Source organism: Ciconia boyciana, chromosome 2, assembly GCF_034638445.1.
Source record: "Ciconia boyciana chromosome 2, ASM3463844v1, whole genome shotgun sequence".
Lineage (NCBI taxonomy): Eukaryota > Metazoa > Chordata > Aves > Ciconiiformes > Ciconiidae > Ciconia > Ciconia boyciana.
The window spans coordinates 124,837,252-124,959,147 of NC_132935.1; the positions used below are offsets into that span (position 1 = coordinate 124,837,252).

General features: G+C 38.3%; 1 protein-coding gene across 3 annotated transcripts; it reads left to right on the top strand.

Annotated features, from left to right (window-relative positions):
• The first annotated feature begins 19,329 nt into the window (after positions 1 to 19,329).
• Positions 19,330 to 120,111, top strand: SLC4A7 (solute carrier family 4 member 7). Of its 3 annotated transcripts, XM_072853943.1 has the most exons (26): positions 19,330 to 19,541; positions 56,017 to 56,098; positions 70,115 to 70,258; positions 72,468 to 72,603; positions 73,638 to 73,798; positions 76,098 to 76,286; positions 79,093 to 79,461; positions 84,907 to 85,022; positions 86,477 to 86,634; positions 88,631 to 88,718; positions 90,329 to 90,475; positions 91,772 to 91,875; positions 93,432 to 93,606; positions 96,002 to 96,135; positions 96,693 to 96,938; positions 101,882 to 101,987; positions 103,907 to 104,068; positions 105,048 to 105,161; positions 105,607 to 105,768; positions 106,028 to 106,279; positions 108,514 to 108,582; positions 109,032 to 109,205; positions 109,541 to 109,672; positions 110,409 to 110,506; positions 112,283 to 112,390; positions 115,644 to 120,111. In XM_072853943.1, exons 1-26 carry the CDS (start codon positions 19,494 to 19,496, stop codon positions 115,723 to 115,725), a joined length of 3,756 nt encoding a protein of 1,251 aa, XP_072710044.1. In that variant the 5' UTR covers positions 19,330 to 19,493; the 3' UTR covers positions 115,726 to 120,111. The 3 variants fall into 3 exon arrangements, with proteins under 3 accessions (XP_072710044.1, XP_072710043.1, XP_072710042.1); XM_072853942.1 differs by lacking the exon at positions 79,093 to 79,461 and having other exon boundaries at positions 19,334 to 19,541; XM_072853941.1 differs by lacking the exons at positions 19,330 to 19,541; positions 79,093 to 79,461 and adding an exon at positions 46,317 to 46,369.
• The last annotated feature ends 1,785 nt before the right edge of the window (positions 120,112 to 121,896 follow it).

Below are 121,896 nucleotides of genomic sequence, written 5' to 3' on the forward strand. Positions count from 1 at the left end.
ACAGAAAGTTGGTTTCAACCTAGCAGCAGGGGTTTGTGTCACACAGGCTCAGGCTGCCATTGTGGAGCCATGTACTTTGGTACAACATAGAACAGTGAATGCAAATCAATCTCTGCTAGCAGAAGCAAAGAGGGAGGCTATAGTGCTTAGGCTAATTCCAAATAGACGAACTCAAGCTAACTGTTCGATTTCTTTATGCCTGTCACCAGTCTTGGCCAACGTGACTAAAGCGAGGTCTGACACTAAAAGCTAGAACGGTTAATGGCCTTTGGCTGCTTGGCTGTTATGTTTATGCTCGGGGTCTTTGTGATATATCATTATTATGAGAGACTACAAACACAAAATACACAAGGCACTGTGAACAGCATCCTACCAGTGTCCCAAGTACTGTTCTGTAGGACCTTTTTACTGTGTTCCATGCTCTACAGATGCTGTAGTCAGGATCAAATTTCCATGTTTTTCTTTACAATAATAATTTTCTATTCCATAAATTTATTAGGATTTAAAAATGAACTGTCATTGTTTCTCAACTGTGTCACCTTGCCACTTTTCCATTAAAATGGAAATAGTGCAGTTGTATGTCTCTTTTAGGACTGCCTTTTTCAGAGGGACAGTTAAGGAGATGGACTAGTGCTTTTGGGACTGCATGTGAAATGAGTACATGCTGCTGGGAAGTAGTCCAGGTGCCCATCAGGAGTAGCAGCAGAACTTAAGGCTTGGAAGAGATATTTCCCTGATGCAAGAAAAATTGATTTGTAATCACAGTCTGGAAGCTTGAAATCCTGGAAAGCTCTTGATTAGTGAGTCATTGCTTTTTCTATGAATATTTAAGGGAGAGGGGACATTGCCTAGGTGGGAAGTATGCCCTTCAGTTGAAGGTGGCTATTCTAGATTTTGTGCCAAAAATAAGAGGGGTTTCTGAAAGAATGGTTTTCCTGGTGGGCCAGCAGAACTCAGTCCTGCCTTCCTTGGCTGCATGTGACCTCGCCTCACAGCACAATGAGGAGGGAGCACTTCGCTCGTGGGATGGTTTTGTAGGGACTTTTTCCTGAGCACTGAAGGAGCATAGAAGCACATCTTTAGAAGTGCAGATCTTTTAAAAAAGCTGCAAGCAGGGACCTCTTCCTCAGACCAATACGCTTAAATTGATGCCATTACAGTGTGAGTACCAACTGCAAAGGCTTTGGTCTCACAGCCTTCCTTGGCTCATAGACCCATGCATTGGATAGGAGCAAGGATGGATTTCATTACTACCTAAACAGGCACAGGATGTTGACTTTGGTAGCTTGACAGGCCTCCGATAGCCCTAGATTTTATATTCCCATTGTACATGATCTTACTATATTTTGCACACATATGGGGAAATGTAGCGATGGGTGGAAGGGTCAGAATTTCAGGATATTTATTAGTAATACTTAAACAGCCTTTGTAGCTATAAGAACACATTCAGTACTGTAAATCTGGGTGAGGCTTGAAAAGATAGCTTAAGCTGTGTTGATTAGGGTTGTAATATGCTGATGTTTGTGCACTAGCTCAAATATTTGTCCGTGTAAATATGGTGGCAAGATGCTAACTTTTGACCTGTGACATTTTGCTTTATTTGATTGTGTATTGATTTAAAAACAAAAAAAGCTTAGCAGTAACAAATCAGAATAAATTTAATTAATAATAATAAATTTCAAAACCTATCAATTCTTACATATTAATTTGTCCTAAAATACATCTATTTTAAAAAAACAGAGGAAACTTTCCAGATATTGACTTCCTCTGTATCAGTCAATTTGGTTTAGGTACAGTACAAACAGATAAGAAGGCAAGCTATGTGGTTCCATGAGCACTTAGTTACCCATGGACTGAGTAGTCATTGGTTTTGCAAGTGTCTGGAAAATTTCTTCTTGCCTTCTGCAAGATGTGTGAATGCCATCCACTGAGTACCTTGTCAAAATTCATTGATTGAGAAACATATTTGGGTGTGGGCACTTGCAGCGCTGTGTTAGCAAGTGTCTGTCATCTGCACTTGGGAACTGGCCACATGTGTGGTCTCTGCTTGCCACAGTTGTGAGGTGAAAGGTGTTAGTTTAAACTGCTTTCTCGGGTGCAGTGGGGATGCATGTAGCTGCATATTGCACATGGGCTGATGGGCTGTCACATGCTACTTTCCAGTGTCAGGAACAGTTTCAGTGCTCTGCTAGCCTCCTGGTGTGCTTCTCAGTGCAACTTCTTGGTCCTTTCCTTCAGTCTGCTTCATTGGGACATGCCTCTGGAATAAGTTGGTCTTAGTAAAATTATTTATTTTCTAGCTACCTGTATACATCTCATACCTTGAAAAGGAGGGGGAATGTAGATTGCAGACTTCCCGAGTGAGAAGAGCATGTTCCACAGAGTCACTTGAACTGTCTTTCCTTGCTCTTACTGTGTCTCTTTCAAAGTCTAGGTTTAACCTGACTAAGGACAGAGTTATTCCTGTTGTACATGAAGTCCGTATTCCCTCCTCAATGTATATTTGCCATCAGGGACAATCCCTCAAATCCATTCTTGGTGGGCACTGCCAACGATTCTCCTCCTGGGTCTTATGAGGCATGAGTGACAATGCTAGAGTGGCATCATTGCCAAGTTTATCAAGGGCCTTTCTATTCTGGAGGAGAGCAGCCTGGATTGCATGTTTTCCTCACTTCTCAGTCAGGCTCTTGCTATGTGTTTCTCAGTGTGTTTCTAGTGTGTTTCTCAGCGGAGCCCACTTTTGCTTTCCATGCTGCAGCAGCCATGTAAACGTGTCCTGCAGTGGGATCTTAAGAGGCAATACAAGCCCACAGGCCTAAGGGATCCAAGAATCCTTTCCCAGGCAGAATACAGTTTTGAGCTGGAGACTTTGCATGGCAAGGTGGGCTAGGAAACAGGCTTTGCAGAAAAGAGTGACGGTGCTGGTGTCTGGGTTCCTGGGTGGTGGAGTTCTAGCAAGCAACTGAAGTAGATACTACCTCAAGAACAAAGACACTGTGGGATAGTTGCCGGAGGATTGTTCTTATCAGGATCAGTCATGTAGCACCTGTGCTGGCAATCTACTGTCAAAGTATGTCCAAAGAGTACTCAGTTTCTGCTGTCTTATTTTAGTAACAGTCTAGACTTTGTTACTGGGAATCATGTTTGGGCCTGTTAACAAAGGTAATTTGGGCTGCCAAAGATTTATAGTATGCATCTTGCTTGAGGATTGTAGGAAGGATAGAAGGAATAGCCTTTGATTTGTCCCTACCTTATTGCCTGAAAAAAACATGCTGGTAGTGCTGAGTCACCTCCTTTTCATCCTGCGAGCTTGGTGGTCTTGAGGAATCTCTACATTTGAAATAGCATGGGAGGCAGTGAGGCATCTTGTGTCAGCAGCATGCAGGTGACACACAGGGCTCTTTCACCAAAGCCAAAAAGTGTGGACTTACATTGCTAGAACTTGGCTGAAAGTGGGCTCAAGGTTAGAACATGTGTCTGAAGACAAAGTGGAAGAGCCGCTGTCTGTGGTGTTTAGACCGTATAATAGGAAAACCACAATCCCTCCTCTCTTTTATAGTAAGGCCTGCTGGCTTGTATCACTCTGCTGCTCCTGAAGACACACCTGCAGCTGTAGCGGCTGGAGTGGCTTTTCATCATGGAACTATTTCTCTCTGCTAAGCCTCACAATAATCCATATGTTTCCCTTCTTCAGACTAGACTATGGAATTGCAGGCACAGTGAGCATGCATGCATAATGGCTAGTTTATTTAGTAGTGTCCAGCCCAGCAGTAACACAACTGCTCCTTACCTCACAACTCTTTTTTTTTTTTTTTTTTTTTTGCTATGTATCAGTCATAGTAATTGCAATAGCAACAGGTACCACCACTGGAAGTATTGCTACTGATACACACATCACATAGTCTGGGAATGACTGCTCTATTGGATCTAGGATATGTCATTTTTAGTGCCTTGTGTCTCCAGTTGAAACTTTTGTTCTGTATTTGTATAGTATCTAGCACAGACATAGCCAGTACCTCAAAGAATACAGTCACATAAACAAGTCTTGCAAATGGGCAGGGTAAGTAAACAAGAAGGATATTTTTGATCTATGTTTATAGGAAGTTGTCACTGCAGGTCAGCAATTTCACTCAAGTGCAGGGGGATTGGAAGGGGAAGAATAAGATAGCTCAGGGGATACTTATGGAGAGCTTCGGCTAACTGTGAGAAGCTGCAAGAGGGAAGCACAAGGCTCTGGTTTGAAAATCTAATTAATGGAGGGGACAGAAGAGTCTGATGGGATGGGCAAACTGGAGATTAGAATAAAGGTGCAGTACTGCAGCAGCTGTAGCTGAACTACTGGGGGCTGCCATGGTATTCTCTCCTTCGAGGGCTGAGCCAGCCAAAAATTAATCCCTCTTTTTAGGATTGGTTTTCAGCTGGCGCACCTCCCTGAACAATTGCAGAAGCAGCAGACCTAGCACAAGAGAGGTCAATGGTAGTGTGCAGAGGAGAGCAGGACTGCAGCAGCCCAGATTCAGATTAAATTATACAGCTGTGGGACCACACGCCAGCCTTCTGACACTGAGTGAGAAATAATAGGTGCAAGGGAAGGAGTCTCACTAGTTATGAGTTCATTTTTCCTTACTGCCATGAGCTCTGCAAACAGCTAATATAATCTCGCTCTCAGTGACTAGGTTTGAACAGAGCATTTCAGTGGTAGAAATAAATTGTGGGACATACTCCCTTGTATGGAACAATGTGCAAAACTCGAAACTTGGTAGTAGCAATAAGCACTAGGATTGTAACTTGTCTCTGGCCTAGACATCTTGAGAGGCCAGTGATATAATAAAACACTTGAGGTATTTTGGGTATAGCTTCTCACAGGGGCAAATCCTTTCCCTCTGTAGCCAGAGGGAATGTATAGTAGCCAGAAACGTCCGATTACTGTTGCTCCTGCTCTGAGACATAATGGAATTTATCATCTCTGTTGCAAAGCTGTCGTCTTTTGATGGAACCATTTTTGTGCACTCTGGGTCTTCTCCAAAAATACTATTGGCAAAAGAATTTTATTTTAACTAAAAACTGAGAAGAGGGAAAGCCAGATGTGCTCTTGAAAGCTAATCATTTTGGCTCTAGAAGGAATTGTTTTCTAAACAGCATAAGTCCTTGCAGTCTGTTCCTACTAGTGCCGGAGTTCTTTGGGGAGTTATTCTAAACTGTAGTCCTCAGCAAAGTAAGCTTTCCTGCAGCCAAGTATTAGAGTTAACCTCCAAGCTTTATTTTTATCTACAGTTTTCTTGGCAAATTATGAAGCTTATGTTTGGCATTTTATTTCCCTCTACAATCTTCCATCTTTGGTTTGTATTACACTTTGCAGAGCTTAGAGTTTATACAGGGTTTTGGGTGGGTGATATAAATTCTAATAAGTTTCTGTATAACCTAATTTAGAAGCTTAAACAAAGAAAGCCATATCCTGTATTGGCAGATTTGTGCAGAGCTTTGCTGAACTGATGTTAGTGTTGAATGAACAACTATTTTCAGTAATGTTTTGTTTTTATTTCAAATGAAACTGTAATGGAGAAGAAGGTGGAGAACAAATTTCTTACCGAAATGCAATACAACAGTAACACTTAAATAACTTGGAGGATCTGAGACTAGAGGTCAAACTAGGGGCCCTAACATTGTCATTATTACATATATTTTCTTAGAGAAATAAAATCCTAGAAACTTTGTTTTTACAGACAATTTCGGTATGCTAGATTTCTGGAATGTGTTTCTCTGCAGCTATCATAGTAATTTTATATTACATAGAGCAAAAAGTAAGTGGGTATAATGATTGCAAGACTGTGTGTTCTTATTGTACCTTGCAATTAGGGAACAAAAAGTATGTTACAACTACTGGTTGTACGAAGTCAGAACTGAATGTGTAAACTCGATTTCTGTATCAATGCGTATAAATGGATGCTTTACTCACAGCTTAAGCACGACTGATTATAAATGAAATTGCCAAAAGCGCTCCAGACCACACCACACAGCTGAAGAGAAAAAGAGTTGTCTCTCTATGTTTTTACTTTGACAGAACAATATAAATAAAAGCTTAAGACAAATGCTGATGGGGAGATAAGGTGGAATGCCAAACCATTGACAGTGCCTGTTGCCTTCGAAGTTCAGCAGGGTGGTGGCAGTTTTAAACTGGGAAGTCTCATATGGGTTTGTTAAACAGATTTCTAGTACTGGTTTAGATCCAGAAACTGGGAAGGAATAAAATAAGAACTATTTCTTGGCTATAAATGGCAACTCCCATAAAAGGCAAAGGAAAGTCATAAAATGTCAGCAACTGTCTAAGGGTATGTCTATATGGACTATTTCTCACCAGGGTGATTAGCCCCAGCAGAGTACCATGCTAATGTGCCAGCTTGGTTCTCAGTTCAGAATGGCCTCATGTCTGGTCAGCTTTTTTTTTCCCTGTCTCTCCCTGCACACTTTTGAGATGATATACTGCTATTGCTTAGGCTGTACATGGACTGCTTGACATGGATGCAGTCAAGCCAGGGTAGCCAAAATTATTTACACAAGCTGCAGATCTTTAGTGAGGGAGACTTTTGCTCAGAGTATATCTTGTCCAGGGAAGAATGAACAGGACGACTGTATTTGGCTTTTTCTACCCCTTCTACATCCCGGCCAAGATGTTCTTCTGTTAGACATATTTAGTATGGGTCTTTATACTCAAATAGTGTTGGAGTATTAGAACTATAAATATGGGGGAAAAAAAAGAAAAAACGAAAAAACTTTCTAAGCTCAAATAGATAAATAGGCTGCAGGAGAGTTAAGTGCTCTAAATGGGATCTTGAAAGTGGGTATATGTTAATTATAAGTACAAACCTGCATTTAGATCACTGGTAGAAATCATCAAAGTCAACATCCTAAAAATCAGCTTAGCCTAGAATGTTTTAGGTAATACTGCTATTGTCCTATGATATTTTGGACTTGTGGCAACATTCTTCCTTTGGTGCCATAGGAACTTCCATTGTCCTGGAAATGGTGGTAACATTTGTTTCAAAAATCCTCTTATATCCATTGATAAAGTGCTTAAACCAGCATAGTGAATGGTATTTTTTTTAAAGAAGAAAGAATCTGAAAAATAGTATCAAAACTGGAGGTGAATGGAAATTCTGTGCAGCTCTTCACAAAGTACTAGTGAGTCTGCTGATGTGTCTCAGAGCCACTGCTTTTAGTTAATATTACTACTAGGGAAATAATACTCATGTCACTGTGGATAATCCTGTGAAGAAGTGAACTCAGTGTTCAGTGGTGGGCAAACTAACCAGCAGAATGTTAGAAATTATTAGGAAAGGAATAGCAAATAAAAAGAAGATACTGTTATATTAGTATTAGAAACCTGCAGTTTCAATAGTGTACACAGCTGTGCCTCAGAGTACAGCAGAGCTGGAGATGGGGACAGGGGTTCAGTGGTACAAACTGACTTTCATGCAAAGGAGGGACCATAGTGACCTGGTCTCATTGGTCACCCCTGTCCTCAGGAAAAGGTAGCCCCTTTCTCAGAGACATGAAATGACAGAGGTTTACAAAATCACACGTGATATGGGGAAAATTAGCAAGAAATGGATATTGGCTATTTCTTGTAACTTAACTGGGAACTCTAACTTCTTCAGTTACAAAGCAGTTTAAACACAAAAGGCAGTTGTTTGATCAGCAGAAGTATAAATTCATTCAAATATGTGTTGGAGAAAGTCATGGCGAATTTGTCCGTTGGCAGCTCTTGAATGTGGTGGTCTGGGGACAGCCTTCAGACTAAGAGATCCCTACGCTGGTTGTTGAGAACTGGGAGGATGTACCAGCAGAAAGATCATACTAAAATTGTTCTATTTATTTTTCTTTTTTTGCTAAGCCTCTGGAGTATTAGAGGCTTAGCTTTGCTAAGCTGTGGGCCAGTGTCAGAAGCAGAATATGGAACGTAAAGAGCTGTGATTTGATCCAGTACAGTGGTTTTTACCATTTTACATTTCTTCTTGCAGGTACCCTGAACAATAAGCCTAAATGAGGTGTGTCTCCTACATGACACCATGCCTGAGGGAGTAACACAGGTATCCTTGCTTTGTTTTGTACTTTAGACTGGCAATACTTTAGCGGATGCAACAGTCACCAAAGTAAGCAAGAGTTGTGTAACTGGGAGCTGACTTAAAATGACAGTCATGAGTTAGGTTAAAGATTTATGCCTATTTTCTTAATTTTTTCCAGGTTTGACTATCTGAAGTTTAAATTGTTACATGTGCACTAAGAACCTAGATTTTCTTAAATTTTAGAGTAACCGCTGTAACCCATTTGGCACATGTGGCAATCTAGTCACTAATACAGACATCTGGTTACAGATGTAAAGCATTTCAGGTTAGGTAGCCCAGTTTAAAAGATCTAAGTAATTTTTTGTGTCTTGTAAATCTTTCCCAAATAATCCAGTTCCATATTCTGTTTCCATGTATTTTCTCTTTCCTTATTATTTATTTAAACTTAATTGGCCCAGGTGGCAAAGAAGGACAACAGCATCCTGGCTTGTATCAGAAACAGTGTGACCAGCAGGAGTAGGGAAGTGATCGTGCCCCTGTACTCGGCACTGGTGAGGCTGCACCTCGAATACCCTGTTCAGTTTTGGGCCCCTCACTACAAGAAGGACATTGAGGTGCTGGAGTGCGTTCAAAGGATGGCAACGAAGCTGGTGAAGGGTCTGGAGCACAAGGCTTGTGAGGAGCGGCTGAGGGAACTGGGGTTGTTTAGCCTGGAGAAAAGGAGGCTGAGGGGAGACCTTATCGCTCTCTACAACTACCTGAAAGGAGGTTGTAGGGAGGTGGGGGTCGATATCTTCTCTCAAGTAACAAGCGATAGGACAAGAGGAAATGGCCTCAAGTTGCACCAGGGGAGGTTTAGGTTGGATATTAGGAAGAATTTCTTCACTGAAAGGGTTGTCAGGCATTGGAACAGGCTGCCCAGAGAAGTGGCTGAGTCACCATCCCTGGAGGTATGTAAAAGACGTGTAGATGTGGTGCTTAGGGACATGGTTTAGTGGTGGACTTGGCAGTGCTAGGTTAATGGTTGGACTTGATGATCTTAAAGGTCTTTTCCAACATAAATGATTCTATGATTTCCCTAGCTATTGATTCTACTTTAAGTCTTTAAAAGAGGAAATCTAACATACTGAACTACATTTGCAGATAGAAAGTTGCCAGAAAAATAGCCAGTAAATAGTATTCAATAAATAGCAATTCCAATGTATTTCATAAATGATCTAATATCTGATTTTACTGAAGTAACTTTGGATGAATTCCTGAGCTTATGTTGTATATGAAACTTTCTGCTATGGTAGGTGAGCTGCATGATCACAAAGAGAGAAGTCTTGTCTTTCAAGAAATCTGACTTTTCTATTACCAGACAGAAATTTGAGACTGTCCAACTGTGGTGCACCTTTAAAATAGACCATAGTAAAGAAGTAGCATTGTGAAGAGTATAAAGAGCATTTTAGCAGCACAAAGATAGTATGGTCTATCCCATGCACTTGTAAAGCTGTGCAGAGCGACTTTTTGCAGAAAGAAATAAACAAGAAATGAAACTCATAGTACAAAGGAATTTTGAAGGCACCTGCGTGGAAGCTGAATGTGTCAATACAGCCAGATGATTTTTGACGATGGGGAGACAGGATAAAATTTTAATTTTCCAAATTCAGAGGAAGAAAATCCAAGAAGCTCTATCTTTTATGTCTAAATTTTGATATGGATAGATTCCAACTTGCCTTCTCACCTCTTCCTCCACTAATATCAATCAATCAGTCAAAAAAAAAAACCAAACCAAAACACTTTTGAGATAAAATGATTACATTTTACTAAAACTGAAAATCCATGTGGTCTGGCTATAGGCATTTTAATCCTTTTGTAGACAAATGCAAGTACATTAGCAAGCTTCTGCTGAACTTCTATAATTTTTTTTCTTCCTAGATTAGCCTGTAACTTGACAGGCAAACTGTTTTGCAGTAGCTGCTGAATTAAGGTGAAGTCCATAATTCAGATCTGAAACTCTTAAATGCAACTTCTCCATAACTGGAAATTCAGTGCCTAGATGCCTGTCAGGGACACAGCTATTTGTATCTTGCCAAAAACAACTTGGTAGTTCGCAATCACAAGGGAAAACTTAGCTTTCCAGCTGGCTGATGGGATGTAATCTGACTCCTACTCAGTTACCAGAGTGCCGGAGAAACATGTGTTCCATTTGTTGACAGAACAATTGTCCTGGATAGCATTTACTTACAATTCGGTACTTTCATAAATATTATAAGAACTTACGTCGTATAGCACAGAAAGTGCAGGTAGCAGTTTCCATTTTCACTGTGATGGCCTGGGGCCATCACTTCTAAGCACACTGCCAGCTTACTCAGTAAATCCTCTAGACTGGAGTACAGGCAATTTAGGAATTGAGACAGATCATGCTGTACCTTGCTTTCCTTAGCTGGCCATTCTCATTTCTGGCTGCTTTCTTCTTGCTCTAACCCTCATAGCTTCTTTGCCCAAAATTGCCTAATGGGTGGGATTTGTGCTGTGGCAATTTCCAGACTGGAAATAGAGTAAGTAATTAGAATAGAAAGCACATGTGTGGAAGAGTCCTGAACAACAAGAACAAGAGTGCACTTTGACAGTGGCTCAGGAAAATGCTCAGGAAAATACTCAGCTGTGATCTGATTTTTCTAGACTCTTCTGTGGACATCACACCTCTTAGAACAGTCTGGTGAACGCTTCTTCATTCAGAAAAAGATACAAGAATAGATCAGATTACAAGGACCTGGAAAGTATTACTTCATTTTGTGTTATCTATTGGTGATTTGTGAGGAGTCGTCTTTGCTAAGAAAAATATTCAGAGGGACAGTAATCTCTGGATTTGTGCTGTAATCGCTTTATCTCCTGAACAATGTAGCTAAATTTGCCATCGATTCTTTTTCCTTTCAGTTGAGACTCTTAATGTAGTACGTTGTTATGGTATTTACTGTATTCTTTAGAAGTCTCAGATAGCAGACTTGTACTTTCTAGAAGTGGCATTTACACAAGGGACTTTGACAACAGTCCCCTCATGAGGAGGTTATAACATCAGTAATTCCTAATCTGATTTGTATAAGGGAATACATACAGCTCATTAGCAGTGCTGTCGTCTTAAAGTTCATTACAACATAACAAAATGTGGGACATGAATTTGACTTGTAAATAAATGTTCCTTGTATCCATGCTCCTCTATCAGTGCCTGAAAACCAGAGATAGTGGGGATGATGATCTATGCAGTAAGTATTTCTCTTTAAGTGAGGGAGGAAGCAAAGTAGGCCACCCACTTCCTCCCCCAAAATATCACAAAGCTGTGCCTAGTGGGACGTGTAACCTCATTTGCATCAGTCACGTCCTTCATCAACAAACACATTTTTCACTATCCTTTCCATGCCCTGTTAGAAACAACATTCAAATCTGTTCTCTCTTGGGAGGCCAGGAGTGAAAGAGTTGCCTCCCTGTCTTACTGGTATATTCTTGCCAACTCCAATCTTCTTGCTTAATTCCCCTTTAAAGTAAAGGTTTCCTAACCCTTGTGGAGAAAATAGAAATATATAGGGTTATGCTTGAACGTAAGAGTTGGAAAAGGCAATGTTTAATAAATTTGATAATATTCAGTAAAACACTTAAGTTGCAATCTGTAATTAGATAATATTTTATTATAATTTGATTTATTATAATGATTTGTTTAAATATTAAAGGACTATGATTTTGTTAGGGACAGAAAACAGTGACATACGTACCTTAGTTCTCAAATATAGAAGAAAAGTATCTGAAATTAGACATGCTTTTTGGCTATGTTGTTGGTCAGAAAGCAAAGACCACAACAGCAAATTGAAAACTCAGTACATAGTAAAGATACTTCATTTGGAAAGGTAGTGATTGCATAAATGTAATGTCTATTTTTGTTATTTTGTTTTTAGCCCAGTTACATAGTTTCATAAACAAATTTAAGCTACTGATAGTGTACTGAGTAAAGAATGGTTCTACTGATAAAAAGTTAACCCCCCCCCACTTTTATGTTTAAACTGATTATTGAAAGAAAGGAAAATGATGTTAATGCAGATGATGTTACAACTGTTTTTAAAGGTATAGTCACCAGATCCTGGGTAAAGACCTTGTGGTATGACATTGTGAAATAGAAATGCCAACTCTGAAGGCATTTTGTATGTAGATAATTGGCATGTAGTTAATTGGGCGTTTTGGAACTGAGTCCAGAGGGTGTCCAAACTCATTTAGAAGTTGGCTTTTCATCACAACAGGTATGATTAAACTCCCTGGGGTGATGGAAGAGAAATAGTGTGGGAAGAATATGATCATCCGAAGAGCCTTATGGGAAAATAAATTTGGTGTCCCATATTGCACAATTTACCTCGGCTACCTGGAACCTAGGATGTATGAATATCTTTGGTGTTTATTTACTGTCTTCCTTCGGTGCATGTGAAAAATTTTTACAGAAGTTGACTAACCTTTAATATTCTTCCTTGGCTGAGGAACAGGTTAAAGGTTAAACTCGGGACTTCAGGCTACGTAGTGCTATAATAACAGGGGCTGATTGTTTTGATGATGTGAAGGCCTGCATGGGTGAGGTTAAAATATTACTCTGAGAGCATATATAGATAACAAGGAACAAGTGCAGCTGTGAAATGTGTGAGACCACAGGATTGGAAAGAACTTCTTGGAAGCTTTTCTTGGAAGAGTCCTCTCCTACTGCAGGCATTTATGTGCTAAAATCCTTAATGACTACTTCAAGGTTGATCTTAAACTAAGTAGTTTCTTGCTTTCTCAAGGTTGCCCTAGACCTTCATTCTCCTGGTGTCTAGAAACTTTTTCCAGCCTAAATTGTGCCAATGTTGTCTTTTAATTTAAACAGCTTTTTCTTTGTTTGTCCTAGGGAAAAAGTAAATATCATGGCTACCATAGAGCTAAACAATGTGAAGGTGGAATGTCAGGAAGGCCTCTTCTTGCAGTAAGCTGGCCATGGTGATGCTGAGTTGGTGCCCTGATCCAATGAGCATTAAACATATGATTAAGTCTGAGGATGGATTTTACCGCTTTTCTATATAGGGGGCTGAAATTTCTTACAGTTTAGATATTGCACACAAGCTGGATGGGAGAAGAAATATAAATTTGTGTTAAAAATCAGCTGCATATATTTTCACATGTATAGAAATGTAACTGAAAATTTTCTTTGAAGTCTGCTGCTGCTACTGTTATTGCCAAATTCCTTATTTGTGTTACTGTACTCGGACAAGGTAGGTACTGTGTATGAGTAAAGCTGGTACTAAAGAGGGATAAATAGCAATAGATGGACACACAATCAAGACATTTGGTAGTTTGTTAAGAGACCTTTCGTAATATCTGACCATGCCTTCTAAAATGGCCAGGTTCTATACACTGAAGCTAGTAAATCTTTTCCTTCTGTCAGAGGTCTGTACTGATTTCAGTATTGTGACATACCAGAAAATGATTACGCAGTAGATTTTTCATTTCTTTTTTTAAAGACAAACTGAAACAAATTTCCCTAGACTAAAAACTCTTTTTGAACTATGTAACAGCTCAAACACACATCTGTTTTAAAATGTGTATTTTTCTTTGTCTTTATGTGGAAGAAAAAAGAAACATAAAGACAATTGATCTTCTAAAAGACAGGAGAATTGAGGAGAGAAAGTGAAGTGGAAGTGATTTTATTTCCTAAGTAACCTGTCTTGACTTGCTATATACCTTTCAAATCTACTTTACTCATCTGAACCTGTACTCATTCAAGCTAGTGACTGTAATGATGATGACATCACTGTTTTGTTGACACTGAAATCTCTTTTGAGGGCAATCACAACAGAGGTGGTTTTAGGAGACGTATTGATTACGCCTCAATTTAGGAATTCGGTAATTTTGGTATAACTCAAACATGCTGCACTTGTCCTCTAGTCTGCTTTTTTTCTTAGCTTTAGATTATGAACTCCTCAGGCCTGTGATTATTTCTTCATAAGCATTTAAAAACCACATAGAATAATACATTTTCTGGAAAGAAAGAAGAGTAACTTTGATCCTTGACCATATTAATATACAATAAATATTTAGTCACAATTTTGCATTGAATATTACACCCACAAACTGTGTGGAGACAAGCACTCAACACTGGTAAATCTTAGTTTAGGATCTGCCAGAATGCAGGTTGCTATTAGTTTTGATTTGACCCTGTTGTTCATGTGCCTTATGAGATGGTCTTCATTTACACAGTTGCTTCAGTTTGTTGTGTGTGGTTTTTTTTTTTTTTTTTTACAAGACCAATCTCACTGTATTCAGCACACAAAATATGACAGCATTTACTTAATGAACAACTTCTCAGTGTTTTATCTTAGTAGTGCAGACTTAGGATGTATTTATTACTTTATTATTTACTGCTCTGGGGGTGAAATTATTATTTTTCTTTTGTGCTTTTTACTAGTATTCAGCTTTATATGTCTGGTTGTTTTATAAGCATTGACTTTCATGACAGCTTTCACAAGTAAGGGAAAGGATATTTATCCTTTTGCAGATGGCTAGCCAAACAATGTCAAGAGCTTCAACTAATCTTCAGTATCCAATTTTAGACACCTGCAACTGGGTAATTTTTTTTGTGTTAAGTATTGTATGACACTCATCTTCAAAATGCAGCATCTTCTGGCTTTATTTGCAAATGTCTTTTTGGCTTTTTTGCAGTCTGAACCTGGCAAACCAGCTGCCTAGAATGTAAAGAATGCACAGTTTAGTTGACCATGTAGGAGAAAGTTTCATTTTTTAAATTGTGATGTAGAAACTACATTGGCAGGAGTCCTGAGACTCTTCAGTTTTTCTGCTATACTCTGCCTCCTAGCAGAGAACTCTTCTCTCCCTAGACCCTTTTCTTTGTCTTTAAGAGTATTAGGCCAGAATGCCTCTTTCTCCTTCTGCAGCTCTAGTTTGTGTGTTTCTTTCCTCAGCCCTTCTTCCCCCCACCCCCCTCTTAACATCTGATATTTGCCTTTCTGATCCCCAAGAGATCAGCATCTTTCTCCCCAAGCTTACTCCACTTTTTTGCTTGGAGCCAGTCTTCTCATCCTACCCAGGTGTTTCTCTTGCCTGTTTTCCTTCTGTACCTGTGATTGCACTCGTATTTGTGTCTCTTTGCCCTTATCCCTTTTGTTTGACTTGTGCTAGTCCTATTTAAATGTTCTTTGTCCTAGTGCATCTATAGGAACTGGTTGTTTGCGTATTGCATCCCTCTCCTCCTCAAACAGTGATTTCATTTCTTGAATTTCTGTTTGTTTCTGCCAGCATCAGATGCTCTAATGAGAAAGAAGGGCCAGTCCCCTTATCTTCTTTCCCCTCAGCTCCTCTCTCCTTTTTTCTTTCCATTGGTTGCTCCTCAGTCTGAGAGTCTGTCCTAGCCACAGAAATGATTTCTGCTTTCTCTGGGGAGAAAAGGTGACAAGGACTATGGAATACTGACTCCTAGCATTTTCTTCCTTCACCATTCTTAGGGCTCTTCTTAGGGGTACTACTGCTGCCAAAATAATGTCCTTTTGTGATTACCTGCACCAGGTACTCCCCACCGTTAAAGTTGCCAATGTTTTCATTAATGATATTGTCTCAGCCTGTAAGAACAGCCAGTATTAACAGACAACAACCTTGAGAGAGAGTCTACTTCACTAGAGGTAATGGCTGTTGCAGTTATCCCATCAAACATCATCTTTTCATCCTGTTCATGAGGTCTGTGGTAACTTCCTGCCAGAGGTCATACTTGCCAGAGCAGCTGACGACTGGAGCGGATCGGATGCTGGTGTCAGGCTGGATGGAAGGTGCTTTTATCAGCCCCCAGCTTCCTTCCTTTGAGCCATGTAAGTGCCTGATAGTTGGCAAGAAATTAAACAACAGGAGAGTAAAGCGTAAAGCTGACACTGATGACTCTGCCTTAAGGAGACAGGCAATTTCCTAATCAGAGATCTGGCTTATCCAACAATTTCTGCCTCTTCCATCCGTGTCCAATCCAGCGGTTCTACCTGTTCTATCCGGCGGTCGGGGAGGAAAGGGAGGAAGAGGAGTGGAGGAAAAGCACCATCAGGCCACTCTTGGTGGATCAGGTACATTATCTTACTAAAAATACTGGTGATCCACTTCTTCAGTGCCACACGAGCCCTATCCATCTCCTTTCATATGTGATCTGGTGCATCATGACAGTTGCACTTATGCTTGTATGCACAAAGCTGGCCTGTTTCTATTTCAATAACGGCTTTTGGAAAAGATAGGTTTTGAACATTATGAAGTTCTGGTCACCTTGATGTGAACAGAGGCATCACTTTCTTTTCACTCAGGCAGCATGGCACGGGGAAGCTAGGTTGGCCTTTCCTGCTATAGTTATACATACGGTGACCAGATGGAATGCAGTGAGCAAACAAGTTTTTCAGCTCAGCAAATGACTGGGTGTTCACCTGGAGATACTGTTCTCAGTATAGTGTGCCAAAGGAAGTGTGATGAATGAATGCTGGGCCCTACTGCCCTGCTGCGCCTTGATTTGTCTGTTGGGTATTGTCTGATGCCAGGGAAAAGAGTGCTAGAGCATCTCGTCAGAGATCCCTCTCCAGAGCCCCTCTTCAGAGATTAAGAGGATAATGGAAAAGGAATATCCTTTAATGACAAAACCTAACTGACATTCATGTCAGTAGGCTCCTTTTTGATGGACTAAACATTCTTCTCACGCTGGCTGAGTTTTTAGAAACACTGTCTGCTGTCCCCTGAGGAACCTCACCAAATACTGTAGTTTTCCTGCACATTACGGGAAGTCCTTACTTTAGATATTACTGTTCTCTGGGCTGAGTCCCCAGAGAATGGAGAAGTTCTGTGCTCGCGAAGATGGGTTGTGTTCATCGCAATATCAAAGGAGGACCTCTGTGATCTGGCTCCCAAGACACCTATTTAGCGCTAATTACATGGGACCTGAAGTTACAATCCACCCCCATTATACCCATGCTGTCTAGTGCAAGATCATTTTCAATGGTTTATCTGAGTTAAAACTCTGCCAGTAACGTTCCTGGAAGAGGAAAGGACGGAATAGGTCACAGTTATACTGCAGGTATATCAAGGCACTTTATATCAAGGTTATTATTTTTGTGGTGGTTGTACGCAAGTGCTTTATTTCTGTCTGTTATCTATTCAAACTCAGCTGAGACCTGATCCAGGTCATAATCTTTGATTGAAGAGCGTGTTAAGATTGGTCCCTGTTCAATCAGTTCCACACAGCTTGCCTTACTTCATCTCCTCAGTACAACTAGGCAGTTGTAGCTTATACTAATGATATGTTCCTCAAAGTATAAGTTACAGTGACCGGGTGTAGACCCATGCCAAGTCATGCATTTGAAAGCTTCCTCCAATGGGTCAGGAGCTCTGGCCTTATGGCCCGGATTGCATCTGTGCCCAGTGCCATACAACAGTGTGTGCACCTGCTGTTCCTTCCAGGACATCTACTTCTGTTCAGAGAAACAGTGAACTATTTTCAGCTGCAGACTGATCTGTCTCTGTCAGTACCTTTCCTGAAAAGCACAGAAAGGACTACTGGTCACCAACCAGCCCTTCTTGCCCACGCTCGGGCAAAGGTTCAGAGCCTTTTGCTAGCCTGTGGCCAGCCTCCAAAGCAAGTGGGTCTCTAAAGCTGTGCTAAGCCTCCTGCTGGTAGGCAGTAGGAGAGGCCTGGTTTGCCTCTACAGCCAGGTTTACATTTTTGTCCGCAGGCTCTGCAGAGCCTCCTTTTATAGTGTTCTTAGTCCAGCACGGTGTTTGCTGATGCACGCATTCCTTTCATTTGCTGCTTCTAAAGCTACCGATAAGACCAGCAGCTCTCTCATCTCCATTTGAGAGGGCTTGTTTGAGACCCAGTCTAATTCTGATCCCCTTGCCTTGGTTTGTCTTGACCATGTTATAGCTGCGTCAGTCAGCCTGCCTTTTCTTTTACACTGCATCTCCTGTGATCCCAGTCTGATCCTGAAATCTCTGTGCCTTTCTTGAAGTGACCCATCCAGACTTTGTCACTTTCAGAAGACAACCTGGGACTGGGCCTGCAGTGAAGCCACTGGTATTTTCTTCCTGACACTTCGGAGCCATTCAGAGTTTACATGCTGTTTGTAACAAATAAATGCTAAGCCCAAAGCATCCCGAAAGTAGTCCAGGGTATCGGCCGTATTTGCACGTCTTGTGGAGCTGCGTGGCATCGCTGCTGTGCTGGTGCACACCAACTCGTTGCATTTACGGTGTTAGGGCTTCGGTGACAGCTCAGTCCAGAAATCCTGGGCAAATAAAGGCTGCCTTCTAGTCAGGCCAGGCAGGGTTTCAGGGTGGAAAGAGGGGCTATAGCATACAATACACCTCCCCCCCACAGGCCGTAGTGGGTGTAGTTAGAAGGAGAAGCCCCAGGGTGAGGTAAGCATGTCATCAAGCATAGGAAGCATGAAGGGCTGGCTCATCTGCTGTGCACATGCATGTTCAGTCCTATCCGTACAAGGTGTTTTAGAATTGAACGTGTCCAAGGAAGGTGTAACCTTTACAGAGGCAGACAAGGCGAAAGTTCTCTCTACTGGACAAGTGTAAACAGCTGTTTCTTTCTAAAAACTTTGACTGGAGTGAAGCTTTACAGAGGCAGCCAAAAGCACAACCTTGACGCTAACCCCCCCAGCCTTTTGAAAAAAGGATTGTTGGAATATTTATACAAGGGCAAATAACATTATTTTTGGAAATGACTGAATTATTTTGGTTACTTTTTCCCCAAAAAAAAAGAGACACCTGGCATGGAAAATTTCAGCTTGCGTGGTAAAGGCTTGGCAGAAGTTACCAGCGAGTGAGGAGTGCTGTGCGAGGCAAGCGTCAAACAGCCGTAGTCACCAGCAGGCTACCGCTCTCCGTCCCGCAGCGCCGGCAGCTCGCTGCTCTCCCGCGCGGGGGGCGCGGCGCTGCCGGGGCGCCGCTCCGGCACTTGAGCCGTTCCGTCGGGCGGAGCTGGCCCGCCGCGGCAACGGGCAGCCCCCGCCGGGAAGGCGGCCGAGGCGAGGCCGGGGCCGCCCGCCACGCGGCTCCGCGTGGGACCGCGCTCCCCGCCGCCCCCTCCCGCGCCGCGCCGCGCCGCGCCCCGCCGCGCCAGTCCCCGGGGGGCCGCGGCGGGCGGGGGCGTCGACGCGTTAGGCACTGCGCTCCCTCCCATTGGCTGGCGGCGCTGCCGGTCGCGCGCGGGGCGGGGGGAGCGGGCGCGCCGAGTCGGTCTGGGCTCAGCCCCCGGCGCGGCGGAGTAGTCGCGGCCGCCCCGTCCTGAGGGCACCAGCGCCGCCCGCCTCCGCCAGGCAGCCAGCCGCCCAGCCCCGGCCCGCCATCCGCCTCCCGTTCTGCGTCCTTCTCCCGGGCGATCTCGGCGGGGCCGCGATGGAAGAGGAGCGGGCGGGCGAGCAGATGAGACCGTTGCTCACCACGGTAACGCGGGGGTGGGGTGCGGGGGGGGGGGGCGCACAAAGGGCCGCCGCGGGGCAGCGCCGCCCGCGTCGTGCGCGGGGCCGTCCCGCTCCCCTTTTGCCGGGGGACGGGGACACGGCAGGCTGGCGGCGGGGACCCTCCTCTGGCTCCCCGCCCCTCGGCGGCGGCGGGAGGCGGAAGCGGCGCCGCAAGTACCTGAGCGCCCGCGGCTCCCCGGCCCCTCTCGCCGCCGGGCGGGAGGGCGCAGGTGTGCCCGCGTGCCGGCCTCGTGCGCGCGGCCGCCCGCCCCCCCGCGGCGGGGGCAGCGGGGCCGGAGCCTTTGTTCCGCCGCTGGCTCCGGGCGCCGCCGCGGGGTGCGCTCGGCGGCTGCCTCTGCCCCGTCCCCGTCCCACCCTTCCTTTGTGAGATCCCCGCGGGGCTTGTGCCGGCGGCGGTGGGCGGTGCGGCCGCCCCTGGCCTCGCCTTTCTCCCTGCCCCCGGCCCCGCTCGCTGACGAGTTCCTGGGCGAGGGAGAAGTGCGCACACATGGCAAGCGGCGAGCTTCCCCTTGTCCTCATGTTGCACGGCCGCGTAGTCGGGTCAGGTGGTGGATACGGTTCCCCGGCGGATTTCTAGTCCTTGGGGGGGGGGTAAGGGGGGCGGGAGCGTTGGCGGGGGGAGATGGATAAAACTACGGAGCTTGGGTTCATTTCCTTCCCGGGCCGGTGGCTAAGTAAAGCAGACATGTGTTGCCTTACTTCCTGTGCTACTGAAAAATACATGTGGTTCCACCGTTGTAATTTCCCCTCCCTTCAGATGACTCAAAGTCTGGATTTTGTTAATGAGCCTCTGAGCTCTTACTCTGATATTCTCCTTCAAGGCCTTTTCAAAAAAGGTGTCGCACAGCGACTTGTTTTCAGTGCCTGAAGAGGAGGGATGTGTAGTTTGTGACACAAAGCGTGCTGTGACGGGCAGAGAAATAACACTGAAAAGATGTGAGTTTTCATCATCTTTCCACTACTCTTCAAGGAGAGACTTGAGTCACATTTGATAAAATTGGCAGTCTAATGAAGTGGTAGCTTCCTGTGACATCAGGACGTTTAGTGTGTCTTTCCTTTGTTATAACAGGAGCGTTGATAACTTAGTGGTTCAAAGGTCTGTGGATTTTGCAAATTCCTTGGATTATTACTATCTTTGTATGTTGGCTTTAGAAATTAATGTACGTGCTCACCTCTAAAGGTTTTGTGGATCTGTTCTAGACTGCTTCTCCACCTTCTTGTCTCTGACCCAAAAAGGCGGATTCCTAATTTGTGTTAGCTTGTTCAAGATAAATTCTTGGGAAGAGCAGGCTGCTTGATAGGTTTAATTCATGTTAAAACTACCTTGCCTCTCTGTAGGAGGTATCTCTTCTTAGCTGGCAGGAGAATACTCCCATCTAGTGAAGAGATGCTAGGCTGTATGGAGCAAGCCGCAAAAGCTTTGGGCTTCAAGTGTATGGGCTTAAAGTGGAAGTTGCTAATGGTTACCCTCAGGTGAATCCAACTGAAAAGAGGATTACAGACTTCATGAAAGTCAATGTGCCCTGAGCACATCTTTGTCAGGCCCAGCAGGAGTCATTTAGGTTCTGTTGTAACAGAAAATAACTAGGGGCTTTTAGGACAGACCATAAGCTGCTGTACTACTGCATAGTCATTTTGATGTAGATGTTTTGAACAGAGGTGCTCAGTGGAGTGGTCCAAGCTGGTTTCCTCGCAACAGCAACACCTAGTCAGGAGCCTGACCTTGGTGCCGAAGTGTATTCAGGAGGTAGCTGCAGCTGAGCCAAAACTGAAATGGTTAGAAAAGTGAGAGAGCAGAAAGATTGTTAGGAACTAGGAAAAAGCAATTTCTAGGGACAACACGTGAAGTAAACGGCTTAAAGAAAAGACAGGACACGCTGATCTTTGGGCAATTGCATAGTATAGCTGTGTTGGATTTGTTGTGATTTTTGTATGCAAGAGGTATGATTTTATATACACAAAAGCTACTTAATCCAAAATATGAGTATTTTTGACAGTACAGCTTGACTTAATTTTTCTAATCCTGTGCCTCTGGTAGTACAGGTCACCTTCCTGCTAGCAGAGCTTGCTGAAACTGCTTACATGTGCATATCTTTTTCAGAAATAAACGTCTCGGTAAGATGAAAGGACTTTGTAGAAAGTGTGAATCAAATCCGAGAACTTAAGTGCTGTGGCTTAAAAATACAGAAGCATGATCAAACAAAGAACTCCCTAACACTTTCTTTTCTTCCTTCCTCCCGTGTTGGTAAATCAGATGGTTCTGTGTTTATGTAGTATTAGATATGTAATAAGTAAGCTCTGGTGCTTCTTGTATGGAGGAACGCCTCTGTCAGTCAACACCCCCCCACTGGATTTATTTCATCAAAAGTATAAAATACCTTTAACCTTGCTTGTTTTGTATTTTAGGTCCAGTCTTAAAGAAGAGAATCATCAAGTGTTTAGGACATTGGTATTTTGAGGAGACTGCTTGGTGGCAATGTGTAACGTGAAAGTCGGAAGGGGGAGGTGAAACAAATGCCTGATATAGCTATTACAACCAGAGAGCAACCGATGATCAGAACATTTGGGACGAGTAGAGAATACAATACGAAAAAGATATGTAACTGCATAAATCTGTGGTTCTTTCACACTTTATGTACTGTAAGCTGTTCTGCTCCTCATCTTAGAAAAGATGCATTATTATTGTAAAAGGTTCACTGAAGGGCAACAAGATATGAATTAGTTCCTAGATGAGAAATGATTGAACAGGCTAGGGCTTGTCAGCCTAGTAGAGATGATGGGACAATGACATGGTAAGGCTCTATAAAACTCCTGTGGAGAGAGCAGGTGAAGATGGAGGAGGAGGCGGCGGCACACAGTCAAATCAGTTAGGTGCTAGGTTCAGAACAAACAAAAGGAAGGGGTTCTTCACTCAGTGTAGGGAATTCACAGGTATACTTGCTATACCATGTATACACAAGAAATTTTTGTGGACTTAAGGGGAAGCTGGACAAGCATTGGAAGACAGATACATTGAGGTTAGTAAATGGATGAGCAACAGCCTCAGGAAGTCTGAGTTGAAAATAGCTGGAGGTTATGAGAGTGTAAGGGGGAGTTGTATGCTTGTCTTGTTTTTCCTCTTCCCGCAACAGCTACTTACGGTCATTCTTTTTTGGTTTGTTGAAATAGGAGTGGAGTGTGTTAGTATGTTGCTTTGTATACAGTGGTGAGTTTTGACAGTTACAGTGATGGTATTAAAATGCTTGATACTGTGTACCAGTGATTTTGGTTCTAGCTCCTAGTTTTTGTCGTTATGGTATTTATTACCAGATAGTTTGGTGGGTTTATTTGCAGCAGCTGTAAGTAGCATTTAAAGGAATGTATATTGCAGTTCTGTCTCTAGGTATTTTGCAGGTAATATTTTCAAAATACTTTGTTATCTTAAAAAAAATAAAGTAGATGGAAACTTTTTTTCTTTAGTATTTGGTACTACTTCATGTATATCATAAAATGTTCACAAGATTGTAGACCATGCAGTATGGCTAAGTAATGGGTTTATGTTTCTTTGTGTCTTCTTTTTCTTTCAATGAAACAAATCTGTTTTTATCACTATTCTACTGTAGATGATGACAGAATTGAAAGTGGCTCTTGTTGGAGAAGGGCATATTCCCAGGCTTCTCCTTCTGGCTTTCCTAATAAAAGCATTAAAGTAATGTGGTCTGCCATATCTCACTGAAGAGGGTATTAGTGTCCCTGTGCTTTTTCTGAAGTGGCTACGTGGTTGGCTACCACTTTTATTTTTTAACAGCTGTGCATGCACATTATCAGGTGGGTAGATTTTAGACTTTCCTGTTCAACAGTGGTTGTGTTTCAATGACAGCTTTGGCCTTTCACTTCAGGCTTCATTTGAAGACTCTTTCAAATACAGCCCACTTCACCAACACACATCATTGCCTCAACGGGGTCTGTCCATTCCTTAATACTGGTGCATCTTTTAATGCAACAGGGTAGTGTCTGGTATGCCGACTTCTCAATCCATAATGAAACCTGTGAAGGCTTGTAGGAGTATAGGGTAACAGATATCAGAACCACTTGAAATAAAAAAATACACAAATTGATGAGAAGTATCCTAACTATCAGAATCTGCTGGTAGTTACAACTTCAACAGTTCAATAATCAAAAATACAAAGTGCTTTTTCTTTTCAAGAAAAATCTTAAATATAACTTCATTTTCATGAATGGATTTCAAGGGAGAACCAGGTATTTGGTGGCAGCTAGACTGGAATACATGGTTTCTAAACTAAGCTTTGGTCCAGTTATTTTATTTCAGATAGCTTGGTAACTTTGTCGAGCTATGTAGTACTTCTCTTAGGTGATTATTGAAACAGTTCCTTTTAAAATATGTTCTGTCTTGATTTACCTTGGTGGTACTTCATGTGTAAGAATGTAAGTAGCATCAATACAGTAAAAGTTTTACAGAACTGAACTACTTCATAACTTTCTATATATCTTAGATTACTTACTGTTTTTGAAATTAAATAGTGGAAAGTGTTCTTTTGTGTGATTATTGGCCTTCTTATTTGACATGTGGCTTTTGTGATGGTAAGTCAAATGACAGGTCTCTGAAGAATATTATGCTGGTACACATAAATTTTTTTCATACTAACATAGTAAGCTTGAACCAGTGTTTTGCCTTCATGGCTGGACAAGGGTAACTGAGGGTATGTTTGTACTGCATAATTGAGGACTGTGCAGGAAACTCTTCTCCCCCACGAGTTTGTGGCTTCTGGCTGAACACGTACTCTCCACAAGCTAAAGCAATACAGTTATACTGGTGTGGCCGTGCCCTAGCTAAATAGCCCTGATGAGAAAGAATTTTACTAGCTTGACAACCGTGCAGACTTGAATCTATGACTTTTGAGAGACAAGCTGCTTTTCTGTATTATGCTGTTTGAGTAGGGTGCATACCTTGTGCAACTTGGCACCATGCAGTGAGCTGTGAGCAATGTCTCTGATCACCTCTTGGGTTAAAGTACTGTAAGCTGCTATTAAGTATATGTGCTGGCAGTCTTTTTGAGTTCTTAAAAAGTTATGATGGCTGTCAAAAAAACCTGATGTGTTGCTTGAGAACTTTCATTAGGCTTCATTGCAGTGGTTTTATTTGCTGTCCGAAATAAGCCGTAAGGTGTACTAAGTTGAGTAGTCGTTGCCGTATATCCATGTGATTGATCTGCTTCTGTAGGTGACTTTTGACATGTCACCATGATGTTGGCTTTTGAATATTGATATCCTTTACACAAGGATATCTGTTACACAAGATCTTTAGTGGCCCTAAAGTAGTACTTAGTAAATAGAATGCTCTATAACTAGTGATTGATAAAATACAGAGTATAACTCAAATATACTTGAGCTTAGCTAGAGAAGGTCTCCAAAGAATACTGTCATGCTTTTGGTGTAGCATATTCTGTAATGATAAAGTTTAGGGACACTTCAAATTTTTTGCTAAAATTAAGATAGCTGTCTAGCTAATGTTTTGAAATAGTGATATGAATAGTGGGATTTAAATGAGGTTTTTGTAAATAAGCAGATGGAGAAAAGCACTACAAACTACTTAACCCTGTAGATCCGTAAAGGTCTGAATGCAAAAATGAGAGTATTGATTCTTCTACAGATGATCTTACAATGTTCTTAAGTATGTATTTCTAAATTTACATTTGCACAATTAGCAGTAGGTGAAAATATTACAACATTATTTTTAAAAATGTGCAACATTTGCATTTAAAAAGTCAGTCCTGACATCTTAGAGGCTCCTTTTGGTGTTACTGAGAATAAGCATCAATTATGCAAGCATCCCAAATCTACCTTGCCAGCATATCTCAATGGTTATTAGAAGGGATTATCTGTGTAAGAGTCTGTGTTAGTTTGTGCTTGGCACCCTCTGAGTTCCTTGTTTCACTGGGAGTTAAATCTGCTGCAGTAGAGCGAGCATGTCATGACAAAGGAAATGTATATTTTAACCGGTAGATGGAGCCATTTTAATTACAGATCAGCATGCCTATTTACGTCAGTTTCTGAAAACTTTGTTTCTTAAAGTCTTTTCAGTCATTTTGTCTTTAGAGTATGGCTCATAGTTATTTTATCATTTCTCTATTTACAGAGAAGACTACACGTTTTATTCTTCCAATACCAATGCCCGGATTGTACAGCAGGAATGCTATTCCATTTACCTAAACAGCAAAAAAGAGTGGATGCTTGTGCTTTATGGGAATTACAGTTATCTCTGTAAATTGTCCAGTGTGATGTGAGTAGAGCTCTATAGCCTTTGTACACCTTGTGTTGCCTGAAGTAATGTTTCGGAATATTGGCCCGTGGTGTTGTATCTGACAGTCTGGATGCTCTTGTGACTTCCGCCCAGGAAAGGCTGTTAGCTCGAACTGAGATTTTGGTTTTCCTACTCCAGTGCCTTAAACTAAATTGACTCAAAGCTATGTAATGGAATGGTTGTCCTATTTGGGTATATTGGCACAAGTTGTCTTATTTTAGCAATGCTGGAGTGCTTCATAACCTTGAAACACCCCTGGCTTATTAATTCTAGCAAGTCCCATTTTAGCAGAAGTATTCGCAATGCTGTACTTGGCGTATTGTCTTGTATCCTCCTTCAGCTTGCACTTTTCTAAAAGGTATATTTATGTTTTTCTTAGAGTTTGACTCTTTGCCCCTGCATTTGTACTTAGTGATATACCTGATAGACCTTCCCTTTCCCCAACTCTTTCAAGTCTTCAGCACTGAAGATTATTTTTGGTGAACACAATGTCAACTTGAAGAGTAGGACCTTATTCAAATCTTAGTTTTGAACTCGCTCCATATATGGTATTTTGTGAGGTATAGGTGTGTCGTCTTCTTCCCCTGATTCCTGCTGTGAGAGAATTTGAGATTTCTTGATTCACTTAGTTTTTGTTGGTTTTTTTTTGTCTACTTATTCAGCCTCATTGGAAGTTCAAATTTTCTACAAATTATATAGAATGAGTACTGATATTTTTCATAAAATGTAGTTGTGCTGGAAGGCATCTAGACTTGTCTTGTTGGCAGTATGGCTAAGACAGTATCCTGAAATACCAAAATATTTTAAAACTTAAAAACAGACTTGAAATTTTTTTTTAACTAAAAGAGAGTCTTCCGTAGAAGTTTCCAGGTTGGGCACCTGTTGTCAAACCATTGCCCCAGTTTAACAGAATTTCTGGAGTCTACCTCCAAACAAACTGGAGCTTCCTGTGAGTGAGGCATGTGGGCAGAGGCTGCAGAGAGGAAGGGGGAATTACTTACAGAGCAGCGTCCCCTGTCCCCCCACCATCTGATGTATGTTGGAATTCTGCAGTTTGACCTTCTACTCTGCCCTCTGCTACTGTTCCTTCTACAGTACAGCTATACTACTAAGGATCTATTAGCTGAGGTCTGCTTTTAGGTGGGGAGAACTGAGGACTCGCATGAAAACTTGACTGGGTTTTGGTTCTTATCTTTTCACTATGGGGGCATGTTTGTATTAAGAGTGTACGTGGACACCATATCTTGAAAAACTATGCTTCCCTAAAGTGTAAAGTGAAGATTTAAATCCCCCCTCCCCTCCCTGCCCTGCTCATTGTTGCACTAGGCTGATTCCTCTGCATTTTCCATGACTAATGTCTACTAAATATATGCAGGCTGGGTCTTGACTGGGAACTATTTTGGGATGAAGAAAAAGATAGCTAAGTTATTGTAAATACCTTGGTTATGGCAGGGGTAATGATATCAAGTATTCCTTGCTAGAAAAAGCTAAGAATTTGCTTCAGTGAAAAGTGCCACTTTTGAACACCATGACTGTTTCACTAGCAGAGTACAATCAGAAGACTAGAGAATCTCTAATCAGGCTGTCTTGTTTGTATATCTTTGTCACTAAAGAACAGAAAGAGGTTAAAGCAAACCCATGTTCATAGAGGTATTGTAATAGAATGTCGTTTGGCGTCTGTTTCTGGGATGTGATTGCTTCTCAGTGCAAAAATTCTGTTGCCATGTCAAGAAATTCAGGCTGCTGTGTTCTGGATCTCAAAAGTCATGCTAAGCGGAAGCATGTGTGATTTCTTTTAGACAGGGTTACGAATAAGCTAGTAAGTCATGGTTATTGTCATTATCAGACTTGAAGTTCACATTTAGAAGCCCTGATTCTTCAGATTTTCTCTTACGTTTGTAAGAAAAGGATGTATAGCAGATGCTAATGTGCATAACACCTTGTTGTACAAAGGATCTATTTTCTGTTTCTGTTGTATAACTTCAGTTTTAGAGGAAAAAATTAAAATGTTTTCTCCCCTTCGTACTGCCCTCCACATCCATTTTAGTTTCAACTTCAGCAGAGCTTTGGCTTATCTAACTCCACCCCTGCACGATTAGATAATGTCTGTATATTCCTCCCAACCCTGCTTCCACCTTCCATGTGCCCTCTTTTGCATTTGAGCTCAGTCACAGGTTCCCTTTGCTTCCACACTGGTCCATTGTCAGGCCTGCTTGAATTCCTGCATGCAGGAATGGTCCCTCTTGTGCTTTGAGGAGGCTGTCCTTGAAGATCAGCCAGCTCTCACAGGCTTTCCCTTCACCCTCCATGGTAGTCTTCCATGAAATTCTACCAAGAAGATCCCTGAACAAGCAGAAATCTGCTCTCCTGAAGTGCCATGTGGTAAGTGTATGTACTGGGTCTTGCACTGTACGCTGTAGTATTTGTCTTTCTTACTTCTCTCAGGATTTTAAACTCCACAGTTTCATGGTTGCTGCGGCCAAGGCCGCTCTTGACTTCCTCCAGCTTTCGAATGAAGGCTTCTTCTACTTTCTCTTCTTGATAAAGGAGGTCTGTAGCAGGCATCTAGCACGGCATCACCCGTGTTGGACTGTTCTGATCCTTACCCATAAGGTCTTGACTGTCTTGTCGCTCATTCCAAGCAAAGCAGTGTTTGTTGTAGCCAGCCCTTTGCATAGATTGAAACCCACGCTCCTTAACTTTCCAGCCTGGCTTTTCTCAAGAGCTTGTATCCATCCATTGCAGCATTCCAGCCATGTGAGCTGTCCCACTGTCACTGTGTAATTCCTGTGAGTTTATAGCTCTGCAACCGTGCATGGACTAAGTCCTCCCGTTAATTCCCACGCTGTGTGCTGCACTTGCGTGCAAGCACTTGAGATGGGCCCCCGGACATGCTTCTTTCACAAGGGAAGTGAGAGCCTTCTGTCATGTGTTCCTCATGTCTTCACTTCTCTTAAGTGCGACAACCTTTCTCCCCCATGCCTAGTTTAAAGTCTTATTCACAAGCTTAATGCACTTGGTGGCAAAGATACTCTTGCCACACTTTGTCAGATGTATCCTTGTTCCTGAAAGAGGTTCCTGTGGTCATAGCAGTAAAAGCTCTGCTAATAACCACATATTGACACTCTGGATGCATCTACTCTGCCCTGAGCCTTCTGCTTCTCACTGGAGAGACTGAGAAACACCACCTGGGCCTCTTCACCCTTGCCCATGGTGCTCAGTAGTCAGTCTTAATTTGCTCAGTAATTGCTTTTTGGAAGTGTCACTGGTGTCCCTATGGATAAGCAGGAAAGTGCAATAGTTTGAGGACTGAGTGAGCCTCAGTCTTTCCAAAGCATTATTCAGCAAGCAGCAAACCTCCCAGGACCTCCTGCTTATCTTCCCTGTTGTGCAGTGTGTTCATCCCCTCCTGCAGCTCTCACCTGGCCACTCTGCACCTCAAAGGTAGCGCAGCACCCTCAGATGAGGCCACTGCTATCAACAGCACCAGGGAGGAGCAGCGGGTGCTCCCTGCAGCCCAATGCCTGGACGACGACATCATCCCTGTGCAGTTCTTGGAGCTGGGGTCTCTGATGTGCGAGGGACAGTTGCTTCGGCTGGTGTTGGGAGACTTCACCCTGTAAACATGTTGCACAATCTTGAACGGTGTTTCAGGGCCCTTTGTAGCTTTGTTGTGTGAGCTGCTGTGACATTTGTTAACTGCCTCTGTTGGCTGAGCCTATGTTTAAGTTGTTAAACTATTAAACTTTACTATTTAGTTCTGTTCACAATATAGATTTAAAGCACACATATTTATGTGCATGTTTTGTTCTACTTGCAATTGGATTCTGATAGACACATCATGTCAGTATTATTTTCACAACTCCAGTATTGTAAACTTGTAATGACTGCTATTTCTGCAAGGCAGCTATTCATTAATAATAACCTTAACTGTTTTTAGTTGGCTGGTGCTGTTGTGTTGGCTGATGTTGCATAATTTCTTGGCTCCTCAGCTTGGAGGGACCAAACACAACAGATTTTCATGTTTGCATTTTGCTAGGTTGTGTGCCTGTAATAATATACATCTCTTTCCCTTACCTTGAAATACTTAATGAGGTATTTATTAAATGCTGTTATGTAGAGGGGAGACAATTCTGCCATATTGCAGATGCTTCAGTTGAAAAGCATGAATTTTCTTGTCTTTTTCTTTGCGATACCTGTAAACATAATTTGTTGCAGGTGAAAACGCTGCAGCTTTGGTCTGTGTTCTAGGAATTACTTTCTTCACCTCTGTCTCTTTTATAGAGGGGTTTTAACTGAATAATGCTACTGGTGCTTATTAGTGCTAGATAAAACTAGAGTATCTTCTTTTCTAGTTGCTCCCCAGAAAGAACTCTTAAAAGAAGGAATCCTTCTGTGGGTTCTGTGACTAACTTATGAAGTCAGAGGACTGTTTGCAAGCTCTTTAATTAGCATTCTAAACAATAAGGTAGGATTATTTAGACTACTGTGAGATTTATTGCTTCTTTGTTTCTATTTAAAAAAAAAAGTTATTGGAAAGTTTGTATTTAAACTACTGCTTGTTTTAGGCTAGTGATTTTTCGCATTTTTTTTCTTTGGCTTGTACAGCACTATTGTGAGGATATACTATTCTGTAAGCACATGCATTTCTTTAACATGTCAAACATATTTCCAGACAGACTTCGTGTACGAAAAAGGAAATGAGAAACTTCTTAGTGAATAGCCACTGTTGGTGTTACTGGTGGTGGTAAATTCTTCATTTTGTTTGTCAAATGACTACACCCTACCAGCCATGCATTTTAAAACTGTTTTTATAACAACAAACAGCATCTGATAATTGTTATGACTCATTTGAGGAAGTGATAAAACCCAAGAGTAGCAGAGATCCTTTCCTTTTTCAGCATGATTTTTATTAACATTGCTGTGCTTGCCTGCCATTGAGAGATATTGAAAAGGAAATTAAGGAGGGAGATGGTCTTGTAATTAATATTTGGTTGAATTGCAGGTAGTTAGATAACGATAGGATGGAGAGACATGTTTGAGCTTATAAATTAAGTGTACAAAACCAGTTATTGGACAGCTTTAATTTTAGATTGTAAATACAAGCAAATTTATTAAAGCTTTTCTAACTGATTTTGTGGAAATTCTTGACTTTTGAAAACAGCAATCAAAAAAGGAAGAACATCAACCAGTTTTTTTTTGTTGGCATCAGTGTTCCCATCCATTACCTACCTTAACTGCTGAGGCTATATAAAATGCTTGCAATTACTTTACATTTTTCAGAAATGTAACCAGAGTTTATTTTCAGCCTATTTTGTAGTGTTCTTTGCTAGATTGACTTTGCTTGCTTTTACTGAAATATGTAACTGTATATGATTCTGTGTATGGTAACGATAAATATTCTTGGGTCTTGTTTTATACCCAGATGCTCTAGGTAGAACTTCAGCTGAGGAAGATCAGTTTATTGAGAAGTTGAGAGTAATTTTCCTTAAAGTCAATAGAATGAACATTTATTTTTAAACTAAGTAAAATTATAGATTCAAGCTTTCAGAACAGGGGACCTCAAAAAGGTTAAATATCTGATTCCCAAGAAAGAGAACAAATTAAATGAGGGTAGGATGCTAGCTTAATTTTTTTTTTTTAATGGAACAGGGGTTCACCAAATGATTTTGTTTGACATGATTAAAAAACTATTTGTGAAGCAAAACATTTTGTTTGACATGATTAAATGTACTTAAATTGTGGTCTGTTTATAGGCACAAATAAATTCCAATTGTTTATAACTTTTGTAGAGTGCAAATGTGCTTGATACGTAGCCTCTTGGCTTATAGTTAAGGAAGAAGGTGGCTGTATTCTATTGAGTGAAGACAAATAGTGTTAGTCAGAGGCTCTTAATTCTTGAACATGAGTAAGCCTTTGCTATGAAGAAGACACAAATGAAGGGCAAAATATAAATAGGGAACTGAAGAAATTTGATACGTTCAAGGCCAAAGAATATACCTACTACTTGTATTCTGTGCTTTGAATGGATAGAACCTTTTGAAAAGACAGGCAAACAAGAAAGTTCAGTGTGCTTTTCTCATTGATGATGGGGCCGACTTACTGTAACCCATTTGGTATATGGGATTTTAGCTAATCCTCATACAGCAAATAACTTGGAATATGCTGCTTTGTTAAATAAGGGGACTAATTTCTCTCTGTCACATTCAGTGGTTTGCTGTATGACTGGATATTTACTGTGTTTGCACTTATGGTAGCCCAGGCTGGATGTCTGATGATTACAAACTTCCAGATCCTGGAGGCAATGTAAAGGTGAGAATTTGCATGTTAAAACAGTAGTTCTCAAACTAGGTGTACTTTTCCAGATCATATTCCATATGCTTCAGTGTGTACAAGGTGTGTGCACTTACCTGCTAGTCCACATATATCAACTCTATAGCCGTGTTTCTTTGGGGAAGGGGCGAGGGAGTAGCTCTATACTTTAAAAACTATTGCAGATTAATGCATTCACAAATAATTCAGCTTCTTGACAAAAGGCTTATTTTTCTTTGGCTATCCTTGGAAGAAATCTGTAGGGCTTGATGACCACTGGTTAGATAATTAAGTTTCAAGCAGCTAAGGCTGTAGTCTCGTCTGTTGCCATAAGAGGTTGCTGCGGGATACTTTGAGTTGAAATTACCACTGGTGCATATTTTGAATAAAGTCACAACTGTCCACTTCTAGGTACTGGGGGAGATCGTAGCCAAAAGGTGAACTTGGTGGCAGTGAAGGCACCAGGGAACCAGGGAAATGTGTATCTGTTTTCAGAAATAGCTTCTAACGAATGGTGGCAGTATCTCCAAACAGAGGGTTAAGTTTGTTTTAGAGTTTGCAGAGGTGGCAAGAGCTGGGAGAGGCCTGGACGATGGCAGTACAGGTGTCAGGGCTGGCAGTAGTGCTGTGGAAGGTGTTAAGAGCCCAAGGGAATTGTGGCTGGGCAAGGCAATAGAGCTGAGTACTTGTGGAAGTGACAGAAAGGGTATTTGTGTTTGCATGCTTGTTTCTGGAAATGTAAGTGTACAACATGCATGAGTTTCTACTTAAGAGTAAAGAATACATACTTCCAAGATGGCATATTGGCTTCTGTTTTGTGACTTGTATTACTGCTATTTCTTGTCAAATTCAGAGGATCAGTTGTATGTTTGTGGTGATACGTCACAAGACTGTAAATAGTTTAATGTATTATGGCCACATCATGATATGGAGAACCTGTTCCTTGCTTCAGTTGTCTCGTGTTATAAAACAGGCTCTTGGAGCGAAGTCAGAAGAAAATTTCCCTTCCTGTCTTGAGGGTTACTAAAAAAATAAATCCAAATGCCATGAATGGATACAATATGCTGTAAAATTTAATGAGATCTGAACAATGGCTCTTTATTGGTGTATGGATTGTTCATGTGTATGTGTGTATTTCTCCTTAAGATGTACTAAATTTGAGTGGAAGAAGGTATGTGTTGTTACAGAAAAGTGAAGAACAGACACCATCTTATTTTGAGAACTGGTTTCCTGTGGGGCTGTATATCAAAATAATTTTATGTTGTGCAAGTCTTATATTTCACTAACAGGTCATTGATAAACATATGTTTAAGTCCACTAGGATTCCTGAAGTGAAGTATAGGATGGAAAAGAGGAGAATAGTCTGTGAACTTCTTTCAACCTCCTCTCGCTTATATAGGAATCATTAAGATAAGATAATGATCAAGAAAGTGGCTTGTTGTGAGGAGTGATACAGGGCGAAGGGGAGCTTGGTGGTCTCCTTCTGTAGTCTCTGTGGCCAAGGTAATTCTCAAGAATTCCATGGGGAATTCATGTGTAACAGCAAGCAACAGAGGTGAGTTTTAGGTATGCCTTGACAAGGCTGCTGTTCTCCCCTTTCCCCTTTTATTTTGTTTTCCAACTTTGTCGTGAAGTATCCAGTGCTTTTCTTTGTTAGAAGGAGCTTTGCCTGACTTTTATCCTTAACCTCATCTGTTGACAGATGTCCTCAAAGGAATTGGATTGTCATTGAGTGCCCTGTTCTGTGTGAGTAGTGAGTCTATATATTCCTGTGATGTGGAAGGATTCCCATGGGATGTATCCTATAAAAATGTGTTTTGCGACACTGAAAAATTGGTGTGCTTTCTCCACATACCTGCAACGATTGACAGTGACTTGTGCTGCAGCATTGGAGAGAAATTTCTCTTGGTGGCTGTGGACAAGTGCCCCTCTATTAAAGTGAGAAAGAGAGCATTTGCAACTCCACAATACTTCTGTGTTTCATATACCGCATCGTATATAACTAAACACTGAGTTCTTTCTAGGTAGTATAATGTCACCTTCTCCTCATGTTACTGTGCTGGTATCTCTCAACTTTGGCATGAATTGCTAAGCTCTAAGTGAAGTGTGTTCCTTGTTCCTTTAGATGAATGTAATTTTAAAGCATGGCTTCTCTTTAATAACTAGACAGAGACCCACAGCAGCTTTCCAGTGTATTAATTCTAGGCAGATAGTAATGAAAAGTGAACTGTAAATGATGTCCTAGATGTGACTGTATTTTTTTTTTTTTTAAGTTTTGTTCTCCCTCCCTTGTGCTATTTGTGTTACTGAAGAAAGTGCTTCTAAACCCCTTAGGTCCCAAGAAAGCAGCTTTGTTAGAAGTAGCAGAAATTGAAGAACTTACAAAAATAATCCTGTTTTCCCTTTGATATACATAGTGATCATGCTTTGAGACAGTCATCAGCAGTGATGTCCTAATTTTGCATCACCAGTGTGGACAAAAGTTTCAAAACAAGTTATATGCTTTATATTCTGATAGGTCAATAATCCTGTGTATCGATCCAAGTCATAGCAAATCCAAACCCAAAAACTAACTCTTTGTTGAAAATGAAACACAAAGAGGCTAAATGAGCTCATGTAGTGTTAAAAGGACCAAAGCTCTTGGTGCAGTTGATCATGGAACCCTTTGTAGACAAGAAAGCTGGTCTTTGTTAAGTGTCCTCTGCTGATTATGTAAGTTAATGTGTTAAACTTCCTTGTAGCAAGTAGTTTGACAGAAGTCTTATTAATGGGAATAATGGTTTATGTCAAAGTTATTCAGAGACTAGATGTAATGAAACAGAGCCAGAATTACTTGCTTTAAACTGAATAATTGGATGTGGTCCTGCCACGGTATTGTTAAGACCCCACTTGAGCAACAAGCAAGTCTTCTTTTCATCATAGGAGGTGCCACCCAGCACACAGCTACAGCACAACAGAGCAGTCTAGGATTGAGCACAGGGCGATTTGTTTTCCCTTGCAGCTGAGGGCTGAGTGAGGTATCTGGTTTTAAGTACTTACTGGTGACTTTTTTTTTTGAGTCTCTGTTTGTTACTGTAATAGAGCCTGTAATTCAAGGCCTGCTCATGATGTGTTTGTAAAGAAGTGGTCCCTGATTGTAAAGGCGGTATAGCGTGGGAGAGTTATGTTCGTGGCTTCTTAGATCATGTGTTGTTATTTTCTGGTTATGAATGGTAGCTCCTTCAGTGACTTCCTAATTTAGAATAGATAGAATTTTCCTCAGTAGTTTCATAAATTTCCAATAAAAGCAACTTAAACAGAGGGTTTTTTTGTGTTGTGTCTTTATTGCTTTTTGTTCATAAAATCTTGGTGAAGAGGATAGCGTTTGAAAAATTGCATTCGAGTCGATGCTTCAGAATTAATGTAAAATGTTAAGGATATTCCACTTTAGCAGTGTAAGCACTGATGTGCCTCCATATAGAAATCATAGAATCATTTAGGTTGGAAAAGACCTTTAAGATCATCGAGTCCAACCGTAAATGTGCTTTTGTGCTTTCTAGTAATATGTATTATTTGACGGTTGTATTGGTAACATTAGTAAAAAAGACTTGAGTCAAGTTAGTTTGCAACTCCTAGAAAATACATAAACAGTTATCTGAAATATTTTTTTTAGTTTTTGAGAAAGCTTAGCTATGGAATATAATACCGCTTTAAAGTGTCAATAAAAACATAGAGCTATTAAAATAAGAAAATTATTAGTTAAAGAAAAGGAAAAGGGGCGAGTTTCAGGAAGCCGTTGGTGAACTCTCTCTTCCACCACCCTCTTCCTCCATCCTTCTTCTTATAAAGTGTTAGACTGTGAATGCATCTTTCAAACCTGCATGCCTGTCTTTGTCTCTAATGCTACTTAATTCTTTTAGAGCTTTTAGAAACATGGGTTTATCTTGTAAATTCAAATTAAGACCCAGAGTAGAAGCGAAGCCTGCTGGCACAGTGGTTCCAAAAGTCTGGCATTGTGGTACAGTTCCTCTGTTGTGGAATGTGTTCATGATGATACTGTTTAGGAGAGCATGCGTGTTTATGAATGTGTATAAGTTGCTAATAACATTATGTGTTACCAAAAATCCAGTTACATTATGGAATTAGTCAAAAGTGGAAACAAGCTTCAAATACATAGAATAAACTTTTCTTTAGGCTGCTTTCATTGTTTCATTTCCTAAACAGTAAGTGTAAATATGCATTGCAATCTTTTCAATTGCTTTTTGTTTAACATACTTCTTTAACAGATTGGTGTCTGAGTATGGAGCTTGATAATTTTCTTCAATAGAAAAGGCTGAAAGAACCCTAAGAATAGAGAAGCATGATGGTTGTGCTCTGTACTATTATACAATAGCTTCCTTTCTGAGGTTATCAGAAGTCCATGTTTTTTCCCAATTACATAGTCTGTATGACTAAATTTCAAGTGTTTAAGCATTACGACCTCAGTGGTCTGAAAAAAGTTAGTTATCTTCACTCGTATATCTACATAACTTGTCCATGAGTGAAAATTTGGGGTTAATAACAGTATCGGCATATACAAGTGATTTTTGAAGTGGACTAGGTTCCCCCTAGTGTCCTGGTATGAATGTTGTAATTCTAAACCGAACTACAGTTCAGTCTTCCTTTAATGGCAGAGCTTCCTTTTGGCACAGTTGTTCTGTCCCAGTGAGAAAAGGGTGCCTTATGCTTTTTTTGAGCCCCTCTCAATTCACAGAGACCTCAGGCAACATAAATAGCTTTTAGTAGACAGCTGACCTAATTATAAATGTTTTAAAGTATCCATTTATTTCTCTCTTTATGCTTGAATGATTTTGCTTTATATATATATAATAATTTTTTTTTTTAAGTAATGCTCTGCTAGTGTTGATTTTGATAATAAAAAACAAAAACTGATTCAAATTTTAAAGACAGATCTTTTGGAAACCTCAGTTTTTGAGGAAGTCTGTAAAAGGTTGTTAAAATCAGATATGAAATTACAGCTTTTATTTAAATTAATTACATCTCAGTCAAAAGCTCTGAAATTGATTTTTAAGATCACCAAGAGCTATATGTCATACTGCTCCAAATATAAAATTTTATTCAAATTTCAGTAAAAAGGTACCATTTTCTACCAAAGTTGAGTGCCTTATCATCATTCAGATACGACCTCATTTGATTAAGGTTGGTGTGCAGTATAAGCCAGTTTGATTCTGATTATTGTTGTACATAGGATATTTTTACAGCATGCTGTTTGCTGACACTTTTCTAGCCTGGTTTACAGGCAGTTGTTTTTTTCTGTAGAGTTAGTGCAGTGAAGAAATGTGAGAATAATAGTAAATAATTTGGTGGATAGGTTAATTTCTTTGTGTGTGCCCTGACTTAAGTGAAGTAACACTGGAAAAAAGGGGTGGATATGCTTATAATATGCATATGAGCTAGGCAAATGAAAACTTTATAATTAGAAACATGGGGAGTTGCCTAGAGGACAAGTATATTCAAATTCTTCCTATTTGAATATTTCTTTACATGTTGCTTTTGGCTGTAGGTGGGAAAGTTTCAATATTACCAGTTTTAAATGTTGCTTCTCATATATCTCATATTTAATTTTTCAGATTCTCTCCTATATCAGTTTGAGGTGGAAAATGGTCTTTTGGAATCACGGAGTGATGAAAGATTGGTTTGGTTGCTAAAAGCCTTCTAGTGAAGATGTTCTTCCCCCCAGAAAAACTAAGTTTAAACATTTAAAGTTATATTAATACATATATGATTAAGATATCTGATTGCAGAAATTACTTTGATATAGTAACGCATCTCCAGGGCTGTAAGCTGTAGTTGTTCCTATTTTCTATGTCACAGTAAAAGCCAGTCTTGGATTATGTGTAGATGGCTTCTCTACAGATTTGATAGTATCAGAAACACATGCTTATTCTGGAGACTTGGTTTCTAAATCGTTAGAAGCGTCATGCAATTTTTTTTTTTTCTGCTTTCCCTATTTTCCCTTATCTGATGTTTGTAGAAAATTCATTTGTCTGCCACCTGCAGTTGCCATTGTCTAGATCAACTCTTGCATTTTTTTCAGCATTTAAAAATTCTCTATTGGCTATGAAATCCTGGATTACAAATGTTAAGATAAAGTTCTTGTAGCCATCGGGTATAGCATATTTGATTCATATTGCTGGAAGGTCTTTTGCTTAGGTCTCCAGTCTGGATGAGGTATTTTATGTATTTGTCTTTACGTTTGGTTTACTGTGTATTTGACTTAGTATTTTAGTTTTCTGTCTTTCAATGGGATCAATTATGTTCATAAGGACATCTTAAAGCTATTGAATCTCTTTTCAAGTTCAGGCAGAGAATGCGGGAGGAGAGTTTGTATCTTGGGGCATGACTTGATATATTGAAGCCAGCTTTAGAGTTCCTAGGGCTGGTCAGCTGGTCAAAATCACCATGATTGCATCTCGGGGAGTGTGAGTCTGGTGTAAGCTTACTCTGCAAGTTCAAATTTGCCTTACAAGAAAATCATGGCAGTAGAATTTTTATGGGTAGACTTTATGCAAGGCTAGATATTTGTCTGTCTTCCAAAAGTCAATGTGAAAGCCAAAAGCCTGTCTAAATTCCTTGTTGTGCTCTAATTTCACTTAAAATCAATCTGTCCTTGAGCTTGTATTTGTGCTACTAGATGGCAGTGTACAGATTAAGCTGCATGGAACTGTGGTCTAACTGTGGCTGTATTAAGACGACAGGTAATTTCTGTTGCTTATTCCAAAATGATTAAAAATGTCTCTGTATTATTTGGGTAACCTTTTCAGAGAGCACCCTTTTTAGTAGTTGTTGGCTGGTTAGAACTCCCATGCAAACTCAAATGTTAATGGTCTCTGAAGTAGAGAATTCTTAAGTGTTTGTTAAACACATCAAGAGTACCTAATTTGCCTGCTGCGTGTTGGATGCATTCAACTTTTTTTACTGAATAGCCCCTCAAGTCATATGTTTTACTGGAAGAGTCCTACAGCATTAGTTTTTCCTCTTCAAAAGAGAAATGCATGCATCTTTCTTAGAAGTACTATGTTCTAGATTGTCTTTTAAGTGGTTATTCGCAAAAGGAAAATTGTAATCATGTATTTAAAAAAAAAATCTTTCAGTATTTGTTCTTGAGACAAAGGATGCAGTAGCTATGAAAGAGGTAGGTTTTCTCTTTTGGCGAATTTTTAGATCTCTGTCAGATTTTTCCCCTTGAGTTTTGTCAATTGAACTTTCCTGTAAAGTACGTGCCATGTACGATAGCATGCACGAATCTGTTGTGTCAGAATCAGCACCTTACTTTTAAACTGACATCTCCCAGAACCTCCTGGTCAGACATAGCAAAAACGTTACATTTCTTAGTGTATCAGAAAATCAGCTGCTTTCTCTCTTTAAACAGAAACAAAAGGAGCTCAGCTGTATAGCTTTAAATGATGTTAGACAAGGCAAATAAGAAATAAAGTGGATCCCCTTTTAAATGTCCCTTCAGTGATCCTTCCAAAGGATCTTAGGCTGGCTCCTAGAAGTTTACAGTTCTGACAGTTTTTTTTGTCTAGCAACATCTTCCCATGTAAAGGTTATTTCAGGCTTTTAAGATACTCTGTTGTGCTTTAGAATTGCAGGAGGAAAATGGAAGAAATTTCGGCAAGAAAGTACACGTCTTAATATATGGCTTCATGCTAAGGCTGAGCTGGACTAATTAGTTCTTGGTATCTGAAGGGGAGGTGTCATTCCCCCTTTGTCCTGTCTCGTTTCCCATAAGCTGATTCAACTTGTGAAGCTGGCAAAAAACAAACAAAAACTTCAAAAAACACCCAACGAACCAAACCAAAACTTGTCAGGGTTAGTTTTCGGAAATTAACGTTAACTGAGTTATATGTTTACTCTGTGATCAGGAAAGCCTCAGATCTAATGAAAGGCAAGAATGTTATAATGTCTAGTCAAAATATTGTGAGAAGAAGAGGAAGGGAAAGTGGCATGAGTGGTATCTCTCCATTTCTCCAAGCTGTTAATTCTACCCAAGCTGAGATGTGAAGCTACAGCACTGAAGTGTGGCTCCACTACAGTCCAAGTCAGTCTCTGCTAGAGTTGCCCTGTGGTCCTGCCCTTCCTAATCCGGGCTCAGCAGTCTCACCCGCTCTATGCACTGCCGGCACCTCACCAGTAATAAGTGGCGTCAGAACTGAAGTGGCAAAATATTGTCACCACAGTTTTATTGCTGGATCCATTCCTTGATCTGGTATGTTGTTGCTTCAGATGATTGCCAGCACTTGCTCAAAAATGGGAATTGCAGCTTTCTGTTACTGTCTGCCTTATTAATAAAATACATGTAGATTGCTAGAACTTTTTTGGTAGTTGTGAATTTATCACGGTAGAGGCTTGCTAATACACTGGTAACTAGCTGACATTCAGCAGGTAACAGTGGTAAGAGTCTGAGTGGCATTCATGATGAATGTAGATTTCAGATGTCTTGAAGTTATTCAGCATAACTTGGGAGATGTGATTTGTGGAGTATATTTTGTATTAAAATAATCTGCAGACAACAGCACCTGAATCCTGTATGTTACACCACTTGGAAAGTTAAAAATTTGTGATGAAATTCTGCCGTCGTTCAAATTGCAGTGGTCATGAGCAGGCCCGGAGTTTTACTTCCATTCTGCCTGCCTTGTTTTTAAGAAGAAATGTTGTGGGCCAGCAGAGTGCTGATACCTCCTGCTCTATCAGTCCTGCTACTGATGTTGGAAACGTTGCCTTACCTTCCCATTATAGTTTGCTGAGCTTTGATTTGTGGGTAGTAATTTTTGTTCACTGTAAGAGTAAATATGTTGTCAGTAAATTATTACACAGATACTTGATATGACTGGGATGTAATTAAATGAATAGAGGAGAATTCGAGAGACCGGGAAAGCTGAAGAGTTAAGCCTTAAATTAATGTGAATTGGTGAGATTCATGATCTTTCACTTTTCTGTGAAGAGAAAGACATGTAGGTGAATAATTATTCAAAAATTACAGCATTCATTGAAAGAGTAAATTTACTATTTATTAGCTGCTGATGTTGGTGTTCTTGTCAAGGAACTGTTCTGTGTGGGTGTTGCTTGGTTTGGTTGGATTTGGAGAGTCTGTCCTAACTGGATAAGTGGATAATTTGACTCTTCTTTTCTTTTTTTTTCCCATTTTTCCTTTTTTTTCTTTTTTCCCTTTTTGCTCCTGAGGATCTGCTGTCAGGGAAGGGCTTTTGTGTCCCTGTACTTCAAATAATGTCAGTACAAACCAGATAATTTTATCTGTCCAATATTCTGCTGCTTCATATCTGGACTCATCAGCTGTTCACTTCTGTGCCATCTGTCGTTCTAGGAGATGAATGTTTAGTATTTGTACAAGTGATTGTAGAGCATTTAAACATATGGCCTTGGTTAGGTGGCCTTAATAGTGTTGAAACAGCCCTGGTTTATAGTTCTTGTGAACTTGCACAGTGATCTAAGACTTCTTTAGGATAAAGAAAAATTAGAATATCTCTCAAAAATGCTGCCAAAATGCCTGGAGATGAATTTAGGTAAGAGCAAGCGATGAGGGATATGTTGTAGCTGTAAAGTGGGCAGCTTTGAATTTAGAAAGCATCCTCATTCTTTTGGGGGGGGGGGGAAACAACAACAAAAAAAACAAAGCAAAAAACCGAACAACCCCCCCAAAACCCCAACAAATCAAATCACCCCAAACCCCCTAGCCTAGCTCAGTGCTATTTGCATGGTGACCACATGCTCATACATGTTGAAGTGAAGTTCTTGGTAGTGTTCTGATTGAACATGGTGAATTTCTTCCATCTGTCTCTACTGAGGGATGCTTTTGAGAAACAAGAAATAAGTACTCTAAAACTTTATATACATCGTTTGTTTTTCTGCTTCATCAGTGTATCCAAACCAGGACTGCAGGGTGATTAATGAAGTGGTCTGTACAATAGAGTAGATAGTAATCTTGCTGTTGACGACGGTTCAGATTACAAATTTCAGTGGTATCCTCTCTAGAGAGTAAGTATGCAGCTCTCAGAATGATGTGTAATTGTGTAATGTCAGGAGGGCTCAAACTAGCAGTCTGCCTCATGCTCGCTCTCAGCATCCTGGTGGCTTGTGATAGCTGTCCTGCAATGCACTGAGAAATCCAAGAGTCCACTACTGGGGCAATACACCAGAGAATATCTGCACAGAATTAATCTATCTTTTTTCTTCCTCTTTTTTTTTTTTTTTCCTTTTTCTTTTTTTGGAAACACTTAGTTCTGTGTGTACGTGCCGATACAAACTGAAGCAAGCTGAAGCGTGCTATGCAGATGTACCTCTTGGGAACTAGCTGTTACGTGGAAACTGTATTCTGAAAAATACTTGTAGGCAGTCAAACTCTTGGTTTTTATGAATAGTTTTATTTCATTAAATACTGAGCCACTGCCTATGAAGGTTTCTGTGTTGCCTTGCTAAGAGAATAATGTCTCCTTAGAGGAGTAGCTTATATTTAATTCATGTGTAATAGAAAACTCGTAGGAAGCTGTTCTTCTTAATATGAGTTAGTAGGTTCCCATTTAATAAGAAGCTGAACAAAACCATCTATAGTGGTATTTGACATACTAACATTTGACAGTTTGTGTCATACAACTTGCTCCTGCATCATCTTAATCCCCTAGCACCTTGCCTCCTCTCCTGTCTCCCCTGTGACCTGAGCCACCCACCCCCCCAATCCAAAATAAAGTCCCATTTACAAGTATTGTCTTATTGTCTCATGGGTAAGTATTTCTTGGTTTTTATATTCTTTTCTAAAGAGAAGTGCTTTGAGTTTGGTACATGCTGTCCTTTCAGGTACAGCAAGAAAGGTGGCAGTGAACTGGGTTGGTTTTTTTGGACTGCAGTGTTAGAAAAGATTGTCATGTTCATTTCGTATAATTTGTTCATATAAGGAAGGGTTAAGTTTGGATTATGGATGCAACTTTAACACCCCACTCCCCTGAAACAGTATTTTAAAGTATCAAGAGAAACCTCATACCACATGTACCAATTTACAGGGCTAGATGTGTAGGTATGTCGGTATGGCCCCTTTGCAAGCAAAAGAGCACTTGGTTTCCTTGTGTTCCTGTCTGGCTTGGTGTGATAGCTCTGGGCTTGAGCTCATGTGGTAAATCCTGCTGAGAGCACAGTGCTGCCCACCGCAGCTACTTTAAATAAAAATGTGCTCGTGCCCTGCCATCTCGGAATGGCAGATTAAGCACAGCTCTGCCTGCTAGAGACTCAGCAGACCCCGCAATAAGGCAGTTTACTGCCACTTCATGGTAGGCTGGGATCATAATTGCACTCTCATTTTAAGAGCAAAATTTGGAGGCTAGGAAAGAAGAGGTTGTGGCTGTAGTAGTATATGCAGCTTGCTGGTGTGTTAACACTAGAGTTGCTGTAAGATGTGATAGGGGATATTTTTACAGATTGATCCAGAAACTAGTCATAACAAGTGACATAAAAATTACTCGTCTAATCCATTGTAACCGTTTCTGCATTCCACCCCATGGTTAACAGAGGTTTTGTAATTAGTCCAATCTAGTTGACTTTGAGGGAATTTTTAATGGAAGCCTGTACTGCTTACAAGGAAATAATGGACTATGTATCGCTTGTGAAAAGACTAAAAGTTTTGCAAAGAGCTAAGAGCTCAGGTGAAATCTTTCTTTTCTATCTGGAGAACAGATACATATTTTTTGGACCTGTGTTTCCAAAAAAGTGCTTTTATAGCTGGAGATAAGCTCAAATAAGTGGAACTTGAAGGGGTATAAAAGTGAAAATTATGAAGGAAAGATTGATAGACAAAGTGTATGTTTCATGATAGCTACTTGTGTTTCTTTTTCTTTAAAAAAAAAAAAAAAAAGCCCTAGTACACTTCGTAAAGATTCTTTTGCAGCATCAAGCATATGGTTGAAATATTGCTGCAGCACAAATAGGTTTGCTCTGAGTTCTCACAGTGTTGTCACTGAACATGTTCAAGGATGTGATAATTTTGAATATATTTGCCTACAGTTTGTTTTAGAATACTTCTGTAGTTAAACGTGTTGAGACGGTTGCAGTTTGAAGTTGCTGTGTTGTTCTCTAATGGGAAGCTTTTCCCTGGTATTTATTCTTAGGTAAGAGCAGACGTTTGTCCACAAAGTATTTTGGTATGGGACTTAAAAGACAAAAACTTCCATCTGTTTGAAAAAAGCTTGTTTGTATTTTAGAATGTTGGATTTTTCAGCTTGGCTCTACGTGCACGTGTTCTTTGCTTTCTATTTTTTTTTAAATGAATAAAGCTTCTGAGTGGTGGTGTGGTTTTTTTTTGGTTTTTTTTGTTTGTTTGTTTGTTCCAAGGCTCAGGGACTATTAACTAGGAATTGGTGACTACAGACTAGAAAGAGATTTCAATAAACTGCTTCAGAGTGTTTTTTGTTTTTTAAGTTTCCAAACCAAGTAAGTATTCTTTCCAAAACACATAAAAAACCAAAAAACAAAGGTGTGATTCCCAGCCCCCCCATTCTATCCCGAAGGAATAGACAGCCTCTTCCCCCCCCAGCCAACTTTTGTACTTTTAGAAATTGAAGTACTTCTAGTATGGATTTATGCTAAGGAAACTGCATTAAAGTGTGGGAGGACCGCCAGAACATAATTCAGCATAGCTGTTTCAGTATTCATCTGAGTAGCTGAAGAACTGTATGAATCTGTGCTCTGCATTAGGAAAATAATAGGTTTGGTTTAGGATGCTCAGTTTACAAGAGGTCACTAAGAGTTAGGGTATCGGATATTTTTGTTTAACTTTGTTCTTGCTATATGAAGCATTTAGTTTATGGTCATTTACATATAGCAAGAGAGGCCTGCAATAGCTTGGAAGTGAAAAGATTCACACATATGTTAGAGTGAACATCTATTTAAAGAGTGGAAACAAACTACTTTTAAACTCTCTTGCCAGCACTATCTGAGAATACTTTTATTAGTCTATGGTTAGAGAATTTTCTGGACTGAGAAAGGCAGTGAGGGGAACTGAATGTAGTTTTCTTATTTCTGAACTACTAGGTGATAAATACCATCTTCGCAGTTGCACAGTATGTTTCTTTGGCTGGTGGTATTTGCCCCAAGTTTATGAACAGTACGTTATTTGTTTTGTTTTGTCCAAGTTGTTCGTTGGTTGGAGTGGCACCAGTCCAGCTTCATTACTAGAGTTCTCGTCATCCAAGAAGTAGGAATGAAAGAAGAAAAAAGAACAAGGAAGGCAGTGTCATGTCATGAAGGTTAAGTTATGGATAATGCCTTAAAGAGCTAGTTTTCCTGTGCATTATATGATGGGACCAGGAGATTGAGGTATGTCAGTGGTGAAGAGGGGAAGAGTGAAATGAAAGTCTGAATTTGATCTGCCAGAGTGCAGGCTGCATTTTTCTAAGGTTGACTTAAGCAAGGAAAAAGTGTAGCTACTCATATCATACCTGAAACAGAGACCCATCTTACTCTGGAAGGAGACATGAAATTAATTGCAGCTAACAGCATGGCTTTTTTACCTCTTCAACAGGAAAAAAAAATAAAAAAGGATTTTTTTTTTAGTAAGCCCTGGTTTATTTTACTGGAGAAGAATATATGGCTTATGTCAAAGAACCTGCTTTGGAATGAGTATTCAATGAAAGGTCGATAATGCAGCTATAAACACACTTAGCAGATGTTTGACTTCTGGGTTGTTCTGTTCTGGGACCCGAGGTACAAATGTGCTTTCATTTTGAAGTGCTAATGAAGTCTTGGATCGGAGCAAAAATATAACCTTGGAGCTGTTCTTAGCTGCTGTTGATGCAGAAAATGTTAAGTCTCGAACTCTGTTTCAGTTCCTTTTTTGGTATTCTCTGAGCTGGAATTGAAGGCATGCCGTCTCGCCCGTTCTGCTCTTGTGCGACCCTGCGGTAGCTGTAATCGGTGGCCTGGGAGATGAGAGACTCACGAGGTAGCGATTGGCTGCGGGGATGGGGAGCAATTTTCCCGGAGTACATGTGTCAAGCAGAGCGAGCTAAAGCAGTCATGTATGCGCAGTCTCTGATCTCTTGGGAGGTTCATTACAGGGTCTCGTACAAGGGCATTCTCTGTTTCTGCACATCAGCATGGAAGAAGCTCGTCCGGGGAAGAAAATGCAACCTGTATGTAAATAGCAGCTGTATAACTTAATAATGGTTCAAATGTGCTTTCATGCAAGTGATATTTAGCAACTGTGTCTCAGAATGGTGTGCTACCTTAGACCCACTAGTTGTGGAAGAAATTTTTGAAAGATCTGGTAATAGAAATAATACTTGAAGTAGAGATTTCTGTATTAGGGAAGATATTCTCTATATAGTTAGAATTCGTAGTAACCAGCTTAATCCAGAAGGAAAATATGCTTTTACAATCACGAGAGCATACTACCAGATTTTGAGAGTGGTTGAGTGTTGTGTTTTTTGTTTGTGTGGTTTTTTTTTCTCTTTTGCATTATTTTGAGTCAGCTTTTCTTAATTTGAAGGTTATCAGCTGTGGCTTTGAGTAATTCTGTGCAAGTGTAGCAGGGAAGTTTCTGGTAAAGAATCTGGAAACAGCCTATTGATTGTTCCTTTTTAAAAAAAGTGAACTTAATGAGCTGTGTAACTGCGGTGAAATGTTCATGGAGATAGTGTTTTCTTCAGACTTGAGTGGCATAGCCACAAAACTCTGTTTGTGGGGATTTCTACAATGAAGCAGTGAACTCTAGTATTAGTGTTCCAAGCTATTGCTTAGCTCTTAGGTGGGTAGTCTATCACTGCCATTTAACTGCAATGCAGTGTGTAATAGGGATTACTACTTTAGAGTTCCCTGGAAACTAAAATCTATGGGATGGAATTTTCCTAAGCCGTAAAGCTTTAAAGACCCCTGAATTGTTTTATATAAATTTTATAACACGACCACTAAATTTTCTATTTCCTTTTGTGAGTGTAAGAAGTAAGAGTTTCATTTAGATATGTTAAAATGCATCTGATTGCAGTGGTCTTGTTTGTTAGGGTCTCTGTAGTACAGTGACTGATTTTTGATTTTCATTGTGGTGCTGCCTTCAGCTCTGGACATAGAACTCTACCAGGCACACACATGCCTAGAAGACTAAGGAAAGATCTGAGGTGGCTAGTTAGAAAGATTCTACTACTTTGCATACTATAGTCACAAGACTGTTCAATTTTGAATGAACAGTGCAATGTACAAACTATATACTTCACTCATTACAGTGTTATGCCTTAAAATTTAAAGAAACTTCAGTTTGGCTATTGGGAAACTGATTTTTTTTTTTTAACTGTAACTAGAAATTGAAGTGAATGGAGCTATGAATTTTTGAATGAAATTTAGTGCTGTGAGGCAGTGATAAAATACAACTTTGTAAAATGACTACTATAATGTTAGATACGCAACTTGATATCTTGTGTTGGATCGGTGACATTATTTGCTAACTTTATGAGTGGTGGTAAATTTTCTGGCTTGCAGAACACTTGGGTTGAATTCAAGCAGGCTTCTAATTTTAATTGAATATTCTCTTGCATTTTAGTAATTCCTTAATATTAATCAAGCCATCTCTTTTTCTTGTGTTTGTTCTAACCCAATTTTTTTTTTTTTGACAAATTGCTGCGGCCAGTTGATGGCCAGTCACTACTGTGATCGGTCTCTTGTCAGTGTTTATGCTTCCTTTTCTTTCTGACTTTTTCTCCCAATTTAATTTGGTGTTCTAACACAAGCACTTTGTGTTTACTGTCCAAAGAGTAGTGTCTGATTTGTCTGGGACATGGCTTGTCTTGCAGGTTGTGGTGCTCCGTGTGACGGTGGTGAGAGTAATGCCTGCTAGAACCACTGAAATAAAACTATTTATAATCATTAAATGCTCAACTGTGCAGGAAGCAAAACATTAACATGTTTAGAACTGCTTTTTTCCAAAAGTGGGGTGTGAGGTTTTTTTTGTTGTTGTGCGGTGTGTGTTGTGTGTGTGGGTTTTTTTTTTTTTAATTAACACACATACATTTCTTTACTGTCCTCCACATACAGTTTTGGAAAAGTAAAAGTAAAATGCAACTTCTGGAGAGTCTTATTGAAGTCTGTTGATGTCTGTTGGACATACTTGCCCAAACTGAAGGTTTGTATAGCTCTTGTGTTTTTTGTAAGTCTAGAAGCAGATTGGTCAGATGTATTTAGTAGGGTAAGCAGGGCAGTTAGAGGATTAGTAGGCTACAAAAACTTCTCTAAATGTTCCTAACCTGTTTTGTTATAGCTATGGTCTTACTGAAATCTAAGCATCAAACCTTTCTGTGAGGCTCTGAGTATTGCTTTGATTAGGAGGGATCTTCATTTACATGTGAGGATAGTTGTGTAAAATAGTAATTGTATAACCACAGATAAAATTCACAAGAAAAGGGGGGGAGGGAGGGGCAACACCAAAAGCCTTGAGCTGTAGTGGAGTCTTTCCTATAGTGTTTGAGCAATACTCACTGCTATGAGAGAAGGGGGAAAAAAAATCTGGAAAGCAGCTGTTCCTCTGCAAATGAGACCATAGCAAATATGACCAAGGGGGAACCCATCAATATCGTATGTTTAGTATTTTAAAACTGGCAAGTGTTCTGTTTGTGAATTATTATTAATTTTACTCTCATCCATATATATTTAGAGGGCAAGGCCAGCTAAAAATCGTATGCCAACAAAATGAGACAGGGTCCATTTATATTTGGTGCATTTTCCCTTGGTTGTTAGGTTGATGTGCTTGATTTAGACCTGGTAGTGTTTCATCACTTTGGCAACTTCCGAAGATACAGTATTGCTATGTAGACCAATACTGTGCCCAAAGAACTTCGAACGCATTTATAGGACCGCTTGTGCAGTTCAGCTAAAGACTGTTTAATAGGCTGAATAATACCTTCACTTACTACTATTTAGAAAGAACTTTGATTTTTTTGTATCCTGGCTGTCCTTCAAGGAGGCAGCAACTGGAGATGCCTGCCCTCCTGCGCACCATAGGCTCATCTTACCTCTGGTTTAAAAGCAGAATCAATCTGACAGAGAAGTAAAACAATATATTTAGAACTTACCAAGTGCTGCTGTTAGTCGTTCCTGCAGGTGAACCATGTCAAAAAGCCCTTCCTAACTTATTCACTCTTAACTAAAGCTACTTGATGCTCTGTATGGGTTGCAGTGGGAGAGCTATAGTGTAGACCTAGTGCTGATGATTGCCAGAGGTAGAATGATTGTCATTGAACTCTGCATATGGTAGTCACAGATGGCATTAAAAAATACGCTAACTTTCTAGTTTCTTTTCTTATCACTTCCAGGATTGCTGTCACTGGTAGACTTGTAGTCCTACAAAATTAGGAGACAATACTGGTCTTGTCTGATTTCCACCTCCCCCACCCCCCCAAAGTATTAGTGCTTATTAGCTTGCAGTTCTGGGAGATTGAATGGATAGAGAATAGGCTGTATGTGCATTCTGTAAATCAGAGATGTATTTTATTTCCTGACTACATGGAGTATTATGTGTGCTTAGAACAGAAATGCAGGCTTCTGAAACAAACCACTTAGTAAATGCTGCTGTGAAAATGAATCGTGAATTATCCTACTGGTTCTTAATTATTCTGAACAATGTATTTCAGTAGCTTTGTGACAAAACAAATGAGTGTGTGTGTGTATCTATCTATAAAAAAGGTCAGTTTTAAAATATTTTTTATGTGTACATTCACATATCTGAAACTGTTGCAAGATCAGGTTTTGTAGCTCCTCTTTAGTTATCTTTGAGATATGTGGTCAAAATGAAGGTTTTAATTTCTTTTTCCAGCTAAACATTTACTTTTCAAGCAGAGCAATATTGGTAATATTTCTTTATTTAATTTTACTTTTTTGTTACTGGAGCCTTGATGGCTATCGTATCTGTCTTCTGAATGCAGATCCAACAAAGCGTGAGGGCTAATGATATAACAAAAATACTGCTTTGACTGTGCTTCCTAGGTCTAGGTCAAGCCACCATTTTGAATTCTGTTTGCACTGATTTGTAAGTTTATTGGGAAGCTGCTGTAGATCTCTACTGTTGTATCCTCTTGGAGACTGCATGCTGGGTTGGATGGATGGTTTGATCCAGCTTAACTGGTCCTATGTACTGGTGATGAAAGAATGAAGAGCAAAATGCACTGTGCAAAAATTGCCATTTGATCTTAGTATGTAAATCTACAATAGCATGCTATATAGGTTTACCAGTTGGGTCTGTAAGCAGTGTGCTCATGTTTTGAGAGGAATGGTTTGTTGGTGCCACATTCCAGCCTAAGAGCTAAATCCCATCTGCCAGATCTGGTGTCTCTACAAAGGCAGAGATGTATCCATGGGCTCTTGTGGGAAGGAGCGGGGAAGCATTTGCCTTCAGTTCAAGCCAGAGAGGGTGGGGTATAATTACAGTCATAGAGCAATACATATGTTCACTGTGGTGGTGTAGGCAGTTGTAGTAGGCTAATATCAAAATTAGAAGTTTTAAACTCTTGGCCAGGGACATATGTATAAGGGAAAAAACTAGATATGAATACACTTCTCCCCTTCCCCCCGCTTTTTTCTTTTTTTTTTTTGGGGGGGGGAGGGTGTTTAGCGTTTGCATCTACTTGAATAAATGCTGCAGTGAAAGTTCTTTGTAGCATGAAAGTGGTAACATAATTTTTTTTTTTTTGGGGGGTGGTGGTGGTTTGGTTTTTTTTTTTTGTTTTGTTTGTGTCCTCTCCTTTTTTGTTTGTTTGTGCCCCTACTTATTCCCGTGAACACTAGTGCTATCTCTTCTGGTGCTGCAAGTAGTTCTGTTGGGGAGGAACTTTGGGTTGAGGGCAGGGATGTAAACGGAGCATATGAACATTGACTTAGGTAAGTAATGATTTTAAATGTTGAGCTCAAATTATTCTCAACACAATTACTGTATTACTCTTACATTTCAAAGGTTTACAGTTAACTGTATCACCCATTTCTGTGATCACTGTCTATCACCAGAATGAGTTGATTGAACTACGTTTCAAGTTCCTTAAAAATGTGTTGCTAGCAAGTTGTATCTCTTGGAAGTGGTTATTCAGTGACGCACTTTGGCAGTGTGCCCATCTGAAGTCTGTCATGTGTATTTGACTGCTAAGGTTAGGCTAGTTGCACGGTGAGAAGAGCTTGTACAGATGACAGTGGAAAATTTCCTTTAGATTTAATATTCTGTGCGTCATATTTGTGCCGGTCCACTAGACAGTAACTGACACATGCTGCTGGAGGTTGACAACTGAATTCTTGCAAACTCAAGTGCTTTCCTTGGTGATTCATGCAATTTAGGATTGACTTTTTTTTAAATACTACTTTTAAAAAACATGTAGCGTTCATATTTTAGATATGAAAAGTGTACTGTACTAAATTAAGACAAATGTTTGAGAAGGTAAATCAGTAAAGTGTAAACAATTTCTGGATGCTTGTTTATTTGCAATGAAAGGGGAATTACTCTCTTCTCCTGGACTGAGAAAAGACATTTGAAAATCCGAGGTGGCAAGAGGAATCCTACTGGGATTCTGCTAGAGCAAAGAGTATTTGAAAGTCTTGTCTGGTCTGCAACAGTTAAAAAGGTGTTTCATTTTCATGCTGGGGAAGGCTGGAAGGCTGAGAAGACATGTTGTATATGTAGGCATATCTGGCTGAACGTGAAGATTTTACTGGAAGGTTGTTTCTACAGTATCTTTGTGAATATCCACAAATTTGGTGTTAGGAAGAAGTATACTTAGTGTATTTTAACAGAATGTACTAGGATTTGGTGTTTTTTTTTTTTTGTTTTTGTTTTTTTTTTTTTTCCTTGAAGTACCCTGGATTTGTTCTTTTTTTATAAATGACCATCTTCTTGTGAAAAGGCAAACCAAAGGTAAAGGCTTAATCTCTCCCTAGGGTATCTTGGTTGCTGCTTGTGTTGGTATTTTTTCCCTTCTTACTTGTTCTGTCTCTGTACTGACAAGAGAAATTACATATATTCCAAGTTAGTCTTAAATTTTACTTTGGCTCGTCCTCATCAGCTGTTTTTTGGGCATCTGTGGGATTATTGTACATTAAGTTTCACATGAAATGGATGGTAAACTGCCGAGGAATGCTTGCTCTAAGATGAAGTCGTTCTCTGTGCCTAAGAAAGGGAAGTTGATGAATTTTAAACAGTCGCACCTCTCTTTGTTTCTGTATGTAAAAAGTTCGGAAAGTAAGAGAGAGAACAAGAATGGGAATGTGTTTTGATTCAGCAACTGAAACAGTTTTCTCTCACTTTTGTGCCTTAAACTGACATCGTAGATCTTCTAGAATTACTGGAAACCTGTGCCCTACAGACTTTATTTTTAGCAAGGAAAAGGTTGTAGCTTGGAATTAGCTTTATAGCGTATTTGGATATTTTGGGTTTTTTACCTAACCTAAGGCAAAAGTATCTTATGGTGGGATTTGCTGTTGGCATCACAGTTATGTTAAATTAATGCTTTGTGTTTTTCTAAACAAAAGCTGTAAATGATAGGCTTTCTTCATGTATGATATTTGTGGTTGCTGATGGCTTATTCTTGGAAGAGTCTTTGCATATGTTGAGTACTTTGAGATAGTGATAGAACAGTTTGCAAGGGCATGCATGCCTTTCTGTAATCTAATCTCAAAAGACATGTTACTTTCACATGATGTGGTTTTGAAAGCTGCTTCTGTATGTATAAGGTTGGAAAACCTCTGTTTCTAAAGCAAAGGGTGATAAATATTAATAACATGGTATAAGGCATACAGCAAGTACGGTTTCAAAATGTTATTGGGATATAAAATCTTCTCTTGCATGTCTGTTTTCCACAGTACATGTGTAATTTTCTACCAGTGTGCAGTAGTCTGTATAATCTGGAAAAAAAACGTTGTCTTCCTTTATTGCTCAAAAACTGTGTTTGGCAAGCTTTCAAGTGTCCTAAAAGGACTGGGGGCGGGGGGGAGTTAGGTACAGCATATTTCAGCAGTCTATGGCTGTAACCATGAAGCTAATTATAGAAGAGGTTTTGATAGCAGTTTTCCTAATACTAGTTTTTTTTCCTCTCTCATATTATAAGACACTTAAGATAATTTAGAGGATTTGTAATACTTCATCTATTTCTGTCTCTATTTTGAGTTTTCTGGTAACGTGCAGGATTTGTGTGTCTATCTGTTTCTGTAAACTGGAATGTACTACAGTCCTGTAATTTTCTATTTCTGTGTCACTGAGATAAATTGGAAAGTAGGTATGATTGACTCCTCCTCGGTAGTGTTATGGCCACAATGCATTTAAATGTCTTGCTGTACTTATTTGGTGCCTCAAAAGATTGTTAACTTAAGCTTTTTAATACTGCTGCTTAGAGACCTCTTTTTGCTATTTGGTTCATGCATGTTAATTTTTTTTTTTTCCCCAAGCTGTGTTGGAAAATACAACTTCAGTAAAGATAAGATGTGAGACTCACTTTGCAACTGTGTTTTTCCCTACCTCTGGAATGGTTATCAAAGAGATGAGAGGCCAATTACATCATGAAGGCATCTTCTAGAGATCTCTAATTTTGTTTTGGTGTGTAGGAGACAGGAATGTACTATTCCGGCGTGCGCGCGCCCCCACCCCCCCCCCCACCCCCCCATTACCATGACACTTTCTATATTTCTGCCACTTCTTTATTAATAGGTCCTTGTAACATTTTCATAGATTTGCCCATCAGACACAACTTTGGTTTAATCACCTGAATTTTTTAATTGTAGCTTTCTGGAGTGTGCGGGAGTTTTGATTTTTCTAACATGCATGCAAAACTACTTTTGCAATGCAGCAGTAGTGACAAAGTTAAGTTACTGTGTAATGCCTTTCTTGAAAACCCCACTCTTAGGGGCACAGCTCAGAATCGACCCTTATTTAGTTTTCAGAGGTTTATTCTGCCATGTGCCACTCTTCTTTTGTATCTTGCTTATTTACATAGTGCCAGCTACTTTTATTTTTTATGTGGTCTAACTGTTTTTAACCTTTTTTTTTTTAACCTAACTGAATAATTTTTTTTTTTCCTATATGTGCCGTTGTCATCTTCATGGTCTTTAATCTACTTTCCTCAATAGTCAAACACAGGTTTGGATTTTTTGTGTGTGTGTGTGCGTGCGCGTGCACAATACACTATAATAAATATTTATTTTAGAAAGACTAAGGAGTTATGTTTTCAAAAATCTTTTTTTTTCTTTTTGGTGGGGGTTGCTACAGTATGTTTTAACTTACAGCTGTTACACAGGTATGTTGTTTTTCATCCTTGTCACTTCCCTGTGAGATGATAAACCTGTTCTGTATTTAAAGCATTGCTCTATTGAGTAATTCCAAGATCAAGGTTTAGGTGAATATCAACACTGTTAGGGTTCCCAGTCCCTGTAAGGCTCCTGATTTAGGCTTCCATTTCTTCCTCATGAAACCATTATCACAGATCCCATGTTGATCGATGATCACTGCTTCTGGCAGCAGCCCACTGGTGCATTTACAAACAGATTTATTTGTGGTGGATCTAGCTGTCATATGGCCACAAGAAAAGTCCGTTTGGTTAATTGATCCAACGGAAAACTAAGTTGTTTAAAAAAAAATTAAAAAAAATAAAATCCATTGCTTCAGCTCTTTATATCTGACTTCATGATTGATAGATCTGACTTAAGGAAAAAAGTGTGTGCCCAAGGGAGCAGAAAGAGCAGGGACAGTATTCTTTAGCAGTTAGCCTACCTTTATACATAGTTAGATGTAAAGCAAAGCATTACCCTTAGGGTAGGCAGCAGTTCTTTTGGAGAACCAGTTCTGCCAGGAGCCTGTAGTTTGTAAGCTGTTACAAGTGGACTGTATTCTAAGGAATGCAAACATTTGGAGAAAGGCAACTTTAATGTTGTTTTGATGTTAAGTCTGAGATGAGATTATGAGATTTCTACTGCTCAGTTATTTTAAGGTTTATTTTTGCCAAGATGGAGCAAAAGGCAGTGTTTAAAGGCCTGCTTTAGTGATGTGCTAAATGTGATTAGAGGACAAATTCACAGATAAGACTCATTCTTAAGCCTGTATCTATTTCAAATACTGTGCATTTGCGTTGTGAGTGGTATGGTTTTGGTAGTAATGGAATCTGAACAGATCCTCTTGCAACCACAGTTTTCCAACTTGGTGCATAAAAAAATGTGAATTAGATAGGGGTGCGGTTAACAAGCTGTCTGTTGAAACCTGAGTGAAATGGTTATTTTGATCTTTCCAAAACTGTTGGTCTAGGAGAGATCCCCAAGTTGTGTAACGTAACTCTCTTGCCATCCCTTTATATAATCTTTGGTTCAGAAAAGCTTCTTATTTGTGCTGGAAAATCTCACATAGGAACTGTCCCCTAAGCAAATGGGTTCAAGATCTCTGAATGTTAACTTACGTAACTCTTTATAAATTTGCCAGTTATTTTATTGAAGTAGATTCATTGCTGTTGAATGTAAAACTAAAATAATATTGCACTCCTGAAACATACGTCCTGATCCTCGATATGATGAAATCAAGAGCATTGCAAAAGGAAATTGCATGGTGTTTAGCATATCTGTTTCTTTACTCTGTTTTTCCTTCAGTACAGGGTAATGTTTTCTTGAAGAATTGGATGGGTAGATTTTCCGTGACATTTTCTTTCTCAGTTTCTAAGAGGTGAAAATGTGTTGTTTTTAGAAAACTTTGACAAACAGCTTCAGAACTGCAGAATATATTTAGGAATGTAGAAAAAATTAGTTCTATTTTGTTTTAACTTAAATTTGTGTCTTGTTTCTTCAGGGTCATGATGAAGAAGCCGTTGTGGATATGGGCAAAATCAGCTCTACTATCAATACAAACTTTGAGAAAGAAGAACTAGAGAGTAAGTTTCTGGTGGTTTTCTGTTTGCTTAACATGCATTTTTTGCCTTGGGATAAAAAAAATCTATGTTCCTTCAAGTGCAACCAGGATCGCTAAAAGGATTCAGAATTTTATGGCCATCATGAAATTCTAGGAATAAAACCAGTGAACGGCAGATGACCTGTGCTGTTTTTTGTCTCTGTGCATGCTAATGAATATTCACTGTTACTCAAATCTGTCATGGGGAAAAAAAAAATTAAAAAAAGAAATTATGAAGTTTTCCAAGGAAAGCTTGCTTGTGAGATTGTAGGTTTGAAAAAGTGATTGCTGTCGGTAAGTAATTTCCCAGCGTGCATGATGTCAAGTTCTGCAGAATCAAAACTCAGGGAACAGGGGCCATGAAGGAGATGTTTGTTTTGTTTCCTGAACGTTAAGAGTCCTTGTGAGTGTGGTTACGCACTTCAAATACTGAGAGTCTGAACAGATAACAGTGCTTCTAGTTCCGTGGTAAACTGTACATTCCGCAGTCTGCTGTCAGTTAAAGCATTATGGAATCCTGTTAGTCTTCATTATTTGACTCAGGATCCTGCATTTAGCAACAAAAATAGCATTGAGTTAGTTTCATATAGCAAAATGCAAAATTAATACTTCATCTAAGAAACAATTTCTTACTGGCTTGAAAAGGAAGTAGATTGGGATGAAGATTCATGGATGCTATTTAGTGAAGCCAGAGCAAAAAGCTAGGGAGATCCAGTGTTAAAATCTTATTTATTCACCTCTCACATAGAATGTTCTGAAGCTTAATTAACATTCACAAAATGCTAGAAGACTATCAGTAGATCCACTAAGTAGTACTTCCTGAAAGTACTGACTCTTACTGCTTCGGAACACCAGAGAGCCATTATAGCAGCAGTTTCTAGCTCAGAAAATTTGATTTAGGTTGCTGTCACATTTTCTTATACTGTGGTCTAACAAGAGACAGTTTAAAGTGATTAAAGTTGTTTGTTGCTGTTGCAGTCACGCTCTTGCTCTGTTCCCTTCAGTCTGTTACTGCTTTCTGTCTTGTACTGACACTTTTGTTTGTCCAACTGTACCATAAGCCTGGTTAAGTATGTTAAGCCAGCAGAAAATGTAACAGTCCTGACAAAGGAAAATAATAAGAAAGATCTCAGCAGTTGAGCACCCCAAATCAATTTGCCACACAGATGGATGTCTGCCAGTGCTGAGAGGAGGAAGTGTGAGTATGAGGCTGAGACGTGCAGTGGTGGAGGCTGTAACAACACCAATTTAGATAGGGTTGAGCTGTGGCGAAACCACTGCTGTGTCTGTTTCTGCAGTTAAATCTTCAGTGGAGATTTAAGCTGTCTCCTTCATTTCCTTCTCTTGCTTTTCTCTGGGAGATGACCCAGAAAAAGCTTGTGAGTGTTTTACAGGGAGGCAGGGGTTAAGGGGAAGCAGGCATTCAGCTGGAGTAGTTTGCTGTGCAGCAGTATGAACAGCTGTAATGTCTCAACCACGGAGAATGACATGGGAACTTGTAGCCACATCACTTCCCCAGTCTCTTTTGTAGCACATTTGCAGGAGTGCTTCAGCTAGTACAACGCTGTAGTTACGTAAGATACCGGGTGGGAAGGCAGGCTGCTTGAGGCAGTTTAAGCACTTGTATTGCTGACTGTGGAAAATACCCCTGTCTTACCCACGGCCAAAGAATAAATTAAGATAAAACCAAGACTTCTGTTTCATGAGCAATTGAGTCAACATAACAGCTGTTGAAAGGAGGACATGAGGAGATCTCACTGTCCTCTTCTTGCTCTTAGCCATGCAGCCTTATCTTTCCTTTGGCTACCTCTCACTCTCTTTGGAGTGACCCAGTGTAAGTGTCTCAACGCGAGAGAGGGCTGGCTATACAGAGGTTAAACAAATAACTAATAAGTATCTGACAAGAAAAATGTATTGCAGTAGGATTATCACATACCTGAAGCTTCATATAGGCACACATTTTCACACAGAAGTAGGAATTATTTTTGGCGCTTACATATATTTTTTGTAGTATCTTATGTATTTGCAAGAAAATTGGTCCTTTTTTTTTTTTTTTAAATGGTAGAATGGGAAAAGGGAGGGACGGCATGTATTTTGACTTTTACCAGTGGAAACCGTTCCGAAGAACGAACAAGAAGTTTTTCCTTTCCTGTTCGAAAGAGAAAGGTGTGCAAGTACAGTTGTTCATGACTCATATAGTTATCTTCTCTGAGATTCACCAAAAGAGATTCTTTAGATTCAGGGTGTTTTAGAGGATAAATTTATGTGAACTTAACAGCTCTGTTTGTTTATGAGATCATTATTTATAAGCTATTATGATTAAAGTAGGTATGTGGGATTTTTGGGTTTTGTTTTTAATTCTGGTATTAAAATCTTACAAGGGGAGCAATGGAATTGTTAGCTGCAAGCAGCCAAAAACCTCTGGATAGTATTATTTTTCATTACTGACTTGTGAACGTTTTTTTTGTAGGCTTAGGAATACCTATAGTCAAGCATTAGGTATTGTAAGTGTTTTAAGACCTGAAACTGTTTCAGTCCAGTCTTCCAACTTGTTTTTCTGGTGACTTGAAAAGGAGTTCTAGGAATTTGGAACCTTTCCAGAAGTGTGTGTTGATTCATTTTCAAGGAGAGGCAGCAAGCAGTTAATTCAGTTCAGCAATAATGTGAAGCACCAGACCTTTAAGAGCCAGCGTGGACAGGTGATATTTAATTTCTTTAAAGCCTGTACAAACTAATGTTGATTGGTTTGATGCTGTAGAAGGCATAATTTTGCTACTAATACTAAAGCAAAGGTTTCTTGGTGTTGTCACTATTGGATACTTTTATTTTCTTGAAGTTTTGAGATGAAGTATTAATGGTGAGAGGGCCAGATGCTAAAGGGGAAAATAGATCTTGGAGTTAGGGCTTCCCAAGTTCTGCATTCTATTTGTGGTGTCTGGGAAAGCATGGTACATATCCGGAGTGACAGTGTTTAGGTTAGAAAGGTTAGGCACAGGCTGCTTGTTTCGCAACTCTCTTCCTGTGAAAGGGAAATGGGTAGAGATGGTAAACTGCAATTGTGGGAAGACTGTGTGTGTACTAAATAAAGGTACTGCTCTTCACTGAAGCTGTAAGGCCTTACTTTTGAAATAGCAAATGTCAGTTTACAGAAGAGCTAGAAAGGGGAATAACATCCTAAAACAACACTTTTAAGAGCACCTAATGTTCTGAACTTGGTGCCAGACTCTTTGAGCTGCAATGGATGAGAGTAATAACAAAGTAAGGCAGGAGTTGGAAGTAAGGCAAGTATAGTAATGGCAGAGGTGTTTCATGCCATCTTGTAAAAGGCATTTTCTGTTAAGAGCCGTGTTTAAGGAAAGCTTTCTTAAACCTTAGTTAATATGTTTGGCCTGATATTACCAGGACCTATATTTTTAAATGTGTAGTTTTCCACCTTGATTTGAGGATACGTTTACTAGATACAGTTTAAGGGAAAAGGGATGTATTCTGTTCTTATTAGCAGACCAGTTACAGGCACAGCAAAGATAAGGAGTTTACACATAACAGAAGTCTTGTTCCAGAAACAATCTGAGGTCAAGATTGTATGTCTCAGTAGACTAGTTTTCTGTGGCATAAATCCAAGAAGCAGCTTTCAAGAGTTAAGATGATTTAATAGCTGCTCTACTCTCACACTATCCTGTGGCAGGTGTAAGTAGTATTTACATTTCAAGTGACCCTATTATCTCTGATACCTTGGTTTAGAGCCTTATTTTTCCTTTAAGAAAACAGCTGTGCTTTTTAGTTAATCTTAGTTGATAAGGACAGGTAATTAAATAATCCTGCATTTTTTCCCCCTTCTAGAAGTGGATATTGTATATCTAAGTGGAAAACTTGTTCTACAAGTGTTTTGCAGTTTAATGTGTTATGAGTAGTTAGAAATTGTTTCGGTATTATGAAAGGGTTTTGGGGAACTAAGAGAACTTATACGGCAACTTGTAGTAGAATGTACTGCTAAGATTTTATTCAGGTGGCAAGTTTGCTATTATTCTACCTTTTAGATGCATCTAAATTGCAACTGTTCAAAACCCCATGAATAGTTCCTGTAAAATCTTTCAAGAAAACAAGTTTTACAGGAGCAGGTAAACACAAGTAATACAACAGGACATTGTAGCTGCTGGCACTTTAAGATTGTGCTCAGTATTTATGTTTTTATGTTCTGTAATAGGCTGTAGTAATTTAGACAGGCACTACGGAAGAAGTTTCTTATGGTTCTCAAACTACAGAATGAGTGCTCGAACCTTTAAGAGACCCTTTAATGGTCTAGAAAAGAACTGTGTTTAACAGAAAAAATAATTTTGAAATGCTATTTCTCATGAATTTGTATCTTTTTATGTGGTCAAAAAGTAGAAAAATGTGTAACTGCTCCTGAAAACAAAAATATTTTAGGATGGTCATTAATGATTCTTGCAGACTACTGTCCATCCATCCTCTCTAGTGATAACCCTGAACTGGAAAGATCTTGCCTGCTCCTTAGTTTGGGTTGAACTGAGAGCAAACAAAACCATGTCTGTTCAGATACAGTATAGCTATAGTCAGGTATGAGACATGCTCAGAGTCATATGCAACATCAACAAAATGTTCAGTTGCACCAGTTGTGCTAGTAGCTGGTGCAGGATAAATTCCTTTGTCCTTATTGTTCAGAAATAAATGTTAGCTGTGCTCAGTGCTTCTCTATAAGTCACAAAAATTGAGGGTGTTTTCCTAATGTGATTTTTAATGCAATCTTGATTAAGTGAATTTTGGAATTAGGCGCATTGCTACACCTTTGTCACGTGCACTGGAAATTCAGTTATAGTATCTTTTGCAATGGGAATCCTGCATTATACAGTCCACAGGCCAGTTCCTCAGGACTTCTTGTCCTGTTCATTTATGTAATATTCAGACTTCTGTGTAGCGAGAATAATTGTCCTGAACTTATTTTGTTTCATTATTTGTGGGGTTTGTCACAAAGGTAAAGCCTTAACAAATGCTATCAAAACTATGTTCAGACTGCCGTTTGAGAGGGAAAGTTGGCAACCTGAGTGCATAGACATAAAACTCAACAGGGCACCCAAAGTGTCTAGACACAATTTTCAGTGTTGATGTGTCGTTGGATTTGGAGGCAGGGAGTTATTTCTAATTTCTAGAACCATCTTTTTGGAAGTTGCTTCTCATCCTGCCAAACATAGTACTTATAAATTACTATAAATTCGGAAATTTTTACTTGCATGTTAAATTACTTGCAAGTTACTGGAAAGATGTACTGTAAGCTCCCAGCAAGTGAAGCTTAATAGCAGTTACTTGAGATAAGAGACTTTTTTCTTTTTTTACATTATGAGACTTCTTGATGGTAGCCTAACAAGAGCTGAGTATAAAGAGAAGCATAGACTAAAGCACCCTAAAATTCATATTCTTTAGCTAGATAACAATTGCATAAACTTAAGAAAAAAATTTTTAGCAGTTTTGATACTACTGTTATCCTCATCCTTGAGGGAAATTACTCATTATTCGACAAACAGATCATCTTAACAAGTGTCATTGAGACACGTGTTAATTTCTTATTTGTGGAATGTTCTCAACAGCTAAGGAACCCTTCTGCATACCCCAGTTGATGAATGGCTGTTGACAGGATGTTTTGTCTTGCTAAAGACTACATTATCCAACTTCACAATCTTTTTGACTAAGTTGGGACTGAGTAGTAGTATTCATACTGAAACGAAGTCAACATTTTTGCATGTATTGCAAGTCATTAATTAGAATAACAACAGTATTACTATTTTGATTTTATTTAAAAGATACTGTTTAGTGTACGTATGATGTGTAAATGTGTGTGGTATTCTGTTCTGCTTTAAGGTAAGGAAAATCTTCTCAGAGAAGACAGCTTTTGTAATGACTTAGATCTATTCAATATTATGATCTAGGTGTTGCTTTATGGGAAATGTAGACCAGTAATTTCAGTGACTTCTGCATGGGAACTTCTGCATACATTTGTAGGGAATCATAAAATTAATTTTAGCTATGCTTCACTTCTTATGTACCCAATTTAAAGTAGAAGATCTTTATATAAATGCTGAACCTTAAGTGAAAATAATCTTTGAAGGACGTGATGCAGCAAAATAGAAGTTTTTCAATATGCAGCTACTTTTTCTGTAGAGGTAGAAGGCAGTACTGAATATGCATACCCTTGAATTGTTACAATTTCTAACAAGTAGGGCTAGATTACCTAATATTCAACTTTCAAAATGGACAAAACTGTTCAATTGCATTGTCTATCCTCTAGTAGTGGTTTTTCCAAGTGAATCAATGTTTAACCTTGAATGAGTTCATGAGTAACTTTGCTTATACTTAAATCTGTAAAATCCATTTTGGGAAATGTCCATGCTAATTTTAGCATTTCTTCTTAAAACAGAGTTGTTTTTAAAATGGATGCCATTCAGAACAAATGGCTTTTACATAAAGTTGTAAAATAAATATTTAATGTAAAATAGACTAAGATGGAAGCAAAGCTTTTTAAAAGTTTATGACATAAACTATGTCCTAACACTTTTTTTCAAACTTCTTTTATCTGAGAGAACATTATGCAATGTTTCTGACTGCATCAGAAATTTTGTAAAATTTCAAATTTTGTAAAATTTGTAAAATTAAAATTTCATCAAATTTTGTAAAAAAAGTAACTAAATGCAGTTTTATAATCTGAAATGTATGTAAATTGTTATTAAAGTAGTAGGGCCATAAAACTGAAGTTTTACCAAACAGCACCAATTGAAACTTAAAACTTTCAGTGAACTTGATGGTCCCAGATTGCTCAAAATTAAAATTTTTGAGATGAGACAGAAGAAATAGGAGACTGTACTTGATTCTGCAGCCTGTTGTTTTTTGATGGCTTTTCATAACATTTATCTTACTATTTTTAATCCCTTTAAAACCAGTTGTTGCAAAAACTGGCTAAACCTGTGACTTGATGGATGTCAGAAGTCTTTCTGAATGGATCACTTCTCCATTTGTAATTCACTAAAAGCTAACGTTTCACAGCAGTTAGCTCTTTTAAAGTGCGAGATTTTTTTAAAAAATTTCTGAACACCTTTTATTTTATAAAGAAAGTGCGACAGTTTGAGGTTTTTATCAGAAAGGGTAACCCTTATGTGAGGCAAGATTCTCTCTGATATTTTTCATATCTTAAAATATCAGGAAATAGATGCATTTGAGGGCAAGCTGATCCATTTAAAGATGTGTGCAGCAGTTGTAAGAGAGGTGTGTGATCAAATTTGTAATGAGAATGTATTTGTGACCCATCAATGGAGTGGGACAATCTTTTTTGCAAATGTTTCTTTTGAAATACTTTACAAGTACAGTGTTAATGAATGTGGAAGCCTGGTGTCCTTACAGGGTATGGCATCCATGAAGGGCTGAGAATGTTGGTTTCTTTATTAGTGGACGAAGAGCCTATCTTCAGTCTTAATGGGACTTCTGCTTGAATTGCGTGTTTCTAGGTTTTCTCCCCTCCAACAGAAACAACCCTTTCAAATTATCTTGGGTATGTATCCTTTTTCCTGAGCTCTGCTGCAGAGACAGGCTGGACCAAGAACCTTCAGCTCAGATAAAGCGTGGGGCCCAGCTGCGGTCTGACTTGGATGTACGATGCAAGGGCAGCTAGTCCCCCTCCCACAGGTACCAAGTGCTGGCTCCTTTCCCAGGCGAGGGAGATGGGTGCTGGCAATGGGCCACGGAGACCTGGGGTGGACGTACCGTGCCGGAATCCCTGTGTAGCTCTGTCAGCTGGCACCAGGCTTCTCCTGTTACCGTTACTACCTGCATGTGTAATGTAATTACTGATAATGCCGCCTTGAATATTGTTGATTGTGTCAAATAGAAATATTCAGTGCATTTTTCTCTTATGACTGCCACTGCCAACTCATACTTGGTTTTAAGTCAGAAAAAAAATCACTTGTGTGTAATGAGAAATCTGGCATTTACTGCTTTTGCCAGTCAGCATAACAATGATGCTGTCTTTCATTGTGTAGTGAGAAAACACTCTTACTGAGCTGCTTTAGCGTATGCTATGCATACTAGATTTTTGGATTACGCTTCTCAATTTTATCTATCCAAGTATTTTAGTATAAAGAGCATATTCTCAGATATACTTAATTACTAGGAGCAACAGGAGATTTCAGAATAGAGCCCAGAAGGTTTAACGGATTCTAAAATAGGCCGCACTGTGGAGAACCTTTGGGCTCCAGCTATGGCATGTAACTGTCCCGTGAAAGAATTGTCTTCATTCCTTTACACAGGTTTGCTTAGAAAATTTTATTTCAAATGTTATATTCTGAAAGCAAGAGAGAATTTTTATCAAATAATTCTTTTAACAAAGCACAGAAAAAGAATCCTTGCTAATAATAGGGCTTTTTATAGTCAATTCATGCATGGAAGACCAAGATTATATTAAAATATTTTATATTCACTTTTACTCCATTAATTCCTTATAAAATAATTTGACTGTTTCTTGGGAACATTTTGTGTGAGAGAAAATCATAAAATAAGCTAAAATAGTACTGTTTATTTTGAAATATTTAGTTTGTGTCTCACACTAAGAACTTCACTATCAATATTAAACTGTACATCTAATTGCATACTTCAGAAATGTGGCATTACTTTTAATTAGAGAATTCGCACAGTAGCAGTATTTTCAGTGAATTACTGACTTGAGTGAATTTTCAGAATTTTCGTTATAAATAAATTAACTTTAAACAAAAGGGGTGTGTGTGTGGTGTAAATGAGGGATTCTACTTGTTCCTTAAGTTTCACCAGAGCAGAGAATATTTGGAGAAGACCTTTGGGCTGTGAAGTTTTTTGGGACATGAAAAGGCTTTCTTGTTCTCACTCTTTGCTTCTTCCATCCACCTAAGATTATTTTTCCCATTTGTGTACTTCTACCTTCAGTGCAGACCTGTGACAGAAAAGGTAGAACTTGCGCTAATGAATTGCATTGAGCTTATTTTTGTGCGTACAAGTACTTTCTGTGATGTAAGGGGAATTAATGTCAAGGCATAAGATGATGATAGATTTCAAGTGCTTCCTAGTGCTTCCTACTGGGGTAATGTGTTTGGGAATGTGAGTTAGAAGACACCGAACAGCACATAGCTTCTCTCCCCCCGCCCCAGCTGCTTTTTTTCCTGTTCTGTAGTCTTAAGGAACAGATTAGGATCTCTCCTGCAGATCCTCCAGTTTTTCCATACTGGAAAGCTCCATGCTGGGACAAGATAGATTATGACATTAATTGATTAAATAAAGGCTTCTGTGTAAAATAAATGATGTCTTTTCAGATTATTATCCGAATATTTTTGGAAAAATAGTAATTCTTGTCGCAAAGCTTTTGTCTTCAGCAGGCTGGTGGGAGCTTATGGAGAAGATGGAGTCAGACTCTTATTGGAGGTGCATGGTGAAAGGGTGAGGGGGAGCACGCACAAGGTGCTGATTGGATATTAGGAAATTTTTTTCATGCAGTATACATTGGAATAGGTTGCCCAGAGAGGCTGTAGAGTATCTATCCTTACAGATACTCAAAGCTTGGCTGGTTGTCATCCTGACCAACCTGATCAAAAAGATGGCTTCAGCTTTGAAGTTGGTTTTACTTTGAGCAAGATTGGACCAGATAGCCCACATCCAGATGTCCCTTACAACCATAATTAATACATGATCTCTGCAGTTCAAATTTCTAAGTAACAGGATTTGAGAATTCACTAGATATTTACTTGATTTTCTTTGTTTTCCCTTGTTAACATGGGAAAGAATGTCTGTCTTTGTATGAAGCTTAAAAGGCGTCTAGCTAACGTGATGATGGTTAGAAAAAAGAAAGTTCTGTGTGGAATTGTACTTAAAGGGTTGCCACGTCAGAGCATTTTTGGATACATGTTTTTGATCTCTCTTGGACTTCAGAAGTCTTGTTCTATTTTCTTAGGGCTTTGGGGAGAAATCAGGGAACTTGGAGCATTTTCTATTCTGTCAATTTTATAGGACTTGATACAAACTGACTTTTAGAGTAAGACCAACCATGTGATGGAGACATGTAGCAAGCTCCTAACATTTAAATTTGTTTCATACTGATAAGGACCTTAAGCAGTAAATACTCTTTGTGGATTTGGACAGCTAAGCTTGGATAAAGTCATGTTAGATTAAAATGAACAATTATCTCTGGAGCTTTGTGTTGCTAAATTTAGGATTGGGCAGTCTACTAATTCTACTGACTATTAGTTTACAGTAATTCTATAACTAGCTTTGCTTGAGAGTCGTACTGTGGTACAGATGTTTGTGTGAATAGAGCTTTGAAGGTCACATAATTGTACCTTTTGTACCTTTCAAGCTTTTAAAAACAATATTCAAGTAAAAGGTTGTGTTCCTTTTAGGAAAAGCACTGATGCTACTAATATGAATTCCAACCTTCTCAACTTTTCCTCCATTGCTATTATATTACTTGTCTTTCTGGCTTTTTTGTTTGTTTTTGGCCAGGGTGAAGGGAACTGTAAGTTGTTTTGCCCAATTCATTGGGAATGAAGGAAAAAAAATCCCTGTGGTTTGGTTTTGTTTTTTTTCCTTGTAAATTGTAAGTAAATCTTTATCTGCCCATCTGCAAACATTAATTACTCCTATCTGAATAATGAAACTTAAGGGAACACAGACCTACTCAATACAGTTGTCTTCATTTTCAGAGAGGCTTCTCAGTGCTTTGCTTTGTGGAGTTAGAATTAAGGTTAAGCTTGTCCAGCTTTTATTATGCAGTTTTGCCCTGCCTTTTGGAGTTGAATATACCTGGAACATGTTTTTGGATAATCGTGGTAGCATGCTCAACAGCAGTAGCTTTGGATTTCCTAGCTAGTAGAGGAGATGTCTTTGTTTATGAACGTCCGTGATACCAAAAAAAAAAGTCCCTTTCTTAAGGAACAGTCTCGTGTGCTCATAAGCTGCTGTTTGCAATAGCCAAACTTTCTTGGTTAGTGTATTGTATTGCCACCCCTCCCATGCTTGCTCCAAAAAACCAAAAAAATTCAGAGGCTCTTTTTCAACGTTAAGTTTTTTCTTGAAGTTATTCTGATAGAATTACATTGGATTGTGATGCTTTTTACTTAATAATCGCTGAAAATCATCTTGCTCATCAGCATTTCACGTTAGTCCCAAAATAAAGTTGCAGGTGCAGCAGTCTGATCACTTTGCATATACAGAAATGATTTGGGGAAGGTATTCTTGTTTTATATTTGCCTACAGGACAGTGTCTACATGAGGAAATAGCCGTTCGCACAACAGTTGCTTCTGGTCAGCGTGGGCTAAAGGGTAGGATAACCCGTTGCTAACCTGTTCCCCTGTCTTTGTGATACCCTGACCTGTTGGAGTAGTGAGAAAGCACTGTCCTTAAAGTTTCCTTCTGGAGTAGAAAGTAGTACTGAGTGTTGTAGGTTGTGGGCTGGCTGCCCAGGTTGAGGACTAAGTTGGCAGTGCCTACTCGGTGTGCCTTGAAGCAGCTGTGAGGCACCTGGACATAGTTATAGCTGAGAAGTCAGTGCATTTTGGGTAGGAAAGCAATTTGCTATGGTTGCAGGTTGTTTAAAAACACCTTCAGTTTATTGCTTATTTCAGCTCGGTTTTCCCTAGCTTTTACCTGTCCCTTTGCAACGTATCTGCTCTCCTCCAAACTTTTCTATTGAAAAAAATTTTCAGTCAGACTGCAGTTTTGTAATAGGAGATAAACTTCTCATTTCCTTGTTCTACCTCTCTTCCATGCAGCAACATGGTCTTTGACTATGGAAATGATCACACTATTACAAATGCTAATTTTTGCAATAGCAGGGTGAATTGTTTAAAATGGAGGCTCTTAGAAAAAAATGTATGGAGATTTTGTGTGTTCTTTAGTACAGAAAGCAATGTGGGATTTTTGTCTTAACTTATGGGAACAGCAAGAGACCAAAATGTGGAAGTCGTCCTGATTTTTTTTCAGGAGGTAAAATCTGGAACAATTTCAGATTCCTGACATTTTCTAGAAAGTAATCACCTGCAAGTTTTTTTGTGCAATGATCAAAATGCATGAAAACTGTTTATATAACTATAGTTTAATACTTGCTAATTGAATATATAAAAGAAAACAAATCCTAACAGGGATGATAAGGGCATTTGCAGTGAGTGGTGGGGCACTCGGTTGCACCAGGCAGCTTTGAGTGGGGTGTGGTGAGTAATGCGGCTATTTTTTAACCTAGTACTTTTGTTTTCCCTGTACATAAGATTATTGTGTCATGATGGTATCAATAATGTGACCATTGTTAATGGTGCCACCTAGTCATATTATACATCAAGTGCATTGATTTATGTTTAGGTGGCACATTTGCATTAATTTCTCTGGGATTTGCATTGTGCATAGTACTCGCGGAGGGTGGAGGTCAGGCTGACTGGCAGGGGCTGAGTGTTCTTGTTGGAAGAAGCTCACAAAAGAAAAGGCTCTCTCTAGGACTGATAAATGCTTCAACAAATTAATCTGTTTTCCACTCTTACGTGGAAACAAATAGCTTTTAATATGCTTAATTTCAGATTTGGTCATAGGGCCAATCAGTCGACTGTAATTAAAACTAGTGTTGGAAGTCTGTCAAGAATCAGGTCTTGTAATTTGAAAAGGAATCTTGACCAAATTACTTAAACGTTGACTTTACTCATGCATTATTACTGTTTTTTGCTTAGTCTTTTTACTCATGTAGCACTAAAAATGCTGCTTTATAAAAGTTTTGTGCATCTTTTTGGGCTTAGAGATGCTTTTCTTGGAAAACAAGTTTGACGTACTACCACTTTTTCTTTCTTTAAAGCTCTGTAATCGCCAGAACTTTTCAATATACTGAACCTAGTGTGTGTGTGTGCTATACACATATATATGTGCATGTATGTGTTCAGTAACAACTCCTAAGGCTTGCTTGTCTTCTATAAATTTGCTGAATTTGCATCTCTCTAAGAGCTGGAAAACCACTTCCTTTTCCTTTTGTTAATGTCAGTCTTCTGTAATAACTCTTCTACAGTATGAAACAAAGTATTTAGTATTAAGCTCCAGACTTATAGTTAATGTGTGTCTTCCTGAGATTGTTTGTTTAAAAGGCAATTGAAAAGGTTATTGTATATGCTAACTCCGTTACAGGAGACGTGGTATTAATATGTTCATAACAGCCTGTTGATTGATTTCTTTCACAAAGTTGTTGATGCTAGTATTGCCTTAATGTGAAAGGTCAAAGGAAAAACAAGATGTTGAAAGTACATATTTTAAAGAGCAGTATGTATTAATTTGAGGATGTGCTACCTAAATTTATTAAAAAAAATTCTAGACTAGAAAAAAACCCTCAACCTTCTCTGTAAGTTACTTGATGTTTTGGCATACGTTTCCAAATGTAAGTTCCTTTTATGCTCCTAAACTGATACTAAATTAATTGTATAGTTGAACATCAGGTTCACCTAGATGTGTCACATGTTACTTGAAGAAATATTGGCGGTTCATTTAAGCAGAGAAAACTCCTTGCAGACTCTAAACAATGGGTAATTTCTTAATGAAGTTCATAAACTGAACTAGGAGATTACATTTTACCATTGTAACGACTATCCTGATGCAAATCCCTGCGAACAAGGAGTATCATGTAATTTCTCTGCCTTGCCCTGGTGTTTATGAAGTAGCTTCTTTCAGTGTTACAGGTCAGACTTCTGTTTTCTGTATTACTTATTCCACAATTGAGTTCTTAAATTGTGCCATATTCTTACTCAGTTTATCAGGCAAATAAGCATAGCACTAGTTCCTTGACACTGGGGAAGGACAGAAAGGAAAAGGTAATATTAGTTCACTAAAGGTAGTTTTGCCAAGTGCTTTTGGGTTTGTTTTTGTCAAACTCCTTGTCTTTTTTACTAAGACACTAAATTTGGGCAGGAGGTCATTTTTTGTTGAAATTGTTTCCTTTTAAACCTTCTTGAAAAGGCCACAGAGCTGTGTATATTGGAGTTCACGTCCCATTTGGAAAGCAAGGCCGTCGACGGCATAGACATCGTGGGCACAGGCATCACAGAAGAAAAAAAGAAAAAGAGACTGACAGAGAGGATGGCCGAGAATCTCCATCATATGGTAAGAAATCTGTTGTGCGAGTTCTTTGTGTCTCTTGAAAATAAACTTATGGTAGTTACCCTGTGCTTAAACATTGTTTGTTTTGTGCTGTTTCTTTTATTCTCACTGTAATTACTGTCTTTCTGTGTACAGTCAGGAAAGGATTTTGTGGTTGTGTGTTATCTAAATCATAAGCTGTTGGAATTCATCCAGGTGTCTGTGTGAATGTTCAACAGCCTGCACTGAACAGGTTAGACTAGAGCTTCATAATACTCGCCTGTAGCATAAAAATCTGTGTTATTTAAATTAGACACCTTTTTTCAGATTATGTAGTCTTCTAATGCTCTCCCTTTGTCACTCGACTTTTGAAAGTATGACTATAGCTGTGAAGGAGCATTTGCCATGGTAATTTGATCAATAATCCATTAAAATATTTACTTCATCCTTCTTCTGTCTGTTAGTAAAGGAATTGTGCTGCCTCCTAAGTTTTAGATCAGATACTGTCCCCCCTGCCCACCCCTTATCCTCAAGAGATGATGACTTTGTCATACCATTTTCTGCAATTAAATTATTTAGCAGTACTCCTAGCAGGTTTTCTTCAGGATCTCAAACCTGCTTTTATTCCTAGACTGTAATAAATGGGAAAGTTATGGTGCAATGTTCCACTTCAAGTGTGGACACCATGCTGTTCACTTTCATCTTTCTATGACTAGAACCATGTTCTACATGAGGCCAGTTCCCTGAAACAAGGCGTTTTCAAATGGGAATGGTTTGACAAGTCCCCTCTTACCATTTTCTTACAGTTCTTAGTTTCATCCATCTTCAAAACTTCCCCTCCCAAAACCAAATTATTATTGTTTGATCTTAGGTTTGTAGAGTCTCGCTGTACAGGGTTCTGAAGCAGCAAGTAATATTAAATAGATAGGAATTCAATTCTCTCTTCTGGTCACTTCTCTATCCTGGATACACAGGGGTATGTTGGTTTTGGGACAGAAACAATCTGCTGTAGGTCTTAATTGATAATGAATGTTGTTTGTATTCAAGAGCTCATTTCAGAATTATATTATTGGATGAAGATGTATGCTAGAACAACAATGCAAAAGCAAAATTCAATTCTGAATGAAGTTTATTAGTAATTCAGATCTTATGTCTGGATCTAAAAGGCAATCTTCCTTCTGCAGTGGAAGCATACAGTTGTATGTTCAGATCTAGCAGCTGTGAGTGACGTTTCAGTGAACAAAGTAAAATTTTTTAAAATTGAGATTTACCTGGATTTTCTATCTCTGACCTTCCTTGAGATAACATTGTGATTACTACGTTATTGAACCCTTGTAATTTGAAAGTTCTGCCTTGAGTTGAAACAAGATTTGTGTATAGGTGTTAAAAATACTGCTAAAACCATGTGTTTTTATCATGTTTTTTTAAAAGCTTTGCTCATAGCACTTATATTTGATTAATAAAGATAGTTAAATTTTGTTATGAGTTATTACTGAGCCTGTTCCACTAGGCATTATACTATGAGAAGTTAAAATATTTCCTCAACATTTTAGCTGTGTAGTTTCTACTTTCCTATGGTAATTTATGTACAGTGCTCCAACCATGCAATGAGAAGGGTAATAATTTTTTCCATCCTACGTAAGTAGCAACAGGCCATTGAAAAATCTGTGGCTCTAACAATGTGAGTGCCTGGGTACCCACTATGCAGAGCCGGGGGGGGGGGGGGGGGAGAGCCAGCTATTTAGCATCTTAAACTATTACTAGAGCAACCAGTCTATAAGTCAGGCTATTTGTTTCTGTCAAACCTTTTTTTGTTTGTTTGTTTTGGGTGCCCCCCCCCCCCATTAGTGTCTGTGTCATGACGGTATCGTTTATGTTGTTCTCAAAGTGCAAACAAGGTTTCTAGCCCTTTGGTATATCAATTTTTACTTTCTTACTAATTTTGCTGTTGATGTTTATTTTCATATTGTTAATCTATAGAAGAGCTAAAAATACTTAATTGCATTACATGAACATAAATTTCCAGATGTTTTGTTTTCAGAAACAACGAAAAATTTTAAAAGGGCCTCCTTTTAAAGAAATTTCCATGTTTCTTTTGTTCCTCTTCTCTCTTGAAGAGGATATTGTGCTGCATATTTCTAACCAAGAGCAGGAGATTTAACTGTTATGTGGTGTTTCTTGCATAATAGAAGTATGAATTCTTTTCATTGTTCAGTTTCTCCTTTCCTTCAAGACACGCCATCCCAACGAGTGCAATTTATCTTGGGTACTGAAGACGATGATGAACACATTCCCCATGATCTCTTCACTGAAATGGATGAACTTTGCTTCAGGGATGGAGAAGAATATGAATGGAAAGAAACAGCTAGGTATGCTACAAGTAGATTGTGTCAAGGTATATATTCTAGTGATTTGACTTCAAAGAACTGCAAACCAGGTCTGGGTTAGAATTTTCATGAACTATAGGAGTTGTTCACTCAGTTCACGCTCAGCAAATTAAAACATTTGTTGTTTTTGTCCAACTCTGGAAGAATCCATATGGTTTCTCAGGAGACCCTCAGTCTTACTGGTGCTGTGTTGGCTTTCCTAAAACCGATTATGCCAAGCATTGTGAAATGTACAACTGTGTTTAGTTATAAATACAGGTATTGAGCCATGGAGCACGGTATTTACAATCTCAGAAATCTCTTTGCTCTATTGTTGCCGATGTATTAGTGTCAATTTTTCCACTCAAACATAAAGAAAATTGGGTATTTACATATGTTCTTCTTAAGTAGTATTTGAGTAATTTTTTGCAAATTGCATGCATGAACGTTACAGGATGCCACGATAATTTTTGGCCCATATTGGTTTAGTTGCTTCCTTCCACATATGCATTGTAATAAATTCTGCATTTAGTACTTCTAATTCCCTTATTGTGTGCTAGGTTTTGCAGAAGTTCAATTTACATAATGCCTGTGAGTCAGAATCAAGATCAATTTATAGTTACACATACTAGTATTACCTAGCTCTAAAATGTCTGACTTAGCACCCTAGGAGACTTGAACATTGTATATAGTGTGTTTCAGATAGCTTTCTAATCCTAAAATAGCAATGAAACTGAGGTACGCAAATCAAGTAACAAGGCACAGTCCCATGCTGTTCACATGAACTCGTGAATATACAGGTATTGTTCAAACCAAAAGAAACAAAATGCATGAAAACTAAAACAGTTGAGTGTGGTTAAAAGGCCTGATAAAAATGTTGTGACTGTCAGTCAGTTGGGTTGTCCGAGAAAATGAAAGCTGGTATGAGCTGATGAGATTTCCTGTTCCACATCATACAGAAATCAGAGGGAAGAATGGGATTGCTTGCCAAATTGTCTGTCTTCCAGGAGAAATATAAATATATGTATGCATTTCAGGTGGCTAAAATTTGAAGAGGATGTTGAAGATGGTGGTGATCGATGGAGCAAGCCTTATGTAGCAACTCTGTCTCTGCACAGTCTCTTTGAACTGCGAAGCTGTATTCTTAATGGGACGGTCATGTTGGACATGAGAGCAAACACACTAGATGAGATAGCAGGTTGCAGCAAAACTTTTTTAAAAAAATATTTTATTCCTAAATTTTAATCTGTAACTTGAGATGTTTTTGATGGTGTTTTCTTATGTTCTTGAAAGTACTATATTGAAGAAATAGGTATGTGCATGCTTACTGCAGTTTTCTTCATCTGGTTGTAAAGAGCTGATCCTACAAACTTCACTTACAAGGAGCTACACTGGATGAGTAGGACCTCCTTTATTGCGTATTTTAGGATGAGGCCCAGAATTTGCCTTTATGTTCTAATCCCTGAATGTATTCTTTGTCTTTGTTTCTACAGATGAAATGTAAATATCTGCCAGAACATTTTAGGACTTATTTGTGCACTTTAGTACCATAATTATTAATCATAACTTGGCTGATGTTAACTTGATGCCATTAGTGCAGTTGGTTGTTGCACATCTGGTATTTTTTTCACCTTTATAAGAGGTGAGCAGACATAAATTTTGTACATGTTGTCTGACCTACTATGTTGAGTGTCCTCACTAATCACATGGTCATTTTGGATACTACAAAATCAGCTTTGAAGACTTTTTCATATACGTGTATATATACCTGCTTAGCCTGAATGCCTTTGAACTAGTTTTACATAGTTTTCCTGGTATCTCTTGCTACAGGTACGACACAGTGGAATGCATTCTCAGGAATCATGCTAGGCTTAGGGCTGACCAACGTGTATGTGAAGGACAAGGTGTTTTGGCATTAAAAACTTTGGCAGTGCTTGAAAAATTTTCTTGTTTTGTTTTGAAATCTTCGAAATTCACTCATGAAATTTGTATTCCCTTCCTGTTTTCCTGACTTACTGAGTAGGAATGTTGAATACATGGTTTGTAAAAGTAATGTTTTGGTTCTTAATTTATTTTTAATAATTGAATTTAGCAATAATCTTAGTACATAAGAAAAATGGTTATTGCTTAATTCTGTATAAAGAGCATTCTTTTAATAGCAGGTATTTTAGTTGGAACTAGGATGTCTTAAGAGATTTAATTTGTTTCAAGTTAATTTTAGGTGCCATTACGAAGTATGTAGGATAACAATCTTGGCATACAAATGTATTGTCTTGTTTTCCTGAGCCAGGAATGCCTAGTAGGTATTCTTGGTTCTCCCTCAAAACAGGAGGGAGAGGGTGGCTGGTTTCCTTTTGAGAAGCTATAACAAAAGGTTGTGTGTTGCCAGTAATCCCAGAGGGAAGGTGCACTGTACTGACAGAGACTTTGCTGCATATAATTTTTTTTGTAAGGTATTCTGAGCCATAACCTTTTTCACTGTGAAACGTTCTGTGTAATTGCAGTTTACCAGTACATTTAGGTTCTCGATACATCAGTTAAGACTGGCAAAATTTATTTTTAAAAGTTGTCACATAGGATTGTGATTTGTACAGGGTTGTTGTTTGTTGTTTTGTGGAGGTTTTTTGTTTGGTTTTGGGGTGTGTTTGTTTGTTTGTTTGGTGTTTTGTTCTGGGTGGGTGTTTTTTGTTGTGTTTGTTTTTTTTTTTTTTTAGTTAACAACAACAACAAAAGGCAGCTAAGAAATTGCAGCAGATACATTCCCAGACATGCAGGCTTTCTTTCCTGGTGTGAGCATACTGATGAGAAGCCCTTTCAAAACTTGATGTTGTTTCACAGCTGATTAGTTAGTTGTAGGTGGTGTAATTAGCTTTTGTTTTACACTTCCTCTTCTAAAGCATGTGAATTGCATGAAGTTCAGCAGAGAGACTCAGGAACTTAGGGCATCTGAAGGTGACAGAGGAGTTAGGGAATTTGTCTCATTCTATAATGACTTTCACTTTTGTATAGTTGTATACTTTCAAAATAGGGAACACCAGGTTAAGACTGTCTTAAGAAGTCTGTTCTCCACTGTGTTTCTGTCTTTGTGTGTTCACTTTTAGTGGAGGGTTGTTGAATACATAGATGCTTTTTTTAAAGGGAGTAGCTGTTGAAAGTTGAAGTAAATGACAATGAATTACAAAATATTAAGTAGCTTATTTCTTAAAATGATGCTACTAATTAATACTGTCTTTTGGATCCTCATGTTGTGCTTTCCTTATTCTCACATTTGCTTGTTTAGTGACATCTTTGAAAATTTCCTGTGGATTCTTGAAGATGACTTTGCTAAAGAAAATACTTTTTTAAAATACTTTTTTTTTTTTCTTATTATTTGGTGCAACTACAGTGAGTGTGGTGAAGGAGAGCTTTGATAGCTATATATAATTTTCTTTTTCTTTTTTTTTTTTTGTTTTTTGTTTTGTTTTGTTTTGTTTTTTGTTACTGTTGTTATTATATAGATATGGTTTTGGACAACATGATTGCCTCTGGCCAGCTTGATGAATCCATAAGAGAGAACGTGAGAGAGGCTCTTCTAAAAAGGCACCATCATCAGAATGAGAAAAAATTCAGCAATCGGATTCCCTTGGTTCGGTCTTTTGCAGATATAGGCAAGAAACATTCTGATCCTCACTTGCTTGAACGAAATGGTGAGATAAGTTGTAGCATCCAGTTTGTTCTAACCTGTTAAATAATGTTCTCACTGGGAAATGAAGGAAAATTCAGCTGATAATAGCAGATAAGTGTTTCCTTCTTGATAAGCAAAAGAACTAATGCTAACAGTGTGTGCTATGTGTAGCTGTGATGATGTTTCTGTATATTTTTGAATTTACTCAAACATTCTACTCCTGCCTGTATATGTAGCATGCATTATTGTTTTGAAGTATAGAAATAGACCTATGAGGATATGCTTGAATAAAATGTGTAATGTTTGAGGAATTTCAGCATTGTGACATAGCTTTTTATGTTTGTCAGATGGATCCTACTTGCTTATTCAGTCTTTATACTAGAGATTCACTTTGTGGTCATGTCATGAGTTCAGTGATGCTGACAATTACTGTGTTTTAATCCAGTGTTGTTATATTAATATGACTCGAAAAAGTTGACTATGCTAATGGTGAAGAAATTACTTTTAGCTAGGATACTGTTTATTTTTACCTTGTTTTGTAGAAAAGGATATAACGGGAAAAAACCCCAAACCCAAGAAAGGTATTTACATTTTTATAAGCTGTACTACATCTTTTATTGAACCAATTCCTGAAAATATTCTGGAATATCAATACATTTACTCTAGATACCCAGTTCCAAAGTCCAAATAGCGATATATACTGCAGAGCAGCGTATTTTTATTCCTGTATTTCTTATGGCCTCTATTTCAGTATCTGTTCTTTATGTTTTCTTTTGCCTTGCATTAACTAAGACACACATAATTTCAACTGAAATTTTTTAGTTTAGTGAAAACTTAGTACGTGTTTCATGAATCACTCCTTGAAGCGAAGTAACTTTGTTGTCTTGAAAGATGCCTCATTGCTTAGAACATGTTCCACTTAGTTAAGTGCTTGTTGGCAGCTCTCAGTTCAATACATACTTGGAGAATGCTCCAGCAAATGCCCAAGCTTGCTGATACTTTTTGTTAGCTAGTGCATATATAATGAATGCTTAAATATTTCCCTGATAATTTCAGAATTATTTTTTCCTAGAATGAAAATACAAATAATTTATATGAGCGTAATTTCTTATATAACTTCTGACTTTCCTATTTTGCTTAGCAAACGTGAAAATTTCACATATAAACTTGGTTTTGCCCATCCTTGAACACCTGCGTCCCCAGTTGTAATTCTGAGAATTTTGTATTAAAGGTCTCTTGCTTGTCAGTTACTTTTCAAATATCACTTCCACTTTCCAGTGCATTTTATTCTTAATACTATTCCTACAACCGAATATGGGATATATGCTGAAATAAGAAACCAGTATAACATGATGAACTCTTTGCCAGCGTATACTGATTTACTTTTTCTTTATAATCCTATGGTTACCCTCTAATAAACTGGTAAACCAAACATGCATATGTGCATAATACTTTTTAGGCTCCTTTTTAGACCTGTGTGTGTTAGTACATCTCATGTTCATGATTCATCACAGATATACTGACAGAAGTTTAGTTATTACTGTAGTGATTAATATAGACAAAATCAACCCGTTTGCTTTATTAGTCCTCTTGTCTTTACTGCACTGCTGTTTGAATAGTTGATCTTTGAGGCTTTTGTTCTTGTTGATCTTTGAGACTTTTGTTCTTAATTTAAATCTTAATTTGTAGCTGTAGGATCCACTCTTCCATTGTTAGAGGGAGGGAAAAAATGTATGTGACCTTTACCTAGGCATACTTTCTGCGCCTCCTTCTTGTAAATTATTCTGGAGTTGTTCAATGTGTTGGTCTCTGTAGTGCCTAGTATAAATGTGAGACTAAATGTGTCTAGTTTGCTGGTTCCTCACTTGATGGCGTGGTACGTGAAAACAGCACAGTTCTGATTTCTGGGATTGTAGGAGAAGTAAGCAGTACTCTTCTCAAGGAGACTGCCATCACATTGCTAAACCTTCTAATGGAAGTACTGATATGAGAATAGACAGTCTCTCTTCTAGCTTAAGGAAGAACTGAAATACATTACAAACTTAAATCTGAGGGCACCATGGCAAGACTTATGTTCTCTTTATATGAAATTAGTGGGACATTGAAACTGGATAGGACAAGAAAAATAACAATGGATTTTGGAGAAACGTGTTTGGTTTTAGGCAAATGGGGATATTTGGTAAGTCACAGCAAGAAGAAATGGAGAAGGGACTATATATCTCATCCTTGTGCCCTCCTCAAAGCTATATATTGAGACTACAGCTGGCTAGAAAACTCCTTATTAAAACAAGACTTTTATTGGAAGACAGTTGCATTTAACATGATTAGATATGTTTGATCCTGTTAATTTTGAAATATTTTAATTTTAAAAATTAACAGTTCTTTGTATATAATGGATGCAGTTAACTCAAGTCTTGTAATGTTTTGGCTGCTAATGCTTTTTTAAAATGTATTTTTTTTGGATGGCATTAAAGGTAGCTGCTGTGCAATTTGGAATACAGAATTCTTCTAGGAAAATTTAAGAGTCAGTTTCAAGAGATACCTTTTTTTTTTGTTATATTAACAAATCGTACTGACTTTAAGATAATATCTTCTCCCACCTATCTTTGGCGTTCTAATTAGTACTCATCAGTAATTTCTGACTTTTCTAATGTCTGAAATGAGATTTGCTCTTATCTCGTTTTACTTGCATGAGTATGACACTTTTGGCCCGTAAAGCTTGCAATTTACTATGTAAATTGTTAATGCGTATTTGTGTCTGTGTTTGGGTTTTTTTTTAAGTATAACCCTGTTGTAAGCCTCATGGTGTTTCATTTGTTTTATCTCAGGGGAAGGCCTTTCAGCCTCCCGCCACTCTTTGCGAACAGGTCTCTCTGCCTCAAATATTTCCCTGAGAGGAGAAAACCGTTTGTCAGTTCTTCTCAATTACCTTCTTCCTTCTTCAAGAGCTGCAACCCCGGCAACCTCAAGGTGTACAACCCCCGTAACTACCCCTCAAAACACACCACCCTCCAGTCCCACCTGCAGCCACCCGCCAACCACAAGTGCCCAGCCAAGTCCACTTCAGGGCAAGGAATTGCTGGTGTCACCTGCCAGTGATGATATTCCTTCAGTAATAATCCACCCACCTGAGGAGGACTTAGAAGTGCAGGAAAGCCAGGAAAAGAAGACAGAGGAAAATATTGACAAAACACCAGGCAACTATCAAAATTTAAGCTGTCCGTGTGTGATGCTCTCTGCATCTGGATCACTTGCATTGCGATGTTTTTGGCACATAACTTGGGCACAAAGGAGTATGATAACTGTTACCTCTGCCTGCATGTTTTATTTCTTCTCAGTTGTGACTGTTTTCTTGTTTGGCATTTTTAACTTTTTAGCTTTTAACTAAAGCCAGCAAAAAAATTCTTCAATTAACATTCATTTGTGTAATTAAAAAGGAATATGGTTCTAAAATATAATATATAAGCAACATGTCAAAAATGGTGGCCTTTTCCTTTCACTCACCTACAGTCCATGTCAGGTTTTGCCCTGTTGTTTTTGTCAGTGGTTGAAGTAATATTTTAAACCAGTGTTTGATATCCTGAGTTAGCTACAGCTGAAGACATAGTGAAGTATTAGAGATGAGTATGAAAAGAATTAGGAAGGATGCAATAATCAGTGATGTTTGTAGTTTAGTCGTAGTTCGTAGTTTCGTATTGTGAAGTCTTTAAGCAGTTTTATTTTTGCTTTTGTGCCTTTAAAAACCAGGGTCATTAAAAACAGTAGTAGTTTATGATGGATCTGGCAAGGTTCAGTTCACCTATAACTGTTTCCACGTAGCTATCCATTAGTGCATTGCTTCAGCATTAGACACTTGATTACTGTTTTGTTGTGTTTGATGCAGAATAGGATAAGGTAGTTAAGAATTTATAATTGTAGGTCAGAGCTCAGGAATTTATTAATTTGTTGGCTTGCAAAGCTGTTGTTCTTCACATGTGAAAAGGTATGTGGATGTATAGATAAGTTGAAAGAAAGGATGGAAAGTTCCGATGGTTTCTTTAATGGTTTTTAGTAAATGTTTCATAACTCGTGCATTCTGCATACATACTGTTACACTTGCTTCACTTTTGCAAAATTATCACCTATTTAGAGATTTTAGGATTCTTCTAGATACATCATGTTTTTAAGGGGATCACCTTTCTTTTTAGCCTTCAGGCTTCTTCTGCCCTTTTTTTTTTTTTCTTTTTTTTCTCTTTACTCCTTCCCCGAAATGTATTGCCAAAATCTAGCTTCCGGGGCAGGGGAGGAAGCTGATTTCACTCAATTCTTTCATCAGTGAGGCTTTTCTTGGTTTCCTTCCTCACTTGTTTAATAAGTAAGAGCACACTGTTACATATAGCAGTGAAAATATGCTGACAGAGAAAAGGCTGTGGTTATCTGCCTTTTCACATTTTGCAGCCAAGTCACTGAACGGGAAAGAGCAAACTATGTTGTAGACTGTCATCTTGAGTTGGAGTAGGGGCCCCATCCTTACTTAAATTCAGAAAAGCAAACAAAAAACTCTGACTTCCTTATGGGAGATTAAGAGAATTCACATGAAGATCACTCTCTCTCATGGGTGATCTTTCAAATGTAATTAAAAAACGGAAGTAAAATAACAGCTGTAATTGGTTTTCCAGTTCTCATTTTTCTACTCATCTGACAGGAATGACAGCATGCCAGACCCAAGGTCTTTAGAACCCAAGAGAAGGCAAACAAATGAAGATCAAGTACTTGATGCTATTATTATCACTAGTAAAGCTTTCTACCAGAACCTCCCAAGTCATGTTCAAATTGCTTTTGGGCCTAAAGGGGATGTTTCTCATTAAAGGAAAAATCTGAAAGGGATGATTTCTCAGTTAATCCATAAGTAAAAGCTTTCCAGAGAAAGATGAACACCAATAATAATGGAAGACATTTTTGTTTTCTTGGTGTCATCGACCCTTCTTCCCCCCCCCCCCCCAATTCAAGAAATCATCTGACCACAGGAAAACATATTTTCCTTAGAGATACCTTCTGAAGACATTCTCAGACTATGACTTCAGGGCTGCAACTGGACTAACCTCTGTTTTGGGAGACAGACTCAGAAGGGAACCCTGAAGAAGTCATCTTCCTTGTATTAATTAAAAAAACCCCCAAAACTTCTTGGTCCATTCCACTATAGGTTATGGTCTGTATTGTCTCTCTAGTAATTCAAAATATTGCAGCCTGAATACTTTTTCCACGTCTGTATGATTGAGTTGGGTTTGCCTCTTGTGAGAATTAGGAACTGTTATAATTTTCTAATAGATGGCTTTCTTCTGTTTAGCATTCATCGATTCTTGGCCTTCTGCTATTCAGATTTTATTTTTTAGTCTTTATAAATAGCTGGGAGGTTACTGAACGTAATGTGAATTACTGTAAAGGGAGGGAAGAGGGGCACGCTTTCAGTCTACTGCTTGATTTTTATCAGGCAGTCATCAGTTCATAAGTAAGTCAACCAGGCAGAGGGTTCTCTTTAACAATTTTTTTTTCTTTTGTCATCAGTTCAAGAACAGCTTTTGTTTTCCTGTCTTTGAAACTGTTGAATAATGAATTCCATAGGTAGAGCTAGGAAGAGAGCTCTGTCACAGCTAAAGATGAACAGTTAGTTCACCTGTATCATTATGCTTTGTTAATGTCTGTGAACAACAGCAAAGCAGCCTGTTTTAAGGGGTCTTTTAGTTAACTGGTAAATGTACTTCAAAACTGAGTAAAAGAATATTTAGAACAGCTTTACTCTTACAATAATTACTTACTGAAAATAATAGTTCAGAAAGTTTTACATATTTGCCTTCTAGGATTTGAATTCTAATTTTTTTTTTCACATTAAGGCTGCATTGGAATTTATTTTTAAAAATTGATTTTTATTTCCTCAAACACAAATATGGTGTGACTTTGTATTTAGAAGTTTCATATTTCATAACTTTTGCCTGTATAAATGTAATTCTTTTGGAACAGTCATGCTTAGGTGTTGAACTCATCTTATTTCCCCCAACATTTTTTTTTTAACTGAAGTGGAGATGTGAGGCAAATGTCTATGTTCTTCTTGCTTTCTTTTTCCAGTAGATAATGGCCATTAGATTTTTGTGATCACAGTATTAAACTAAGTGTAGTTGGCTAGAAAATGCACGTGATCTTTAGTGAAGGTGTAGTTATAAGTACTTTAACTTGAGTGATCTTACGAGGTTTTAATCCAAACTTACTCAAGACTCAAGCCACTGTTGTCTTTCGAAGGAGACAGGTGGTATATCTGCATAACAACATCAAGAAGAGTACTATATATTTTTAATGATCCCCTCGGTAGCTTGGTAAGACTGGATGAACTTCTCTGTCTCTCAGTCTGGAAAAACTAGGTAGTCTTCCTTTTAGCAGTAGCCTCTGAGTTTGTATTTACTGAACTGGAGAAGAGAAGGAAATAAGGTCTTTTATTAGTGTGAGATTTGAGTAAAAGTGTTCCTCTATTAGAGATGGTAATTTTTTATTCTGAGTTTCCCTGCAAATATCAGATTGATTGATGTGCATAATGAAATGCCGTATCATATGGAAATGTTTGTTCAGGTCTGAAAACCTATAAGCAGTATTCTCATGTGAGCGCAGCAGTCTGTCCAACTGCAAGACCAACAGAAAGGAAGACTATTTACACATGGTTTAGGATCGGGCAAATGTTCCTCTATCAGTGCCAAAACTTTTGGACCTTAACTGTGACTGGTTGGAGAAATTTTGAAGGCAAACCTTTTAGAAGAATCAGTATCACTTCAGTACTGAAATAATAAATTAGTTTATGCTAATATGTAGAATCCTTATTCTCTATCCTCCTCCTTGATTGTCTCTCCACTTCTTATTCTAGTCTCTGCTTGCTCTTGCTCACGGCAAAAAGTGCGAAGTGATGCATTATTGCTCATCTTTCATCAGTCATACACATCTTTAGTTACCCTTATTGTTATTGGGGGGGGGGGGAAGTAAAAAAACTTTTTATGTATAAACTTTTATATTATGGTGGTCTTCTGCAACAACTGTTTAATATTGCTGTTCTATTTCTAGTCCTACAAACACATCTAAGCGTGAACTCTTATGCAGTTAAATACTTTGAACAGCAGATTTCACAAGTGGCTGGTTGCTGTTAGTTATTCTTGTGAATAATGCATACATCTTGGAGCAGAAGGGTAGAATGTGATTTTTTTTTTTTTTTTGGTCTAGGTAACTGAAGTATTTATAGTGTTAGCTAATTACTTGTGCATGTTAGGATTCACAAAGGAAATTGCAGGTTATTAACTTCATTTGGTTTTTGCTTCAGGAAAAACTACCCACGCCACTTATATCCCTGTGAACTGTAAGAATGAAAATTAATGGTAAAGCCTTGGACCTGCATGTTTTCCACTGATATGATGGCTCTTTGAAAGAGTTTTTTTGAAATAAATTTGGGTATCAAATAAAGCAAATTCAATTGTAATTTGAAATGCTAAAAAATGTCAAATTGCTAAATTATAAACATGGAGGGATGCAAGTAGGTATGCAGCAGTAGTTGTGATAGAACAATAGCCAAAAGGTAGCCTATGAGGACTTCAGCTTTATCTTGACTAGAGTGATGCTTGACCTAAATACAAACTTTCTGCATGTAATACAACATTTAGACTTCAGTCTTTGTCTAGATGCGGTTTTTGAAAGCATGTTAAAGCATGTTTATCGCCACATCTGAAAGGTCTAGTGTAGACAAGCAAGGCCAAATGTGCTTCTAGTGCATGTTAAACTGAACAAGTAAAAGCTCTGTAATCCAAAAGATGGGATTTGGGCTTGGTTATGCATGCCTAGACCAGCTTTTAAATGATAGTTGGGTAGAGATAACCATAGTGCAGCATGGAATTCAGTGTGTATGAACACCTGGGTTACTTGACTTTTGCACCCTTCACTGAACGTGCAATTCAGTGTTGCTAGTAGCGTAGCAAGCTACATAAAATGATGTCTTAGTGCAGATGTTAGAGGGAAGCTGTACATTTAATAACTTTATTGTACGTGCCTCTTCAGCTAACATGTTAGAGAGACCATTTCATATTGTAACATCTGGTCAGATCAATAGTTGGAGCTTTGGTCTGTTGATCGAAATCATGGTTTGCAAGCTGTCTATCCTTCATGTAGTACACTCTTTGCTTGTACAGGTTTAGTTAACTACCAGGGTATTATTCCTTGCAGTTGTAGCCTGAGGCTTGCCGAGGCTTTTTACCATTGAAATAACTGCTACACAGCAGACTAGATAGCAGAGGTCTTCTAAACATAGTGAAAATGCTATCTACAGCTACTAGAGTGGTAACGATTAAAATGGCAACACTTGTTATATTTTCTACAATTAAAGTAGCTCTTGTTTTCTTCTCTGGTGATTGTTCTGCAAATGGCCATCATTTGGGCAATATTTAATTTTTTTTTAATTATGTCATTATTTTGACAACACAGTGACTTGTTAATGTTGCATTTATGGTACTAATGTAGGGCACTTACTGAATAACTTGCACATTTGCTTTAAGCAAGCTGCCACATTGAGTTTTGGTGGTGTCGCATACTCAGTTCACTTCATACATCATTTTGAACTTATCTCCTTTGTTTTAATTTAGGGCTACTGGCATCTCCACAGTCAGCACCTGGAAATTTAGACACTGGGAAAAGTGGAGACGTTAAAGGTACTGGAACAGGAGGAAGCCGAGAAAACAGCACGGTTGATTTTAGTAAGGTAAATAACATAAAATCCCTTGATGTTTAGCGCAAAATAACTATGTAACAAAAAATGTGGTAGTTGTAACCTGCCATCTTAGTTACAACTAAGACACATATACGTACACATGTGTACGAGTGTACACAAGACATATGTACTAAGACATAACTTGTATGTACGAATGTCAGAATATGGCGTAGCCTAAATGTGTCAAATGTTTTGAAATTCTTCCCAGTGGGACTGAACTTTCTGTTTCATTTGATCTTTTCAGTATTTTGGTAATGTAAAGAGTGAAGCCACTGTACTTTCTCATGCAGAGGGAAATATTTTCAAGTCTGCTATAAAGACTCTTATGGAAACAATTTTGTAGATGGTGATGGAACTTTTTTTTTTCTAGGACTGACTTTTTTTTTTTTGCACAAAGAGGGCTTTTAAAGGGGAGTTGCTTTATACGTTTTATGAGTTTGCTGTACAAAAGTTATTGTACATCTTAATAATTAGGAGCATATAATGTCACCTTCTGAAGGAAATCCTGTGTGATACTGTAAATCCCTTGTATTTCTTTAATAATTTAAGTTTGCTGGGCAAGTTCCATTATGGCTTTTACTATAAAACTCAGTCTATAGTGTCATCTGTACTGTAAAACACTGTAATAAAATTGGTTTGCCAAGTTAAATAATTATGTTTAAGGAAAGCTAATTTACACTGTAGTTCTCATCTAGTCATGGCAGGTGCCACTTACTCCTGCCTCTCTGTCACAGTTTTTATGTTTTTGCTTGGCCTGTCCTTCTGTATACCTGCCTTGTCTCCTGTTCGGCAGGAGTCAGCCTCCTGGCACTGTAGTTGTGGCACACTTGGTGTGGGACTCAAGAGGCCATCTGTAAGTTCTCTAGATAGCGATGTAACTGGTGCTTGTGTGTGTGTGTATGTATGTGAACACAGAGTTCATGTGCTGTACCATTTTCTAATACTCTTCTGTAATTATGTACAGAAATGAAAGTGAAGATTTTCAGCCATCGTATTCCTTTATGGATGAAAAGATAAACATACAAATTATTTTTCAAAATTATGACATACTTGAAATATGCAGCTGTGAAATAACTAATTGCATTCTAGAAACCATGTGTAATTACATGAACTCTCCTTAGTTAATTGTGCATAGATTTTGTTAAGTTATGTCCTATCATGGGATGTTTGTACTAGAAAGGTGGTTATGCAGTTTGGAGTCTTCTGGAATATAGTAGGTGGTAGTAATTCTAACTTTTAGAAAATAGTTTATTATTAGTTGGCTGGCTGGCTGACATTTTCTACATATGTTTGTCTTTTCTGTACTGTGGGATATTTAATTTGCTTTTTTATTTTTCTTTGTAGTGTAAATGTCTAGTAAATACTGATAAACTTATAATTATGTTGTAGAATTTCTGCTAACAAATGTAAGGGAATAAACACTTGTTTCATCTTTGTATGAATAGGTTGATATGAACTTCATGAGGAAAATTCCTTCTGGAGCAGAAGCATCAAATGTGTTAGTGGGAGAAGTAGATTTTTTAGAAAGACCTATTATTGCTTTTGTGAGGCTCTCCCCTGCTGTGCTTCTCTCGGGGCTCACAGAGGTTCCGGTTCCTACACGGTAAATAAATGCCTGGAAAGTCTGGCTTTACTTATACAATAAGATAATAATATTTAAGATCTCAAATAGTTGTAAATTTTTATACATACTCTATTAAGCTCAAGAAGTGTAGACTTTTGTTTAACATGATGCCAGTCATTTGCTGCAAAATTTGAAGGAATGAGATCCACCATAAAATTCTCTGAATGCTTTAAATATATATAATGATGCTGTCTTAAGCAAGTGCAGAAGTTGAAACTGATAGCTGACCTGGAGTAAAAACAATGGGTCTTCCAAGCTTGTGTTGCCATTTTAAAGATGGGCATGAAGATTGTTATAGTTCCCTTCAGCGCGACACAGCATGACAGTGGGAAGACTCCACTAAGTCTGAAAGTCTGTGTAATCTGAAGCTCTGCTCTTTGCGTACAAATACTCTGTATATGAATAATCTAGGTGGTGGAAAAACTTAACTTTTCTTGTTATATGCCCAAATCTACATGATTGACATTGGGGTAACCAACGTGCAGCTAATACATTGAATGGTTTTCAATCTACAATATGCCATCCAGCCTGGTGCACTCCCACCACCCCCCTTCTCTTCTCCCCCCATCCCCCCCCCCCCAAAAAAAAAAAAAAAAAAAAAAAAATCATGTGTCTCACCAGTGTACTGTGGGTGTATTTGGGTATATTTACCACAGATGATCAAAATGGCAAAATGCAGGTCCCATGATGCAGATAGCAGGTCATTTCATCAGTCATCATGGAGGACAATTCATTTTCTGTGCACATTGATGTATTGGGCTGTTCTGTGATGTTTGACATAAATTTGTACATTTATGGTTTTTGTTGGTTGTTTTTTTTTTTTTAATGTTTTAAAAGTGATCAAAGTGCCTGTGTATCTTTGTAATTTTTAGCTTATATACTCTAATGAAAGGCAAAAATAATCTTGGCAGTGTTCTTATAAATAGATGTGATCTAATTTTCAGCGGGTAGTTAACATTAGTGCTCATAATGTTTCTTGGGAAATTCCAGAATTTCTGCATACAGATTATTGTATTAATGTAGCTAAAATTAGCCTGTCCTAAATTTTTCAGAATGGTGTAGACTTGCAGACTTGGAATAGCATACCTGATTCTGAAGACGCAATCTTGGTTTCAGTTAGGGTAGTCAACCTGCAAAGGAAAAATAACATTGAGCTTTTTGTACTGTGAGGTGAAAGAAGGTACTGCTTTTTTTCAAATGTGTTGTACTTAGGAAATTCATTTTCATGGAGTATAGGAAGAAGGTTGTGAAAAGAATTACTGAGGTTCACTCTTTGGTTTGTATGCTTTTGAATTTATAAGATATTAGTCTTGTTCAAGTTTTTTTTAAAAAAAAAGTGTGGTTGATTGGAAATGGAGACTGTCTGTTAACATATGCTGTGACTCGCCCCCAGATTGGATTCCCTTCCCAAAATGTGCCTTTTACATTCTTAGGTGTTCAAAATGCAGGTTCCCTTCCTTTCCACTGGCACAGGATGAGGATATGCCTGTATGAGTATGTCCCATGTGTTCCTTGAGGTATATCTGTGCATCTGCTGTGTGATGTACGCAGTCACTGCAAGTGAGAGGGGTTTAAATCCTGTGAAGAGGTGATTATCAAGGAGGCTAGAACAGGTCATAAAGCTCCTAGGCCCTCACTAAGGGGTCTTTGCCAGTGGGAATGTCAGAAAGGCTTATAATCCGGAGGAAATATTAATTGAGTTCTAGCCTGTGGATTTCTACTACATTTACGGCATTATAAGAAGTTGAAAAATTAGGCTTAATTAAGAAGATTTCAGAGTAATTTTGGTTCAGGATTCGAGTTCCTTCCAGTAATGACTTTGAGGCGAGTCTTTTCTTAGTCTTGCAGCACTCCTTTAAGATCTGAAATGTTGAAGAAGATATTTTTACTTCACCACTAAATTTTCTTTAAAGATTAGTTTGAAAGAACGCTCTGAGTGAGTCAGCCATATTCGTCTCTATTGCTTTCTCCACAGGTTTTTGTTTTTGTTGCTGGGACCAGCAGGAAAAGCTCCACAGTACCATGAAATTGGAAGATCAATAGCAACACTTATGACAGATGATGTGAGTGATGTATTTTAAACACTTGTAGTTAAAGTAGTCTAGAATAGTGTATTTACCAACTGTTTTCAATAAATGTATTCTGGAGTGACAGGTTAAAGAAAAAAAACCAAACTGGTTAAAAGAAGAATTGTAAACTTTATTTATTTCATTAGTGTTAGTGAACTAGGTAATGATAAATTAATTTTTTCCCTTGTCTGTCTTGAAGAAATCCTAAATGTATTTCTGAAAAAATATTTTAGCTTTGGTGTGTAGATTTCATTTTTGTATTAAATTAGGAAATAGAACTATTAAATAGAACTCTGTATGTCGAAAAGGACACAGCAAACTGCGTAAGTGTTCATTCAGGACAAAGTTTAAGAATGCGTGCGATTTGAGTCATCACAGATACTTTTTTATCAAAGCGAGGTCAAATAATTAAAATTAGACTTTTACTAGGCATTTGAAGTCACATGCTTAGAGCCCTGGTGGACGGTTTTAAAGAGCACAGGGGAATCCGGACTTTTTAAGACTATTGCCATCTTACTAAGCAAAATCAGAATGTTTTAATTCTGAGTTCGCATTGAGCGCCACCTACTGAATCACTGGTAATTATTACGGTTATCTAGCAGAAATTCTAATATTTCTTTACTCTAGAGCAATTTAAAGTTTGGAAATGTAAACCAGAAATTGGTCATTTCACAACTGGGCAACTAGTCTGTGAATACAGTATTTGTTCAGTATGAGATCGGGGTATTAAAAGCTTTAGTTGCAGCTTCTAATTTTTTAGGTAGGCTGATTTTTAGGAATACTGTATATCATTGAAATAGAAAAATTCAAATTATTCAGTGGTCTAAAAAGACCTAAATAGGCTTAAAAGGTCTAATTTACAATTAGAAGACTTAATGGTCAGGTCTTTGGAGAGAAACAGTTCAGGTTTCAAATGTACAGAAGCAATTTAGGATCATCTTCTGCAAACAGTTTTTTATAGCAAAACTAGCACTTTTTCTCTCTCTATATAAAATGCAACTTGGGCTTCAGGGATTGTTTTGCTTAAATACTACCCGAGTGTCAATTCAGAGTTTGTGTTGTGGCAGTCTGTAAAACAGCGTAGGGGTGGGGTTTTTTTTGTTAGTTTGTTTGTTTTAATTTAGTAGTAGTAGGATTGCTTTCATGTGCTTTTTAAGAAATCTTTTAAAATTAATTAAACTAGAGGTATACAACTGAAGTTCTTATTCTTAATAAAAACTCGTGTTTTGGTTTGAAGGTTATTTAAAGTATTTTTGTCCTGATTTAACACAGCATAGTGGCACAGTGGCTGTAGGGCACAATTATTCAGGCAATAGTACATGAACTTGATTTACTGAATACTGAAGATTAACTTTTTAATTTTGAAAATGAACTCAATATTCCTTTTGAGTTTAGAGATACAACTTTCTTATTTTATGTTCCATAGGGGTGTGCATACAGGTAGTTCTTAATGCAAAAGTATGCAAGTAAGGTAAAAGCCTAACTCTTGAGGACCTTTAAAAAATTTCCCATGCCTTTTTAAAAATAATGAAGTGTTCCTTGTAATCAATTCCTCTTTCAAAAAAAAATAAAAAATTTTTTTTTGGGGTACTTTCTTCTTGTAGGTTTTCCATGATGTTGCCTATAAAGCAAAAGACCGAAACGATTTGTTGTCAGGAATTGATGAATTTTTAGACCAAGTGACAGTCCTGCCTCCAGGAGAATGGGATCCATCTATACGAATTGAGCCACCAAAAAGTGTTCCTTCCCAGGTAAAATAAAAAAAAAAAGTCCAGTAGAGAACTCCATGATTTTTACTTTGAAAATGCCATTTCCCAATGCAAGCCTGTTGGGTACTGAGTATAAACTTTAGTAAAGCATCAGGAAAGCCCCCACATCCATTTGGAAGAAAAACTGGATTGTGCATTTAAGTAAAAAAAAAAAAGTGTTGGATCAATTTCCTGCTATGTTTTTAAGTAAATTGTATTTACTGAAATGAGTTCTGAAATAATTGTAATACTGAAATGAGTTCATGTGAGATTTAGGAGAATTGGTCTGAAATTGTACCTGAGTTAATATTATAAATTTTATTATTAATCTAACAGTGATCAGCAAGAATATTGTAATTCTTATAAAAACTTTTATTTGCATACAACATTGAAATGTTTTAGTATATATTGGCTAGCATATAATGTTCACAGAATGTTTATGAAATAGATAAAAATGGATCATATCTCTCAGTTGTGATACAAGCTTAGAATGAGAGCCAGGGGAAGCTGGACCTTAGAGGGACTCTGATTTCTTCCCTTTCTCCCTCTTTACAACTGAGGGGAATTCCTGCCGCCAGGATCGAAAGTGGGGGGAGAGACCAGTGCTCTTGATTCAGAAGGTTGATGTTGGTGTCGAATCCACTGGTGGTTTAGGGGAGTGGGTGGAACGGAAGGGGTGACAGCAGTGCAGTTTATTCATGAATAGCCTGAGGTTACCGCTTCACTTGTTTCCAAAATAAGCAGGGCTGGGGGGGTTTTTGGAAGGCAGGCTTGGCTGAGAAATTTATGAGGACCTGGTGAGCGGCTTGCTCATAGTGGAATGACTTCTCATTTATGTTGGAATGAATTCTCATTTATACTTCAACTAGATACTGTGTGTGTCATAAAGTGAGGTAAGTTTCTGTTAGAAGCTAGAGGCTTCTGCTCTGGAAATGATTGAGAAAAAAAATCTAAAGATTTCTAGGCCTCATGGTTGAGCCTGTACTGTGTCTTGAAAAGGTAGACTTTGTTTCTTCATGTCACAGGGACTTACTTCTTGTAGAAAGAGGGAAGATTAATACCGTTGTGCAAGGTACTAATAAGATCCTTTGGGGATTGTTGTACAGTTCTATTCATCTGTACTCAAGAAAAGATGAATTTGGCAAATGGAGGACTGGTGATGAGCTGGGAAAATGAAAAAGGTTTGGAAGGCATAGAGTCTCTGCACAGTCTTTGAATTAGACTTTTTAATGTAAAGGTAGTCTCAAAGTATGATTTTTTTTCTTTTTCTTTTCCTTTTTTTTTTTTTCTTTTCTGTAGGAGAAGAGGAAGGTACCTAAATTTCCAAATGGATCTACTCCTACAGGGGAGACTCTCAAAGAAGAAGGCCATCATGCTGGACCTGAACTTGAGAGAACTGGAAGGTGTGTTCACTTCCCTAAATACTAGCTACTGTAACAAAATAAAAGTGATAAGTCTTCACAGTTTTTAATGATGACATTTGAACATAAAAAATCAGTGTATAAGTGTCAGACTGCATCCTTTTTCCTTTTCAAGTGTTGGATTCTTGCCTATAAATGTCAGTCTGCTTAAAGCATTTTCAAGCCTGTGGCAATGTTTCTCAACACATTTACAAAGGGTTTCATATAAGATGCTGCCTAATTTAACTAACTGACTTTTAAGAGTTGGGTTTTAATTTTTAATTGTCAAGAGCATGCAATTATCATAATTATAGTAGGAATATACAGTTTTCAGTATTGGGCTAGGTACTAAAAATTTCCATTAGTGCAAATCTGTTTTATTAAATGTGTACGGAATGGAGCAACAAGGAATATAAAGTGGCAAAAAATACTTTGGTATCGGTTAGGTTTCGGTCTTGGTTAGGTTTCTTTTAGATCTAAAATAAAACTGAAATAATTTCTTTCAGTTGAGTTGCATTGTTGTTCTCTGTTAGTTCTGAAATACTTGCCAAAAAAGTCCCCAACATTGGAAATATCTGGTTAAGATTAAACCTTAGTATCTCATATGAGAGAGTAGAGATTAAATCAACTGAGAAATTCTAGAAAAGATGTACAGTGTTGTTATCTGCCAAACGATAAACTTCCAAATTAAATGCATCTTTCTCATACCACTGCAAGAAGGACTTTACAACATTTGTGTTTGATTTTTACCATTTTGGCTTTGTTATACTTACTTTTTGCCTTTTTGTAGACAGTATGTGGAGCTGAGAAGTTAATTTCTGCCCACAGAATTATCTCTAGATGAGACTCTATTGTTTTTCTTAGGAATGGAATATTTTAACTTTTTTTATAATTCAAAATAAAATCAATTTTTTTGTAAGTGCAAATTATACCTAGTATTTTGGAATCTTGAAATTTTTTTTGAAACTGCCAAAAGCTTTTTAATTTATTGCTACTAAGTTACCCAGTTGAACTGACTTTATATGTGCTTGGTTTTGTATTTCCATTTGTAGAGTATCTCTATACTCCAGATGAAAACACTGTTAAAAATGATAGACCTAAATTTATTTATGGACCTAACCATATGTACGTAGAGAATTCGAATCAAAAAGCTACGACTACTTATTGGAGCAGTAACATTGAAATATATCAATGCAGCGGTCTTGGTTGAGGCATATTTCTTCTGTTCCTTCTTTTGGATATCATAAGACAGATTTGACTTAAAACATTATTTAGGTAAAATCATTTGCAAAGATATTTTTTCAGTATCTAGCCCATATACAAAAATACCTAGCCAGCTTTTAAAAATGGGGATAACCTGCTTGATTATATTTGGAATACTACTGAATTGGAATAGATAAGAGTCTCATTTACATTTTAAACTGTTATGCTTTAATCTGGATTATGAAATAGCTAATTTGTGCTGGCAGTAGGCACTGGCAGTCATTTGTAGCCCATAGTTTTGAACTAGCTAGAATCCTTTAGTGTACAGTTTGACGAGTTTCATCTCACCTATTTAGGCTTTTTGGTGGTTTGATACTTGACATCCAAAGGAAAGCACCTTTTTTCTTGAGTGACTTCAAGGATGCATTAAGCCTGCAGTGCCTGGCCTCGATTCTTTTCCTATACTGTGCCTGTATGTCTCCTGTAATCACTTTTGGAGGGCTCCTGGGAGAAGCTACACAAGGCAGAATAGTGAGTACAAAGAATGGTAGCGGCCAGGCTTTTAGACCTTCAGAGGCAAGTCACTGTGTGCATTTGTCTCATTTATTTATACTTGTATTTGAAGAATTTACCCACAGCACTTGATTAGCCTCCCCAAAGCAGATCTTCCCCAAAAGGTAATTGCTGTGGAAAATGTGGGGAACCCATGTGAACAGGAGAAGATGCACAGTGGAGGTAAAAAATGTTTATCCTGCCTTATTGGATGAATGGCTTCATGAATTGAGAAAGGGCTTGCATTGCCGTCTTTTTGGCTACGTAAAAATAATGAACAGCAGTAAAGGTGCACCATCCCACTAGGCCTACTTTAGGCAAAGTCAGAGGCTCAAGTTGGATAGCCAAGAACATGTACTGGCCTTGAGTAGTAGGCCTACGAGGATGATAATGCCTGCAGCATATGGGTAGCAGTCAATTGTGTATTTGAGTAATGGACAGGATATGTATATGCTTTCACTAATGTTATGTTGTTAACAATAAAAGAAAGTGGCTAAGGTTTATGAGCAGAAAATACTCTTCATTGTAAATTACTTGAATATAAACCATACACATATAAAATTTTGGTAGTGTTATGTTGGGCAGTAGTTAATGCCAGCGCCTTTTTAACCAAATTATCATTGCACTTCGGTTTTTGGAGCAGGGAAAGAATACTTAACATCAGTGATGTTAATAAGTTAGTGTTTGTGCCAATTGGCTTGTGAGTAAATTAGTTTGAAGTGTATTTTCTGTTTTTTAAATCTATCACAAAGAAACAAGGCTCTGTCCTTTTGGGGGAGGGAAGGATGTATTCAGACATGTCCTTTACAAATTTTAAGATTCTGGTAGAGCTTATGATGCTATAAAATTCTTCTTGATACTTAAATCAATTTTTTAAGCTTGTACTATATTAAAATTTAGTTAACTATTTTATCTCTTTCAAGTAATGATGTTGACTCAGATTTTTGTTTATTGATGTAGCACTTCAAGCTGATAGCAAATACAGAAATAAATTGTATCTTTTCTGTGTGCTGTTTTTGCCACTCTAAATCTAGGAATGATTATCAAAAATGTTAATGTAATTTTTGAATGTACGTCGTATAATTATGAAAATATGCTCCTTTTAAAGCTTGATTCTTAAACACCTTCTTTCTTTTAGCTATCTGGAATTGTTTGCGGGTTTGTTCCTGCCTTCAGATACTTGGTGTGCATCATTGAATATAAAATTTAGTTACTGCACACACATGTTCAAGCACAGTAGCTGACATTGTAAGGTACACAGTTTGTGTTTGAAACCTTCCCTCACATTCCCAGAGGTCATCACGTCCACAGTACTCCTGTCCCTGCCACCCTGATTGAGAGCCCCAAGGTTAATGCATTGACTAACCAAAAGCACTAATTCAAAGGTAATAGAACAAGAGACTGGGATTACATTTTTTTTTTTCCTAATGTAATGAACAAAGGACTCATGTTTTAATTTTTAATAGCCCCAGTTCAGCAAACCATTTTGCCCAATTTTAGATGCTTTCCTGAATTGGAGCGTAAATTTGCATAAATGTTGTTTTCTTAGGCTTGCATAATTGCAAAATAGCAAACACATAAAAATTCCACCAGGAACTTTTTAATCTGTAATCCATGACTTCTCATAGTTGTAAATGATGTAGTTAACTATTTTCAAGTAACTTTAATATCGTTTTAGGATCTAAAAAGTCCTGCCCCTGTCTTTTGAGGTGCATTATAACTTTTTTTAGCAGAAAATGTTATAGTAAAACATGTAATTTAAGAACTGAAGTAGATCTCTTACTTCAATGAAAAGAAATGCATTACCAGGTGGGACATTGGTTTACTGCTCATCTATTTTTTATGTCATGCATACATAAACCAATATTGTTCAGTAATTTCCCCTGCACCTCCGCCTGTCAGTTTTTTTCTTTTGTAATGCTTGATTAACTGATGCAGGTTCGATACGGAACACCGTATCATGTTTTGGTACAGGTATGTTGCAATATATATATGTATGTATTTTCTTTACACAGACAGATAATTCTTTTCCATAAACTACATGTTGAGTAACTTTTTCTTTTTCTTTTAAATTTGTAGTAATTGTTGGTATGTTTTTCCTCCATAGCTAGCAGGACTAGTAACTTGTTCTCGTGGTTTTGGATGGCTTTATGTTTCTCAGGACTGAAGTTTTCAAAATCTTTTGTCCATGGTATTGTTACTGCAAAACTGTGTTAAGTTATTCTTGTGTCAAACATCAATATTAATTGCAATGTTTTTACATCTTGTCTTGTTTCTAAGTTAATGCATCTTAAAACTGTACTTAAGCAGATGTGATGCTAAACACTATCCTGAAAGGCAGCATAGTTACAGCAGTTTCTTTTCCCCCAAACAGAGTGCAATAGAGTCTCTCTTTGGAGCCTCATTAACTGGCATTGCCTATTCTCTCTTTGCTGGGCAACCTCTTACTATTTTGGGGAGTACCGGACCAGTTCTAGTATTTGAAAAAATATTATTTAAGTTTTGCAGGTAAGTGATGTTTGTATTAGCTTGATACACTTTCTAACTTTCCTAGCCTGTTAGAATAGCTGTAATTGAAAGCCGATGTGTGTTAAAAGTGGATGTCTGTGAAGATGTAAATGCAGCACCAAGCAACTGAGAGATGGATGTGGTTTGGCAAAGCTGTGAGGCACTGGTGAGCCTTAATGAGAAAATCAGTGATAAGAAGTGACTAGGACTTAAATAAAAGTTATGTTCTGACTGTGTGGAGATGTTGGCTTTGATTCTGCAGGGGTAAACAGGGATTGATCTGTCCTCTAGGAGAAAGCATCTAGGTAGTTCTGAAAAGATCATCCCCATGATGCTTCCCAAGCAAGGTAGTTGCACCCACAGTCCTAGAAACACCTTGCAGTGTTTGCTTTGGTGGAAGATGAGACAGAAAAGTTTCTGCTTCCTTCAGAACTAACATCAAGGATGAGAAAAGTGGTGAATACCTATAAAGCTTGGCCTCAGTATCTGTTTTCAAATAGAATATAGTATAGGTGACTTTTGGCTCAGTTAATATTTTTGTTTCTTTCTTCACACAGGGATTATAATCTTTCCTACCTCTCCCTGCGAACTAGCATTGGTCTGTGGACTGCATTTTTATGCATAGTGCTTGTAGCCACAGATGCCAGCAGCCTTGTGTGTTACATCACTCGATTTACTGAGGAAGCTTTTGCAGCGCTTATATGCATCATATTTATTTATGAGGCATTGGAAAAGCTTTTTCATTTGGGAGAAGTGTATGCCTTCAATATGCACAATGATTTGAATAAACTGACTTTATATTCGTAAGTATCAAGTTTCTATCTGTTAGTAAAATACATACGGAAAATGTTTATAGTGTAGAGACATACCGTTTACTAAACTGCAATGTGTGCCTCTCCATGGAAGGGTAGGAGGAATGCTGGGGGTGGTATGGGCATGAGAAACCTCAGAAAAATTCTATTCAGGATGCTGTGGAATTGAATTTTCTGTGTTAGTTATGGGTGGTTGGAAGGGATGAGGGGCTGTGACAATGCCTGCTTTAATTGCAGCTTTAATCTCCAGGCTGACCTTTAATAAAGGTCAGAACAGGAGTTCTGCCTTGCCACTTCTAGAAGTCATGATAGTTTACCCCGCCTGGGTGAGGATTATTTCCAGGTAGCTGAGGCATGGAGAGTTTCTGCAACTTTCAGATGCTATGAATAGGGAGTTAACATCTTTAAACAGTGTTTCTTTCTACTGTAATTATGGGGAATACTTAACTTTTTAAAATTCATTTTTTGAGAGAGAGGAGAATAATAGAAAATAACAATACAGCCATATTTTCTTTCTTTCCTAAGTAGAACTATTAGTTCTATTCATCACAGTAACTAGCAGTATATCAGTACAAAACCATCTTTATTACATTTAAGGAATGCAATAAGCAAGCTATTAGGTGTATCTTTTTTACATTGTATTTATTTCTGTGGCAGTTGTATATTATCTACCTGTGGTGGGTTGATCCTAGTTGGACACCAGGTGCCCACCAAGCTGCTCTATCGCTCCCCTCCTCAGCTGGACAGGGGACAGAAAATGTAACAAGAAGCTTGTGAGTCAAGATAAGGACAGGGAGATCACTCAGCAATTACCTTCCTGGGTAAAGCAGACTTGATTTGGGGAAATCAATTTAATTTATTACAAATCAAATCAGAGTAGGGTAATCAGAAATAAAACCCAAATCTTAAAACACCTTTTCCCCTACCCCTCCCTTCTTCCTGGGCTCAACTTCGCTCCTGATTTCTCTACCTCCTCCCCCTGAACAGCTCAGGGGGATGGGGAATGAGGGTTGCAGTCAGTTCATCACACGTTGTCTCTGCTGCTCCTTCCCCCTCACTCTCTTCCCCTGCTCCAGTGTGGGGTCCCTCCCACGGGAGACAGTCCTCCACAAACGTCTCCAACGTGAGTCCTTCCCATGGGCTGCAGTTCTTCATGAACTGCTCCAGCATGGGCCCTTTCCATGGGGTGCAGTCCTTCAGGAACAGGCTGCTCCAGCATGGGTCCCCCACGGGGTCACAAGCCCTACCAACAAACCTGCTCCAGCATGGACTCCTCTCTCCACGGGCCCACAGGTCCTGTCAGGAGCCTGCTCCAGCATGGGCTTCCCAAGGGGTCACAGCCTCCTTTGGGTGCATCCACCTGCTCCGGTGTGGGGTCCTCATGGGCTGCAGGTGGATATCTGCTCCACCATGGACCTCCATGGGCTGCAGGGGGACAGCCTGCCTCACCGTGGTCTTCACCACGGACTGCAGGGGAATCTCTGCTCCGGCGCCTGGAGCACCTCCTCCCCTCCTTCTTCACTGACCTTGGTGTCTGCAGAGTTGTTTCTCTCTCTCTCATTCTCACTCCTCCCTCCGGCTGCAGTTGCCCAGTTGTGCAGCATCTTTTCCCTCTTCTTAAATGTGTTATCCCAGAGGCACTACCACCATCACTGATGGGCTCAGCCTTGGCCAGCAGTGGGTCCATCTTGGAGCCGGCTGGCATTGGCTCTATCAGACATGGGGGAAGCTTCTAGCAGCTTCTCACAGAAGCCACCCCTGTAGCCCCCCTGCTACAAAAACCTTGCCGTGCAAACCCTTTTGGTGTGCCACTTCTGAATTAAAAGTTTGCTTATACAGTGAAATTACCATAGAATACTTTTTATACCATGTGTCTTGATACTCTGTATTTTTTTAGTTTTTGATGATATGCTTAAATGCTGCTTTATCTTTTGCTGCTCAGTGTGGAATTTCCAAGCTTATGGTATAGTTTCATGAAATATGATGAATTGGGTTACCAGCTCACACCTGCCAGAAGGAGGAGATCCTGCGAACTGTTGCTGAGAGAAACTGCTCATTTCACATAGTTCAAACCAAATCAAAAGCAAAGCTGTTCTTTGATTCATCAACAACACACAATTAACTGTCAATCAGTGATCGATACATTCAGGATCAGTATCAGTAATACAGCAGATAAGCCACAACGTGAGACACTTAAGAAATACTAGTAGGAACCTACACATTTTTAAATTGTCTTCTGTTACTAATCCCCAAAAGTTCTAATCGCACCCGCACCAATATTTACCCTCGAGCCCCAGATGTGTGGGTTACAGTCACACGCCATCTTTGAGGAGCACAGGTTTCTCTGCTAGTGCTCCCCTCCTGTTGCAGATGTGCGTCCTCCAGCTTTATTTGTACCTTTGTGGTTCTCTATAGTCTGCAGATGGGTGGGGGTCCCAACTTGTTGCGCCCTGCAGTCGGTCCCTAGTTGGAGGGCAGACTACTCGCCGTCCCGCTGGGCGGCTGCTCTGCCTGGCCGAGGCAGAGATCATGATGCATGCAGGGTGACTTCTGGCAGTGTCAAACCAGGTTTTGACTATTGTGTTTCCACTCCAAGATCTCTCCTCACTTCTACAAACATTCATGTTTCTTTGGTACTTCCTTTCAGGATGATTCCTTTTTTCTCTTTTTCTTTTCTTTTTTTCCCAGAAGTCTTTTTGTAGTTCCTTTGTTACTATTTAATCCAGGTGATGGTTGTCATCATCCTCTTCAACATGATCAGTTTTGGGCAAGCACGTTCTCAGACTGCTTCTTGTGTTCCAGTCACACATGGCATTTACACTCACTTTCCTGTCTTAACAGCTGTTAATCTCAGGCCATGTTGCCAGGAGTGGGCCATGGGAGTATGCTCACTTTGTAATTCCCCTCTTTCTTTTGGCTGCTCATCCTTCTGTTTCAGTGGCTCTGGGACCTTGCTGGACTCCTATGTGAGCATGTTAAATTCACTAATCTGGCAGAAACTGTACTGTAAGTCTGTAGGTCTTCTGACCGGTGCCACCTGATTGTGTTTTGCTACGGTAGCATAGGCAGGCCATGAGAGTGGAGAGAGGAAGGTGTGACATTTCCTTGGTTTAGCTCTGTGAGGTATCACACATGTCTTTCAGGACGTGCCACAGATTTCAGCTTTGGTTTGTCCCTTTTTTTTTTTTTTTTGGTATCACAAAACTGTAGGAGATCGGGCCTTTTACAATTTTTTTTTTGGTGTGGTGGTTTTTTTTTTATTTGCCTCCGTTCCCCTGCTAGGGAAGAGGGTGCGGAACAAGCATCTTCAGCTAAGCGAGCCAGAAGACAGTCTCAAATACTCCTGTCCTTTCTGTTTTTTCTTTCTCTTCCTGGATTTCCACTTACCTACTTGGTGGCATCCTTTATCTTCGTTGCATTTGTTGAGACATTTGTCTGTCAGTCTTCCTTCAGCGTGCTTGTTCATGTTACTGCCTTGACCAACAACTAAAGATGCTTTCTTTTTGTTTCATCGTACTTACTGTTGCAGTTCCTTTCTCTTCTGATGATTCTTAAGTTACTCTGCAACTACCTTATAGGAATTACTGCTTTCCAATCTTCTCCTGTTTCCTTTTGCTGTTACTTTAGGATTCAGTTATCAAAAGAAAGTATATTTACTTAAGTTCCCTAAACATTGTGCTTTGCAAATCTAGATGCTTTTTGCCCACATACATTTAGAGCTTTTTTCTTCTTTGCTTTCACACTATCAGGATGCAAGTTTGCCCTTCCATGGTTCTTTGTTTGTTTTTCAGTATCTTGATGAATCTCACAGAAAAACTTATTTCTTGCTTATTGTCTTTTTCTCTTCTTCTACATAAATGTTTACATGTTAAGCTTATGGTTTGGTGTACTTGAGTAGCTTTATTTGAAAACATCCTATTAAATCAATATTCAATGTGTGGGGTTTTTTTTTTTTAGCTGATGTGTACTTCTGTCAACCTGTCTGACAGAATGGATTCTGCAGTCTTAAGTTTGCAAACCACTGCAGCAGGGAGGGGCACTCTCACTTGTTCAAAAAGTTGTTAAAAATGCATGCGTGCAGTTGCTTTAAATCTGATCAGTTGATGCATTTATATCTTCAGTTAGCTTACTACATACTCAAAAATGGTGTCTTAATTCAGGGTGACCACTTTTGGTCATGTGTAGATCAGAAGGCATGTCAAACACAGTATAAATGGCTAACTACCAAAATTTTAGGAAAGACTTGGAAACGTCTAAAGGCAAATGACATGTCTGGTTTCAAAAGGAGTTGCTGAAACTGTCATCTACACCGATTCTTTAAATGAAATAGTTTCGATCTCTGTTTTCTCTTATGTTGGTGTACGGTAGGACTAATTGAAGTTTGAGTCATTGTGGGATGTTATGCTGTATAGAAATCTAAAAACCTTAATTTGTACACAGTCATAGAAAACTTTGCGCCAAGTTAGTCCAATTATGTAGAAATCTTTAGAAATAACACAATATATGTTAGTATAGGGTTGTTGGAAGGTGGTGTCATTTGGATTTTTATCTTCATCTTTTTATTCACAATATGTAGAAGTCCGCATATATTATCTATTCCATTTTATTTTTCAGGTGTTATTCTGTTTAAAAAATGGCATATCAGTCATATAGATAAGTCAACATCTTGCCTGCTTCTGAGTCTTTAAAATACATAGTTTGGGTTTTTTTGGGCCAATCTGTTATACTTTCTGAGCTTCTTTGATTCTTCATTTCCCCCGCCCCCCCAATAATCCTAGTTCATGTCATGTGAGGAGGAGTCTTGTATTCTGCTTCCTTCTTAGAAGGTTGGGCTAAACTCTGGTTTAAAATCTTCAGAATTTTTGAAATGACTGTGAATCGCTGCATTTTGGCATGGCTTAAAAGCATGTAAATAATTTTTTTCTTCCCTTCAGATGTGTGTGTTCTGAGCCCGAGAAAACCAGCAATGAAACTTTGCAGGAGTGGAGGAGTATGAATAAGTCTGTGGAAAATATAGCCTGGAGTAACCTTACAGTTTCTGTAAGTATCTAAAAGCTATGTGTGTATATATGTGTGTGTGTATGTATGTATGCATAAAAAATACACAGTACCAGTCTTGATTAGTATTTTTCATCTGCTTTCTTTCTTGATTTCAACCTGGACTGTTTTCTTCAAAACTGTATTTTTGAACTCTTATTCCTCCCATAATGCTTTAAACAGTCATTGTAGGGGTTTAGCTGAACAAGTCCATAGCGGTAAATGCTAATATCGTAAATGTCTGCTTGAGGTAGCCACTTTAATCCTGCTAGGCAGAACAGTCTTCTTTCTGAAGTGCAGATGAATATGATGAGGTGAATAAACAGGAAATTGTGTCCTTCAGTTTCCTGGGAAGGGTGAACAAATATTTTTAAGAAGTTGTGAAGATGGAATCTGCAGTTAAAATGGGGTAGCAAACACATATCTTTTGTTTGTTAGACATTGGTATAAAACTACAACAGAATCAAAGAAACTACCTAAATATTAATTGGAAGAAAATAATTATTTGGAAAATTGAAGGTTAAAAGAAAAGGTGAAGAGCTGTTTGAAGGAATAGGCTTGAAAACATTACCTTCTGAACTGGATATTTCATAACAATATCTAATTTTGTGGGTAGGTGAAGAGGAGGAAAGTTACTGTGTGGAAGTGATACTGAAGGTTTTTAGGAAGAAACATTTTTGCTGATTAGTAGTTCCTCGGGTGGGATTCAGTTGCGTAAATGCAGCTGTCTACAGCCACTTTGCATACCCTGGCATCTGATTTCCACCTACATCTTGAATGACTTGGATCTGCTATAGATTTTGTGTTGCATGTTTTAGCTGCATGTGCCTACTTTAGCCATCTTAGGCTATTTAAAATGGCCGTAGATATCCGTTTATGGGCTCTCCTTGTGTATGAGCCTAGACGTTCACACTGAAAGTAGAAGGTGTTTTGCACAGCAAAAATATTATGAAAAACCTCAGTGCTTTACTTGAGTCTTAGCTGTAGTGTTTTCTATGTACCACCAATGGCTCCTAGTCTACCATAATCACCTAGGATGGTAGTTTCTCTTGAACTTAGTTTTAATGTTTATATTATATTTATTATTTATTTTATATACCTCTTCATTCTCTTAAGTATCTTTAGTTGTCCCAGAGAGACAGAACTGATCCAGAATTTGGTGGTGCTTATAATTGAAGTAGATTGTTAACGGGGAGAATTTTTGTCATAAGTTAAATTTTTGATAAATTAACCTGTTTAAAGACTAGGTTGTGGCAGTGCTGCTTCCAACTATTTAGTTTATTGGCTTATTGTTTCCCTGTACTCCATGTGTCTACTTTAAGTCTTTGCTTTGTGTTTCAGTGAGCCTTTTGGGTAGGGATCATCTGACTTTGTTTTCTTTTTTTATTCAAATTCATTATTTACGATGCTTTTCTACTTTACTAGAATTTTTTTTTCTCACAGTTGGATTAATCTCACTTTGTAAGTTTTTTTTTTTCCCTTAACTCTATGAGGACAAAACAAAGTGAAGAATAAAGAGGTGGGAGAAACTGAGATTTTTTTTTTTTAACGTTCGTCAGCTTGAAAGTTGATGTTGGATAGTCTGCTTTTTCTGGGCTTAATCCTCAGTCTTTATTTATGCATTCTATCTTGTGATGCGTTGAGAAATAGAATAGAAATGAGGTGAATGTAAAGAAGTTGTTTCTTCTTGGGCACCTCCCAGCATTTTGGCATCCTGAAATAATCAGTGATGGATACTGTAGCTCTTCTGGAACAGACAGCACACCTTTTTGGCATTTCAGGATGAGGTAGTGATGAAGGAAAGAACCCCTTTTTGGGATTGTGAAAGTTCTCGGGTGTGTTTTATATCAAAACACTACAAGTTAGGTTGAATGTACTAAATGAATAAAACAAAGAAATATAAGGAGTTTTTCTCTTTGCAGGAATGTTTAGAATTTCATGGTGTGTTTCGTGGATCAGCTTGTGGCCGTCACGGACCATATATTCCAGATGTTCTCTTCTGGTCTGTCATATTATTCTTTACAACATTTTTCCTCTCCTCTTTCCTTAAGCAATTCAAGACCAAACGCTATTTCCCAACTAAGGTAATTCTGATTAGAGACTATTGTTATCTTGTGATAAATACATTAGTATAACTTGGAGTTGAATTTTTTATTTTGCTTCAGAACTTTTTATTGACTGATTTCTTCTAAGAGAAAAATAAATTAAAACCAGAAAATTAGCGAATAATTCAAAAAATGAAGACATTAGAGTAAATAAATTGGCTTCTGAAAATTCAGTGCTTACTCTCTGCTTTCCTGTAGTTACAAGATGATGTAAACATTAGAAGACCTAAGCAGTCTGTCTCTCCATATTAATGGGTATTGCCAGGTGTCATTTTGAGAGATAATATGGCTGCTGTTTTTGTCACCTAGCTGTACAGAACAATTGATTGCTTTCCCCAAACTGCTGATGTATGAAGGGTTCTGAGCAGTTCCGCAGGGGATTACTATTTCTAATAGAGGCTAATATAATGATTATCCTTGGACTGATTTACACAACTTACTTCTGCTAGCCAAAATAAAGTGGTTAGATCTTCTCTAAATGTCAGTTCATCCCTACAATGTGATCCTAATGTTTAATAAAGTGACCTTTGATAACCTGAATCTGTTGCAAATTATCCCCCTCCTATCTATTGAAACATCAAATGTATGAATATTGATTTCAGAACAATTCAGTGATGTTACTGAATTAAGCTACAAGAGACTGTAATGGCCCAGTCTCCCAGTAGGGTTGAGAGGACAGGAAGATGAGGAAGGAGTTATTTTAAGTAATTTGCTGCTTGCAGTAGATCATTTTAAATGAGATAATTCGATGACGAGTTGTACAGAATACTTCTGCAACTTCATGCTATGCTGGCAGGCAGCTTAAACTTCAAAATAAAAAGACAAACTATATATTATGTTCAGTGGTGTAGTGTAATATAAATAGACTTCCCTATTCATAGGGGAGATAATTGTCTTTCTATACATGCAAATTATAATGATGAAAAAGCAAGAGTTAACACAAGTCTTTTCTTCATAGGTGCGTTCTACCATCAGTGACTTTGCAGTATTTCTGACCATAGTTATCATGGTTTTGATTGACTATCTTGTAGGAGTACCTTCTCCTAAGCTTCATGTTCCAGAGAAATTTGAAGTAAGAAATAAAACCTTTTAAAAAACTTAACTTTTTAAATGCTTGCAGTTTCATAGACAGTAGAACAATGGAACTGTGTAGAAACAGAAATTTATCTTTTTTACTTACAATGTAGTTGATGAAGTCATCTCCCTTTTCTGTTTTGATTGTATGCCTCATCTGACAGACTATGCTTTATATTATAATATCGCTGAAAAGGAAGCATTCTTTTGTGCAAATGTGCAGAAATGAAGGAATGGAATGGATTTGTTTTAATTTTTTCCAAATAAGTGTCACACTTACATGTAACAGCTAAATCAGTCTTTTGATCAAGGCCATTGGGGAAAAAAAATCTAAACACATATTTAAGAGACTGTTGATCTGTTCATTGCAGCTGTTTGTAGCAATAAAATCTGCATTTTTATCTTAGTAATTTAATTCTTTTTGTTGATGTTTGTTTTTTCAGCCCACCCGACCAGACCGAGGATGGTTCATAGATCCTCTTGGAACCAATCCTTGGTGGACACTCTTGATAGCTGCTGTTCCTGCTTTACTCTGTACCATTCTCATTTTCATGGATCAACAAATAACAGCTGTTATTATAAACAGGAAAGAGCATAAGCTGAAGGTAAAAGTCATTTTCACAGAACTCTAATGTTGAGTAAGTCAACTTTATCTTAAATCACATTCATTCTGTAAATCTGTGAAACTTTACCAACAGCTCCTAAATAAATGTATATATTGACTAATAAAGAACAAACATAATTTTGTGGACATTCTCAAAGTATCTGACTCCTGTAGTTATCTGTTATTTACCAACTAAGTTATAAATATGGTATCATATAAACAGAAAGTTTATCAAATGATTTGTTCGCTTAATTTTACAGAAAGGCTGTGGTTATCATCTTGATCTGCTCATGGTTGGTGTTATGTTGGGGATATGTTCTGTCATGGGCTTACCGTGGTTTGTTGCTGCAACTGTCCTGTCTATAAGTCATGTTAATAGCCTGAAAGTTGAATCTGAATGCTCAGCACCAGGAGAGCAACCAAAGTTTTTGGGAATCCGGGAGCAGCGTGTGACAGGATTGATGATTTTTGTCCTGATGGGGCTGTCAGTTTTCATGACCTCTGTGTTAAAGGTAAAAGACAGATTTTCCAAAATATTTGTATTTTCTTTTGTGCTTTTGATTTTGATATTGTGATTTAGCATTTCATAATGTTAGCAAGTTTTATTATGTTAAGTAAAATATGCCTGGACTCATTCTCAAATTGCCTTTTTAACAACAGGTGTTAGTTGAATAGAATCAATGGGGGGAGATGTAAGAAAATGAAATCTGAGCAAGCTAGAAATGTAGTGAGTAGTGAAGAAAGCAACCTTTGTCCATGTTACCTGACTTTCTTGCCAGCTATTTTTTAGTTTCTCGAGTCCACATTGCCTAAAATAGTTTTGTAGTTTTTACGTGAGTGCATAAATGGAGAGAGAAAAGGAGTGTGATAAAGGTATAAAGTTACTTGAGCAGAAGTAACATAATATAGCAGAAGAAACAGAAACATCTGGTTTAAAAAGTGATCATCAGAAGTGACACTGTTCAATTCTCATTCTTATCTTCAGCTTATGAAACTTACTTTGATTAAAGTGTCAAGATTATCTTGTGTATCATCACAATGTAATAAAGATTTTTGCAGGTCGTATTGAGGCCTCAATTTACACTTTGTCTCTTAACTTACATCCATAGTGCCCTTCCAAAGACTTTATTGGAAGAAAACCAATCAGTTCAGTTGGCTTTTTGCTCAGATTTGAGTAAAATCCGTTCAACTTATGTTTTGTTGTTTCAAATCCAGTAGTTAAAAGGAGAAATGAAAAAAACGTCTTTTTGTTGCCAAAAGAGCAGATATGGCGTAAATTGCATAATTGCTAATACCTTTAAAGAACTTTGTAAAAGTCTGTTTAGAGACAGATCACAAGTCATTTCACAAAAAGGTAGCTTCTAATGGCTGTTTAAGTTTAGATAATAGGAAGAAATAAACCTGTGAACACATAGCTATAGTTTAGTAATTAGAGCTACATATTAAATTCTTAATAGTTGACCATTTGTATGTGTCAAAGAATGTACATGTCTGAAAACAATAAGGCAGTAGCAGTTACTAAAGATGAGTATTCAGATTTGACAATCTCTGGTTGAAAAGCTACCAAGAGCTCAGCTGTATAATGCAAATGATCAGAATCAGAAATACTGAAATAGATTTATTGTTGCTCAAAAGCAAAAGATAAAGGTGCTGATTGCTGAAGCTAGATGTTTACCCCATGTTTTAACAGCTGATTCTTAGAAACTAATACTTTTATTTTTTTATGGAACCCAAGGGTAATAGGAACAGAATTATTACTATTTGCTCTTTACGAAATGTTTGTCTTTTTCAATGTGAATGGCTGTTATTGTTCAAAAGAAGGAAGGAGAACAAAGCCTTGCATGTGTAGGTTGCTGTGCTTTTGTTCTATGTATGGATTTATACTGATCTAATGCAGTAGAAGTTAACATAAATGAAGTATTAGCATGCCAAATTATACAGCTTACAGTGAAGACGCTATGTTTTATATACATATATACACACACACACTCACACACATACACACATATATATATATGCAGTAATGAATTCCTAAGGCGTAGTTTTATTCCACACTATTTAGGTTTCAGTAAAGGCTTTTGTTCAGGTTTGATAGCAGCAGTTTTTATTAAGATTTCGAATTGTATCTTGGCTATCCTTTACTCAGGAGCTTCATGAATTCAGGAGCAAAGAAAGCTTCTCTTGCTTTGTGTAGTCTGTAGAGGTTTGATGCAAGTGCCGTTGAAATGAGTGGACAACTTCATTATTTCAGGAAGCTTTAAATTGATCTTCTTATCGGAGCAAAATTTAGTTGTGAATAATTAGAAGATTTTTGTAGCTCAGTAGGTATGGTGGGCTTTGTGTTTCATCTGCTCCAGAAATGCAAGATTAGTGATCAAAAGTGTAACTTCATATGGCAATTGCATGAAGTTGATAGCCTCAATACAGTTCTATCAGATAGCAACATAAACCAGCATACGTAGCATTGATAAAAATCTTGATTGCAACCTAGAAAATTGAATGAATGGGCAGTCAAGACCGAACTACTTTCTTAATCCTGATGATAGCCTTGTTAGCTCTAGATTTTTTTGCTACTCAATGATGCCTATATTTTCTTGATAAATAAAGAGCCTCAGCTTTTACAGATTTCACTTAAGTAAAATATAAAGTAAAAAATAACGTGCTCCATGTCTTTCACTAATATGGACTGCTGTGTTATGCCACATTGATTCCACAAGTAACTGTGTGGGTGTTTTTTCCTCCCCAGTTTATTCCAATGCCAGTTTTGTATGGTGTCTTTCTTTACATGGGAGTATCTTCATTAAAAGGCATTCAGGTAAAGTCTGATTTTAATGAGCAATTTGCTTTTGCTTAACACTAAATGAAAAGGAAACTGTAACGCATGACTTTGTGAGCAACAATAAAGTTAGCCCATTTTGTCTGAATAGTATGTAGGATAATTTCCTGAGTGTCATGTTCAGATATTTGTTCTTACTGTGTTGTACCTTCACTTCGCAGTTGTTTGCATTCATTCTTTCAGTAGTCTAGCTGAGCAACGAATTTTCTGAAATATTCTGAATTTTTATAGTAGTAATGAGAGGTGGGGGAAAAAAAACCCAACAAAACAAAACAGTCCCCAGCCCTACCCCCTTGAATGTTCAGTGCTCTTCATTAGTATTTTATTTGGGATTAATTTATGTTTCTGGAGTCCCCTAAAAATGCTTATTTCCTTCCGGGGGAGGAAGAAAATAATTAACGGAAGGGTGATTTTATTTTTCAATGCAGTTTTTTGACCGTATAAAACTGTTCGGAATGCCTGCCAAACATCAACCCGACCTGATTTATCTACGTTATGTGCCACTCTGGAAGGTCCATATCTTTACAGTTGTTCAGCTCACTTGTCTAGTTCTGTTGTGGGTGATTAAAGCCTCTGCAGCTGCTGTTGTTTTCCCTATGATGGTAAGTTATCTGTTTTACAAGTTAATAATTTTCCAAGAGTACGTGCTTCATCCAGGATCCCTTCAGAATGTATTTGCTGCCTTAAGAAAGAAGGGAGTGGGAAAGAAACAAAAGAACCTGTAGTACAAGTTGTTCACTTATTTAATTTCCTGAAAATAAGGAATTCAGTTGTGAATAGCTATTGAAAGTGGAAATTATTTAACTTTGTGGTAAGATAAAACCAGCACTACAAAAAAGGGCTTCAGTTAAAGATTCTGAATGTACTGAAAGTGTATGTGCATTTTTGTTCATTTAAATAGTTTAATATAAATTATTCAATTTCTGGTTCCCTTAAGGTTCTAGCATTAGTGTTCATTCGCAAACTCATGGATTTATGTTTCACCAAAAGAGAGCTTAGCTGGCTTGATGATCTTATGCCAGAAAGTAAAAAGAAGAAAGAAGATGACAAGAAGAAAAAAGAGAAAGCAGTAAGTGTGAAAACAATCAAACTAAGCATGTTGTAAATTACTAGAAAATACTCAGTGAGACTTAAAAGAATTTTAAGGGGCCTGAGCATATGACCTTATATACCAAATACACAATTTGAAATTCTTTACTAATGAGATTTAATGCTAGAGGAACTATTACTGGCAATTAAGTCACTGTTTCAATGATGCTATTATGAGCTATGACTCTTTGTGATCAAAATTAGCAAGCAAAGTGAAAAGAAGCAGTTTTTAGCACAAAATGTTATTTTCTTTGTCTTTCATCAGGTTAGAAGGTGGGTGTGGGTGGGAGACAAAAGCAGTGGAGTAGGGAACTTTACCCTGCTTAAATTAATCACAAAACTGTTCATCATATCAGGGACATTTTGCTTGTGTGTGTTTGCAGAGCTGTAGTTAAAACCAACTGCTAGTTACCAGTAATATAGTAATATAGCTTGTATAACTTCTCCATAAAAGTCCATACCTAACTGTACACCAGCTACCTGAATTCCTTACAAAACTTGTAACACCCTCCTTCCCCACCCCACCCCCCCCCATCCCCCCTACCTGGATAAAACACTTCTAAGAAAAAAGGTCTTAAACTATATCTCCTGCATTCAACTTCAGTACCTACAGGGAAATGCCCTTTAGCCCTATGAAAATTAACTGTCAGCATGAGATACTTCTTTGATTTCTGCTGCGTGAATAATTTTATAAACTTTTTACTTGGAATTTACAGGAAGCAGAGAGAATGCTTCAGACAGGGGACAATGAAAGTGTACACCTTGCATATGGAGAAGCAAATTTGGATTTTCCTGTAAAAACCCTAAAATACAGGTATACTAAAATGTTAGTCTTTTAAGAGTTTTTGTGTCATGTGCTGTAATTTGCTTTATATTAAGTTGGTTGTGTATGAGTTGAATTATTTTTTTTTTCCCAAGCTTGTAACTCAGCCATGATTAGGAAGTATGAAGGTATATCTCATGGTGCTATAGTAGCATTTTTATGTTGTATTGTTCTTTAAAGCTGCATCCTAATTATAAATTTACATGACCATCTTGAACAGATCAGATGACTCAATTTCGACCAGCTGTACTCAAGGTGAAGAAGCTTCCTTGGTCAGTTTTCGTGGAATACTTGTGTGTTACTGTGCATGAAATTCTGAGTATTAAGCAACTAATAGCATCAGTTGAGCCGTGTGTTTACCAGCCACTTGGATTTTTCAGAAAAAGTCTAAGTGTGCAGTTCTTTGATGGTTTATTTAAGTGAGGACTAAAGCCTATAATTCCTGTGATATAAAAAACCTTTTTACAGGCAGCCATTTTTACTTTAAAAGGTCATTTTCTGGAAGTAAATATCAGGACAGAGTTGCCGGTTCTCTTCCAGAAAAGGAAGTGCTGGAATTTCACTCATGGAAGGTTCCTTCGGCACTGGAAAGCGTTTTGTCTCAGTGTGTATCTCCCTTACTGGGGATGTATTCAGCTTAGTTGTTAGGTATTCTACAACTGTTCAACACACCCGGAAGACGTGACAGATAAATAGCTTGCCATCTTTTTTTGCCTCTCTAATACCAAGGGTTCCTAGGTTAAAAATTGGGTTTCCTGTGGATCTAGCGTAGTGTCAGGTCTACCCTGATCTGAGAAAAGGCAGATTTTTGGATTAGACAGATATTCCTGCTGAGCGCTATTGTATACTCTAAGAGCAGGCTTAATCAGACTTTAGCAACTCAAATGAAAATGCTAAAGCTTTTTTAAAAAATATTTGAGTTGCTATTTGCTCTCACAGTAGAACTGTGATTTCATCAACTGTGTGCATGTGTGTTTACTATATATTTCACTGTCTTGCATCTTGTGGGGATTCTGAGGAAAAATGGCTTTGAAAGACTTCTGTGCAATTTGAAGAACTCTTACAGATACCTTGGGTTAGATTCTGAAGCTTAAGTATGGAACAGAAAACATGTACAGACAACACCTAAGACTGCTGTACATATAAAGGTGTTGACGGCAAAGGGGGAAATAGTTTTTGAAAGCTTACCATCTGTGAGGGTGAACTTATCTTCTGTAGGACTTGGTTGGATAGTGGGGAAAAAACCTTTCAAAAATGTCTAGTAAGGCTCTGCAGGAAAAAATTAACTTGAAATCTGTCTAGATAATTGGGATGTCTAGATTTTTACTAGTGTTAAATTTCAACTGAGTTACCAGTTTCAAAATTTTATTAACATCTGCCCTTTTGCTCTTATTTCCTGGAAACAACTTAAAATAATTCTGATTTATGAAAGCCTTAGCAGAACAGTGTGATTAATTTCATTATTTCTGAGCATGTAAAATAATTTTCTTAAGTTACAGGTAATTTAGAAATGAGACATCTCTCAACTGTTCTCAATGACTTAGTGGTATCTATGTGAAAAACTGTTTTAAGATGCTATGTGATTAAGGCAGCACTAGCAAGTTAAATTTTCAAATTTTTATTGAAATACGTTTGTAAGAGATGAACTCAACTTGTGGCTGCGTAAATATTGAAAGAAGGCACAACTGATGTAAATGATGAGTGACAGTAAGTATAATGCTGTTGCAAGGTATTGAATACTAACCAGAAAGTATGTTTGTTCTTTAGTGTTGATCCCTCAATTGTAAACATATCAGACGAAATGGCCAAAACCGCACAGTGGAAGGCTCTTGCCATGAGTACTGAGAATGCCAAAGTAACCAGAGCTAACCTGAGGTAGCTATAATTACTCACATGTTTTCTAACTATGGTCTTGTGTTTAGCAGCTAATAGCTGTACCTGTATTTCTTGAAATGTATCTCAAAAAAAATGAGCATACATGGTTTGTAAATCTGCATTGACTTTTTACTTTTGAGGAACTTGAATTTGAACTTAATTTTTGCTCTTTACTCTGAAGTTAAACAATTTCTATAAGGAATTACAATTATTTTATTAAATGTACTATTAAAATTTTAAAGTTACTCTTTATTTGATTAATACAATTGTATGCTACTCTGATGGGCTTAGGGTTTCTAAAAGCTTTACTAGAGCGTATATGAGCATGGGAATTGTTTGATCCTGAACATTACAAATGCCAGTGGGTATAAAAGGTAAGTCCAGCACTTTCATTGTTGCTTTATCCTGCCCTAGGGTCTGCCCCCTGTTTCTGTGGGTTGGTTGGTTGGTTTGTTTTTCCCCAGCTCATTTTTAATCTCTAAATATGAAACCTGGCTCAGGTATTATCTTTACTGGATATGAAATATACTTGAATGAAGTACTGGACAGATTAGGAGTCCTCGGTGCTATGAACATTTCTTGTAAGCTGACATGCATCTTCTGTGATGGCCAGGAGCCTCTTTCTCAGTGAGCTCCCCGTCAAACAAGAAAGTGTGTATGCACTGAATCATTCTGCTGTTCTATCCTAGTTTCTTCCCTGTCTGGCTGAATATATCAAGGGGAACAAACCAAATCCTGAATATTTGTATAGAATATCCCCAACTTCCTGAAAGGCTTGTAATTTATAGGGACTGGTGTCTGTGGACTGTTCTATCACAGTGCAGCTATTGCTTAGTATTTTTTGTGTAGGAAAGAGGGGAGAATTGGCCTGGTTTACTTGGAAAACTAAGCTTATGCAATCCTGCTGTCTATACGTGCATCTTTTGATTGGTTCATTTCAGCCAAATCTGTCAAAGGAAGACAGGTTTCAGAGAGATGGAATTTGTCAAGTTTTGTGTAAAAATCACATCTCAGTGAAAGAGTTAGTGGTGAGGGAACGTTCATACATAATCGTCCAAGTTGTCGAGTATTGTTTAGCTTGCATCATGGAAACAGTAGTAGTGACTGGCCACTTAGCACCTGTGTACCATCTGTTTGTTCAACACGTGCATTGCTCCAAACTAGGCATGGAAATACGCTTTGTTTTGCTCAGACAGTAGGTCAACCAAGGGTGAAGGAGACAAGGAGAGAACTTGGAGGTATTGTAATAGGAAAAGCTGAAGAGACTCATTAGTGCAGGCACCATTTTCAGTGAATCTTCAGCCTGTATTGTTTAAACATTTTCAAATGTTTAAATAAATGTTTTAAACATTTTTAAACTTGAGTACCACACAAGCTGGACTGGCAGGAAGATAGATAACAGAGGCATTAGATAACAGAGTATGTGTGTCGGTATACCCTCATATTTTAATTGTTTATTTTCTTTCATGCTGAGTTCCGAGAAACCTATTACAGAATTTGTGGATGCTTCTGGTACGTTATCTGATGGTAATTGGGTGTATAAGGCTTGAAGAGATACAGACTTGTATTTCTCAGAAGAACTAACATTTTTAGATTTGGTTTTCAGGCAGTTAGAAGTTAGTGCAACTCCATCTTGTGCTTTCATGTTTCCTGAGTAGGTTAAGTTAGTATAGAATTATATGCAGGACTACTGAATTAGGCTTCTGACCAGTTTGCAATGTTTTTTGATCTACTTAAGTCATATTCAGTATTCAATCCAGTTTTTTAATATATATTGCTATAAGACATTTCCCTTTGATTCCATAACATGCCCTGCTTGAGATTAGTATGGTAAAAATTGCATCTTGGAAGGGAACTTGCTAAAACTACAAATTGAAAATAAAAAAACACTGGTGCTGGAAACTAGCTCTTTCAAGAAGCAATCTGATATTGCATGAACATGGAAAACATTAGAAGGCAGGACTTCCTTGAGCCTTACCTCAATTAATTGGTTGCTGTTTTGAGGAATTTGCTACCCTTTTTTGTATAGTGCGTGCTGGAGAGATTTAGAGATGTCACCACTGCTCAGTCAAAGGTAATTCCCAGTAAATTTTTCATCTTAGTTCTGTTAAAGATTTCTGTGTAACAGTCTTCATCTGATAACATGGACGGATGTTTGGTGCTGTGGTAAAAATGGTTCTGTAGGCACTGCTATTTTCAGATTTATAGGTTTCAAATAGGATGCAGTTTGAAGCAAGCAATGTCTTTTGGAATTCCAGATGACATGTTGTATGGGTTGGCATTATTTCTTAAAAGTCTTACCTTTTTTAAAAAATTAATTTTTAGATTTGTTTGCCTTTCCCAAACTGATCCAGATTGCTTTTTCCTTCTACCTCCACCATCTTTCATATTTTATAGACTCTGCAGAGTCCAGGCACACTTAAACTTTCTAAGGAATCCCTTAGAAAGGGATATAATAATAATGTTTTTAATTTAATTTAATTTTAATTTTAATTTAATAAAAATAATGTTTTTCTTTGCATGAATTTATAATACTTTTTTTTCCTTAAAGAGCAACTCCACAGATGTGCTGTCTCTTCTAAAATTCATGCCTAGAGAATCCTCCCTCTTACGGTGTTTCAATTTCTCTGTTACTGTCCTGTAACTACCTCAGGACATTCCTTTCTGTCCTTGGATAAGCCACTGTTCAGTGGCTGTGTCCCTAAGTGCCAGTTGTTGGGGTGCCGTTGTCTTTAGGGTCTTCCACTTGAATGGATGCTTATGCAGATTTCTAACTGTCCTCTACTGTTGTTACAAGTGTGGTTCCCCATTTTGAAAAGATTGAAATGTTTTCCCACTCTTGTATTGTGAAGAAAATTGTTTCCCTGCCCAATAATTAAACAGTATTAATAATATTGCTTGTTATGTGTTTTTGAGTATTTTTAACTAGACAGTTTTGTGGTTTCCCTCTCCGTGCCCCCCCCCCCCCCCCCCCTAAGATGTTTTGCAAAACAATTTCAAATCAATAGAATCAGCAAGAGCAGTAGGACTGGAAATGGTATTTATAGATGAGATCTTGGTGATTTATCTCTTTAAGCTTGTACTGTTCCTGTGAATAGTATTTAACAATTACTAGAATGTGATAGAAATGCATCATCATAAAAGTATCCTTACATAAATACTTTCAGTGTTCATTGTTAAGTATAAAATGTTTGAAAGATAACCTTTGCTAAAGTGAACCAAACCTTACATTTTCCTCTTTGCTTTCAAACAGCCCTGAAAAACCAGAAAGTGTGAAAATAAATGTGGAAGATTTGCCTGTTGTGAAATACGTGGATGCTGAAACATCTTTATAGAACTGAACCAAGGGGAATTGCGTGTATTTGTGTGTGTGTATGTATCACTGCAGGATATTATACCATTGAAGTGTGATTTCCAATTTAAGGAGCGACATGTATTTAATTCTGCCATTGTTTAGGGCACTGTAGATATGCTTGCATAATGAGAAGGTTTTCCTACAAATAAGTTTAGTGGTAATCACACTTCAGCTATTTATTTTATTGGAAATTTTATTTTCATTTTTAAATAGGAAGATTGTAATGAATGCATATTATTTTCAATAATTGATATGTGCATAAAAGTTAAATCAGCTTTTGCTGACGATTACTGGTCCACATTGCTTAAAATTTGCAATACCTCTGTTTATAATGTGCGCTACAGAAGTTTGTTTCCATGCAGGCAATTACTGCTTGTTTTTGCAGGGTATACTTTTGTTTTTGATTTCTTAGAACAAATATTAATGTGCTGTTGACAAGAACTACTGTGTTTTATGTCTCCACTACATGCTAGTGTTTTCTGGATTCTGTCTCTCCTATTTTACAGAAGTGGCCTAGAGCCCTAAGTCAGGTGGTTAGTTAATCCTTAAAATATATATAAATACCCTGTTCCACTACTTTTTTTTTAGATTCACTCTTGATTTTTCATTATTGTCCAGTAGCAGTATGAGTGCAGTAATTGTAGTTACAGTCCCAAGTCGGTATTTGCCGTTCTGGACACTCCATGTTTACACAATATAAATTGGATTTACAGACAGCAATTTGGTCTATAGGAAGTTATACATACTTACCACACCAGTACTTTTGAATTATTTTGTTCCTGTTTTTACTTACATTTTTCCATCAACTTTCAGAGTCTGATTTACTCAGCTCTAAGACTGAAACTTTAGAGTATTTCATGTCCTCATCAAATATATTTCTTGCTTAATTAATTTTTAAATTTACTGTGTACTTGATTAAATTAGCTGTAGTTTAATTCTGTAATAGGTTTATGATCAGTATTATTTTATGGATTACAAATTGCTTGTGGTATTTGTGTGTACAGTTCTGATCCTCTCCATTGTAAAGGGCATATATGATAGTACACCAACTTATTTTTAAACATTTTATTTATTTTAATTAGTATAAATTTTTATCATGTAAAATGAATTAAAGTAATTATTCATTTATTAAAGTAAATGGGATTTTTTTGGGCTCACTGATGAAGATACAGTCAGTGCATTTATTGTACTTACATTTTCAAGTTCTAGTGTTTAGCATTATAATATTTGAAATAATGAGAATTTTATGTGTAAATGAATATCTTGATCACTTACCTGCACAGTTTCCATTATTCGTATTTTTTTGCCTTACGCCTTAGATTTTTGGCTTTAATTTCTGAAATTATGTCTTTACATTCTGCATTGCCACCTGCCCTTTCTGGATGTATTACAATGGCTTTAATTAGAATCTGTGCTCATTTAAAATTAGAAGATGCTGTTTGCTTAATTCTGCTTTTGGCAAAGTTGGGAATTTTGCCATGGACCACATGGTAAAATTCTCAACAACTGCAAAAGGAGCTGATTCTGGAGGAGGGCAGAGTTCATCTGAAATTACCACTTGTGGTGGAATTTTGGTGCTGTTCAGCCAAGTGTCACTTGGAGAGAAGATAATTGTATATTACAAAAATAAAGCAATCAGTGGGAGTAAATAGAAACATTTAAAAATAGCATTTAAGTTACATGAGCTGTTACCATTCCCTTTAAATGTAATGTAATTAAATAATGTTTGGTGGTTGGTTTTTTTTTTTCCCCCCTTTTTAAATTTGGCTGAATTCCAAGAAGACAGTTTAAAGAAAGTAAATCCTAGCATACAGCAATACGAATAATGCTATCCAAACTGTCATAACAAAGGCTCAGGTCAGTGGCAAAGCAAGTGAGGTCTGCATTACCAGTTTGACTAACACTGTGTAATGACTTGTATACATGTTCCTTTATTCTTAGATAATAGTGTAGCTTGTGCCTTAGCTTGAGTCTGTGCTCTTTCAGAAAATACCCGTTTCCCCTCTAGTCAAACTGAGATACAGAGAAACTGTAGCAGATGGTTTCCCAAAACTGTCAGCATTATTTAAAAAAAAAAAAAGAAAAAGAAAAAGTACACATCTGCATGTCAGTTGTTGACTACTAAGTAGCTCTTCCTGAATGAAAGAGGGGAAGATACTTTGGGCAGTTTACATAGCGTTGTGCACAATACATTACTTTTGTACCAGTCCTCCCAGTAGTATTTTACACTTCATGTTCGCAGTCCTACAACAATTTCCAAAGACCCAAAAAATTATAGCCTCTTAGATTTTTAACTCTTTAATACCGGAAATCAGGGTTCCCTGGTGCTGCGCATCTTGTGTCTGGCTTCTACTTCAGAAGGGTTAAGTTTTGGTCAATATTACAGGAAGTGGGTAATTTTCTAGTAAAGTTGAAAGGAAACAAAACCAAAGCCCCACAAGTCTAATCACAGTGTTTATTTAATTTTAATTGTGTAGATATTTCAGTCAGTGCCAGAAATACCGTGACTTGCAAAGCAGTTGACAGTGACCTTTAGTTCCAGTGTTCTTGGTCAGTAGCATGTTATGCTTGCACTTTTTTCCCATGTGAATAGAACATGATGATCTGGTATTAAGTGCATAAAACCCCATTGATAATCTATGGTTAAGTGATTCGCTGCTCGTTTCACACCTTCTCTGCTTTAAAATCACACATAGTATTAAAATATAACGGCTAAGGATGTAGTTTACTGTATGTAGATATATGTTTTGCCTTAACGGACACAAAAGAGCAGCGATAATTGCTGTGCACTGATTTTTTTTTTTTTTCATAGGGGTTAAGCCCTGTAAAAACTACGCCAATGTATTTCCATTCCAACAGTTAGAGGAAAATAAACAGCCCTGCACTTTTTTTAGATGCCTTGGTTTCCCGGAATGGAGCTTAGTGCTACTGTGTATCTGGCTGCAGAGCCACCTCAGGAAGTCCTGCTTTTCTTTTTTTTCCCTTTTTTTTTTCTTTTCTTTCTCTAATTTATTTATAAATATGAATGTTTACATAAAGTGTAGGTCTTAATTTTGACCACTCCATTTAAATTATCATCTAAAATATTTCACTTAAAATGCAGTCTTGTGTTTAAATTATATTCTACAAACTTTGTTCTTAGTATTTTCATATGTATTACAATGACACACTTTTCATTCTGTTTACATATGCCCAAATTAATTTACACTTTCTTCCTAGATTAATTTTGCAGCTGTAACATAAGGTTATTCAGTGAAATGTTCCAAATTGCCAAGTTTGTCATCGTAAAACCTGTTGGGGTAGAATTTGGTGCCCTAGTGGGGGTTTTTCAAGCAAATGTCTTGGCCATTTTTTCTCCATTTAATGAGAGGTCTCCCGTAAGTTGGCATTTGCTTCACCTGCATCTCTGTCTTTATACGGTAGCTTCCTAATCTGTGCCCTTTGCAAAGGCAGGTTCGACGGGCTGTAAAATATATCTGTAACAAATAGGTGTCATGTCGCAGAGCCTGCACTGTTTGTTTTAAAGGGTTGTCTTGTACATACGTTCTGTAAATCGCAAGATAAAAGGTTCATGATTTTCAGTTCACAGATGTAGTCTGTTAGATGAGCACCACAATGATTTTAGTTTTCTTTTTGCTTTATATGATTAGTAATGTTTTAATTACTCATCTAGGTCAAATTCATTATCAAGTGCAGTACGAATGTGTGAAATACTTTGTTTATACCAACAGTAATTTATTTTATGGCAAATTTTAAGACTAGAGCCACACAGCTTTGAGTCAGCGTGAAAGTAGTGCTATAAATAAAGCAAATTGCTTAGTAATTTTAAGTCGATTTTATTTTGTAATGTTTTTAGTGAGAACTTATAGGACTTCGTAGTTGGCATTGAAGTTAATCTAAAGACACTTTCATATTGAATTTAGTATCTGTTGACATTTATTTGGAATAATGAGTTTGAAAATCAGTACTTTTCTAAATGATTTTATTGGCAAGACATGGTTTATAATATTTTTCTTTCTATTGTTGCCGATGCTCCTGTGCAAAGGTGTCTTCCAGGGTTCAGCACCTGTAGCTGAACCACAATTTTGATTTTAATACTGATTCTTTGAAATGTGATTCCATACTGTATGGTTCGAATTTTTTATGACTGGTTTTCTAATTACAATGATGTTTTCTTACTTTATTACAAATTCCAAAGCAAATGAAAACATTATTCCAAATGTAGAATCAGTATTCCGTTTATACAGAAAACACAACTCTCGGACTTGTCTTCAATGTGAAAGATGCAGCCTTTGTTTTAATTATTGCTAGAATAAAATTATCTTTTGTAATGTTGGTAAAAGCAATAAAAATCTACTGAACTATATTATGATGGCCTTCTCTCTGTGTGTTATACGCCAGCGGCAGGGGCGGTGGGTGCTGCCATCAGGCCCTACAGGAGGCCATCAGGCCTTTTCCAGGAGGAAGGGGGCCGCTGGGGGGGCCGCTCCCTGTGGCGGCCCTCGCCCGGGGCTGGCGTCCCCGTGCCCATGGCGACGGTCACCGGCGTCCGCCGTCGCTAGGGTTGCCCGGGCGCCGCAGAGCACGGCGGCTTGCGATTGGCCGGCGAGCCCGGCTCTCTTCGAAGAAGACGGGACGCGATTGGCCGCGGTGGGGGGGGGGGGGGGTGTGTGTGTGCCCCTTCCCGGCGGACGGAGCGTTGCCGTAGCCGGACGCGGAGCGGAGGCGAGCGCGCGCCGCCACGTGAGTGGGACAGGGCGGAGAGGGGGGCACGGGGACACGCGCGGCGCGGGCCGCCCCTCCCCCCGCCCCCCAACGGAAACCGGCCGGCGGGCGCGCGCAGCCCCCTCAGAGGGGCCGCGGGCCGGGCGGGAAGGGAGCACCGTCGGCCTCAGCTGCGGGGTCGGCTGTTAGCCCGCTCTCCGAGACCGGCCCGCAGCGCCTCGCTGCCGCCTGTGGCAGATAACCCCGCCGCGGGGCGGGGGGCGAGGGCTGGCGTGGGGAGGGGAGGAAGGAGGCAACAAAATCAGGCTGCTGTCTTCTCAGCGTGTCACGGTTTTGTCAGAGTTACCGGGTGATCACATACTCTAGCCATGGTATAATTAAGTCACGGAGAGGTAAAAGTTTCAAACTTGATGCTAAAAAAGTCAAAAGATAATGTTAGTATTTGGGAATGTATGCAAACATGGAACTTGGTATAAAACACACCAAAAAAATCAAGTGCTGAGCCAGGCCTGCTTAGTCATGAATAAGATGTGAAAACTCCAGGGAATCTTTGTGTTTCTAAATGAAGCACAGTTTGCGCGGCGTGCTGCCTGCCAACTCGAGAGTGCATCTCAGTCCTGAATCTTGGCTAACAAACTAGGAGTAATGCCTCTAAAATAAGGGTTACTCTGCCCCCATCCCTCCCCCAATCCTAATGACGTCTTCCCCATCCCTGCACCTTTACCAGCCCTGAGCCTTAAGAAGACTTCAAACAATCTCTCATGATTCCCAGAGGCTCTAAGTTGCAGCAGTACAGTTCCCTAAAAAGGTCTGCCTGCTAGCGAGGGCAGAGAGGATGAATTTCACAGAGCTACGTATTACCCTTGCGTGGTACAGAGCTGCTCGCTAGACCTCAGAAATCCTCTTTTTTTCTACATCTGTGAACTGCACATTGACAGGGTAGATTTAGGCAGAATCTACAGATGAAAGTTATGATCTGGAAAATAGCCCAGAGACTTGCATTGTATGGGTCCAGGAATCTGAGAACAGGCGTGGCCATTTATGGCTCCACTGGAACTGGGGTGGTGCAGAGGGAGAACAAACACACCCCCCCCCCCAAAAAAAAAAAAACACCACCAAAAAACACAAAACCCAGCAGTGGCTTGAATATTTCGATTTGTTGGAAAAACAGGAACCTCGTGTTGGATCCTAGTTAATCTTCAGAGAAACTTCAAAGAAGTTATTAAACAAAATAAAATTTGAGGCAAATACATGCCTGTGGAAGTGTTCATGTATAGCAAACATGCAGATTTCCATATTGATTCAGTCAATAAAATGTGTAAGAAATATTATTCAAACATTGTCTTTATGGGCTTATCAGTGTAGAATTGCCTAGACACAGGCTGTCACTGGTGGTGACCCATCCTTCTGACTGCTGTGCTCTCTG

Excerpts from the sequence above, each read along its gene's own strand:
- SLC4A7 (XM_072853943.1), top strand. The coding sequence starts at position 19,494 with ATGGAAGAGGAGCGGGCGGGCGAGCAGATGAGACCGTTGCTCACCACG. Across the intron at positions 70,259-72,467 it reads CCGAGAATCTCCATCATATG|ACACGCCATCCCAACGAGTG; the intron begins GTAAGAAATCTG and ends CTTTCCTTCAAG. Across the intron at positions 105,162-105,606 it reads ATGTTCCAGAGAAATTTGAA|CCCACCCGACCAGACCGAGG; the intron begins GTAAGAAATAAA and ends TTGTTTTTTCAG.